Source organism: Porites lutea, chromosome 4 (assembly GCF_958299795.1).
Source record: "Porites lutea chromosome 4, jaPorLute2.1, whole genome shotgun sequence".
In the NCBI taxonomy this organism is placed as follows: Eukaryota; Metazoa; Cnidaria; class Anthozoa; order Scleractinia; family Poritidae; genus Porites; species Porites lutea.
Genome location: NC_133204.1, coordinates 44978446 through 45121604, shown reverse-complemented (window position 1 = coordinate 45121604; position 143159 = coordinate 44978446). Strand labels below are relative to the sequence as shown.

The window sequence follows — 143159 nt, the reverse complement described above, 5'->3', positions numbered from 1 at the left end:
CTCCTATTTTTGTAGGTCCTACTGAGTAAACATCTATTGTTATAATTTCTACTTTTGACCATGTACTGTATTTCTAAATAGGATGCTCGATTTTGCGAACACATCATCAGTTAATTTATGGAAACGTTTAACCAATCATTTTTTGAGAAGAAGTTTCACACCTCTTGTAAATCGACAACAAGCCAGGATTTTTAAGCTGTAATTTTAGTAATTTCTAATCTGTTGATATGAAAAGTTTGTATATGGGAAGCTACCTTGCAGTTTTTATATTGTTCTCCTAGTTTTGTATTGGCCAGTTGACTTACGCTTAATAGTGAAAACTTTGGTTGAGGAGTCATTTTGAAAAAGCAATTATCTCGAAGGTTTCATGCTAATGAGACTGTTTTAACCAATCGTCAGCATTCGGTTTGCACTAAGCAGCTGGTTTCCTGGCTGATATGAAAATGGGTGTAACACTGATTTAGAAGAGAATTGTAAAATAGGAGTTGAGCTACCTTCCTGACATTAGACTAAAGAATAAAAAGGAGTCAATTGAACAAAGTAATCCTCTGTTTGTTGTGAGAACCAGCTAGTTCCCCAGAAAGGTTCTTCAACAAGTATGAGTGTGACAGTCGTTGCTCAAGGCAAACAACATCTGTATTTCGTATAAATCGCTCTTTCTCGTGGCAACTTATTGATTTGTTGTTAGGGTTGTTTTCTGGTTTTGGTCGATCTCTGAATTGGGAAGTAGATGACCCTGTCGAGTTTGTGCATATTTGTAATTATTTAATGATTTATGAGCACTTCGTCATTGACATGTTTCGCACAACTTTTCCGCAAAATTACTTTCGTGCGTTTCCAGAAAATCAATTCTGTTAAGTGTTGTTTGCTTTGAAAACATCCAGTTACCTTTTTCTAACTAGTAAAAAACTTATGAATTTCGCGTCACACGAGTATAAAGAAATTTTTATTTTTTGCAGACCTATTGTTGGCTCCTAGTCCAGCTAATTTTCAGCAGTTTGTCAGCAATAGTTTAACTGAGTTAGAGCAGAATTGACCGTTATGTCGCACCATTATAGTTTTTGTTATTGTGATGTTTTTGTACTTATAGGAACTATGGATCTTGATTGGCAACATATCCACCACATGGCAAAGTGGATTTGTATTTTCTGTTTTGAAATGAAGGGTTCCCTAGTATTTGAATGGACTGTTTTGCGATTTGATCATCTTGTTTGTATGAAATGCTTCAAGAACAACACAGACTTTCTGAAGACCATGCGCACTTGCCAGTGCGGAGCAACATTTCCAGAAAGTGCGTGCGACTATATCGTGATGCACACTCACACCAGAAAAATGGCAGCAGGAGAGATATTATAAACTCTTTTCTCTCCCTTTTTTTTCTATAGTACTTAATTGGCGTAAATTCCTAAAATAGTGTATCTGCTTTTCTCTCGTCTGCATCAAGGACGATGCTCAGCTTAGGCGGGGAGGAATGTTATGAGGTAGCTGCCTTTAGTTTTGTTTTTCAGTTTTGCTATTGTTAAGGTTTTGCTAGCTTCGTGATAGACAATTTATAGTACGAGGAGATTCTGTGTATTTCCCCACATGGTTAGTTTCGGAGTTTTTGTCTAGTATTGTCCATTTGAAATGTTTGTTAAGCTTAGTTTTGGTTTTTTGAAGTAGGCTTGTTCAGGGAGTACAGCTAACCCTGAGTTTTGCCCACAATTGAGTTCCTGTTTTGTATGCTTGGTCCTTCCGGGCAGTTTCACTGTTAGCATTTAACTGGTTCTTTGGTACTTGTCGGTTGCAGCTGTGTAGGCTGATCTAACAATAGCAAACCTGTTGCAATATAAGCGATAAGATATTCAATAGAAGCTCTCCCGGTCAGCTAACCCAAAATAAGTCTACAATTCCCTCCTACAATTTGAATACTTCATTTGCTGCCTTAGCTAGTAGAATGAGTAGAGTTGTTGTCAGTAGCCGTAGAAGATTAACCTGCTATCTTACGGAGAAAGAACAGAGTCTTGATCCTCTCATTACAAAGCCTAGTGAGCTTTTCAAGCTCTCGACAGAAGTACCAAAAAATATGGGCATTCATCGCCAGTAACATCCAGACATCTCTTCCTTGGTTGTTCATGCTATGAAAATGTGGGAAACATCTGCCTATCAACCTATACTTCCTTTCACCAAATAAAGCTAATAGGTGCACCAGAAATACAAACGCATTCATTACCAGGACGAGAAATGCAGGTGGTATCATTTCATGATTCGTATCCAAAAGATTGTTAGCCTAGACCAAAAAAGACAGCAACAACGAACAGTTCCCAACTACAAATGTTGGAGCAGGCAGCGGAGTATCCATAGCTAACAAAGCTAGTCGCTGAATGAAAGTGGTTTCGTTTTGCACATAGATAAAGAATTGTGAGGAATTTTCAACATGTTAAAAGTTTCTGATATGCACCATGGCTTTCTTAATTAAGACTCACAGTGCCTGTAGACTAATATGCGCTAGACTGTTGTAACAAAACCCATAGCATAAGTTTTTCACAACCTTTTTTCCTGCAACATGCAGTTACCATTCGTGGAACTTCACTTCTCTCCATAGTTTTGAAAAAAATGCGATTGTGACAAGATTTGAAGTTAGCAAATGTAAATTTGTATTTTTTGTCCTGTTATTTGGCACCCTCGATTTTGGTTGTTTTTGTCACACCCTCAACTCAGTGCATCATGGTAACATCCCACCTCTCACTTGTTTTCGTCATTATTATTTGTTTCACACCCCATAAGTTCTCGCTCTTTTGGATGTTGTCGTCATTCAAGTCATGGGGAGCTTGATGTGGTAATGGATGATATTTCTGATGATAACATATTTTTAAGAGCAGCGCTCCACAGTACGCTTACAATGCCCTCGAACAGTTGTCAACCCCAACAAGAATCAAAGAACCAAGGTTCCCAAAAGAAGCACCTCAGAAAAAAAGTTGCTAAGTGAAGGTACACGGCCATGGAAGACACAATGATCCTCCAGGCAGTAGAGAGATGTGGCCGCGAGTGGCACAGCGTTGCACAATTCAAGACAAATCGCGCTGAAGTTCTTGGAGAAACAGGAGATGTGTACAAAGATATCACCATCAGTGACAAGAAGATGCACGAATGCCTGAGAAAGAGAGCAAACAAGCTGCTTCTAAATGAACAAATGGCGCAAAGCAAAAGGTAAGCTTGTTTACATGTTTGAAATGTAGTTCAGTCATTCTGATAGCAGTAAATAGTCCTTACCTCGCCCTTTCCTTTTCGTTTTTCTCTTTTGCTCGCTGTACGTTCAGCTGGTTTTCTTTTTTCTAGTACTGTTCCACAAGTGCTAGATCTTTTTGCTCTGCTGATTATAAAAGTAACCCTCTTTCTGGCCTTTTTCACCACTCATCATCTTTCACCTAGTTTCCGTTGTGACTTTCGCTGCTGCACAATATGTCTAACCCTTTGGTTGTTGTAGTTGAATTGGATGGCTTTCAACATGAGCTGCACGAGAGCCCAGAAGCCCTGCAACATTAGAAGAATTAGCCCTGTTAGCAGTACCCAACCAGGGAGAAACCGCCGGACACTTTCTACCGCCCTAGCACAGCGTGTGAATTGATTTGGAAAAGAGAGAATATGCCGAAATAAGAGAAAAGTACCGAAAGTAGCATGCAAAGAAATTCAGGTGTGTCATGAAGGAATTAAAGTATGTGGATAATTTGAATTGGACACGGAGATTGTTTCTCAGCCAAGTGCTGCTGCTGTTCGCTGTTTCAGATTTTGTATTTTGCTAAAATAGTCGGATTTGTGTTGTAAAAGGGTAATTAACTAAAAAGAAGTTAAATTCTGTTTTGTTTTGTAGAGAAACCTTGATGCTAGTAGAGCGGTTGCCATATTTGGACTCATCTCTTTCTATATTTCGATTTTATATGTTTGTTGAAAGAAACATACTTATTGATGTGGATATGCTACGAGATTTAGATTTGCCGCTTTCCGTCGAAGTGGACTTTTTGAATTTTTCCTTTGCATTAGGATTACTGGAAATCTAAGGAATGTAGTCTCGCATGATTCTTAAAATGGTGTTAATCAACAAGTGAAAGTTACACGCAATAGTCATTCGGTTTTGTGTTTTATATCTTGTAGATGAATTTTTTTGGAAATCAGGCTTTTGCTGCAATGCCCATTCAGTTTGTGGGCCTATAATGCAGAAAGATGCCGATGTGAATTTCGCCTTGGACTTTGCCGTTTACTAATCCAAGACTACTTGAAGTTTATGAACTATGAAGACTTTGACGTTCTTTCGACCTTTAGTGAATTTAATAGAACCTATCCAGATATTCCTGAAAACCATGTATTTATTGTAATGAACCACTGATTTTGAAATGCATTTATATATTACTAGAAAAGTATTTGAACAGTTTGTCTACCGAGAAGAATGCCAGTATACAGGGTGGCTAAACACAGCTGATATGGAATAGATGAATTACATAGTGTTGGATTCTGGAATTATGTAAATGCAACAATTGAAAGTCAGTGGTTCATGAGAAAAATGTATATCGTTGTATTTTAAGTTATTTCAAGATTTTGTTGAATTGGGCAGAGAGCTCTAGGCGTCTCCACACGTCCCACTTTGTAAATAGGTTTAAAATAAAAAAAGAAGTAGACGGCAATTGCTTGTGAGATATTGACTGGAAAAAAGAGGGAAACAAATAAATGTGGAGGGTTTAAACCCAAAAAATATAGAAACCATTAACGTGAAACAAGATGGTGGGTTAATGAGGGAAAACAAAGGTTCTTAATCCCTGGAAGGAAACCAAGATGGCGGCTTCAACTTTGAATAGAAATCAAGATGGCCGCTTAATCACTGAATAGAAAGCAAAAGGTCACGTAATGAAAAAAGAAAAAAAGACTCAGAAAAAGAAGTAGAAGGAAAAAACATGAAATAAATGATGAAAATGGTTAGAAAAATAAGTAGAAGGGAGAAACATGATGAAATAAATGCTTTAAAAACCAAAACGTGCACTCTATCATGGCAGTGACGTCAAACAAGATGGCGGGTTAATTACGTAAACAATACCAAGATGGCCGCTTAATTGCTTAAGCCAAAGACAGAGAAAATAAAAGTGAGTTGAAGGAACAGATATAGCGCAAAAACGTGGGAAAAAAGTAAACGCGCAACGTTACATGTTTCACAAAGTCTTTAGGGAAAACAAAATGCCTCATACAACCTGCCTAGCTCAGCGAAATCAACTTCGATTGACGTCGATAGCCTACGCTTGGATGTGTTTGTATCCAATGCAACTCAAAGGTCGAAACGCGTGTGCGCATTTATTTCACTAAGTGAGTGATTAGTGTTCATTCAGTGCAAACAATTGTCGAGCGAGTGACAAGAACAAGCCTTGTTAGTGAGAGAATGGAAAACGTTAATCAAGCCATTGACAGTCAAATCGAAGGTAAGTAATCACTCTTAACTAAGAAAAGAGAACTTGTTTTAAAAGAAACGTTTAAGCGGATGGTGGTTGATATTATGTTATTTAGCCATACTGAACGAAGGCAATCAGGAATTGTTAGACATGAACGCTGTGGACAGGGAGATTGAAGGTAAGCCTCTTTTCCCGCGTAGATTCCCACGTAAATGATGTCCATAAGCCAAAGTAACCAGATATAGTCGGATATAGATATAGCTCAAAAAATTTTCTTCAGTTTGTTAGCGGAACATGTGATACCATGCCTACCTTGCCACATCGTATGTCAGTATTGCCATAGTGGTGACAGCATTTTTGCATCAACATGTTTTCTTGAATGGAAGCCGCCACACCATTTTCAGAATTATACAGCTTTTGATTTAGCTATTGAGAATATAGTTATTGAAGGTTACTTATTCACAACTGCATAATTCTTGATTTATAAAATAACACTACCTAAAGAAGATACAAAAAGACAATAAAACCCAAGTGTAGCCCACAGAGAAATGAGTAAGAAGTACAGCTGCACTTTCAATTCCCAAAATGTAGTGACAGGTTTTCGCATTTTCCATCGCATGGCGATCACTTCACAATTATTACCGCTTATTCCTATGAAAGTACATGTAATTTTCTACGTTCTTTTAAAAAATCATTTTTTTCTTGTTTAATCCCATGTTTTTTCTTTTACAGAACAAAATCATCAAGAAGACTCTCCAAACAAAAGCGGTTCCTTAAAGAGCCACCAAAAATTAATAAAAGTTAGTCACACAATTCAGATTTAAACGTAAATGTTTTTAGTTACAATGCAAAAACTACCTGCACTAATGAAAACAATTGACTTCTCGAAAACAAAACAAAAGTCAGTTAGGTTGCCTCATAAAATCCGTAAGGAAAGGATTTGAATGTAATGGGATCCACTACACGTTTGTTGAGCACTAATACGTTTGTATAGTAAAGTTGTTGTGAGCATACTTGTTGATTGACTTTAGAAATTTCCAGCCTACTATTGAGAATGCATATAGGAGCGGTGTTAAAAGGAAAGATGTTTTTTCCAAGACCAATTCTTGCCAAGTTTCTTTACAGACCAGAGTGTATAGCAACCATTAAGAAGAAAACAGATTTGAAGAACAAGGCTCGAATTTTAGAGGACTTAATTTAAGAATATCGCAAGAGTTGAAAGATTTATTTTGGTTGTAAGACCTCCATTTACAGCCGTTGACCTCAATGTAAGAAGTCTTAGCCAACACTTTCAGTATATGTGTAACTTTCTAGACTCCTCTACCTTTTCTTTTCATGTGATGGACGTTCTGTTTCATGTTCTCCAGAGTATCTGAATTAGAAGTATTTTCGTCCATAGAAAGTCTAAATACTAAGAAATTCTTTGGAGCTTACAAGGTTCATCCTCTCTTAGCCTGTGGTTTTTCAGCTGTTCTGCCCCCAAAAGCAAATAATTAATTAATCCATTTCCCAAGGTATGTTTCTTGATAGGATGAGAATAGCAAAAATTGTTCCCAAGCCTAATGTCTCTCTTGGGATAATTTAATAAGTAACATTTTTAAAAAATTTATTTTCAATCAAATTATGTTCTATTCATCCACTGAAGATATTCTTACTCCAAAGCAATATGGCTTCTGCCCTGCTAGTACCACTACCGATTGTCTATTAGATTTAATAGAAGAAACTATCACCATTATTGACAAAGGAGACACGGATAAGAAGTTGATCGCCTTTGTTGCCTCTGTGATGCTGATTGCTTTATTGAAGCAGATCAAATCAGGAGTCCCTGCAGGCCTCTTGAGTAGTCAAAGTGGTTCAAAAAGGGTTGAAGAATTGAAAAAGCAACTCGCCTTTATATATGCATCTGTGTGAATGTATGAAACATTCAACTGCACCGCATTATTATATAGCGGAAAGGCAAAAACCTGTTTTCACAAGTGTTTAGGTTTTGCAAACCAGGCAGTCCATGATATCAGTGGCAACCATAGGTAATTTATGGAAAAGTTAGGTCAATTATTTCCATGAAGCAGATGTAAAACACCTTCTGTGGATTGACTTCTCGCACCATCACTCTCCACATGGTAGAAGGAGCATCAACAAGCGTGTCTCTCACCCGCTATCCATTCTTCATGTGCCTTGTAGTAGTTCTTTTGCAGATCAAAAAATTAGCCTTGGCCGATGCCCATCAACAATGGCGTTTTCTCTCCCTATTTTTCAACGAGATCAATTTTCCCATGTCCCTTGGCAACCTGCAACCAACGTTACTTCCTTCCAACTACATTACCAGTTCAACAATTAAACATTGTGTGATCTCAATACCCTTTATTCACAATTGGACGGTGAACTTAGTACAAAACTTCATAATGTTTGCAAGGATTTTTAAGTTACAGCATTTTACTACTTCTACTTTGAATGATGTTTTTACATATCTGGCTTTCCCTCACATTTCTCCAAACTTTGATCTTCGTTATTCTTTTGTTCTTGCCCACGTTGTTTTTCACCCTTAATACCACTGCCATTATTCCCGTGGAATCAATTGGCATCGCCTTACAAAAACAGGTGAGATGCTCTCACAACACGGATGGCAACACCTTGAAAAACCAATTTTGTTTTCCTTGCTTTATTGCTTTCGGCAACTCTCTCCCAACCATGCATATATAAACAACCTGGTTTTCCATTCGCTTCATTCTCTCGTTTTTCCAGTCTCACAGTGTGTAAAAGTTCCTGTCACTTTTACTTTTTCATTACCTCTCAGACATGGCAAATTTTGTATTCATCACTGAAATGGCCAGTTTCCAACAAGGGGACAGCCCATTCTACATCAAGCGCATTTCTCTCGCTCCTATCCATTCTGGACCACTGGTAAGTTTTACCTATGCAACAGATTTCTTCCTTGAACATAGTGATAGTGCATTTCACACATACACCACTCGGAATATTCACGGCATTACTCTGGATGAACCTGGCATCCCCTATGACCTTAGTGGTGACACAATTCACACAGCCCTTAAGCATTACATTTTTCCATCCCTTGAGACTGCTACAAACCTATTCCACAGATCATGTTGGTCACTAAAGGACCGCGTGAGATTTCCGTATTGGAAAAACTAATTCTGCCAATGGACATTTCTTCCAATTTAATTATCGCCATCGAATATTATTGACAACTTCCATTCTCCACGCCCCAAAGTCGCCGTCCTCAGAAGAGGATTAGGACAGTCACAAGTAACAAACTGCGGTTTTTAGTTGAGATGATTCCATAAATTCTCAGGCTCAGACACAATGGCAATATGCCCTTTTTGTTCAGATTTTTTGGATGCCTTACTCTAAGAGGGACATGTCGACAACCACCGATTAACAACTATTAACGGATAGCAATACCCATTAACTATCTCCTGTACATCTATATACGTTCACTTTACTTTAAGTGACTTCAAGTAACACTCTCTTCCAACAGAATTATCAGGGTACTTTAACCCTGCCCAGTCTCTAAAAGCTGGAGTCAAAGCCCTTTCTGTAACTCTTAGTGAACACAGTAGCTTAGCAAAGTGAAGATAAGTAAACCAGCAGGTGAAGGATCTCACATCAGCAATAAAACAGCACAGCAGCATTGCAGTATAGCCATTCATACCAGATGTTTTCTCATTCTTTGCCAATTTCTTTGTTTGTACTTATGCCTTGAAGGCATAGCCCAGGGCGTTTCCAAATGAATAACTTCAAAAGGGAGTAAAACATAGTAATTAAGCCTCTGAAGGAATGGACCAGTACATTCTAAGATCTTTTTTGAATCTTGCATGCTTTATTGGACTAAAAATATCTTAGATTTATTTCTCTAATGATTGATTGATTTCATTTTTACAATTTTACTTTTTTTGACGTTTGCTTGCAATTGAGAATTTATTTAGTAGTTTTTTTATTGTCAATGGATGCTATCCACCACCTCTACAGGAAATTGAGATAATTCCCTAAATTCTCAGGCTTAGAAACCAGGCAATTTGCCCTTTTTGTTCAGATTTTTTGGATCCCTTACTCTAAGAGGGACATGTCAACAACTACCGATTATTAACCCAAGAAAGAGGCTCCACTTCAATTCAACAAATGTATCATATACTGATTTAAATTTGCAGGAATTTACACATTGTGCTTTCAAATTATGAATAATTACTCTTTTCTTCCATTACAGAAACAAATTATACATGTAGGGAGTTTCATACCCACAAAGTGTTCAAGCACTATCACATGGCAGAAACTAATTTTTATTATTCTACCCAACATGATGTTATTTTTGCATTTTGGGTAACCTATAAGTGCATTTCATTGATGGAAGAGGTTAGTTACGTCTTGGGTGATTCCTACAAGCATTTTATTTTCAATCGCACATTTGGTTCTAAAACCGGCACAACAAATGGTGGAAAAGCTTGCAGACGCCTACAATGGATGTCAGCACACCAAACACGCCCATGCAGACGCCAATGGACCAGATCATGCAGCTGCCCACAATGCAGCAGTCTATGCAGCCATTCATGCAGCGGCCCACAATGCAGCTGTCCTTGTTCTCAAACTGCCCAAAACATTCTTTCATTCATGCAGCGGCCCACAATGCAACTGCTTATGCAGTTTACCCCAGCGATTTACCAGTCCTTTACAATTCTGTGACAACATGGTGGCAATATGCTGCAGTGACAAATGGCTCCATGTGTAACGGCGAATTTTTGTGAAAATCTTAGTCTCCGCAAAATAACTTTGTTGCTGCAACAAAAGTGAATTGGTGCGGCTTGCTGTGGTGACAAAATTCTGTTTCTAAGACAAACATTTGCCCATGAATTTACTAGTACACATACTGCGATGTGCAGTGCAAATTGTTGTAGCAACTCAGTTATTTTTTGATAGAGTTTAAGCCGTGTATATTAAGTCACTTTGCAAGTGATTTTCAAGGCAAATTTTAGAAAATGAGAATCTCATAATCTGTTTCTCACTAGCTTTCGAATGTAAAAAAAATGCCACATGGTTTAAAATATTCTAGTACAAGGTTTTTGTCCACTGGTGGACTCCGTCTAAATAAGTTGTTCATAGCATGCAAAATTTTGTCAGAACATAAAGTGTAAATAAAACTTTAAGAGCTGATTATATACCAATCTATACCAAGAAAAATATTAAACCTTTCAAGAGAATATGCAGTTTGAAGCATCAATTTAGAAAATAAGATTCTCATAATTTATGTTGTTTCTCTCGAGCTGGTCTTTTCAAGTTTGCTCTTGAAGCTTTGCAAGTCAAACAGAATGGATAAATGATCATTTGATTAGTAAATTGATTAGTAAGTTACTTATCTCTTCCATTGATTGATCACTTGATCACTGCTCTTAATTTGGTATTACGAAAGTATGAGGTTAGAAAATAAGATTGTCATAATAATGTTGTTCCTCTCGAGCTGGTCTATTGATTGATCACTTGAGAGGGTTAGCTTTTGTCTCCATTGTTGAAATAAGATGTCAGGTCACATGTGAAAAATGATGAAATCAAACCTTTGTGAATAAATTTGTGAAAGTCCGCCTTTTTGAGTTCTTGCTTCATAATAACTTCAATATTTCAGGATCGTTGTCAGAAAAAGATTTCCTTGGCTGAGTCCCAAGCAGTCAAGGACAGGGTGGTTAAGTACCAGAAAAAATGGTAACCCTATGCAAAGATGATGTGGGTTGAGGTAGAAAGGGCAAAAATAATGCCTATAAACTAGAGTCAAAGCCCTCACACTAGTTCCCAGTTGATGTTGTGGCTTCACTAGGTGAAGAAAACAAAACAAGCAGATAAAGGATCTGTCAGCAGCAGAGAAACTGAGAACGGCACATTGTCATTAATCTGTTGAATCAGAGGCTGCATAACAAGTAGTTAACTGTTGTCCTCAGTTAACACTGTGGCTTCATGAAGTGCAGATAAGAAAACAAGCAGGTGAAGGATCTCACATCAGCAATAAAACAGCGCAGCAACATTGCAGTACGGCCATTCATACCAGATGTTTTTTTCATTCTTTGCCAATTTGTTTGTTTGTACTTATGCCTTGAAGGCATAGCTCAGGGCGTTTCCAAATGAATAACTTCAAAAGGGAGTAAAACATAGTAATTAAGCCTCTGAAGGAATGTACCAGTACATTCCAAGATCTTTTTTGCATCTTGCATGCTTTATTGGACTAAAAATATCTTAGATTTATTTCTCTATTGATTGATTAATTTCATTTCTTCAATTTTACTTTTTTTGACGTTTGCTTGCACTTGTGAATTTATTTACTAATTATTTAGTGTCGATGGATGCTATCCACCACCTCTACAGGAAATTGACATAATTCCCTAAATTCTAAGGCTTAGAAACCATGGCAATTTGCTCTTTTTGTTTAGATTTTTTGATCCCTTACTCTAAGAGGGACATGTCAACAACTACTGATTATTAACCCAAGAAAGATTCTCAACTTCAATTTAATAAATGTGTCATATACTAAATTATGAATAATTACTCTTTTCTTCCATTACAGAAACAAATTATACGTGTAGGGAGTCTCATATCGACAAAGTGTTCACATACTATCACATGGCAGAAACTAATTTTTATTATTCTACCCAACATGATGTTATTTTTGCATTTTGGGTAACCTATAAGTGCATTTCATTGATAGAAGAGGTTTGTTACGTCTTGGGTGATTCGTGCAAGCATTTTATTTTCAATCCCACATTGGGTTCTAAAACCGGCACAACAAATGGTGTAAAAGCTTGCGGATGCCTACAATGGATGTCAGCCCACCAAACACGCCCATGCAGCCGCCAATGGACCAGATCATGCAGCTGCCCACAATGCAGCAGTCTATGCACCCATTCATGCAGCCTCCCACAATGCAGCTGTCCATGCAGCCACTTATGCAGCCATCCATGCAGCCATTCATGCAGCCACCCACAATGCAACTGCTTATGCAGTTTACCCCTAAGATTTACCAGTTCCTTTACAATTCTGTGACAGCATGGTGGCAATATGTTGCAGTGACAAATGGCTCCATGTGTAACGACGAATTTTTGTAAAAATCTTAGTCTCCGCAAAATAACTTTGTCGCTGCAACAAAAGTGAATTGGTGCGGCTTGCTGTGGTGACAAAATTCTGTTTCTAAAACAAACATTTGCCCATGAATTTACTAGTACACAATAAGCGATTTGTCGCTGCGATGTGTAGTGCAAAATGTTGAAGCAACTCAGTTATTTTTTGATAGAGTTTAAGCCGTGTATATTAAGTCACTTTGCAAGTGATTTTCAAGGCAAATTTTAGAAAATGAGAATCTCATAATCTGTTTCTCACTAGCTTTCGAATGTAAAAAAAATGCCACATTGTTTAAAATACTCTAGTACAAGGTTTTTGTCCACTGGTGGACTCCGTCTAAATAAGTTGTTCATAGCATGCAAAATTTTGTCAGAACATAAAGTGTAAATAAAACTTTAAGAGCTGATTATATACCAATCTATACCAAGGAAAATATTAAACCTTTCAAGAGAATGTGCAGTTTGAAGTATCAATTTAGAAAATAAGATTCTCATAATTTATGTTGTTTCTCTCGAGCTGGTCTTTTCAAGTTTGCTCTTGAAGCTTTGCAAGTCAAACAAAATGGATAAATGATCGTTTGATCAGTAAATTGATTAGTAAGTTACTTATCTCTACCATTGATTGATCACTTGATCACTGCTCTTAATTTGGTATTACGAAAGTATGAAGTTAGAAAATAAGATTGTCATAATAATGTTGTTCCTCTCGAGCTGGTCTATTGATTGATCACTTGAGAGGGTTAGCTTTTGTCTCCATTGTTGAGATAAGATGTCAGGTCACATGTGAAAAATGATGAAATCAAACCTTTGTCAATAAATTTGAGAAGGTCTTTTTCAGTTCTTGCTTTATAATAACTTCAATATTTCAGGATCGTTGTCAGAAAATGATTTCCTCTGGTGAGTACCTAGCAGTCAAAGACAGGGCGGTGAGGTGCCAGAAAAAATGGTACCCCTATGCAAAGACGACGTGGGCTGAGGTAGAGAGGGCAAAAATAATGACTATAAACTAGAGTCAAAGCCCTCACACTAGTTCCCAGTTGACGTTGTCGCTTCACAAAGTGAAGAAAACAATACAACCAGATAAAGGATCTGTCAGCAGCAGTAAAACTGAGAACGGCACATTGTCATTAATCTGTTGAATCATAGGCTGCATAACAACTAATTAACTGTTGTTCTCAGTTAACACTGTGGCTTCATGAAGTGCGGATAAGTGAACAAGCAGGTGAAGGATCTCACATCAGCAATAAAACAGCACAGCAGAATTGCAGTACGGCCATTCATGCCAGATGTTTTTTTATTCTTTGCCAATTCGTTTGTTTGTACTTATGCCTTGAAGGCATAGCCCGGGGCGTTTCCAAATGAATAACTTCAAAAGGGAGTAAAACATAGTAATTAAGCCTTTGAAGGAATGGACCAGTACATTCTAAGATCTTTTTTGAATCTTGCATGTTTTATTGGACTAAAAATATCCAGATTTATTTCTCTATTGATTGATTGATTTCATTTTTTCAATTTTACTTTTTTGACGTTTGCTTGCAATTGGGAATTTATTTAGTAATTATTTACTGTCGATGGATGCTATCCACCACCTCTACAGGAACTTGAGATAATTCCCTAAATTCTCAGGCTCAGAAACCATGGCAATTTGCCCTTTTTGTTCAGATTTTTTGATCCCTTACTCTAAGAGGGACATGTCAACAACTACCGATTATTAACCCAAGAAAGATTCTCAACTTCAATATTTAACAAATGTATCATATACTAATTTAACATTTGTAGGAATTTACACATTGTGCTTTGAAATTATGAGTAATAACTCTTTTCTTCCATTACAGAAGCAAATTATACATGTGGGGAGGTTCATACCCACAAAGTGTTCATGTACTATCAAATGGCAGAAACTAATTTTTATGATAATACCCAACATGATGCTATTTTTGCATAATTTTTGGGTAACCTATCAGTGCATTTCTTTGATAGAAGAGGTTAGTTAAGTCTTGAGCGATTCCCACAAGCATTTTATTTTCAATCGCACATTTGGTTCTCAAACCAGCACAACAAATGGTGGAAAAGCTTGCAGACGCCTACAATGGATGTCAGCGCACCAAACACACCCATGCAGCCGCCAATGGACCAGATCATGCAACTGCCCACAATGTGGCTGTCCATGCAGCCTTTCATGCAGCCGCCCACAATGCACCACTTATGCAGTTTACTCCTGAGATTTACCAGTCCTTCACAATTCTGTGACAACATGATGGCAGTATGTTGCAGTGACAAATGGCTCCATGTGAAACGGCGAATTTTTGTAAAAATCTTAGTCTCCGCAAAATAATTTTGTCGCTGCAACAAACGTGAATTTGTGCGGCTTGCTGTGGTGACAAAATTCTGTTTCTAAGACAAACATTTGTCCATAATTCACTAGTACACACTAGGCCATTTGTCGCTGCAATGTGTAGTGCAAATTGTTATAGCAACTCAGTTATTTTTTGATAGAGTTTAAACCGTGTATATCAAGTCAGTTTGCAAGTCATTTTCAAGGCAAATTTTAGAAAATGAGAATCTCATAAGCTGTTTCTCACTGGCTTTCGTATGTAAAAAAAATGCCACATTGTTTAAAATATTCTAGTACAAGATTTTTGTCCACTAATGGATTCTGCTAAATAAGTTGTTCATAGCATCCAAAATTTTGTCAGAACATAAAGTGTAAATAAAACTTTTAGAGCTGATTATATACCAATCCATACCAAGAAAATATTAAACCTTTCAAGAGAATATGCAGTTTGAAGTATCAATTTAGAAAATAAGATTCTCATACTTTATGTTGTTTCTCTTGAGCTGGTCTTTTCAAGGTTGTTCTTGAAGCTAGCTTTGCAAGTCAAACAGAATGGATGAATGATCGTTTGATTAGTAAATTGATTAGCACGTTACTTATCTCTTCCATTGATTGATCACTTGATCACTGCTCTTAATTTGGCATTATGAAAGTATGAAGTTAGAAAATAAGATTCTCATAATAATGTTGTTCCTCTCGAGCTGGTCTATTGATTAATCACTTGAGAGGGTTAGCTTTTGTCTCCATTGTTGAAATAAGATGTCAGGTCACATATGAAAAACGATGAAATCAAACCTTTGTGAATAAATTTGTGAAAGTCCACCTTTTTGAGTTCTTGCTTCACAATAACTTCAGTATTTCAGGATCGTTGTCAGAAAATGATTTCCTCTGAAATGATTTCCTCTGCTGAGTACCAAGCAGTCAAGAACAGGGCGGTGAGGTACCAGAAAAAATGGTACCCCTATGCAAAGATGATGTGGGTTGAGGTAGAAAGGGCAAAAATAATGCCTATAAACTAGAGTCAAAGCCCTCACACTAGTTCCCAGTTGACGTTGTGGCTTCACTAAGCGAAGAAAACAAAACAAGCAGATAAAGGATCCGTCAGCAGCAGTAAAACTGAGAACGGCACATTGTCATTAATCTGTTGAATCAGAGGCTGCATAACAACTAATTAACTGTTGTTTTCAGTTAACACTGTGGCTTCATGAAGTGGAGATAAGAAAACAAGCAGGTGAAGGATCTCACATCAGCAATAAAACAGCACAGCAACATTGCAGTACGGCCATTCATACCAGATGTTTTTCTATTCTTTGCCAATTTGTTTCTTTGTACTTATGCCTTGAAGGCATAGCCCGGGGCGTTTCCAAATAAATAACTTCAAAAGGGAGTAAAACATAGTAATTAAGCCTTTGAAGGAATGGACCAGTACATTCTAAGATCTTTTTTGAATCTTGCATGCATTATTGGACTAAAAATATCAAGATTTATTTCTCTATTGATTGATTGATTTCATTTTTTCAATTTTACTTTTTTTGACGTTTGCTTGCACTTGTGAATTTATTTAGTAATTATTTACTGTCGATGGATGCTATCCACCACCTCTACAGGAAATTGAGATAATTCCCTAAATTCTAAGGCTTAGAAACCATGGCAATTTCCCTTTTTTGTTTAGATTTTTTGATCCCTTACTCTTAGAGGGACATGTCAACAACTACCAATTATTAACCCAAGAAAGATTCTCAACTTCAATTTAACAAATGTATCATATACTAATTTAAATTTGCAGGAATTTACACATTGTGCTTTGAAATTATGAATAATTACTCTTTCCTTCCATTACAGAAACAAATTATACATGTAGGGAGTTTCATACCCACAAAGTGTTCATGTACAATCACATGGCAGAAACTACTTTTTATTATAATACCCAACATGATGTTATTTTTGCATTTTGCATAACCTATCAGTGCATTTCATTGATAGAAGAGGTTAGTTATGTCTTGAGTGATTCCCACAAGTATCTTATTTTCAATTGGACATTTGGTTCTCAAACCAGCACAACAAATGGTGGAAAAGCTTGCGGACGCCTACAATGGACGTCAGCGCACCAAACACGCCCATGCAGCCGCCAATGGACCAGATCATGCAACTGCCCACAATGCAGCCTTCCATGCGGCCTTTCATGCAGCCGCCCACAATGCACCACTTATGTAGTTTACCCCTGAGATTTACCAGTCCTTCACAATTCTGTGACAACATGGTGGCAGTATGTTGCAGTGACGAATGGCTCCATGTGTAACGGCGAATTTTTATAAAAATCTTAGCCTCCGCAAAATAATTTTGTCGCTGCAACAAAAGTGAATTTGTGAAGGTTGCTGTGGTGACAAAATTCTGTTTCTAAGACAAACATTTGTCAATAATTTACTAGTTACACACTAAGCTATTTGTCGCTCAATGTGTAGTGCAAATTGTTGAAGCAACTCAGTTATTTTTTGATAGAGTTTAAACCGTGTATATTAAGTCAGTTTGCAAGTCATTTTCAAGGCAAATTTTAGAAAAGGAGAATCTCATAAGCTGTTTCTCACTAGCTTTCGTATGTAAAAAAATGCCACATTGTTTAAAATATTCTAGTACAAGATTTTTGTCCACTGATGGATTCAGTCTAAATATGTTGTTCATAGCATGCAAAGTTTTGTCAGAACATAAAGTGTAAATAAAACTTTAAGAGCTGATTTTATACCAATCTATACCAAGGAAAATAATAAACCTTTTAAGAGAATATGCAGTTTGAAGTATCAATTTAGAAAATAAGATTCTCATACTTTATGTTGTTTCTCTTGAGCTGGTCTTTTCAAGTTTGTTCTTGAAGCTTTGCAAGTCAAACAGAATGGATGAATGATTGTTTGATTAGTAAATTGATTAGTAAGTTACTTATCCCTTTCATTGATTGATCACTTGATCACTGCTCTTAATTGGGCATTACGAAAGTATGAAGTTAGACAAAAAGACTGTCATAGTAATATTGTTTCTCTCGAGCTGGTCTATTGATTGATCACTTGAGAGGGTTAGCTTTTGTCTCCATTGTTGAAAAGATGTCAGGTCACATGTGAAAAACGATGAAATCAAACCTTTGTCAATAAATTTGAGAAGGTCTTTTTCAGTTCTTGCTTTATAATAACTTCAATATTTCAGGATCGTTGTCTGAAAATGATTTCCTCTGCTGAGTACCAAGCAGTCAAGGACAGGGCAGTGAGGTACCAGAAAAAATGGTACCCCTATGCAAAGATGATGTGGGTTGAGGTAAAGAGGGCAAAAATAATGCCTATAAACTAGAGTCATAGCCCTCACACTAGTTCCCAGTTGACGTTGTCGCTTCACAAAGTGAAGAAAACAAAACAACCAGATAAAGGATCCGTCAGCAGCAGTAAAACTGAGAACGGCACATTGTCATTAATCTGTTGAATCAGAGGCTGCATAATAACTAATTAACTGTTGTTCTCAGTTAACACTGTGGCTTCATGAAGTGGAGATAAGAAAACAAGCAGGTGAAGGATCTCACATCAGCAATAAAACAGCACAACAGCATTGCAGTACGGCTATTCATACCAGATGTTTTTTTACTCTTTGCCAATTTGTTTCTTTGTACTTATGCCTTGAAGGCATAGCCCAGGGCGTTTCCAAATAAATAACTTAAAAAGGGAGTAAAACATAGTTATTACACCTCTGAAGGAATGGACCAGTACATTCTAAGATCTTTTTTGAACCTTGCATGCATTATTGGACTAAAAATGTCCAGATTTATTTCTCTATTGATTGATTGATTTCATTTTTTAAATTTAATTTTTTTGACGTTTGCTTGAACTTGGGAATTTATTTAGTAATTTTTTAGTGTCGATGGATGCTATCCACCACCTCTACAGGAAATTGAGATAATTCCCTAAATTCTCAGGCTCAGAAACCATGGCAATTATTTTGCTCTTTTTGTTCAAATTTTTTGGATCCTTTACTCTAAGAGGGACATGTCAACAACTACCGATTAATTACCCAAGAAAGATTCTCAACTTCAATTTAACAAATGTATCATATACTAATTTAAATTCGCAGGAATTTACACATTGTGCTTTGAAATTATGAATAATTACTCTTTTTTTTCATTTAAGAAGCAAATTATACATGTAGAGAACTCTATTCCTACAAAGTGTTCATTTGTTTACTCACTGGATACATCTTGCAGATAACCATGTACTTTCCTGAATGCATTGAATGAAGATACCCATGTATTTTGTCAAGCTTTTGGATTCAGTGAACATGCGGAGCTGTGTGACGATGCATGTAGAAACGTACCTCTCATTATCATAGACATCAAACATTTCGCTGCTATCACTTTAGCCAGCAGTTTCAAGCAGGGCAATTAAAGACAAACTTGCTCTCTCCACAGAGGTAATTCCCATAGGGAAGTTAGTACCAATCAAGTCCAAATGGGCACATACTCATTTATATCTTCCTTGTAGTTATTTGTTTCTTTTCAAGTGACTTGGTGTAAATAAGTAAACAAAGATTCCTTTTTTTAGTTACCCGGTATTTTATTACTATAATTATCCTTTTTCTCTCTTTTCATTTTTGTTGTTGTAATTGTTATTCATATATTGAATATATTTATTTATTTTTAGTCATTTTTATTGGTTATAGTTTTTAGTGTAATGCACATTTGATTGTGTATTGTACTAACCTGTGCAATAACAAGTGATAAATATTGCTTTATAAAAGTAATATCAGTGGCTTCATATGAGTAAGCCTTTACTCTCTTGTGCACATAGATGAGATATATCTACGAACGTTCACTTTACTAAAAGTAACTTCCCACAGTCTCTTCCAATAGAATTATCAGGGTACATTTACCCTGTCCAGTCTCTAAAAGCTGGAGTCAAAGCCCTTGCTGTAGCTCTCAGTTGACACAGTAGCTTCACAAAGTGAGGATAAGAAAACAAGCTCGTGATGGATCTGACAGAAACAGTAAAGCAGAACAACAACATTGTACCGTGGTCATTTAACTACAAAATTTTTCCAATTTTGTGAAAAATTGTTTGTTTGTTCTTTTGGCTGGAAGGCATAGCATGGGATTCTTAAAAAGACACAACTTTAACAGGTATTTCAAGAAATCAAACAGTACATGGAAAACAGTAACAACTAATAATTCTTTGAATCAGTGGTTTCAGAATTATCAGGGTACATTTACCCTGTCAAGTCTCCAAAAGCTGGAGTCAAAGCCCTTGCTGTAGCTCTCAGTTGACACAGTAGCTTCGCAAGGTGAAGATACAATAACAAGCACGTCAAGGATCTGTCATCAGCAGTAAAGCAGAACGACAACATTGTAGTGTGGTAATTTAACAACATATGTTTCCCAACTCCATGAAGAATTGTTTGTTTGTTTTTTTGGCTGTAAGGCATTCAGCACTAGATATCAACCAAATGAACAACTTCAACAGGTCTTTCAAGAAATTAAACAGTACATGGAAAACAGTAAAAAACTAATAATTCTTTGAATCAGTGGTTTCAGAATTATCAGGGGTACATTTACATATGACTACCCTCTTTAGTCTGTAAAAGCTGGGGTCGAAGTCCTTGCTGACATAGCTCTTAGCAAACACAGTGGCTTTATAAAGCGAAGATTATCACGTATTTTCCATTAACCCATGAATGAACAGACCCATGCACCTTGTAGCTTTGAGATTTAGCCAACATGCCGAGCGGTGGGATCACTGTTCACTGTTACCAGTTCATCAAAGTACCACAAGCCTTGCAAAGGTATATTGACCCTGAACACTTTTTCCCAACCAAAAACGCATCAGAAAATACATTTAAGAGCTATTAGTTTTTAGCTCATTAATTTACATGGACAAGCCTCTTAACAACTTGACAGATTGTCAAACACCATTTGTAAAGGTGCATCCCAATCCAGTTTACACGTACTACATGATAATCTGAATTCAGTAGCACAAGTGTCAGATAAATCCAACAGGTGGTTGTCATATGTTGTCCATGGAAAAGAGATCTGCACCTTGACTAGATAAAATGGCTCGCCCAACAGCTAATACAGCAACCTGTGCAGCCACCAACGCCCCAGATCATCCTGCAGCACAATATGCAACAGCTAGAACAACAGCCTATGCAACAGCTAACGCCAACGGACGACGTCATGCAGCAGCTAATTTCATTGATCGCCCAAATACAATAGCGAAAGTAACAATTCCTTTTTTCTATAAGAACATTTTTTCTACATGTGGAATTCCCAATATTAAATAAAATTAATGATTACGTCTAAAACTTTGACAACTGTTTGCTTTTTAACAGTACCTGGGCCGGGTTGTTCAAAGCTAGGTTAAGATAACCCAGGCGAGGAGGGTTAGTGCGAAAATTTAACTCAGATGTGTAAGCTTCATTTTGCCAACAATTTGATGATTGGTCGTTCTTGATAACTGAGAAAATTATACAAACAAATGTTTCCTAACAAAAGAAAAAGAAACCCGAGTTAAGCGCTGATCAGCCCTCGAACAACTGTGCCCTGTAGAACATTATTGCGCCAGTAAAAAAAAAAGTTATTTTTACACGCCCGAAGCACTTTGGCCAGTGTCTCCTCAAATAACGACCATATGATATCACGCTGATCACTAGCCTTCAAAACCTTTTCATTATCATACACAGTTTAAATTGAGGTCTCTCTGTACGCAACCCTTACGTTCAAAATATGCCATAATCATAGTTATCTATCGCAAGAACCATCCACCCTTTCCCCTCAACTGCTACCTGTACGCCTAGCAAACATATCGAACGCACTCTTCTAACCTCCGATTACTCCTAGTTATAACAACACTACTCACTCATTTCACAAAATAATGTTTCTTCCGACGGCTTTTTTAAAGAAAAATTGAAAAAAAAAAACACAGATATAATGTAACACTGTGCTGTTCATTCTTCAAGCCATACAAATATCACACTAAACACTATTAAAATAAATAACAAGCTATAACTTTTTAAAACAAAAGATATGTTGACCAAATTTTGGTTTTTCATCCTTCAATAAGACATATTTTAGTTAAACTTACAAATTGTCTGATTTGTTAACCTCCGATTTTTCGAAAAACCCTGGCAAATTACATACTTACTTAACTTGGAAGGGGCATGGGCGTAGCCAGGATTTTTCAAACGGGGGGGGGGGGGGGGGGTCGCAGCAGGGACACCATACGGGGATCGCCGACTATATATAGTTTATACCGCTGCTCTCCCTCGTGTATCAGCGGGATCAGTCGTATTATCGCGGCATGAAGGCCCAAAAACATTATGTCTAATAGTTTTCGTAATTTCGAAAACAAAGACCCCTCTTAGGGAATGTTTATATGACACCGGGGTAGCCTCCCCGCAGACGTCCTTTAGGGTTTGTTTGTCACGCATTCATTTCTCTCCGCGGGGGAGAAATGAATGCGTTACAAACGAACCCCAAAGGACGTCTGTGGGGAGGCTAACACCGGGGCGCCCCGGAGCAAGTTGATTCCGGTTCCCTCTCATGGCTCTATATTTGTTTACATGATACCACCACAAAATGTCATGGCTGCGCGAGTCACCGCGGCGTGGGTTCACACCGGTTCTTGTAACGGGGCGAGAATTTCACTGCAACCCTGACGGCGTTTCCTGAACATATCATAATCGCTTCCGATCGCCAAGGCCTGGCCAGGCCATAGCCAGAAAAATGCTTTCTTAGAAAGAGCGAATAAAGAGTTAATACTACAGTGCGTTTTTTGACAGTGTATTTTTATCGTTCCCACCCCGGAGATCACCGGAAACAAGGTGAAAAGTTACAATGTAAGGGGCAGTTGAGGGGTAGGTTGGGGGCACGGAGAAATAGTCTGTGAGGGATACTGGCTAAAAGCACTTGGTATTTAATAAACAATGAATGAACGAATAAATTTCCTAAACTAGCAAGGCATCATCTAAAAAATGTTGCGTTTTAATTTTACAAAAAATATAACAAACAAACAATCCAAACAAAACACCCCCTTTTTTTTATTTTTAGCCAGTACTAAGCAATCACGGTCGCAGAGACACGAAGGCAAAAATCCATATCCAGCATGTGGAAAGCCAATTTTACGATTAAGGTTGGTTCTCGCAAAATCGGCTCGATACAAATATGTATATTTTTAAATATAAATCATTAACGATGGCTATTTTGATCACGCTTTCACGATTGCGTTACACTTCCGGTGACGGGTGGGAGAGAGGACCTGGGAACGAGGTTGATAAAAGTCTGTTTCGGTGCCCACAAAGAAATGGGTAGCGGTTATTTATTACTTTCAAAATGGCGGTTCATCGCAAGGTAAGACAAAAAAATTTGTTATTCGTGTGCTCAATCTGAACTTCTCTTGACCATGTGATTTTTATGTTGTGAACCGTGTTAAAAAGATGAGACCAGAGACTATTTTTTCCCTATTTTTGGCTTTTTTTTTGTCTGTTATGAAGCTCCAAAATGCATCCGCTTCTGACAGAAAACAAAAACAAAAAAGGAAAAGAAGAGAATTAAGGAAGGAGAAGGAGAAAAATGGGGTAGGGATGCACCGAACCACTGTTCTTGTGATCTCCATCGTCCACTTACCACACAAAAAGCCGATTGCGCCATGGCGGCACACGATACAAATAAGTTCACGATAACGTTTAATAAATCGCTTTGTATTCATATCAGGCTTAAGTGTCCCGCTCCGTTGATTTTGTGAAACAAAGGACTTAAACCGTTTCTTTTGTATTTCGCTTTGAACAATAGAAAGCAAAGAACGCCGACCAGGTTTTTGCATAGGTTATTTCTTGAAGAAAAAGCAGAAATTGGTAAAAAAAAAATACAGAATAATATGATTTTTATCAATCTTAGTCCACATGCAACATATTGGGAAAATCGGACCAAAATAAAAAAACGACCAAAAATTTCACTAAGGCCTTTCTTGCACGGATGCCTTCTTATTATTTGTCACGTAAGAGAATTATAAGCATATTAATTTACCAGATAATTTCCAAAGAGCTTAAACACACAACCTAAATGGCTGCTCATTCACAGACACAGTCATTCATGGAGTCAAGGATCAGCACTACACTTTTTAATGGACTTTGAAGTAAGCAAAATAATTAAAATTGATACAATGTATGATGAGCTGGTACTGCAAATACAGAAAAATCTGGTAGAATTTAACAACATCTTAACCGTGAATTTTTGTCTATAAAAGAACCAGAACTCAAGGAAAAACGCCTTTTTTCACCAGACTGTTTTTACAACATCTAAGAATTTGATCAAGAAATTTAATGGCATAAATTCACGGTTATAAAAACCCTTGTATAAGGGACTTATTGACACTAGGTGCAATAGAGAAATTTACCCCAATCAATGAGGAAGGGTTTGATAACCACTTTGTGATAAAAGAATAGACTGACTTTTGGAAAATGTTCTTTAAAGTGAGTGAATCATTAAGTGTTGATGTCATCCAAAAATAGTGTTTTTAGAAATCTTACAGAGCAACACACCAGAGAAAGAGAAAAGAAAACCATGGAAACAAAATCAAGTCCACACCATGAGATCACCTTCTTGTTTCTTAAGCAATTCATTTCAAATTCACAATGCACCTTATTTTCCATCCCTCTCTGAGCTTAAGATGGTAGTTCTGCCTCTTTTTTCTTGAGATAAAAAACAATAATTGAACACCACCATCTTAGATAGAGGGTAATTCTTCTCAGCTTTGGCTTCTAAAACCTTTTCAAGGAAGCTGGTTTTTTGTGTGACAAGAATGATTATTTTATCACCTGGATACTCTGACCCAAGAATTTTTAACTGAAGTTAGATGTTGTGCTTTTTACATATTGTTACAATATCTAATTATTACTAATATTCTTTTTGTCATTATTGTATTTTTTCTTTTCTTATTTACCCATGTTCACAAAAATACCGACATATTTCGCTTCAAGACCTGTTAATTAGATCTATATAAAATGTTTCAAATTGTGATACATGCAATGATTTCATGATATTTATTTTTACATAATAAAATTTGACTGGAAAAACAGGTTTATTGAGCCAATTGCAAATTATCATTTCATAATTTTGGTAGCCTTGAGTTTTCCTGGACTTCGTTTGCAGATGAACACAACAATTTACCTAAATCAACCTGGAGAAACATAGAATTTAACAAATTTGCATTAAGAACCCCATGACTACCAGAATTATTATGTAAACATTGATTTATTTCATCAGTATGGAATTATTTCTGTTTCTGAGTTGCACACATTCCTCCTTGTGAAATGTTCCCAGGGGTTAGGAGAGAAGAGAAAGGGCTGTTTTTGCAGGCTATAATTTTGGTAGATTGCAAACAAAAAAGTTTTTGTCATTTGCTCAGTTTCCTAGAAGAAATTATTTACTACATTATATGATATCACAGTTAATGAGCTTATCTTAGACTTGGTCCTTCATTGGTGTCATCATGGAAGTGGCTAGAAATCAACTTTGGTGTCTCTTCTTAAATCCTTCTTGGTTACTTGTTCACTGTAGATGACTGAGATAAACGATATAAAACAAGAACGCTCTTAGTAACATCAAGTCTCGCTAATACTAGGAGATAAATTTTATTGTCAGCTGATGTTGTGGAACCTCTATATAATGAGCCTCTATATAATGAAGTCCTCAGTACAAACAGTTTTTTTGAGCCTGGACCAAAATTGCAGTAAAATGTATGGAACAGAACCTTGATTCAACGAAATCCTCCTTATAATAAACATAATCCACAAGCATAAACGTAAAATATGTCTCATAAAATGTATGTCAGCATGTGATAAAAAATGAATGCCAAACAAACAAACACAGATAGAATTTATGTGTACAGTGGTTTAAAGCAGTTTTGTTTTCCTGTTCTTGAGTTTCTAGTGCCATTGCTATGTATAGCTCGGCACTGAAATGTTATTATGGTAATTTTTCAGATTTGGAAATGCTGGGTTTTGTAAATTAATTATTAACTATACCTTGATATAATGAACATTTTGGTAGTTTTCCAAAAAAAATTCCTTAAATGGGGGCATTCGATATAACAAACAAATTTCCCCAGTCCCTTGGCACCTCATTAAATCAAGGTTCCACTGTATTTGTCTACAACTTATGATAAGAGCATAAAATATATTATTGAACAAATGCAATTTATACTGAGAATGATTAACCTGGATTGGATCAGAAACAATATTCTTGCGGTACATGTAACCCTGATCTGTAAGTATCTGAGAAAAAAATCCTTCATTATCACCTTTATGGAGGTGCTTATTGATTCACTAGCAAAAAAGATTTTTTGAAGAAAAATTAGGGGAAAAAACTGCCAAACATTCTTACGTGTTACCTAAATGTTCTTAGCAAAAATATTGCTTCCGATGTTTGGTCATAAGAAACCTTTGAAGAATTGTCTTGTGGTTATACATGTAGCTGAAAACTTTTTTACTTGCATTTGTTTGCTTATGCTTTCTTTTTTGATTGAACACCTGGCAATGTTGACACACTCCTATATACGTATGATGCTGAATATTTCAGGCACATCACAAGTGTGGCATGTTATGGTACTAAAAGATACAGCGGTGATTTAATATATTATATTTGAAACTAAACAAATGTACCAAAATTTTTTTTGAGTGTTGACAACATTTTGTTCCAACATGAAAAGAAAACCAATTGCCTATTATGTCCTTCACAAAATGAGTTGCCATGGATAATTCTTGTCATACTACAACACTTTTAAAACAATAGCTGGCCAGAACAAAAGGCCCAGCTGCTCAGATGATTGAAACCGCCTCATTTATATTTACCATTGTTGATATGGCCACATGAAAATGCGCTTCTATTCAGTACTTGGACAAAAACCCACGAGCTTTAAATCTACAAAGTATCATTTTATAAAGCTTATTTCACCATGTAAAAAACGAAGTTTTTCCTGGTCACTCTTGAAGATGAAAGATTTTTACAAAATAGTTTAGTTGCCATAGAAAAGGAACTGTGGAGACAACACCGTGCATTTTATATGCGGAAATTTCAGTTTTAAGTTTTAGTTTAGAAAAAGGCGAAGTGCCACTCGCCATGAAATTTAAATCTATGAACAAACCTTGGATGTTCCATGGTTAACATGTTTCCTGTTGCCATTTTTGCTTAAAACGAAAAGGGCCTACAGAAAATAAAATTAGTAAGATATTCATTAAGATGTGCTTTGAAAATAGAGCATTGACTTTTTGTAATGATCACTTTAAGATGTAAGCTTATAAACAACCTTGCAAGCCTTTCAAGTCTTTTGTAGGTAGGACGCTCAAAATTTGGCCTCTTGCGCGAATCAGTTTATCGCCTTTAAGAAATTCTTCGTTGAACTTTAAGCTTAATTAAAAACAAAACGTAGCGAAGCCACGAAAAACGATTAAAGCGAGTCAATTCGAGTGATTGCCATTAGTCTTTAAATATTAAATAAGCTTATTGTTAACTCTAACCGATCGAGCGGAGCTTGTAAGTTATGGCGGCGGGTATCGCTGGTCGAGTTAAAAAGATAAAGAAACTACCCTTTACTCTTTTGTGTAAAAGCAGTTATCTTAGTTGTCGCAGGCAAGGTCGTCTCACTGAGACAAGTGTAGTTAAATAAGCTGTTTTTCTAAAAGACAACAAAGGTAGTAAGGCACACACCAAATACGTTGGAAGATGAAAATAATCAAAGCACATGATCTACCTTTTCATAGCAGTGAGTGACTATCCCTGATATCCTCAACAGGCCAGGCTTTTGAAGCTTCAAGAATAGGTTCCTGCCGGATCGAGACAAAGAAAAGAGAATGATTAGATTCTGGCCTTCGCCTGGTGATAAAAAAAAAACATAATTTACAGATTTTTTTACAGATAATTTAAAGATACGCAAGGAATATTTTACGCACTTTGAACGTTCATTTTGTCTTCCTGGACTAACTTTACTACTCCAGTTACTTCGAAGATGCTCTTCTAAGATGCGAATGTCCGACCGATGAATGACCAGCCGGTGGGCACCTGGTGTAATTTGAATAACTAAAAGCGTCTTTGTTTCAGCAGCAGAATATGATTGGTCCGTTTTGGCGTGTCAGCTGTAACATCATCAGTCATCAGAGAGATTCTTGGGATGACCAGTAAGGAGAAACTCGGTCACATGGTACAAAGTGAAACTAAATCAAAAAATCTAAGATCCCAACTTCCAACAGACTTTACATGTAACAGGATTAGCCTGCAAGCAGGCCCACCTTTGCGAGTTCGAGTTTATTTTTTGATAAAGCTGATAAAGCTTAATAACAAGCTGTTGCCTGGTAATAAAAATATGCTTCTATAGTGTTTTATTGTTCTATTGTTCTATTGTTATGCTGTTCTTTATGTCGAAGATAAAGTCAATAAAGTTGTTGTTATCTATTATATTTAAAAGATTTGCTGTATTTTTTGGTCTTATCAAGAAAGGATTAAAATGTTCAATGTTTATCCTGTTCACAGGCTAGTCGAATTTATGCTAATACAAAATCTATTGTCCTTTCACCGGATATTCTGTGCTTGTGAAGCCGTAGACTTGCCTACAAGTGGAGCTCAAATTTTTTCACAAGCGCGAAGGGTAGTTTTTTTTTTATGTTTTCCGCGGCAAACGCAAGCGAGATAGACTTTCTCAAAGTCCTTCGCTTCTCATTTCCGGTTCCGGTAGTTGGCCCCAGCGCGAAAGCTCTCGCTCTCTCGTTCGCTTTTACCGTAGAAAACATAAAAAGTCTACCGCTCGAGCTTCGCGCTCGTGATAAAATTGAGATCTACTTGTAGGCAAGTCTACGAGCGAGATAGTAGCCTGCGTAGCAAGCGTTTCCGTGCTGTTTCGGATTAAAGAAAGATCGAGGAACGAGATTCTCGGTTTTGGTAGCGCGAGAAATGAAACGAGAGCCAAAAAATGAAAGAGAGGGGAGGGGGAGCGTTTCCTTCCTTTCTTCCCCACCCCCTCCCCGCTTACTTGCGCCATTTTTCGCGCGGTCTTTGTTTCCCGGTCTTTGACTCTCGAAACAGCACGGAAACGCTTGCTGCGCAGGCTAGCGAGATAGCGAGAGCTCTGGCCAACTACGGAACTGAAAACGAGAAGCGACGGACTTCGAGGAAGTCTAGTGAAGACTTAGACTTGCTACAAGTCGACCTCTCGGCGAGCGGAGGGAGTGAAGACTCAAAGAGCTCACGTACGAACGGAACTTGACAGCATCCAATATGGTAGAAAGTGCAAAACACCATAAAACTAAAAAAAAAAATCTTCCGACACTTTCAACCACCGCTTTGCAAAAGCCTGCGTCGCGGACTCTGTAAACCCTCTATACAAATGATCTAGACTATGCGTGGGCCAGCTGCAAAACAGGTTACTATACCAGCCTCCTCCTCAGGCGCTTCGTTTTTCGCATGGCAGAAGCGAGAGGCGAGCGCGAAACGAGTGACTGGTGATGAACCGCAAGGGACCATGGGAAGGGTACAGACTCGCCCATTGTCTCCTTCCCGCCTTCCTTTGCGCGCACATTTTCATCAAAAGAGAGACGTCTGGGTACGAGGCAGTTACTATACTATACCAGGAACCGATAGTAATCGGCTCCTGACTATACAACGATTAGTTCAGTGTAGCCGTGTCAACGCTTTCTTTTGGAGTTGAAGCTATTGACTCTAAACAATTGTTCAATTGTTTTCACTTTCAACCATGTGTAAACAAGTTCGTCGGTTCGATAGGAGAAACAAGTGATTTACCCTGTGAATTACCATTACCTTTTCAGGCGAGCACGAGGCGGACGTGGAGAAGACAAACGCGACAGCGAAGGCGGGGAAAAAATAGCTTAGATTGTTGCAAAGGTTGATTGTTGCTCTGAATCTACAAGTGATGGCAGGAAATTATAGTATTTGAGGGGAACGGACGGTCTAAATAAGCTTTTAAGCTTGTTTTTTTAAAAAAAGAGGGAAAACTTAACGGACAACAGAGACACGACCAAAAAACAGAGATAAGGAGGAAACTGAAAATAAAGGAGAGGGCACAAGCAATCCGGAAATGAAGAAGGGAGAAATCAGTTATTTTAAGTTAACTTACTGTATTAATTTGTGACATATATATTTTTTGGTTTTTTCAATTAGATAGATACGTATTAATGTTAAATGGACCGAACACAACTCATAATGGCCTAATCATTATTTGTGGAGAGGCGTCGCGTGAAGAGACAAAAACGGCTGCAAGGGAGACTATAGTTTAGCTTGAACATTTGAAATCCAAGGGCATTTTTAAGATCAGTCGTTTTTCAGGGTGTATATTTTTGTAAACCAGGCTAACAATAGCAATCCTGCAAGCCTGCGAGCAATCTCTCGTGGGGCCCTCTGTCGGGGGACCACCCCCCGTACCCACGGAGACCCCAGAGCTTGCTCGCAGGCAAGCAGTTCAGGGCGGAAAAACGTACTGAGCATGCGTGAACTTTTTTGCCCAGATCCCCTGGCCGGGTTTGAAAAAATGGCGGGATTTCAAATATTTTATTGCCTAAAAATAAAATGTTTCCATTCATAACCTGGAAAGACCAGGCAATTTGTCTTCAAAAGTTGCAAGCTGTGGTTATAACCTTGTCGTTACTTAATTTTCTCGAAGAATACCTCATAGTAAAAACGGACTTTAACGACATTAACTTCTCTGCGTTGCACTGGAAATGTGCGTGCGTAGGTCCGATTTTTTTCAAGATGCATTCACAAAATGTGTTCATAGAAGGAAGTTCCTGGATATATAAGGTCCGGAGCTCCACCGTGGACACAAAAACAACATATCTTTGGACAGTGATTTGCCCAAAAAAATTAACACTTGACCACAGTGTGTTTGAAGTCACTGAACTTTGTCGCACTCGAGCTGATATTTTAAAACCCTAGCTCGATCGGACACTCGTAGTTTCACAGATCACTAAAACATAAACAAAATCCTCAGTGTAGAAGTTATTGGGCTGATATGTGGGCAGAAAAAAGGTCAACCTTTATCTAGTAAAATCTTCCCAAAAATCGGTTTAAAAGCAACTATAGTTTTTTAAACTTGCTCGTTTCGCGCAGATATATAAATTTTGCTTTGTGTCGTCAAGTTGAACACGCATAACATCTATCAAAAACCTACACGTAAATAGGATTTCCTTCAAACAAAGTTAAAGTTACATTATTTCAAAAACTTCTTGCTGACAATGAAGAAATGAATTTCCTGTACGAAAAGAACCTACCTAAAGATCTTGAAAGCAAAAGATCAGTTGCAACTTGGCAGCCAAGCCATGATACGCCATGTAGCTATTTTCAATAAGCTGACTGGTCCATGCGAGGGTCTTCGTTTAAGCAAATTAAACTCAGCCGATCATTAGAAAATAAAGAAAATTGCACATACGGGTTTGTTTTGCTCGCCTCAGTCAAATCAAGCTGCACCAATTGTTTACTGGAAAAGAGTCAATTGTTTTGAAGTTACTGCCGGCAGTTGTCGTTCTCTACTTCACAGCGAGTGAAAAGGACAATTTGCGTACAGAAAGTTATTCTTATAAAGAACAGACTGTGACTTTCACAGTGCACTGGAAGACAAAACTATGTAATGAAAAATGAAAAAAATTCTGAGTATTATTACTTAAGCAACAGAAAAATGATCTTGAGTAAGCTTACTGTCCTTCTATTTCCGAGAAAGTTTAATAAGCGCACAAGTTTGTTTACTCTGATGCGTTATAACAGTAATCTGATTCTTTGACTGAAGACAAAGATAAACCTTGTTCTGCAAAGGTAATAAATCTGGGGATGTAAAAAAAGTAACCGTAACTACTAATAACAGAATACAAACGGGTTTTAATTGAACCCGGCGAAATAGGCCATTTGCACTAAGAGGCATGTGACACCGTTTTTATGAAAATGAAAGTTATATGATTTTGCCTTCGAAAAACGATTAGTGGGTCATATTTTAAACAAAATAATGGTGATTTGGTTATTCAAACCCGAACCATTTCCTTAAAATGAATAAGTTCGTAAATGGTCACGTGACCAAAATGTGATTTTTAAATTATGAATTACCTCTCTCTGAACACAAATTTTGCACTTAAACTTCAAGGAAAATGTTGAAAAGATGATGTGATAACGTTTACAGCACATTTGAGCGTAACCATGAAACGTTGAACAAGATATAAGCAAGAAGTAGTTTTGGCCGCCATGTTGGAGGGCAAGAGCATGCCCTCCAACATGGCGGCCAATACAAATCATACTACTTTGTTCAAAAATCAAAGTGCCACAAAATATCTCCCTTAAATGCGTTTCCTCTCAAATTTCGGGCGTAAGATAATTTTTGTGTGCTCTAACAATTTTTGGCATCAGCAAGATTCCAACTCATTGTTTAAAGGAAGCATTGGTCACGTGACCTCTTAGTGCAAGTGGCCTATCAACTCATAAATTAATCAGATGCACAATCAGAAAAATACTCGCCTCTTAAGAAAAGTTCAAGGTTCAAAACCTTTTATTCCTCCTCAGACTGACGGAACGATCCGTTTTTCCTTTAACATTAGTTGTTCTGAATCCAAAGTAATTTTCATGCGACGAATAAAAAGCAAACATGTCAAATAAAAATACTTTACAGGGAGCAAACGTTCGCACCTCGTGCATTTCACTCAGAAATCCAGCAACAAACAACCACAGTCACACACAGAAAAGCCCGCCTTGAGCCTGCGATAAGGGATGCGCAGAAGCTTGCGCAGAACGTTTTTCCGCCTTTAAGGCTAGCAGTGGGTCAGACTCGTAACCAGTCGCTATTTATGAATTATATTTGTGTTTTGGGGGTGAGAGAAGATTGGGGGTTAGTTAGGTTGAGGCGCGCGCGGGGTCTCATGGGAACCCCCCGCGCGCTTCAACCTAACCCCCAATCTTCTCTCACTCCCAAAACACATAAATAGCAACTGGATACGACAGGAGTCTGGCAGTGGCTACAAGTTGGGAAAAGGTTAACGTTAGATAACATCGAGTGAAGCCAGATTGGACACTTTTTGAATTTTACACAACGCATTATTTCCATAATAGAACGAGACTGGAATGTAGAATGAGGCTAGAATAGCTGAAGAAACCAAAACTACATGTACAGAGTGCCAGTTATGGAGAGAACACAGTAGAGAGTTAAGCACTGATCTGCAGTGATTAGGGTTAAGCAATGATCTGAAAACGGTTAGCTTTCAAATATTGTAATGGGGTGCGGCATAAGAACATGTATATTTTAAAAATTATTGGATTTGGCAGCTAGTCCTCGATGGTGTAATGGATATGGATGTATGCTATAAAGCATGTGACCCGGGTTCAAAGCATTACAGTGGATTTTTTTCTATTTTATTTTATATTACGCAGTAAAGTTGGACTTAAGTTGTTCTTCATGTAATTTTACTGAAAGAAACAATCTGACTTCAGCCGATGTCAGCTAATGCTAACCTTGGGAAAATCGAGAGTGCCTCGAGAACAAACGGCTGGAGACTGGGACAGCCAGCATACTAGTAGCCTGCGAGAGCAATTGCCTGCGAGCAGACTCACTTGTGAGAGTTCGGGGAAAATATTGGCGGCAGAGCTTCCAGCGCACGAGAAGAATAGGGCGAGAAAAATTTCCCCTGAAATCGCAGAAGTGAGCCTGTTCGGAGGCTAACACAACAGCAATCTCGTACCCAGATCTCCCACGGCCAAGTGTAAACCAGAGTGAGATCTGGGTACGAGATTAACACAACAGGTGTTTTATGGGGGCGCGGGTAACAAGGATAAGTCACGCACTCTTTTCCTTCCTCTGGGGTACCTTGCGCCCCTAAAGCCAGCTGAGCGTCCCCAATGCAGGATAGGGTTTTCATTCTATAAATATCAATAGCTTCACAGACGTCTCTTTGCCTGATTTTTTTAGGTGAGGGGGCGTCTGTACACAGGCTATAATCAAGAAATGATTTCAGCAGATTTCTAATATTTTAATCGCAGTTTATTGTCAAACACCTTCACAAAAAAATAAGAAATATATTTATCAATCTTCACATTCATTTCGAAACAGACGTCCTTAGCCCACCAATCAGACTCTGAAAACTGGAACCCAGAGGAAATGAAAGGACTATTATGTCCAGCAAAACCACTTTGGTTTAATAAATATACGAGGGCCCCTAAGCGCCAATTTGAGGGTTTCTCCAAAAAGATTGACAGGCAGAATTATGAACGATTGTCATAACAAAGCTGTAAAAAAAGATCCCGTTAGGGGACATGCCCCGAGCCTTGGTGATTACTATCCTATAAAATTAAATATAAATGAAATTTCTCTTTTACATAGTCATTTTTTAGTCTCACCTATCTCCAGGATTTTCAAGCTACCAAGATACCCTAGAAGGAATGCATAACACCCTCCAAAGGCAGAAAGTGTCCTCAACTGTCAGCCTAATAAAGACTAACGACCAACGGGTTTTACAATTGAAAGTTAAGTAGACAAATTTCAGACAACCAAAGAACAGGCTATACACAAACTTTGCACACAAGTACGGTTCCACGATTAAAAAAAAATGAATTACAAGCTCAATTGCTTTGGTTATCAAACCTGTAATTTAGTAACTATTTTTTGCGACAAAGGGTAGCATTATCTTGTAACGAGTTAGCACATGACAAATGTTACTGTTGCTTATAAAGTTCCAATTTTCTAACAACTACTTTAAAAGAATACCTTTGTCTAATAAATCGACTCCTCTGCATTTTGTTCAGAATAGTGAAAAGCAAAGGAAAATGCAGAACGTCTGACATCTACGAAACAAATCAAGGAGACAGGAAATTCCTACGGAAGTGCACAGTGGGAGGGCAGTCTTTCGCCTGCATTATATACACATCTGTACATTTTACGTAACCGCGGAAAACACGTCTATGCAAAAAAATGGGGGACAATTTCCGCCCCAATGGATAAGACAACTTTCAATCTCCCAACATTTGCTCACTCTTCTCCACTACCTTACTTCTCGCAACAGGTGTGAATTTCTTACATGTAAGGTGTCTGTCTCGAAAGCCGTTTTACTCCTAGCCTGAATCTTTGTGAGACAAGAGAGGGTCATGAGTTCCTCTCTTATGAAACTGTGGCTATTACCATTGCCTTATCCCTGTATAGCGTCCTCCCAGGCCTTCTCGGTCAATGCATTTCGGTGACGTGTCCGAGAGAAACGGCTCAAAGACTCGCTCGGACCACGTGACCCAGAATGAATAGGCCTAGGGAACAGGCAAATGTTACTTCAATTGTAGTCAACTGAAAACTCTTTGCTAGATCTTTTGCATAGCGCCTTTCATGCATTTCTTAGGATTTTACACTGTTAGTACTGAATAAAACAGCAACGTACGCTGATTATTGACTTCCAAGGTCCGGGTGATTACTTCTGTTTTTCTAACACGCAAGCTACCTTTATGATTTCTATGCAAACATAGAGTTTGCACTCAGAGAAACTCTCAGTATAAGCTTTAGTTAGTTAAATTACCGTAGTTCTATGGGTGACCTCAGACAAATTTTGCGTTCAGCCCATGTCCCACAGTGTCTCACAGAGTAATCAAAACGCCAATTATTGTCGTGTAGATATTTGCGGAGGTGGCTAACACATAACGGCTTCAGGTCCTAAATTTTAAGGTTTGCCTGATAATAAATAGTCTAACTTGTTGGCACGCAAAAAGGTCCAGAAAACTCTGCTGCAAGCTTGCCGGTGTTCCATCGTCCAAATTTGAAAAGCCCCTGGGGGACTGGACGCTAGTTTAGGTGTAATGTATCTGTTCAGCATATCCCTTGAAAAGCAACTTCACTATAATACATTTTAACAACTCGTCGGGAGACGAAGACCATAGACCAGTCACTGGCAGTACCACGGACTATCGATGGCCACCCATTTTGTTGATAAGTTCGTCACATATCGCTGTAAGTTCGGCATTCTCGGATACCTGTAACAAAAACAAAAACGTGAAAGAGCTGATTGGAAACAACGTAACCATCGTCGTCACAAGAACCTGAAATTGCTCAGATGAGATAGAGTTGAGAAACCAAAACATAACAGCCTAATTCTGTCACCACACAGGGTAGGGCATGCATGCCTAGTCACCCTAACACTGGCAGGCGTTCGAAAGGGAAGGGAAAGGGGATTTCGGTCATGTGAAGAGCACGAGGGGCGCGCGAGGAAAGAGTAAAGGTTTTCCTTCTCAATTCTTGCTCGCGCGCGGTGTCGCGCGCCCTTTCATAGTCCATACACCATTTTGTAACTTACTTCACATTTAACAGAGGGAAAGTCCATAAAGAAGGTAACCTGAGTAACAGTATCAGAGTGGGGGGGTGGGGGGGGGGGGGGGGGGACAATGAAAGGAATTTTCATTGTTTTTTTTTTTTGCTGTCTCCCCTTTCTTGTTTTCTCTTCTCCTTTACCCCCTGATGCTCCACAAAAGCGATCAAAACCCACTCACCTTTTGCTGGAGACTCTTTTCTAAACTGGCGGTTTTGGTTTGTTCTTTCTTGAGCGCTGCTTTCATCACTGCTATTTCTGACTCGTTAGATTTCCGTACGCGAGTAATTTCTATATTTGCACTACAAAGAATTGAATGAAACAAACAATCAATTAGTAATAATAATAACCGTTAAACCTACGACGAAACGTTGGATTTTATCTAGAAGAAGTGCAGAAAAAGATAGAGAGTAAGGAGCAGGTGAATCCGTACGAGAGAAAAATGCTGAGAGTATTGTGTCACAAATGGAGTTCAAGGGAGTTCGCAGAGTAAGAAGCAAGTTTCCTCCCGTCTTCTTTGCTCAATTTTTCCTCCTGCGTTTTCTTTTCAATTACTACGAAAGTACCATCTTAAGCTTAGCAACACTTGTAGTTTAATAAAGTACTTCAGTCAATTCTAGCCTCAATGGCAGGCAATTTCTGCACAGGCTAACGATTTGCAATGAATCTTAGACTCTCCCATGTAGAGGACAGCCTAAAACAATTCTTGAAATCCTGGAAATTTTTTGCGCCTCCTTTCTTTCTTGAGCGATAGATAAAAGATGGCTTCCGGACAAGATGAAAAAGGTCATAACAGCCTAGCCTACAGTGCAGGCGTTTTCTTCGGGCGCGCAAATGTTTTGCTCACGAAAGCGCCATGTTGAAACTCCAAAAGAGAGGTGGAAATGAGGCGAGTCTTTCCTTCTTTCGGCCTAGCACCTACCCTAAGCTATCTCCTCCGCAGAAGCTTCCGCTTGGTATCACAATAAAACTAGCAATAATCCAAAACTGAAAGCGCGCGGGACTCTTCTCCCTTCCCATCGTGCCCCGCGCGCTTCCTTTTTCTTTCTCCCCAGCCTCCCTACAGCACAAAGTGGCCTCTGTGGAGGAGAGACTAACCTAAGGGTTAGAGTCTGAGGGTTACTATTTTTACTCTCCTTAATCTTCCTCCGTCAAAAAATTAAAGATGGCGCTTACAACAATACGAACACAAACAAGCAGCTTTCGCCCGCCCAAAATACACCTGGGCCCAGTTGTTCGAAGGCCGATTAGCGCTTAACCCGAGGTTAAATTTAACCCGGGTTTCATTTTATTGAGTTGAAAAGCATTTTCTCGGATAATTATCTCTGTTCTTTTTGAAGCTTCCAATAATCAACTTGTAGACAAAAAGAATTAAAACTGAAATTATTCTTAAGCTTTCATATCTGAACTTAAATCTCGCACTAACCCTGGGTTACCTTAACCCAGCTTTGAACAACTCGGCCCTGTAGTGCAGGCTAGTAACAGCCATGAAAACAAGACGCTACTCAATATTTGTTTACCGTATGTCAAGGTGCCTATAACGAAGACAAACCTTTCTATTTTTTCTTCAGCGTGTTTCTTTAAAAGACGATACTTTTCCTCTGATTTCCTCAATTTTTCTTGGTAGTCAGTCGTTGCTTTTTTCAATATTTCTTCGTTCTGGAAACGTGATGAAAAAAGCACATGGTAAAAGAGCCCCTTCAGGAGAATGGTAAATCGGAAGAAAAATATAAAAGAGAAGAGAAGACAAGTACGAAGAAAAACTGTGCAATTTATATTAATTACTCAAGCATTTCCTTTCAATCAACAATCGAGACACGTAGGTGTTTGGTGAAAAAAAAAACACACTTTCATGAAATTCTGTACATTATGTGAGCTCGACATTGAGTGAGCAGCAGTCCTTCGCTTTAATCGGCATTTGAGAGAAAAATCTTGAGTCCTCTACTAGCTTGTTTTCTTACATAAAGCGGTTTCTATAAATAAAATAATGTGTGGTAAAACCTTAACTAAAGCATTTACTCCCACCAATCAAAATGAGCACAAACAATCCTATAAACCAAATCAGAGACAGATGCATGAACCACTTGCCAAGCGCGGGAAAACGCGAGCGCACAAGTTCGAATCACAGTAGAATCTCACCACAACAGCCACCCGGGGTAGAGAGGTAAGTGGCCGTTGTAGAGTGGCTAAGACTTCAGTAACCTGTGAACAGCCCTTTTGGTTGGGGTAAGGCGAGAAAATCGAGCAGAAAAAGTAGGAGGAAGGGCGATAATGAATGTTGTGCTCCTCCCGCTCTGTTTTCTCCCTTCTCGCCTTTTCGCCCTTCTCCTCACAAGAGAACCTGTTCACAGGCTTAAACCAAGTGGCCGTTAGTGGACGTTCGACTGTAGTTTGAAGTCTTACTCCAAACAGGTTGAAAGAGAGGGGCGCGAGATTCCTTAGCCTATCAAAAAGCTAAATCATTTCATACAGTATTAACATATCAACAACTTTCTTACCTTTTTAAAATTCTCCACTACTCCTTTGAGTTTCTCGTATCTTCTATGAAGATCAGAAAACGCTGTTTCCACAGCCGTCAAGTCAGCTTGCAGCTACAAAGAATAGGAGTTTCAAACAAAAACATTCAAATGGAATGCTCCCTATTGTTCTGTGAACGACTACACTTTCTCCGGCCAAAAAGCAATCTGGGATGTGCGTCACGCAACCCTCTCAGGAGGAACACTGCGTGAAGTTAGTTTTTCATAACAGTGAGATGCACTATTGCACGCCAACCGGAAGTGAGTCCATTCTCCTTTTACTATGCCTTGACGCTACCAAATTTGTATTGCTAACTGTCTTTACTCTCATGGAAACGATTTGCCCGAAAATGTAATGACAACTAAGGTCCAAGAATATAACAAGTCCACTTCCGGTCGACGTGCGTCGCTCAAAAACGCCGTTGCTTAAACTCCTTAATTACTCGAAAAAGCCCCCGGGGAGGAGAGCGGGGGGAAGGGGGGGGGGGGGTGATTATTGTTACTTCGGTCAAATAAATGTGGAGAGCAGGGAGGGGGAGGCTTATTAAAGTTAGAAAAGGCAAGCCTTTCCTTGCGGTGATATTCCTACAATTTTACATTAATAAGAACGTGTGACCAACAAAAAGCTTTCTTTTACCTGATCTCTTTCTTTCGCTACTTCGGATGTTGACTGGTGGTAATGATCTTGGGACTTCTGATTTTTTTCTGTGAGAAGTGTGAAGCATAACACATTAGAAAACTTAGACAATATACACAAATACTACAGGGTCTGAAAGGTTACTCCAGGGATCCGGGATTTGACCAGAATACAGAACGAGATTCGGGAAACCTTCTGGCCTGGGGAAGCGGGAAAATTTAGACTGGGAAAGAAAACGAAATTCGGGATATCGTTTAAAGAAGTACGGGAATGCGGGATCAGAATCCCTCTTTCCAGTCCCTAATACTAGCCACATATTTAAGGAAGGGCAGCACAGTTACCTATCATGTCTGCAATGGTCTTCTCATACTCCTGCATAACAACCCTGAGGGTAATCAAAGAGTTTTTTAATGAGCAACTTAGTACATAAGAAACATCACGAATTCTTATGTAGCTGGGAATTTTTTCCCAACAGCGCAAGCTCTCACTGGTTTCTTCGAGATCACATGACATCTAACAATGAAACTGTTTCCCGCCAAAATCTCTGAGCGGGCAACATTGCAAAATCTATGACGTCAGAGGGTAACAGTGCACTGTGCACTATTAGGGACTTTAAGCACAGGTAGCCCAAGCTCGAAATATGAGCATCGGCGAGCATCGGCATTGTTGCGTAACAGTCAAAATATAAGGATTTGTATGGCAAAAAAAACCTATCGTTTCTGTAACCTACCTTTATATAGAGAGAAAACCGTTTACATAAAAACCAATAAAAGGGCCATAAATCGGCCCGTGGACCACACAGGATAGACGTAACATACATTTTAAGTAAGGTAAGCTGTTTTTTTTTTTTTGAAATCCTTTCATTTCGTAGGTTACAGAAACGGTAGGTTTTTTTCCCCATACAAAGCCTTATATTTTGAATGTTACGCAACAATGCCGATGTTCATATTTCGAGCTTGGGCTACGTGTCCTTTAAGATCCAACAACGCGTACGGCAACAAGAGCGTCGCTTAAAAAGTGAATTTGCGTTCTTTTAGTCTTTATAGCGATTATTCCTACCCACTTACTTTGTCAAATGTAGGCGAACCCTCCTGAAGCTGAATTTCAAGGAACCATAGCCAAGCTCAAACAGAGAAATAAAATTTAGTCGTTGCTTGTTTACGTCCTCCTTTAATCGCAAAATCAGGCATTTTCACGTCGTAGTCGTGGAAAAACAGGAAAGAAATGTACAAAAAAGCGTGATGCACGCGCGAAGTTGTTGTTTTGCTTATTAAACCAATTGGTTTTTTTGACGTTCTCGTTGCCGTCTGCGTCGTTGGATCACACCCACTTTCACATCAATCTTCATCCGCAGTCACAAACATAACTGATATCATGTATTCCAAGTCAGCAACAACTTTAACAACGCTTTGTCCGTAATATTTGGCTGATATGGCAAAGCGAGGGAAATAAACACGAACGCCTGCCTTGCGTCAAGTCTCCGCGTGAATTCAAAGGCGACTGTGCAGGCGCGCGTGTGCAGTGCTCTGCAATTTAATGACTGTACATAACAACTTGTTGCAGACTTGAGAGTTCGAAAAGCAAAGGCTTCTGCATTTTACCTCATTTCTCCGCTTTCTCTTTTAAGTTGATCATTCCTTTCTGTTAATTCTCTACTTTCCATATCACGAATGGCGGATTCTTCTTTCATCTGGGAACCAACAAAAAACGTTACGAAAAAAAGATAACGAACAGCACGCTGAACCTAGCTTAAGTATAAATCCCTTAAGTGACTATTTACAGCAAAGATACCATGATCAGCTATTGACGTAGAAAACGCCTCATTGAGACAACATAAGGAAATTCTGAAGGGAGCCAACATCTTAATACATTGCAAAACAGTCAGGGTTTTTTTCTCAAAATCGGTTTTGCAAGGCGCGAAGCGTGGGGGTGTGGCGAGAGAAGAAAAGCGACCTTTTTTTTCGCTCTCCGTTATTACACTCACTCTAGACCAAAAACCTTTGACCGCTCACGCGGGCTTTCTTAACCTAGGCAAAAAAACACGGGCTATTTTGCAGTCCAAAATCTTTAGTCCAGAGGTGCAAGAAACTTTTTAGAAGCTTTGCAGTTACAAGATTACGAATTTCACCTGCTGTCGCAGAGCACTTGTCTCTTTTTTGACCGCTTCATCGAATTCTTCTTTGCTGCAAAACAACGCCTGGTGAGGAAAAGCGGTACAGGAAACTAAGTAAATTTATTGCCTTTATTCAAAGCAAATGTTGACTCTTGTTGAGTACTTTTGTTTCCCGTATCCTCGTGACAGTCGAGCCATGCGTTAAATTGACTGCACCTTTTATTTTACCGTGCTAAAAAAACGCAAGCTGACACATTAGAACGCGAGCGTACCCTCACGTACTACACTCTATTTCTGATATTATTAAGACTCTTCTTGTGGTCAAAGGGTCCGTGGAGTAAAATACTTAATAGCAGAGTTAATATTCCCTTATCATATTAGTAAGTTACAACAATTTCTTGCCTGTTTACGTTGGGCCTCTGTTTCTCTTTTGACTGCTTCATCAAAGTCTTCTTTGGTATAAAACAGCGCCTAAAAGGGAAAACGAAAAACTGAGTTCATTCAAGCCTACAAAGAAGAGACAAGAAGTCCAGAAAGGCCTAACAATTGATGAAAATGATCGCGGCAGGATTAGCTCAGTCGATAGAGCGCTTGACCGCAGAGTGGTAGGTCGCGGGTTCGATTCCCGGTGCTGGAGCAATACTCAGGGTCTTAAAATAACTGAGAAATGAAGATACTCCCTTCTCCCCTCAAGCACTGAGCTAGATCTTCGCGTGGCCCGGATGACCACGTAAAATCAGCATTAAAAATGCTAGACACGTCTCCAGTTGGAGATGTAAAAATAGTGTCTTAATTAGTATTTTCGTGCTAAATATATTGACACTCAAATAAAGTGCATTTTTAAAGTGCGACGCGACTGTTTCGCTTTCAAAGGCACTCAAATTTTTCCAAATAACCAGGATTTGACTGGTGACACTATGAGGTGTATCTTTAACTGCCGGGATAAATCACTATCCAGTAGAAATGTGCTAGAGAAACCAACTATGTTTTCCACATGCTGGACAGCGATTTATCCGGCTATTAGCGTTATCCACCTTTTGTACTCCTGTGGCTACCCTCCTACGCAGACGGTCTTGGGAATTCGTCACGCGTTCCTTCCATGTGAAGAAAGGAACGGGGATGGAACGCAGGCCGTAGTAGGAACGTCTGCGTGGGAGGCTAGACTATTGCTGGACAAGTATAGCTTTCATTAGAATGGTCAAATTGTGGGTATAAACCGTCAGACTCGTATGTCAGGACCAGCAGCATAACAAACAGTTACTGTACTACAGGTAAATGTTTCTCAGTATCTTTCAATGGAATTGCAACGTTTTAACGAATTTTATCCATAGGGTCAAAAGTTAGAAACACCTTGCACAGCCGTTAATGCTATGGAGTTTTCATCTAAATGGTGACACTTACACCCAACGTGCACAATCATCATTCACCGTTATTATGAAAAGCGGCATAACTAATGAATGATTTTGCGGTCAAGTTCAGTAAACACGAATCGCACAATTATTCCGGATTTGATTCCAACACCACGGTGAATAGTCAAATAAAAACACAACGGAAATTTGAATTAACTTACAAGAAGCGTCGTGGAGTACTACAAAAACGTAACATTACTGCAGCCCCCTGTACACCGTCTGCTTACGATGATCCCGCATTAAACTTAAACAGTCTTTAAAACGTTATGTAAAACCCCTGCCATACTTTAACAAACTAAACGATGTCTTTTACAGATGAAAAACGTTCACAGTAACACAATAAAAATTTCAGCAAGGCTAACCTCTTTTTTCATGGTATGCTCATTTATCGATTGTCCCAGACAAATAACATTCTTGAAAAAAGACCACAAAACCATGATCTTTGTTCTTTGATCTCAATCACAGTGATCACATCACATCAAGGAAAAGACGAAATCGTTTCACAAACAGCAAAGACAGCGCCCTCATTTTACCGGAACTAAACTTAATATGGAAGTAAACTCGACGCCAGAAAAACAGACCAACTCATATACTTTTTAAAAAATTTGAGGCTGAGTCGCAATGTTGTTCACGACTTGAAAACACCGTCATCTTCATTGAATGTCTCACACTAAAGCCACTTAAAAGTCGCTTGCCACCCGCCATAACACTTTTGGCGGGAACGTTACTACGTTTGTCGAGTGGTGTTACAGGTTGTTTGACAAACAAACCAGTCGGAAGCCTACTTTTTGGTCTGCTTGACATCCTTATAAGGTCAACGATCTAATCTCAAGTTTGCTCGAAAAAAAACGCAAAACACCAGTCACAGACTTCAAAGATCATTAATATTATATGACAACAAAATTGATAATGGCAGAATCCGCAAGAAACCTGTTAAAAGTGACAGCTAAAGACGAGGAAAAAAAAAACAGTGGAATACATCCAATGAATGTAACACCTTCTCTCAAAAACATTTTGGTATTTTTTGCCAGTTTACGTCCTCCTCATCTTGTAATTTCATCTTAAAATTCACACCCCGAAAAGACAATCTTTTCACAACAGAGAATTACACGAAATATATTTCTGGAATATATATTTTTTTTCAAATAAGAAACAAAACGAAAGTCTTATATAAATAACATACCCGGAAAGACAAGTCACGCTGCGTAGACTTACATTTGGTCTTATTTGTACTTTCTTCCAATACAAAGATGGTCAGTAAAACGTTACGATTTCGACGCCACTTTTGGCGTAAATAGTGTTATACGGTTGCCTGAGTCAAAACGTCGCGTAAAAAAAGAAAGGAAAACAATTTGGTAGATAACGTAAAAAGTTGGGCTTTGGAATCAAGAAAATCCGGAAACTCTAGGTTATAAATGCATGATTTAAATTATCTCTTTACATATCTGACTATTAGATTCATACCTAAGGATTCTTGCCACAAGAATGAACAGAAAAAGCAAACACGAAACACAGAATAAGTCAAAATAAAATAATTAATTCTAATCAAGCCGTTGATATAACCCGGCATCAACACTGACATGAATTGACTGATGCACTGTCTAACAAATATATTCGCTCAGCAAAGAAATAAAATTTTCTTTCCTGAATATCGATACTTCGAGGCCTGCGGATCGTGCGTAATTTTGGTGTTTAAAAGCAAAATTATTGAGTCGAAGAATCTCAGCAGATTTCCACAAAAACAGTGAGGATGTTTGCACCGGCTCGTTGGTTTTCACTGCTTTCGGTTGTCACCGCAAACAAGTTTTGTATACGAACGGCGAAAGGTATTTGTCCTAGCTTATCCAAGCGAAAATATACATGCATACAGCACATGAGATTTATAAAAGAAACACATCCCCACTGACAAAACGTGAACTTATTCAAGTCGAAATCGCCTTCGTTCGTTTCTAAAAGGTTCCTATCGATTAAAGTGTTGCTAGACACAAAGTATCAATGAAAAGGAATTTCTTTACTGACTATACATGTAAAAAGCAAACAAATTTTAATTTCTTGTTTTACCTTTTCGCGCCGTGGTTCTTCTTCGTTGACCTCAATGTTGCTCGCCTCAGGTGTAGAACGGTTATCTACAATATACGCTTCTTCCACAATTTGTTCTTCCCTTCGTTCGGGTTCTGTTCTCATAACCTGAAAATAGATTTAGAAGAGAAATGTTTTCATCTTCGCTGAGCGGGGGTTGTTTTAAAAGGCTTTTGTTTCCGCCTTTTGGCAGGAATGAACCAAGAGAAAAAAAAATTTAAATACATTAACATTTTAAACCTGCGGGCATTGAGTGGGTAAAAATAAAAAGTCATGCCATTGAATATTTTATCATTATGGCTGCAAGTTCCTTCGTAACCAAGGAGAATGTTAACGAGGTAAAGAAAACGTAAGAAAACTTATTACCTTACAGTTAAACTTCCGTCATTGGCTAGAAAAAACCTTATGTTCTCAGAAATGAAGAAAATTAACTAAAAAGACCGCAAACTTGAAGTCACCCCATTTTTTTATTTATTTGACAGAACTTAATCTTTCACATCCATATAAATTCTTTTCTGGCATTTCTTAAGTAATAAACTATATCGCCAAGGTTTTGCGTGCAGAGGTTTCTTTTTAACATGGCTTTTAGCTTTTTCGAAGTCGTTCGCGTCGCTTGTTAGACCTGTTAGGTCGAAAGATGGTTAAGTTTAATCCGGGATGAAAACAGTTTTTTAACTCGAACTTACAAAATATCGTTGAGCCTTTACTTCGAGATAAAGAAATGATAACACAAACTTTTACTCTATAATAAAGCAGTAAAATACAAAAACGGAATAAAATTTTAATCCTGGATTAGCGCTAATCGGCCTTTCAGGAACCGGGGACTGGAAAACAGACCAACCACGCGACTGACAAGCGACGCGAACGACTTCGTAAACCTAAAAGCCATGCAAGAGAAAAACCTCTGCTCGCACAGGGTAATAGACTGAAACTTCCAAACCGTGTTAACTTTATAAATACGGGTTCCAAAACGAAAACGCCTTTTTCATGGAAAGTGAAAAAAGCGTTTGAGAGGCCTTGTCACGCAACAATATCGCAAATGAAATAAATAGTAGGAAAACCATATCAAGCCAAGACGCTATTGTATCTTTTTATAGAAAATGAAAGCCGCAAATGCTGACCCCATCGGCATTTTATAGGAATTTTTTCGATAACACGAAATTTCATGTGTCACAAGGAAAATTACAAGAAACATGAGGAAAGGAGTGCTTTCTTCCAGTATCACAGAAAGTTTTTAGAAATATGGAGTTTTATAAGATGGCAATGATTTTTCGGTTTGTCTTTCGTTAATTTATAGAGGTCAATCGAGAAAACGATGGTAGAGAGGGCGAGTGAAAGAAGGCAGAAGGCCACTTACAATGATCTTGCACATGCGCCACAATTTTTGGTTCACTTTTTTTTCTGCCGTCACTGCACGATAACGACCTTTTTTTTTCTCTTTCCGAAATCAGTTCCAGGAGAGTTTGGCCACATTTTAGACAAATTGATAGTTTGAATAATGGCCATGAAACGGAAGTTGAAAAGAACGCGAAAACACTTTTAAAGTTTTGAATGTTTTCGCTGCACCGTTCATTTCCGTCTTGGGAAACAGAACATTTTAATCACCCGTAAAGAATGAAAAAGGTAAAAACAAAACTTATAAATCAGTCCTACCTCTTAAGTTTCTTAATTTTCAAACGCGACAGGGAACTCGGAAGTGAACTTGGCGCTTAGAATGTGTTGGATACCTCAAAAAGCTTTCGTCACAACTTGAAAGACATTTTCTAATTGTGGATGTTCAGACAGTAAGCTGCTGGCCCGCTGGCTGCCCGGTGTCTATGACATTTCTGGTGGTCACTACAAAACGTTTGACCGCACAACAGGAACGTATCTTGCAAAGCATTTTTGATTATGTCCCGGGAAGAAATGGATCTTAGTGACGGTATTAAGGAGAACAGTAGGGGGAAGCCACGTAGTTTTAAGAGACATTAAGAATCAATTTTACGTCTAATACTGTCCATTATATGGCGTTTTAGTAAGTCACTGCTTAATTATCTCTGAAAAGTCAATATCTCGCTGTCATTTCAGGAGTCCTTGACCTAGCCTGCCTTACACGCACTTTATGGACCACGCAAGACGAACAGGGCATTTCGCGCGAAGCGCGAGAGGAGAGAAAAAATAAAGCTGTACTTTTCCGCGCAAAGCGCGAGGCCAGTACCCTGCAAGCAGAGCTTTCCTTCTGGTATGACTTTGCATGCCACGCGAACGATTTCGTAAAAGCTCAAAGCCATGCCAGAAAGAAACCCCTGCTCACAAGGTGCGAGGCCAGGGGAGTGGAAAAATAAAGCTCTATTTTTGTGACAAATTTTGTGACGTTACCTCACTCAGCTTTGAAGGAGAGAAATTTAACAACTTGTCAACTCCACAAGGACTTTCAGCATTTTGTGCTGTAGAAGGATCAGTGTAAGCTCGGCGACTAACTGCCCCAGAAGACTTTAGGTTGGGTGCTGGCGAATCCATCAACAGCAGATTGTCTCCCATGCTAAGTAAGGTAAGCAAATATGACAATAAAAAAGATGCAAAGAGTAGCAACCGCGCAATAACTATAACCTTTCTGATGGCGGTATACGAGGGCCTAACATAGGGTTGGCGGGATGCGGGATGCGGGATGGTCAGGAGTTTGCGGGAAATCTTTATTATTTTTAGCAAGGCGGCAACCGAGATGGACGACGATGGGCGCATCGCATCATCGAGGAACATGGTATTCGCTTCCTGAACGGTAACTCACTCTGCCTCTTCGACATCCCTCAGATGGAAAAACCTCCTGCAGATGTCAGTTAATAGGCTGATTTAGCAACAGAACGGGAACGTCAGTTGACAACGGCGCGCGCAAATCAAACAACTGGCTTGATCAATGGCAGAACGGCAAATTGGGCACCGGAAGTCGTGTTTAGTCCTTTCCACGCGCTTTCCCGTCGCCAACTGACCGACTATCTGTTCCAGAAGGAGGTGCCGGTGAGTGGAAACATCAGATTGACTTCAACGGCAGAGTCAGTCACAACCGTTGTCTCAAACGCTAACGCCGGAGAACTCCAGCACCCCTGACCCTGCTGAACCTGACGGTATAGAGTCAGATAAACGAAGCGTATATGAGTCAAGCAGTGAAGAGGAAACGCCTGAACAAAATCTTCCCGCAGACTAAACTGACAACCCAGGAATTGAGTCGAGACGTTGACTTTTTGGTGGGCGTGACATCGCGGTTTGGCCGCCCAGCGAGGTTTGACTGAATACGCGTTTAATATTTTAATCGGCCCAACTGTTTAAAAGCAATTTTTAATACATACTGCAGTCTAGTAGCCTGCTTACGCAGGCTATACTGCATTTGTTTTTTCGAATGTTAACAGCTAAGGTTGCCAAATATTTATTCCACCCTGGGGTTGGAAAGTCTTATGTAAGGAAATCTGAACAAGCCTGATTCCAATAATTGTGATTTCTACTTCAGTGCTGTGACTGAGGGCCTTCGTCATGGTCCATGCGCTTTTCTCCGCGAAAGAAAACTTTTGTTTTATTCGTCAAAACTTACCCCAAAAAGTAAAAATTTAACAAACTAAACTGACTGCCGCTGTTTTATTGTGAACAAAGACCGATTTGTAGTGCTAACCCTAACGCGCGAAAACTGCGTCCAACCGGAAAAAAAACGACTGTCCCGAAAGAAAACAATTTTGGTAGCGGGATCGGTATGACAGGTCTGAAGCAAGCGGGATGGCGGGATAAGAGAAAAAATAGTGGCGAGAAACAGGATTTGGAAACCCCTATTTTAGGCCCTCGTATACAGGAATGTTATGGAGCACAGCTGTACAAAAAAATAATTCAAATTAGTATGTGTAATCAAATGGTGACGAGTGAAATTAGGGAATAATTCCCCGCGCGTTTTGTTTAAATCCTAATAATTTCCCGAGCCGTTAGAATCCTTCTTGATGTGCAATCTTTTAAACTTCGCCGCCTACTTGGCACTGAGACGTACTGAAAGTTGCCATGGTAATTTTGTATTTTTACACGTGAAACTATAAATCAACGCTGATATTTCGCGCCAAAATTAAGGAGTAATTCGTCACCGAGGTTGTGCAAAAAGGCTTCTTCCCCTCGGCTTAAAATGGTATTTAAAATAACAATAAAAAAATTATATTCAAAACAAGCTAATCTCACCTTGGAGGCTTTGGTGGTAAAACATCTCTCACACCTACTTTGTTTTTCACTGTCACAGAAAAAAAAATATATATAAGAGTACTGTATTAGGATAAGATCTGTAAGTAGCTCACTTGGGTCTGGTGTTTCTCCCAAGAGGAAAGGGTGCGCTCATTTCCCAAGTCTGTTCTAGGTTCAGTTAGTAGTGAGTGGCGTGAAGTAAAGGAGGCACAAAAAAAATGAAGAGGTTTGGGAGAGGAGGTTTCCTCGCCCCTTTCCCCAGTCCCTCTGATTTGTCCCAAATTTCTTTTCTTCCCACTGCTCCCTACTATTTGAGTGCCCAGACGGGTTACTCTATCGACTGAATCACAACCATAATACACCAAAAAAGATTATTCCAGTGCATTGGAAAACGGCCTCTCATATAAACTGGAAACAGCCTAGACCATTTGTTTTCTATTTTAATCTGGCTTTTCTGTACCAGTTGTTATTTTATGATTTGAATTTGTTTCTCTGATGTTTAGACTAATTTATAACCAATAAATTTATTGCTCAAAATTCCCATTACCTTCTGTCCTTCAATCAATGAAAAAATATCCTGGGAGACAAAAGTTATGGACACTTTCGTCACCATGGTATGAGAAAAACATTTGTAAAAGCAACATAGGCTTTACATTTTGAGCTAAAAATAAGGGTGAGATATATGTATGAAAACTAATCTCTCAACATCAGTTATCCCAAAAGTTTATTTACTTATAAATTATTCAAACTTCTACAGATTTCTTACTTGGGCTTTGTGGACTTGCTCCTTTAATAAGAGGGTCAAATTTGACATACAAAGACTGACGGGCTAGGGCAGACTGCAATATTAGAAGCAAAACAATAACACGTCTTACACTTCAGATGTAATAAATATAGAACTATACAATTCTAAGGTTTTAAGGAAGAAGAAGTAAATGATAAGAAGTCAGTTTTTTTTAAAAATTAACTATAGATATCTGTTTTCACTAAAATTAATGAGAATATTAGCTAACACTGAGACAAGGCTCAGCAAAAAAACAAAACAAAACAAAAAACATGTTCTGCAACATGAGAAAAAATCTCAGCATAATCTTTTAAAACCCACAAAAAATGGGGACAGAGATGCATTTTTCATTTTTTATCAAAACTGCTAAGGAGGTTCAAAATACATCACAATTTAAGATAATTTTCACAAAATGGAGGCTTCATAGTGCTATTATCTCTGAAAGCTATATGTAGGTGGTTACCCACAATTTTGTTTTTGGATTTCATTAGCTTTTGCTAAGCTCTTTATTCTGAGTCACCCTTGAGATGGAAATAACCACTTTCCTTGATTAATATATTGTGATGTGCAGAATTTCTCACAGTGCGAAACAAAGACAATTTTTTCTGTATTCACCACCACATCAGTGCCAAACATTCTGACAAAGTATGCAGCCTAACATTCAACAATAATAATAATTACTCCCTACATTACTAAACTCAAAACCAGGAAACAGAAGGATCATTTTTTAACCCATTCAACATGAAGCAATTCTGCTTGAAAATTTCTGTTCCATCATACACAATAAGAACTTATATCCTCAACATTTACTATGTCAGAAAAGACAACTGGAAATTGCTTGCATGTAACTTAGTTTTTCACTCACCAACAAGCATGAGATAATTCTTCATTTGTGATAAGGGCATTTTTTGAAGGAAATATATCATCAAATTTTTGGTTCAGCCTCTGATGTTTTTATTATTTTTATTATTGTTTTTTTCAAGATCACTCTTAGCAGGTGTTGTGGGTGACATGTGTATAATTTACAGGCCAATAGAAAGAGAACCAGTAAAAGTATTTGGGTTGACAAGGGTAATAATCTGTCTGATAAACTCAGAGATCATAAATAATTCATAACAAATGTCTAGAGTGAAATGGAAGAGAGCTAGGTCCCTGGTTGCATGACATATGGCTTTGGCTACCAGATAATCAAGAAAATTATAAAAATTGGATCTATGGCTTTAGCTTATCTAAAAGTTCCTTTATAAAAGAAATTCATTGCAATGCACAAACAACATCTTAAATGGAAAGACTGAGTAAGAAGTAGAAAGACTAAATGAAAGGTAAACAAACTACAGTTCAAATTAATAATAACACAACTGAATTTACTTGTTAGAATAGGATCTGAAAAAATATTTTTCAATCATCATATACATCTCTTGATGTTGTTGGATACTCAAAGACATAAATTAAATAAATGCAATCAAACATTGCTTAAAATACAAGGTAACCTGTATAAAAAATTGCTAAACTGGAATAGACCCCTTCAGCTTGTATGTTTTTTCCCATGTAAGTCATGCAAGAATACTCTAGATAGAGAACTTTTTTTAATTTTGTCTTGTTTACCTGCATATGTTACTGATCAAAAATTAAATTCTGGGGTCAATTTAATAGAACTTCTACAAGTGTAGAGTGTAGAGTCTGAAAACAATAGATACACTTGTAAATTAAACTTGTAAGAGTTTTATTAAATTGACCCCTGAATACAATTTTGACCTGTAACACGTATATCCACATAATTTATACAAACTGGACAAAGGGCAAAAAAGGGTCAACTTTCATAATTATTTTAGATCATTCATTCACGTTATCAGACCTTAGAAAAACAAACCTACCAGTTAAAGAGGACACAAATTTATAGAGGGAATGGTTTTTGGAATAACAAAGAATGTCAAAACTCTATTACTTGAACTCAGTCAAGTAGTTGAAATAAAAGATAGAATGGACACCCCTAAAATAACCACAATCTTGTGCAGCAGCTGAAAAATATTAACTAAAAATGCCTCTACACACTTAATTATAAATTACAGATAAAGTTCTAATCTATTTACAATCAAATTTGAATGGCTTCATTAGTCAAAATATTAATCAAATAGTCATAGAGAGTTCATAAACAACGGAGAAAAAGGTTCTATGGGTTTGCTTTTAGAAAAGTTGTAAGTGTGCTTGAGTTATACTTGAATAATTTTCTACTAGGTCAAAAAATGCAAGTTACCTCTTTAAAGTTTGTGTTGTTAGTACCACACTGTTCAAGATAATCTAGTTCCCACATGGCTATAAACAAATAGAGAGACAATGTTATTTGTTGGAGTCACATTTCTTTATCACTAAAGTTACGTCTGAGCATGCTGTCAGTTTGAATTTGTGAGTTTACTCTTTTAATGATGGATTAAATATTCAAAATGATGGTGCTTGAGAGATTAAGAGGCCAAAACGGTACAATAAATATAATATTTAATTTATAGCAAAATAAGAAGGGGTGGCTGAGGAAAAGCTTCAATTGACTTCTGTATAATTGCTAGTCCGCTCTCCTTGCAAATTCCCTTGTATTTGCTTGTGCATTGAAAGGAGAATTTGACATTAGGTCAAACATCACTTGCAATTAAGAGGACTCTACCCATGTGACACTTTATGATTACTATTGATTATTAATGCAAATATCTAAAATATACATGTATCAGGATGATCTCTGTATCATGTCATCCATAGGTGGAATATGCTCATCTAAGTATGCAAAGTCTTGAACTAAGTATGCAAAGTCTTGAATTGGACTGTTGTTGACAGTGACTGACATTTTGACAACCTGTGTGGTAGTCACCTTCAGCGTCAAAGTGAGTTGTATCATGTCAAGTTTATGGCACTAAACTCTGGTTATTGACCGAATTGGTCAATTAAGTCGGGATGTTATTGACTGTCTCTCAATTAAGCCACGATGCTATTGGATATGAAGACTCTTAATGTCATTGATGTGTTTCAATCCATCTTTTATCACATTTTAACAGTTTTGCTATTTATGAAATGACTCCTTGGTTCAAACCTTTCAGAGTTCCTACAACATGTATTTTATTACCTTCACTAGCTGGTTTGAATGCATCATCTCCAAACTGATCATCCTCTTCTTTTTGATCTTCAGCATCCTGCTTAAACATATCTTCAACTTCTGCTGTCTTTTCACTACTGCTAAGATCCTCTAAAGTTCTGTGATCCTGAAACTCATTCTCAAGATCTGCAGGATTTACCTTGAACAGTTCAGCAGACTTGTAAGGGTGTTCTTCTCTAGTTATTTCTTTAAGTAAGTTATCTGTTCTTTCATTCCCTGTATGAAGCACATCATCCGTTAGCACTGCATTTTCAGTTGCTTCATCATGCACGAGGAGTTTGTCAATGTCTTCATTGCTGTCAGTTAGGTTATCTGAAAGAAGAACTGTTTCATGAAAAACAGGAGCAACCAGAAAACAGATAGAGAGCTCTATAATACTTTCTCATAAATAAATTTAATAATGATTCAAACTCAACCACAATGGAGCAAAGTTTCTTGTCTAAGAGAACAATGTGATGGCAAGGCATTACCCAGACTAACAAAACCTGAAGTCAGCATTAATTTTCACTGCTCAGTCACCATGCCTTTACTAACACCCAACGGTGCAACCACCCAAATGACCCTGTAACATTAGGCAGAGAAACCGCAAGTCTTGTTGTGAATGAATTGCTGCTGTATGTGACAGAAGCTTAAAAAATCAGTTTGAAGAGATGGAAGATTGCTTTAGTAGCCAATGGCTTAAAGTATAGCTTAAGCCAAATAATGCATAAAATAATCAGACAGAGACCAGTTTGCCCTTTTTCATGTTTTCAATTCTAAACATTCTAATTATTGAAAAGCCTTGTTAATCACATCATATCTTCTTAAATACCATGATGAGTTTGCTTTGGAATAGTATCAAAAGTACATTTAGACCATTAACTCGACAAACCTTGTTCGGGTGATGTGCGCTCACTGCCTATGGGTGAAAATGTACGTGGACAGTCACCGGGATCAATTTGCAACTTTGAAAAGTCTGCCATGAGTTCTGTGTCCAGATCATTGATATTGTCAGCACCCTCCGCATTCACATCCCCAATGCTAGGTATTTCTGGATGAACTATTTCAGGAAGGTCATCAAGAGCTGTTGCCATATCTGTAAATTTCTGCCTGTGATTATCAAATCATTTATCGTTATTAGCCAATACAATTTATTGTCAATAACAAGTTAAATATACAAGCTGTGTATATTATTTATATTAATATAGGTATATGGGGTGAGGTCAGAGTTGAAGATAAGACTGACATGATATGTTTTCTTACCTATAGCAGGGTAAATCAGCTATGAGCTCCTCAAGCCACTCCTTTCCAAAGAAAAAAACAAGAGTCATTCCTTTGACATTTATGTATATTTTATAAGTAGAGTGATTAAACCTTTATTGCTATTCAGGAGTTTTATGCCTCTTGCGAGGCAATCATCAGGCAACTGCCAAAATTAATGGTTACGACAGTGTTTAGTACAAATTTCTTTGAGTGTCTGCAACCTGAGATAAGTCGCCGTGCTTGTGGGAGAAATATTTTATAAGTTGTACACCAGAAATGTCTTTCCTGAACAACAGAAATGAACTTATCTCAGGTTGCAGACACCCAAAGAAATTTCGACCAAACACTGTCCGAACTTGATCAGTTTTTGTTGCAAATTTAACATGTTGTGAAAAACACTTAATTAGCAGTAACACGTGTCACGCACCATACACCACACCTAGTATTTATTGTACTGTTTTCCCTGTATCTTTGATTGTAACCATTACTCTTGTCAGTAGCCTGATGATTGCCTCGCAAGAGGCATGAAACTCTGAGTAGCAATAAATGTTCAAGATTTAATCCAGTTCCATCAGTCTACTTGTATTCTGCTCAAGTTCAACAATAATTTTTTTTATTGAGCACTCTTATAGTCAATGAGGACGTCACTCTGGTTCTTCATTATATATTTTATATTTTTTTATACAGTATTATCACTTTCAGGGCAAATAACACTTTTGGCCTCTCAGCCTATAGAAGCTGAACCTAAAAGTAGAGCTGTCCCAAATATACCTAAAAATACCAAAATGTTTACATAAGCATTATTTTAGCAGTGTGAGAACATAGGTTGTGGGTGAGTAGCAAGTACTGTTATTATATAATAACTTATTAAAGGATTGTACTTTTACAAAGTATGTTATTTATTGTAAATTATTTATTTAAAATAAAATAATTCATTTCACGAGGGACAATAAGCTAAGTTTGTCTCTCTGGGTGAGTCTCAAATTGAATCAAAACAAACACTTGTAACTGATACATTTCTCTCACCTTTGCCACCTCAAGATATAATTTATGATCTTCTTTTGTTAAAATTTGTGTTCTCTCTGTCCAGTTTTCCTCTTCGTCAAGTTTGCGAATTTCCTGCCACACATGTGGCAAGTCAGTACTGTAAGGAGCTATTGTGTGATGCACTGGAGAGTTCTTGAATGAGACCTGTTAAAAATGTAAGTTAAAGTAACCATGAATATAATTTATTACAGTCAAACCCATGGGTTTCAATAAGCACCAACGGCCAACGAAACACATCGGCTACTTTGCTTATAGAAGTCGGTTACTTTTTTCTAGAAAGAAGAAACAACTAGTTTGAATAACATTGTAAACAAAAAAATATATCATAAGATCTGAATCAAAATAAAATAAAATAATAACCCCTAAAAGGTACTTTCATTTACATAATTATACTTAAAGCACACAATGTAGAACTTTACATATTCACTAAAACTTCATAACTTTTTTCTGTTAAAATTTCTCATCAGAACATTTCATTTCCTTTTTGGTCTGATATTCATACAATATGAAAAAATTAAAATTTTTTCTGACATTTCCCTTCTATAAATACCTCCCATAAGGACAACGTCTCCTCAAATCAGTGCCAGTGACTTTCTTTGTCCCCTCTGTTGTGGAGTGAGAGCCCGGGGCTAAAGGGACGTTCTATTTTTATTCCAAATATACCCCCCTCAGGTTGAGTGTCCTTGGAAGATAACGTATTTGGAATCTGTTTCTAAAGGAACCAACAAAAATTTAGTGGGGTAGGAAAGGTTTTTCCAAAGGGTAACTGGGGTGGAAGAAATCTGCTCATCCACAAACAGCCACTACAGCATCCATAGGCCAAGAGGCGGGGAGTTCAGAATTAAAACAGAACGTTCTTGATTGTGAAATGTGTCAGCAAAATAATGAACTTTACAACTGCCAGTCATGACCAGCAAGGGAAATGATGACAGGAAGAGTAATGTGATAGGTTACTCAAGGATTCGTCTCTTTAGAAATATGCGCGCGATTGAAGCCTTGCAACACAAAAATAAGGGTTCCTGACATTTCTTGCAATTGCCAACAAGACCGAGAAACATATGAACTTCATTTTCCCTAATTAAGTTCAACAGGAATTCTCGTTCTTGCCTTGAATACGATAAGAAAAGTTATATCTTGGTATGAGAAGCGTAACGTGTGGATGAAACATTCTGGCCTCCCTAAGGCAAATAGTTGGTCGAAGTACATGCACAGTCGAGTGACTTAGTCGACCAAGGAAAAAATCGCTAATTTTCACTTAGTTGATTTGCTACTGAAGATAACGTAAATCAAGCAAATTACACTAGAGGTTTCAAAGCTACTTACTTTCGTCAATTTCTTTTCCGAGGGACAATTTATTTTCTGGGAAGATTTCAATATCGACACGACCCTTTGTGGCTCCTTATTTTCCACGTTTGCAGGGACTCCATGGTTCTCTTTATCAACAATTTGCTGACTAGTCCTCCTAAAATCCATTATAAAACAAAGTTAAAATTGCAGAATGTCAAAACATCCACCAAACAATAAAATACAATAAAATTCAAAGTTGTACCATTTTGCGAACCGTTGGCGGCCTCTTTTACCGAGCCTGCGATCACTGCGTAAGGACCCGCAAGAGAGCATGCGTATTAGGCACGTTGGACACGTGAAAATTAGAGTGGACTTAGGACTACCGTTTCCGAGGGACGGGTAGGAGAGAACCCTAGGAAAGTGAACCAAATGCAGAGACAAAATAAAAAATTCATTGTTAAGATGTACCGTAACGTAGCGAGTAGTATCGTGTAAGATTTTCTACAACTCGTGAGCATCAGTAAGTTGTATGCTTCTGGTTACCATATATTATATTTTCACCTCTTTTTAGTGCCCCTGGAATAGAAAAAGTACGGGAGTGTACTGGAAGTGGTGGTGGGGGACGGCCCGCCCGCCTGGCCTGGAATAACCTTAATTTTTATGTTCTATTTATTTTTTAAATATCTATTTATTTTTTATTGCATAGCCTGCTAGCGAGGAGCGAGGGGCGGACGAACTCGCGCCTCCCTTCGGGTGCTGCTCTCGCGTGACTTTTCGCGACTCCCCCAAATGAAGAGCTTGCTCGCAGGCTATGATTGCATAATGGTCTTAGTTCATGCTGTTTTTGACAACTAGCAAAAAAACTTGAATAGTTATAATAAAATAGAAACTATAAACAAACCCTGACCACACGAACGTATCAATAAAGAGACTAAAGAGCTTACACTTCTATATTGTACTATGTTTTTAAAGCGATATCCTCTTGAGTAAAGTGCTTGCTCACTTAAAACAAGTGTTGGCGAAAATTGGCCTTTTCGCTCCCTTTAATCTCAATGGCTTTCCTTGCCCAAAAACTGAACGAGCGTAGACAGACCAAGTTCATCACGCGTTACGTAACACCAGTGGGGATGAGTTCGAAAGGAAAAAAGGTTTCCCCGTCCTCCTGGTTGTGGTTCATAAAAGGAACCCCACCCTCGAGTAACTTGGCGCAGCACAAATTATAACGCATGCGCATGCGTCAAGGAGCTTATGAAGACGATATGCCAATAGGGATGAGACAGGACATGGACTTTAATCTAACGCACGCGGAATTTACCCTCCCGCGAGGACACGTGATCTTTTGCTAGTCACTGAGCTTAGTGGTGGGAGCTGTTGGGGGTTTGGAAGCGAGTGGTTAGCTGCTGCGTAATATGCAACGATTACGCTAGCTTGCATGCCGCAGTTTTGTCTACAACAGAAAATGTGTATTATTAACGTAAAATTTATTTTCTCTTTCTTTAAACCTCATTTTATATCAACAGTACATAGCTTGTAGTAGTTTATGGACCACGTTTTATCACGATTTAGGAAACAGGTACCTTCCTGACCAGCTCACATAAGCGAACATTTCATGGCGATGTAATTTTTAAGCCACGAATTTTAAACTCTCTGGGTCAGTTATTTAAACAGAGTTTAGCCAGTATTTAACAAACCGCGTTCTAACCCATTATCGGGTTGCCGAACGCTTATATGTATATGTTGTAATAATTTTTTATCTCAGGTAATTTTTATTTTTCCTTTGTTTCAACTTCATTAGCGTAAATTACGATACCTACAAGCCAAAGGAAAACAAAAATTACCCGAGTTAAAAAACTAACTACGACATATACACCATTTATCGTGAACAATTTCACTAAAGCATATGGTGTAGATTTTAAAAAACATTTCTCTTCTTAAAATAACCCATTAAGTTAGACTTCGTTTAAATAACCGAAGTCTTCTCCAGCACCCATGTTAAATCCATTTGGGAAGCAAAAATTGAGAACTCTTCGGATATTTCCCCGTTCGTTTGCCCCAAATGGCACTTGTCCCACTAAACCTTTTCGGGCCCGTTTACATACTTAGCGAAAAATTTTCCCGGATAGAACAGCCATTCGTCCACCGGATCTACCCTGGGCAAGCCAACTTGGCGAACCGTTTTCATGAGAAACCAAAAATTGGCTCGGCTAGAAGGGTGACCCTACTAGCCGTTTCACCTTCCTAGCCGGGCCAACTTAACTCCACATAAACACTTTGCCTGGTCCAACCCGGTCAACTCGGGTAAGGCAAGACAATCAAAGCATGCGCAAACGCTGACGTCGCTCCAGTTGTCAGCTCTAAACGCTTGCTAAAGTTGTCTTGGCTTGGAGGGTGGCTCTCCTTCCCGGGACAACTTTTCCCCATATAAACGAGGCTTTAATAAATATATTTTCTCCAAAGTTATTACCAGATATAACTTCACCACGAGACCTAAAGACTCGCTTGTGGCGATCGTCGCAGATATGAGAATCAAAGAACACATACCCAAGCATTTCCAAAAAAAAGAGAGACTCTTGCTATAGAGCTGCAGAGAACAGGTGAAAGTTGGGGAAAACACCAAAAAGTGGCAGTTGCTCTTTGTTCCGAACTCTTTAGTTCTTTCTTTTTCTCATTCTTATCATAAGTCAAGACGTTTCGTCTCCTTTATGATTAAACAATTAATCTACAATACGATTCCCAACACGAGGAATTACTTTATATATTAGTAATTATCGAATTAGAAAATGTGTTCAAAAAACCCTCATTGGTTACAGTATGCTGAAAACTGAAGTTGCCAGCGAGAAGCGCTAATCCCCCTCTTAACTTAACCTTTGTGCTACACACTCGCATCTCCCTCAATTCCCACGACTCTGGAAATATAGAGGTCGTGTAGATTCTGTTGTCTAGATACCGCCAGAAAAAATTCTGCCCTATCTTTGCACTTCACCTATGTCGCTTAACTTCAGCAGTTTGGGAACGACTAAACCTTTACACATTGCACACCCTTTGTACAAAGATCACCCAAACAGAAATAGAGAACAGTGTTTAAAAAACTATCTCGGGGCCACCAGTGTTTTTTTTAAACGCCTTCGAATACTGAAGCCAATCTCCAGGAAACCGACGACAATATGTGTATGGACAAAGGTTTCTAACACGATAGCTTTAATGTTTACGCCTTTCAACGCCGCACTACGCAACTTGAAAAGGGCTCCCGTTATTATTTTATGCAGTGTTTGTTCCGAGCTCTGCGACCACTCAAGTTGACTCAATGGATCGAGGCGAACTCTTGAAGCAAGCTAAACTGTTCCAGGTTATTGACATGTATAGTTCGTCGAACATCAATCACGATAGAACGAACCTAAAGGGCAAAAAAGGGACGTTAACATCACCAGTTCAGTTTTAACATAATGCGTTTTGGAAGGGATTGAACTTGGGGTCATGATTAGTAGTCTGTACAAGCCAAAGGACTCCCACGCGAATATTTACACCTTTCTCGTAGCAAAGGTACTCAAAAGTCACTGGTTGGGATCTGTTTCTTAAAAACTCGTAGGCCATTTTCATACTATACAGAAAATTTTCTTACTCGCAGTAAAGACAGTTTTAACTGAATTACGGCGTCATCCCAACTTCTGTTGGATTCAACTATCGCAGAAACAATAATCGTCAGTAAACCACGAGATACATAGATGGTAGGCTAGGCCCCTAATTAAACTGTGTTTGCTGTGAGTACGATAATTTTCTTTATAGTTATGTCTCAAGAGCCGGAAAAGATTTTCATAGCTTTTTATACCCTCGGAAATCAAAATGACCAGATTTAAATGTACATGCAAGATTACGACCGGCAATAACATCTCCTACCAAGAGCTCACTCTGTGAGGCTCTTGTACGTCCGCACCTTCATCCATGAACTTACCAGCTGGGTAAAGAAGGCCGCCTCTTTCGGTTTCTCGGAGTACTTTTCATAATGATCCAAATTCTCTTGAAGTTTTAAGGTTAGCGTGTCATAGTTACTACGAATAACGCTCAAAACCTGGAAAGATATCCGCAGTGACACAATGAGTAATAGAATAATCAACTGGACATTTCCATTACAATTCCGACATTTTGCTTCGCTCGTGGAATAGTCTTTCTGTTGTTGTCGTTTTTTATCCTTAAAGGGCAGTAAGACCCAAGTAGGGCTCTTTAATAACGAAAAGAAAACATAAATTGAGAGTGAAAGAAGATAATATTTTTAGTCTCTTTTAACGTGTATTCAAGAGATATATTTCAACTAACCTTAATTATGGATTGCTTTTCAAAGGTTAAAATTCCCCAAGGAAGCTACTTACACTAGCAGAGATACAAAATGAAACATAAGGGACAAATCCCAGCGAAGAAACATTTTTTTAGGGATAATCGACGTGCATGAATTTGTTTTCATTTAATTTTCCCTTGCACGAATATTTTTTTGTTCTTCGCACCGGTAAGGTCCGTCCCCCAAAAAATCGTACCTGCTCAGAAGATAGTGACGTAAGATGATTGACAGCTGCCCATGAATCAATCTTTGGTGTGAAATGGTTAATGATTGCTCTAAAGTTCAATTGTGCACAAACAAGGTTAATTTTTCACAACAGTTGTTGACTTACGACAATAAGCGAATGGAGAATTAAAATTACTAAAAAGTCCAAAAAATATAGTTCTCATCTCATCTCACCTGACATTTACTAAGGAGCTGGCGAGACGGGCTGCTGCGTCTTTCCAGTCGCCACCGTTTGTTGAATGTCTTAATGCTGTGGATTTCCAAACAACCTGATTAACAGTGGCACTAAGAAAAGTTGTGAGGGTTTTCCACCAAGGGGATGTTAACATGGAGGGAGGAACATCCTACCACCACGTGATCAACTATTGTTAAAGGCCTCTTAGTTTTTGCCCAATCGGATGAGACGTAGTAAGTGCGATGAACCAATCAGATTGCAAATATATGGCGGCTGCTGCAAACCGCGGGAAAATACACGAGACTGTAGGAAGCTTGAGCAAAGGTCCAGTACGACGACGGCAACGAAAACGGGACAAAACGATAACTCCGGCAAGGCAATACAAAAGTGATGCCAGAGTATGAAAAAACGTAAATTCATTTTTCAGAGACGTTTTTACTGCCGTCGTCGCCGTGGTTTCTTAAGCTCCTCTTGAAGCTAACTGTAGGTGTAGAGCGGATGTAGCAACAAATACTTGAACGGGGAGATTTGGGGGCTACCCGAACAATATCTATCCGTTAGAATTTCACATTACGCGAGGGATTCGCTACGTATGAGCTGTTATAGTGAAGAAAATGCAGGACTAAAATTGACCAAAAGAGGCGTCAATGCCTTAAATCACTGACTTACCCATTGAGTAGAGGTTATCAAAGATCTGATGAACTCGGATGATTTCATAATACAGTTCATCATAGGATGTTGGAGAAGGGAGAAATGTGTCTCCATAGGTGATAAAAAGGTTGAAAATGTTAACAACCTACGACAAGAAAGTAAACAAATGGACGCATTAAAGAATTAACGAGTAAGTCAAGTCCCACACTCGTCTATGCGAATAGTAACATTATCTCTGTCGCAACAACCACTCAGTGCCCAAGTCGTGTAAAGTTATGAAAGGCAAAATTTGGCCTAGGATGAGAGAACGTCGCCTAAGAGGACAGGATTGGCGTTCGTAAAACTATCGCATGTTAACAACATGCAATGCCTCGGTGGCATTGGACCAGTTAAATCTTTTATAGCTCCTACCTACTGACTGAAAAGTGAAATTGATATGAAACTGGCCGTTTTACTCTCTGTTATCATATTTCAGTTGTATAGACCTCTTGTGTGAGAAAAGAGCTATTCGACTGTGTCTACAAATTTTGAAATTTTTTATCTTTTTCACGCCACAAAAAAATCGTGTAGTCGCCGGACAAACCTGTGAGGCCAGGGAAAAGATATTGCAGGTCTTTGTGAGCACAGATTCATTGGAAAGAAGGAACTTGAGGAAATTCATGAGAGCAGTCCAGAAGCTCTTCCATGAGTAAGCTAGCCTAACACGACATCGCTTTTGATAACACAACATGCGATGAAGGATTCCAAACGTTTTCCTGCAAAAGGGAAAGAGACATTCAGTTACATTTTATTTTAGTGGCTTAAAGCCATTTTAAGTCGACAGTGAATTATTTTACAAGAATTTTAAAATTGAATATTTACAAAATAAAAGGAAAATTGTCAGGACTGTTTTGCCAACATGCATACATTACAGGCAATTAGGCGGATGTAAGGCGAAAGGAGATGGTTTGGGAGGGAGACCAGCCCAATACAATTTGTGCAAATTGTAGTGCGTTAAAATTTTCTTCCACCCCATCGGTTCGACCACCTCTTCAGGGTGGGTGCAGGCTGTTTACTTGATTCCTACAATACGCCGTGAAAACGTGTCCTCTCGCCCGGTGAAAAGGGACTGATATTTAAGTCCACTTCATATGCAAAAACACAACCTTGCTGGCTTTTTTAAGTTCACATGGGGCTACGAATTTCTTACGGCAAAAATTAGAACATGAATACTGTATCAATCACATACCCGTACAAGTCAGTTGGCAATGTTCTCATCATGTGTGTTACGATAAACTCAACCATAAGATCTAAAAAGAATTAAAAACGTCACATGAGAATCTCAGTTTCTACAGTAACAGGGGTGAAAAAATGAGCGCCTTACATTTTCTGGTCTCACTCAAACTCTTAAAAAATGTTAATAACAAACCAGACGTTACTCTGGTTATCTAAGTGGATTAACGCGTTGTCGTTTTTCTTGTTTACTTGCATGAATCAACCTGGTTACGGGTCTATTTTTTACAAATATAGTATAATGTTTTGTTCTCCAGTAAAGTCGTGGTGTACATTCCGCTATCCCGCCTTTCATCTTTATCATCTCGAAGAGAGTACTGCAATAAGAGGAACAGTATTACATCGATACTTGTTATAAAACAACCCTGCCAGAAGAGCCTCCTTTTGTCTTCTCCTTCAAAAAAGAGAAAATAAGCAAGCGAAAGAAAGGCTCAACTAGCAGGGTGTTTAAATCCGTTATTTTGTTTGGACATACCTAGCAGTGCACAGGCCAGTGGTCTTGATGGCGCATTCTTCTCAATAACAGCTCCTCTGTGATACAGTTGCTGAAAATAACCAAATGGGAGCTATTTAGGGGTAGGGAGAATTCGGACGCGAGCGAAGAAAGAAAAAGGTAGCCGGCGTAGCTGGCGGAATTTCTGGTGTGATTTGCTTTTCTGGTTCGTATTTACACGGCCGCGCGAGGTCTAACGAGAAAACGATGGGAGAGGAGGCGAGGAGGAGAGAGAGAAACACCTTAAAAAATTTCACTGCCTTCCCCCACGACCCCTCTTCCACTGTTTTCTGGTTCGACCTCGTTTTCGGCTTTCGCGCCACTGTTTCTCCTACTTTACCAACCACTAAAGAAAAGGAATAAAAAAACCGCCAGCTACGCAGGCTAGGGAAAGAGGGGTTTGGTCGGTTTGGTGTAAACAATAGCGTCGTTGCAGTCGTTCCCTTTCCTCCACTCCTCGCGCGCCGAATTGTCCCTTCTCCCAGCCTCGTTCCCAGGGTCCTCTCCTACCGCAGGGACGGATATGAGAGGACCCTAATAACGAGCGAAACCCCCCCCCCCCCCCGCCCCACGCAGGCTAGCAACTATTGGTTTAATTATGCTTGCGATGACGTCTCTCGAAAAAAGTTTCAAAAGATCAAAGATCTTGGCATCTAGTGGTAGCATATTTTAATCAAAAGTATAAAGTCAAAACTGTGTTTTTCTTTCACTTACCGCCCTGTGAAGAGGCACAGAAAAGGTCATGTTTGGATCGTGGAGAAAAGCATTGGCATATTGATCCTATAGAAATGAATAAACCATACAAATCAGTTCGTAAACTACGGGAGATGGTTAACTAAAGCCATAACTATAATGACGCTAGCTGACACGTTCTTAAATTTGGACTAAGAGCAGAAGCACGTTAATCAGCAGACTAACCCACGCGGAGTATTTTTAGGTAGAAAGAGCAATTACAGTATCATCTTTCTGATCACTTCCCTCACCTCAACAATACACGTTAAAATAACCTGGCAGAGTTTGGCATTGCTTATTCCTTTGTCATCTGCAACAGCAACAATTTTTTAAACGTTATTACGATGAATACAACAGTTGCGATTGCACTTACAGTTTTTCCAGCTTTTCATCGCGCAAAAACTAAAACTAGTTCTGCGAACGCTTCTTGTTGAGATGAATTTTTCGTCAAACATAACCATAGAAAAGTAAAATCAGTTCAAAAGAAGGGAGTACAACAGCTAAAGCTTGTAAAGAAGTACCGCAAACGGCAAGTACCGTGGGAAAAAAAACTTGTGTGACAATTTTTCACTCAGGAGGAAGGAGGAGGGAAAATCGTACCTGTGTTCACAGGTTCTTTGTAACCCTCTATGGACTTAGGCTCAATGTGGTTCTTAAGTTCAATTCTTGGCTTATTAAGAAAGTTATTGTATCACTGATTTGCACATTTAGTAACAAAAGCCTGCAAAACAGGTGTTATTTTTTCGCGTTTTTCGAGGGAAGGCAAGTGCAAAGCGAGCGAGGACGTGAGACACGTGCGACGACGGAAGGCGCTCCATGCCCGCTTTGTGCTTTCGCTCGCCCGAAAAACGCGAACAAATAGCGCCTATTCTGCAGGCTGTACGTAATAGGTAATTATTACATACCTTTGGTATTCTGCAGGGCAATTGAGGAGTATGTCAGTAAAGTAACCAGTAGATTGGTGGGTTGACTCAAATCTGCAGGAACATCCTCAATTACTGCAGCTACATTGAAAACGGCAAAAGAAACACTTTACAAAACACGTAGCAACAGCAGACACTGGCTTAATCGTTTTCCTCCTAAACAGGGTTATGATGAGGCTATTGTGCACTCTAACAATTGAGTTTGTGGATAAAATCCTATGGTGTTACTATTCAAATGAAACCTCTTCAGCAGTACTTTCACATGGTACTATTTGTTTAGTATGAAAATCGAACTTTTGAGTCTGTGAATGAAATCCTATGGTGTGACCATTCAAATGAAACCTCTTCAGCAGTACTTTCACATGGTACAATTAATTTAGTATGAAGTTCTAACTTTTGAGTCTGTGAATCAAATCCTGTGATGTTACCATTCAAATGAAACCTCTTCCGTAGAACTTTGGCATAGCATTAATTATTTCTTAAGATTTTACCAAAAAATTGATCATTTTTTCCATAGTTAAGCTTTCTTCTTACCAGTTGCTGTTCTTTCAACAACAGGCGGTGCTGCTGTAGGTGATGGAGGAGGACTGGACCCTGGTGCAGTCTAAAGACAAATGAGATAAACGCGAAAATTTCAAGAAAAACTGCTATTTCATTTTTGAAATGACTATTCTGAAATGCCAGTTCTGAATTTTAACAGTTTCATCAACCCTATTTCACCCGGTTTTCAGACTATGTTTGAAATTTGTTAAGGCTGTCAAGGATTGGAGGTTGCTCCCAGTATCAACTTAGAGCCACAAAAAAATAATTCTGAAATCAAATTCTTTTGATCCTACACTAAACTGACCGTAACGTGACTAAGCACAGTAAAGAAGTTTCTGTTGAGATGCACTGCTTCATATAATGCCAGAAGTACAGCTTCATTGGTGCTAAACAGAAAGAGATAAAATTAAAAGAGGCCATTACTGTTGATATCTGTTTGACAATATAACGCAGTAATAAAGTGAGTGAGAACAACATGAATCACAGGATAAAAAATTAATGCTGAATGCAATGAAGGTGCAAGTGAAAAATGCAAATTTCGTTAGACAAGAAAGAAGGAAAGTGACATTTTTTTTGCAGTTCAGAGATTAAGCTATCACAACTCTAAATTCATACCTAAAACACTCTGCACTCTCTGTCTCAGCGACAAACATGCTTCCAACCTATGAGATATAGTACACTCATGATTAAATAGGAAGCAAGAGAATGGAGGTGTCAGGAGAAATTAAGAAATTATGTGACGTCTCTTCGACCATTCTTTCAGAGGAGTCACATTACTGTATTTCAATGGTATACGATGCTTATTGACAGAAGGCACTTATTCAGGCTTGTAGGCTGGGGGGGTTCGGAGGGTTCGGATGAACCCCCCACTGCCTGGAAAGGTCCGCCCGGTGGCCTAATCACAAATAATTTGACCGGCTTAAAACATGTCTCGCATGTATAAAAAAATTACTGAAACCATATAATTAGCTCGTTATTCTTAAATTTTCCACATTTTGGGATCTGTGGCAGCTTCCAAATCTCGATGCTTTAGTTTTCTTTAGTATTCACTCCGTTTAGTGAAGAAATATTTCAGTACACCGTTGGCTTTTGGTTGTTTCTGAGCCTGGAACCCAACGTCCATCTTTGAACAGTAATTGCCTGAAACGAGTGGTCGCCATGTTGTGCTTACATAGCATCGAGTGCATTGGCCTAGGAAATCGCCGTTGATTTGCTTTGTTACTATGGGGCGTCCAAGCAAAAAGAAAGAGAAAGAAAACGGGCAGCGGCTTCCTGCCAAATGTTAGAAAGATTTCTGTCAAAAAAGTTGAAAGGTCCGTTTTAAGCGAAAAAGAACCCACCCAGGCAAAAACCAGCCTACGGGCCTGTTATTACTGATACTTTAAAACATCTCTGGCTTCAGATTGAATAGAGAAGGGACAGTGGTCATAGATGGTTAGAAAAATGTCATGGGTCCAACTGCAAAGTCAGTGCTTGAAAAAATTAAATTGTAGCTTGTCGTAAAGATAAGCAGAGCTAAAATTTTGCTTGGCCTTGGCTGTTGCATTCCTGTTATAATTTAGTTACATAGGCATTGTGGGGATTTAAAAAAACACCCACAAATTAAACTGTATCCCAAGACTTTTGTTTATGAATGTAGCTTAAAAGGAAAATCTGTTCATCAAGGATGACTGGACAGGACTTATTTTTAACCAATGTTAAGTGGAGGGTTTATGTAACATGGTGGGGTCTCATGAGTGCTCATAGAGGATACCACAGGGTTCATATCAAGCAACAAGATTATAGAACTGTCTTGGGTCTCAAGATAACGGTAGGAAGCAAAAGAAAGAAGTGCTCACCGTTGAACACGCTTTGTGCAGTTATAGTTGTACCAGTAATGATTTGGCTGTTTAACATCACAGTGGCAATTATTCTGGAGCAGTGTACCTATTTGAGTAAAATAAAATACAAAACAAATAATACACAACTTACAAAGCTTGTTATGGTACTGATCAATCCTCCAGATGCCTGCTCTAGCATAGCTGCATGTTTCCTGAACAAACAAATACAAACTGTTCTTAACCTTGCACTTATTACCACTCTTTTCTTCATAAAAGCACAAGTTAGTGATCTTTACCTGTTGTAGTCAGTGAGCGCAGCTGATATTACACAGCCAAAACCCTAAAAAAGAACGGATTTGGTTATGGCACAGTTCACAATAGCTTCACAATAACCCATGCTCCAAACTGATACATACAAAGGCTGTTTTAGGATATACATGGATTAGATTCGTTAAACTTACATTTAAGGCCAACTCATCATCTAAGATCGAGAGCTTTACAATGTACGGATTTGATGCCTGATTAAAAAACATGCAAGAAAAAACATATTTAAATATTTAATCTTTTAATTTTGTTGGTTCATATATTGGGCTCAACCTATGAAAAAAACTGTGATAATGTTGATGACAGTGACAAAGATGAATTAAAAATGAATGAATGGATGGATGACTTGATTATTGACACTTTTTGGAGCTTAGAGCTCAATTGTAGGTACAGGTCAGTTACATCAATAATTATTACTAACTGGTAGCATACACGTATTTTATGGTTACAAATTAGCAAAACAATCAGTATTAGATGGTAGGGTGGTAAATGATCAATTTGAACATGTACAGTAAGCTGAAGATGAGTGAAGAATTCTGCTTTGAATTAAACAGAAGCTTGGGTTGTCAGGACTAACTCTTTTTTACAAAATTGACACAAACATCTTCATGTAACCCTTCTTTAAGCTTGCGATCCCTGCCTTCGCCAGTACATAAAAAACAATAAAATGAAAGAAACAATATATAACATTCCTCACCTCATACTTTCTGTAATTAACAAGAATTGTCAAAAGAAGCATTGCCTCATAACCATGCTGCTGTCTGGCTACTGGATCAGCAAGGACCTAAAAACATATTTCCCACATTTACTTCAACACTCAAATTAAAAGAATAGGAAGTAAAAGAGTGGGGGGAAACATAATACAGTAGGACCCCTGTAACTTGAACTCTGAAGGGAAACAAAAAACAGTTTAAGTTAGCGGGGAATTTGAGTTATCGGGGTAAATTTCAGTGAAATTTTGATCAAGGGAAAGGAAATTTAGTTCAAGTTAGTGTGGAATTCAAGTTGTCTGAGTTTGAGTTATCGAGGTTGTACTGTACGCACACCTCTGTTATATAAAAAACATGTCGGTGATATAGACAGCTCTAAAATGTAGACATCTCCATGATGCCAACACCTGGCTTCATTCCTTTGGTGTCTGTATCAAAGAGGTTTGCACGTAGCTAAATTCTCTCAAATTATTTTAAAAATAGCCAACTTATACTATTATATTCACTCTACTATACTCTTATTGAGTAGTTAAAAAGAAGATACATGTAGTGGCCCATCCAATTCTGGCTGGATATTCACCCAAAATTCTCCTCAGTTTGAGCTATATTACCATACTAACTCAACACTAATACATAATTCTGGTAAAGCAATCTTTCTCAGTTCTCTTAAGAATTAGTTTTTTTTTCATTAAAACCATTAACCCTCTGAAGAGTCAGTCTTGAATCTTTCATTGCCTCATAAAAATCTGCCCTTAAAAATCTCTATACCCTTTACATCTTTAAGTGATCTTATTGAGAAAAGATGGAGTGATGGACATGATTTTAGAAACAACTGAACTTCTTAGCTTACCTGAATAACAGCTTCAAATATACTGTTTATCATAATGTACTCCACAATTGTATTTTGACTGACATTGTCTGTTGCCTAAAATTACAACATACCAGTACACACTGTTACCACCAAAAAAGTACTGTAAAACAATATGGAGGTACAAAGAGAATGGATCTTTCAGCTCTCCCTTCAAGAAAGCCATAACTAGATTAACTAGTCAGACACTGTTGCTAAACTAACATAAAATGCAAGTAAACAAACTAACAAACTACTTACAGTGACAAGAATTAGGGCCAATTTTAATGACAGGTTCTTCAAGCTCACTACAGAGAGAGATTTAAATTAAAGTTGTTTAGAACAATTTCACCACATCACAAACTTTAACACCTTTTTTTATTACAAAGTTATCATATAATTTTCATATCTACTGATAACTCAAAGATCTGTGAGTAGGTGAAATATGATCATCAATGTTAGTGTACTCCTGCATGAATCTTTAAAGGACTGTTGTTGACAGCAACTGACGTTTAGACAACCTGTGCGGTGGTCATCTTCAGAGTTAAAGTTTGTTGTATCCTGTCACTTGATGAAGAATGCATTTAACTCTGGTTATTGACATGATAAATCAATTAAGTCATGATATCATTAGTCGTCTGTCAGTTAAGCCATTATTACAATGTTACTGGTTCTAAAGAAACTAAACAGGAGAGTATGTTCAGATACATCTTCTTAGACTTAAATTATTACAACAGTTGCTGTCAATTTTTGTTCAGCCGCTATTTTGTTGTCAGCTTTGAATGAGATGGTCAACAAGACAAGTGATATTTCAGGTGGCGGTAACTGCTGACTTGATGATTAGACTCTGTCTTATTTACCTGGATAATCACCCACAAGAAATGTATGTAAACTTTCCAACAACCCCTAAGAAAATATAGACAACACAAAGAGTTATATTTATAAACATATTTTACATGGGATGACTTCTATATCAAACAACAATATCAAATGGTTGTGCGTACATTGTAATCCACAAACCTGCATCTGTGCCTCAGCAGCATCAAAACCAATCAAGATGTTAATAACATCAAACCCATGGTCTCCTAGTCTCTTTCTGTACACTGCTCGAACTACTGCACAAAGTGTCTGAAAAATGTCATGGAATCATCTCATTATCTCATTAGCAAGCCTAAAAAGAAGGCTCGTTACAAAAATGTACATGTATCTACAGAAATAATACAAATCTAAAAATGAATAACATTGACTATGCTATTTAACAACAAGACAAACTAACTAGAGCAGAGAAAGTGTATGATCATTATATGAAGCTGTTGCTGTGGTCTCCTTCATCCATCCTTTACATGTAGTTATCATTAGTAAAGAAGGAAGTTAAAGAACCAACATCAATGTTCAAAACAAGCATGGAATGTAGACCCTGGTGGTGATCTCTGTCTTCTCATGGGGCATTTAGAAAAGGGACTGTTTCAGGCCAGTGTATAATGTGGTATCATGAAAACAACCTTTGCTATTGTATACCTGCAAAGCATTGACCAGCTTAATCTGATGATCTCCTCGTAATGCAATGCAGCACTGAGCAAACAATATGTTGATATTTTCCTGAAATTGAATTGAATTAAAAAAATAACTAACACTCACTTGACTTATAAACTTCACATTATAGTACTGATCACTGTTTGCCAAGGTTAGATTTCTAAGAAATTCAATGCATTTTTATAACAAACTCTTGAAAGTTTGTACTAAAATAATGTTAGTTCTAACAGAAAACTTGTTAGTACCTTTACCTTTACATCCATAAGCTCCTCTTCACTGAGCTTGTCTATACACTTTTCCAGGTAAATGGCATTGACCTAAAAAAAAATAAAATAATACCTACTCACTAGAATTGTTGCCCAGCTATTGAAGCATAAATCATTAATACTGTACAGTTTTATTTTGTTTTGTAACATTGTTACACACGCTTCGCATTTTTAGCCAAAAGACATGTCTTTACCATGGTAACCACCTCTCCTTACCAAACAAGTTTTCAAGCTTTCAAAAAGTAAAAACACTTGTTCTTACCCTCATAAGAAAAAATTCATGCCAAAAGTTGGGACTGCCTCGAGTTGGATCATCTCCCTAAAAAAAAGGCAGACTAACTTGTTCACAGTTGTAAGAGAACTAATTTTTCTGTAGGTAAAAAAGACTAATACAAGGCTATGCTCTCAGAAACATTCCTGAGAGCCCAATGCTCTGAACTAGTGAAATCCACTATACCCAGCATACGATTTTTATGCCAAAACTGAGATTTTCCCAGTCACCCAGGAACAAAAGTTGGGCGCCAGGATCCACCAGGTACTGCTAGAGCATAGCCCTGTGGTTAGTGACCAATAAATCGTCTACTCTCTCTTAATGGACACCTCTATAAGACGGACACCTCTGTAAAACGGACACTCAGAGTTGGTCCCTTCCTTTCTTTACTCCCTTTATTTGACTCTCTATAAGACGGACACATACTGCAGGTCCCGAAGGTGTCCATCTTAGAAAGAGTTGACCCAGAGCCTTCTTCATGTTAAAGGGACGCGATCACGGTTATGCGCATGCATGCCGTTTTTCTCTTCAGAATAAATTTGTCGGGTCAACACTAAATTCGAAATCGCCATTACCAGTACAATCACTGAAAATCCTTCGTTTTATTTTGACATCCATCGCTTTGGCTGGCCTAGTTATACTTTGGTAGTGGTGATTAACGTGTGTTTGTGTTGTTTGACTGGTTACGTTTTAAGAAGACATGAAAAATAATATTTTGATCATGGAGATTCAGAAGAGCATCGTGGCTGTCCGGCAACAGGACGTTCTCAAGAGTCTTTGGAGATAGAGAAGCTTAGCCGATCGATCTGGTATGGTTCTAGGAGTAGTTTGTGGCTTACGAAAAGAATACATGACACTTAGAAAGTGGTTAAAGGCATGAGTTCGTTCAGCTTTGATTTGATTTTTGACTCCTACCTGTAGTTATACCGCAACAAGCCGCGCGATCTTCACCAATCTGGTACACTTGAAATTTTCCTTGTATCTTTGCTTTACGATCGTATATGTTTAAGAATTGATGTTTTTAAATTAAATTATTGCCTGAATATTCTGTTTATAATCTAGTTTCTTTATGTGTTCTACTTGATAACATTTGTTTTGGGGAACACTGAACCGATGCAATGCGTGTTCATTTGCTGATAAGCATATATCTGAGGAGTAGCTAAGAATAAACTTGAATTATGGGGATATATAAAATCAAACCAAATGCCCGGAAATACTCTCGCGTCGCGAACAATGAATATTTACTTGCGTGCACCTAACTCGCTTCCGATTGGTTTAAAAACAATTGGCTACTGTCACGACTCACACATGCGCATTATCGCGAACCAGTCCCTTTAATGAAAAGAACATTTTCAAATAATGATTAGATTACCTTATATGATCTTACTGATGTCCTCTTTGCTAATAAAAGCCCCCCTATATACTTTTAAGTTTGTATTAGACACCCCTGTCTAATAGATGCCAATGTCTAATAGACACCCTGCATGACAATTGCTCCAAAATTCTTACTAGGAAATAGCACTGGACAGTCTGCTATTAATTTTTCAGCAGCCTCATCTCCAGGCTGATACCATTGATCAACCTTGTTTCCAAGCAAATATACCAACGAATGATGGTATATTACTTGCATCTTTCAAATAATTTTTTATGGTAAGCGCTAGTTGGTTATGAAGAATTTGCTGGGGGACTGGAGCCAGTCAGAACTGCAAAATATTTTGAATTATAATAATTAAAATTACCCAACTTCTAAATAAGGTATCACTTTGGATGAGAAATCCTCCTAGGAAGAATTTGGAACAAATAACTATCCCTGGAATGCAAATGTATTGGTCTGAGTGTTCGGAAGGTTGGAAGTTTTATGTGATAGATGGGTTGGACAAGGATAATTTCCACCAGATTGATATTTATTCAGTGAGCTTTGAGCAAGTGTGATCAGAGTATATTGTTTCTGAAACAATTATCCAGTTATGAAAAGGACAAACTAAAGAAAGAAATTTACTGGACCAGATCAATAATAAAAGTTTTAACTTTCCATATTATCCGGGATTGTGAAATGGTCAAAACATTTCGAGGTGATCAGTTACATCAAGTTTCTTCATTTTTAATTTTAGACACCTTAGTTTATCCAGTTCCATCATATCATAGTTACTTACCTTGAAGAAGTCATCATAGATTCCTACAATTTTCTCTTTGACTGGCGTCTTCGGTGAAATAGGTCCTGATTTTGTATCAGCCATGGCATAAACCATCCCATCCAAACTTTCGCCACGAAACCAGCAGTTTTATATATTCAAGAAATGAAGGATCGAGGAGTTGGCGATTTCAACTACACGTTTCCAAACTTTTACGGATCATATCGAGCAATATCGATTGTAAACTTATCACTAGGTTATTAAAAAACGGAAAATTCTATTTCAAGCACAAGGAAGCCACATTTTACCGCAAAATCCCACTTCTATATTTGATCGTCGTCTGAAGGCCAATAATAAAGACACATTTCAACAATTTCAACAAGGTTGTTCGTGTAAATGGATCGCAGAGCACTGGTACTAGTGAAGTGAGCCGCTGGCGAAAGATCACGTGGCTTTACTAAAGTCACGAGACTTTAAATTTCCCAGCATTCTCCATTCGCGCCAAAATATTACACGTGAAAAACTATACATCATGGCGGACTCGACTGCAGAACTTTGAGAGAGGACATTTAGAACGATAAAAATATGGGCCTTACAAAGGGCGAGGCGTTCGAAATATTGGAGCTTCCTTTTGGTTTGTACTTTATTCTGTAATTCGTTTGTTCAAATGTTATGAAATCGCGTGCAGCGTGTGACAAACACAGATCGCAGCGAGTGACATAAACTTCTAGTGCCCTTTGCACAGTCGAAGAAAACTGTTTTCATAGGGCAGAAATCATGACAGACTTGGAAAATGGCTCAGTTTATAATAATAGCTATTAATTTCCGCTATCTTTGCCGTATGTGTTTGCTCGAAACGTACGCCTATCTTATACTCGACCGTCATAATCTAGAATAATCCAGTTGCGTGACGAAATTCGAACATTTATTACCATTGTTCTGTCAGATTGTTGTCTACTTTGTTGACGAAAAATATTCATTGTTTTTAACTGATAAGAAATTAGCGCCATGTGTCATGTAAATAGATATGTATTTAAAGTGTCTACTAGGTTTCAAGTTGTTTAATTTCCGTTTTGTTTGGCTTTGATTCCAATTAAAACAAGGAATGTTTTTTTTAACAGGAAGCAAAAGAATTTGTGCAATACTGATTCGTATACAAAACCATAGTTTTCACCGTTACCATAGCATCTTCCTATTACTTTAATTTCCTTACTCTTCACTTACAATCAGCTTCAATGAACTACTACTTTAGTCAGCTGACAAAGTGATTGATTGTAATTCCTTATCTGTTCTATTTATGTTAAATGTTATCTAATGATAGAATTTGGGTGCCAAAAGAAGGTGACTCTTGCTTTGGCAGGGTGTAAAGAGAGTCAGTTTTACAGCTTGCCATTTGGGCAAGCTGTAGGTAGCATGTACTAGTTGCGTGTACTAGCCCAAGGGTCATTTTGACTAGCCCACAGTTCTTCTGTAAATTGAATTTCCCCAAAAAACTTTACTTGCCCATTGGGTAAGTTAAGAACAGAATTCACTAGCCCACTTGCAAAATCCATTAGCTCCAGGCTATGGGAAGTGACTTTCTTTGCGTGCTGCTCTGGATTCATTGTGGCTATAAGCGTTGGGCCTTTGCAACTATGTAAGAGTTTAGAGTGGGCCTATTAAGGGGAGAACTTTTATCTGCAGGAATTTAAAAGTGGTAGAGAAAATGGTGAGATATGCTGGAAGCTTGTAAAAACATATTGGAAACACACATTTAGCCGCATCAAATGACCTTTTCTGCTTGCAAAGAAAGTAGTGTCCAATAGCCAGGGGCTAGTGGATTTTGCTATCAGGCTAGTGAATTCTGTTATTAACTTGCCCAACGGGCAAGTGAAGTCTTTTGTGGAATTCAAATTACAGAAGAACTGTGAATTCAATCTGCTCATTAAAATGTTTTTGGGGCTAGTTGAAATGATGTTTGGGCTAGTAAATGTTAGCTTCAGCTTGCCAAAATGGCAAGCTGTAAAAATCACTTTCTTTGCACCCTGCTTTTAAATGTTTTTTATTGAATTCAACAAGCTATTGTAAACAGCACAGATGTGTCCATAACATAAAGTATTATAGTCTATAAACAACACTCAGAACTAAAATTCTGATGCAGTTAACCAAACCAAAATTATTCCAAGATGTCAGTAATAATGATGATGATAATGATAATGATGATAGCAGTTATGGAATACGGCATATCCATAGGAGGAAGTAAAGAAGGAAAGGTCATGTTATCTGTGATGTGGGGGAAATAGGGCCCCTATGAGGGATTTCTCTTTCATTTACTTGTAAATTGGTCTTTAAGCTGCAGGACTGGTATCCAGGTGGGCTTTTAACCATGAGCTCTTTTGCATTAGAGGGTTAATTGTTTGAAATTAGCTTTTTGTGGGTTTTATTTTTTGTTCATTGAATTGACTTTTGTGCCTTCACATTTGAAGAATCCACCCAAATCACAGGCAGGGTGAGTTCATATGCCACAATGTTGTTTGCATAAATTATTAGGGTTTATCTGGCATCCCTGCAGAATTTACAGGAGCAAATGAACTAGGCACTCCATTGTCTCTGATTCAAACTCATTATTATTATTGGAACTTATTATTATTTTCTGATAGCTGTTTTGTATCGTATCATTTTTAGGCGCAGACTACGATGAAATAAGGGCAAGTTATAAACGTCTTGCCTTAAGATGGCACCCTGACAAACATAACAATAGTGAAGAAGCTACCAAAGTATGCATCAAGCTCTCTTTTTATAACCTATGTCCTTTTTGAAAATGATAATTTGTAAAAAAATGGACAGAATATTGTGTTGTGGATATACACTGTTTTTGCCCCTATAATCAGACCCGACGAGAAATCATTGCTTTTCCTAATAAATCTATACTTAGAAACATTGATGTGTCAGAATCAGAATATTATGCTTTTGCTTTAGTGATTAAAGAACATTTTCTTGCTTTGGTGAAGCAAAATTTATGTCTGCAATGGTTTCTTGTACAGCTAAACTGGTAAACATTTGGATACAACAATTTTTTGGTTTGGCCAAGTTCTGAAAGGACGTCAAATTGATTGTGATCACGCTATATTGTGATGGTTCTTTAAGCTTCCTGTTATGCACTGGCTCTCTTACTATTTTGATAAAAGGTTTTTTTGCCCTTAGTAGTTGATTTATCTTGTTAGCTTGTGAAAGCTCCAATAACCCTATATAATATTGTTATTCTTTTAGAAATTCCAAGAAGTTTCTTCAGCATACAAGAGACTAACCAGTGAAGACAGTGATGATGAAGTTAATTTAACTGCCGTAAGTAAATGTACTAATAGCCCAAAATTTGGCCAAAATTTAAAAGATTTTTTAGTTTTAAAGTTCCTATTACAGCTTCTTGCAGCATATTAAGTGGTTTTCTTATCACTAAGAAAGATTATAATTTTCATCATTACAGTAGTGGCTTTTGGCTTTAACACCTGTAGAACTCGCAGAAAGGGTTGAGTTACAGCGTGCAAAGAAAGTCATGCCTGATAGTGGATTTTGCCATTGAGCTACTGAATTCTGTTCTTAACTTGCCTGATGGGCAAGTGAAGTTTTTTTTGGGGGGAATTCAAATTACAGAAGAACCGTAATGTACTCATTGCATCAAAAATTCTTTTGGGTGAGTCAAAATGACTCTGAGCTAGCACATGCTTGTTACATGTACAGCTTGCCCCAAGGACAAGCTGCAAAACTGCAAAACCCTGAGTTGTTTGTCTGTTGGAGGTATAGTGAGTTAACAATGTGGAAATGGGACTACCGAAAGAAAGTCTTCAGATTTTAGTTCACCAGAGGTTGTTTTTATTGCTTTGCTTTTCTAGCTACACTGAAACCTCCATTAAGTGGACACCTTCGGACCTTCCCAAGTGTCTGCTTAATAGAGGGTGACCGCTTAACAGAGGTTTGTAAAATTGCGCGATGTTTGTTAACAATAATTAACTTTCAATGGTTACTCTGTACTGTGATAAAGTTACATGTTGTTAAAAATTAGCCAGAGAGGGATCTGAGCTGTGATGAACTTGTGCAATACTTTTAGATGAACTTTGATGGCGGATGACAATCATGTGGTTCGATATCGGTCTATATCTTTATTAATCGATTACAGTACGTATTTTAAGGACATAATCCAATACTACTATTCTCAACTCAGTCTGGTGTCTGCTTAATAGAGGTTTTTAACAATAGAAATTAGCCAAATAACAATTTATTTTAGTGTCCGCATCCGCTTAATAGAGGTGTCTGCTGAATAGGGGTTCATTATAAAAGGAAATATAAGACGTTAATTTCAGGACCCAGCTTTGTGTCCACTTAATTGGGGGTCCGCTTAATGGAGGTTTCACTGTATTTACAGATGACTTATGTCCTTTTAAGAAGTGACTGCAATCAACAAATTACAGTGTAATTATTAAGGATCACTTGGATATTCTTATTAGCTACTTTTGTATACTAAAACCAAACCTGTTTGTGTGCTATTGATTTTGTCAAGTAAAAATTAATATGTACATTTCTTTCAACTTACACTTGCAGGCAGATATGTTTGACCTCTTTGCCCACATTTTCTTTCACCGAAATGGTAAGTCTCTATTGCCATCACTCTACTGCCAATGGATATATTTTAAAGCTTCAGCTTGTTTTTTTAATTTTTTCCCTAAGGTACATACTGTATGATATCCTGTTGTAACTGTCCAGTAGTTCTTGTGCCATCTGTGGTGTTATCTAACTGTTGAATCACTAATCAGTGCTTGATGTTAATAGTTGCTAACTTGCTAGGGTAACTTAAAGTTTCATCAGGGCAAGGAAGTTTGGAAACTCAGTTGCATGGTTCAGCAACCAGGGCTCAAAAAATGCCTCAAAGATTTTGTTTATTTTTTTTAATTGGACCATAAACAAAAAAAATTAATTTTTAGTTACTTGTTAAGTCATTGCAGAAATGACAGGTATTTCAATTCATTGGTTCTCTTTTAATTCTCCAAGGAGCCACATTCACTCTGCAAATATTCATCACAGAATTAGCTTTCATTTTGTTCGTCTCTGCCGAATGTTTTGGGCAATTACAATATTCTTCCATGGGCAACTAAAATAGAGGTTTTGGGCAACTAAAGTTCACCAAATGATGGGAGACAATATTATTAAATCATGTGTTAGTTTTGTAGGCCAGGTTAGTTATCAAGTTCTTACTGTAGTTGTAAACATGATCATATCATATTATCTGTAAGGTTAAAAAGTTGTGTTTTTATTTTTCTATGTAGGAATGTTTGGCTGCTACCCTTCAATGTATGACTCAGATGACAGTTACTATAGTGATGAAGATGATGATGACGATGATGAAGTAGACGATGAAGTTCTTCAAAGTATAGCGCGTAGGCTAAGAAAAAAATATGAAAGAAAAGTCACAGAAAAAGATACAGGTATGCAAGTTAGGTAGTTTTCAAGTGACTGATTGAAGAGAGAGACTTTGTTTAATAGCCCAGGTTTGATATATTAAACTTCTCACACGACTCCGAGGCTTAAGAGACAAAATTGCAAATTTTTCACAAATCCAATGTTTCGTAATTCCGAGAAGAGACTTGAGTACAAAGAAAAACAACCAAATATAGAAAAATGACCAGAAAGTCTCTGAGACATGTTAGAATTTTGAACGTGGGCTATTGTTACCACATTTCTTGTAATTTTTCTCTGCAAAAGTTTTATACACGATATACTGTATTTATTCGGCTATAAGCAGAGACCCTAAACTTTGAACAGGTAGAATCAGCATGACCAAGAACGAAAACGAATCGAAAACACCTGGCTATAAACCAAGACCCATTCGTTACAAGACTTTTAACTACAGTAACACCTAACATTTTTCAAAAAAAATGTACGTAGTTACTAAAACCCGGAACGACCCACAATGACCCACAACGACCCACAACGATCCACAACAATCCACAACGACCCACAACGACCCACAACGATCCACAACGATCCCACAACGATCCACAACGATCATCAAAGCATACTGATTAACTTAACTGATTAACAATATTCAAACTACGCCTTCGAGCGAGAGGCTACCCAAACAACTTTATAGATAAAACACTCTCGGAAGTCAAATTCTCTGACAGAAAGAAAGCTCTCCAAGAAAACACAAGAGTACGCAAAGAAATATTGCCCTTTGTAACGCAATACAACCCATCTGTGCCTAACCTAAAACACATTCTAATGGAGAAATGGCATCTTATAGAATTAAAACCTAAACTTAAAGAAATGTTCAAAGAACCTCCGATCATCTCTTATAAAAGAGGCAGTTCATTAAGAGATATACTGGTTAAAGCCAAACTGTAGTTAATCTCTTTAACGTTACATGTAGAAGAGCAATAACATTTATGCGACACGTTTGCGGGATCTGTGAATGGCCTGTCACTATTTAATTACCGTAGTTACTACAAAGTGCGCGTCGCGGCACGAATGTAGACGAAAATTACCCTAAGTAGTCTCAAGATGGATGTTTACGGAGAACAAAGCTGATGAAACTTTTCATGTGACTTATACAAATCTTTATTCGATGGCCGGCCGAAGAGACATCGATCGTACTTACAAATGTGTCTCTGAATGGAGATTCTTTCTCGTGAAAAGCTACATTTGCTCATTTATTTTGTCCTATGAGTCGTTATGTTTGCTATTCAGTATGCTTTTCAATTTTTGAAAAAAATTCAAAAGTTAATCAGTATGCTTTGATGATCGTTGTGGATCGTTGTGGGATCGTTGTGGATCGTTGTGGGTCGTTGTGGGTCGTTGTGGATCGTTGTGGGTCATTGTGGGTCGTTCCGGGTTTTAGTAACTACGAAAAAATGTAACCTTCCTCAGGAAAATGTACACTAATGCTTTTCCGTTAAACAGGCAAAAACTAACGGCTGATAAATGACTTGTTATCGGCTTTTCATAGCATTTTAATGGTTTGAGTAATGCTTTTAACAGGTGGGCAAAAATTTCTAACGGCTTTGGAAAGCGTTCAAACAGATTGCCGATTTCCTTAACAGGTTGACTTAAAACGACATAAACCTGCTCACATGATCAAAGTTTAAATGATGGTTTTTTCGCTGCTAACAGTCTTTCCTCATGTCTTCAAAGATTATGCTTGAAATGGTCACTGAAATTGCCTTTCAATCAAAACAAACTGCAGTTCGCATTGTGTTTATCTGTGCTTAGTAACCAGGCAGATGTTTCGAAGCACATGTGTGACAAAACATGGCCAATTATTTACACAATTTGTGACATCTTTCATTTGTTCTAGACCTTCCCTTATTGTAAAAAGCTTACTAATGTGTTATTTTAATACTGTGAGACATGTTTTTGTTAGATATCTTGACAATGTGGGACTCAATTTCTGAGCTTAGCTAACTTATCATTCAGGTTCATAGTTACGTGACTGAGTTGATCTTTTGCTGCTATTTGGTTTTTTTTGTAAGCTAAATAGCTGGGCTTATAAGTGAAAACATCCCCATTATCCTCATTTAGAAGAGTTTTACTGCACTCAAAGGGATTTTTTTTTTCAAAAATGCTTGGCTACAAGCCAAGACCCCCTCTAGGGCTCAAATTTCACTTAACTTTAGCTTTAATTTGTGTAAAGATCACTCGGCTTATAGCTGAAAAAATATGGTTTATAATGGTGAGTTGCCTGTACCACTGATTGAATAAACATAATTCTCTTGTATTCATCAGCTTTAAAATTCCCCATCTTATATAAATAATTGCCCATATGCAGCTGTCGAGTTTCTAGTCCTAGCAGTATGCAGGACGTTTGTCACCTGAACTTAGTTAAAGGAATCATTTAATATTTCTGGGAAATTGCCCACCTACCCCTCTCCTAAGCCAACATTTTGTGCTGAGTGAGAAGTGTTAATGTTGGCTTAGGGGAGGGGTAGGTGGGCCCTACCTTCAAGAAGTCCACTGTAGTCCAGTAGCAAAGCTTCTGGACTAACCAGAAGGTCATGGGCTCATCTCCTGTTGGGATCAAGACCTAGGATTTTTTATGTCCAAGTCGCCCGTGTTGCTGACTAAAAAAACACCATTCGCAGCTTTATACATATTTGCTATTTCATTTATCAAATTCTCCCTGTCTTATTGATAATTTTTGTATGTATAGGTATCCTAATGTTTATTTGAGTGATAGCTACTTTACATTGACATATCACTGTTATCTTTTGTCTAGCTGAAAAACCAGCACATAACTTATCAGAGGCGGTGAGTTCAAGTGCTTTATTTCCCTTTCTCCTCTTTTATCAAATCTCTTTTGCAACACAATTGCATCAGGCTGCGGAGTTCAAATAAAAAATGTTTGGTTTGCTTGAAGGAAGCAACCCTTTGCTGCAAGAATCAATGATGACATTGTATTAGAATGTACTGATGCTGTTGTCTTTTAATAACATACTTTTCCTCAAAGTAGAGTGAGCTTTTTTGTAACAGAAATCATTTTCAATTCAACAGGAAGCCATGAAAAATGCTAATGAGCTTATAGAAGAAGAAGAGAGAGACCGTAAAAAGGCAGAAAAAAGAAGAGCTAAAAAGAAGGTCTTGTTTTTATTCTTTAACATATAAGAAGTCAAAGATGCAAGTTTATAACTTTATTGGACATTTTGCTGAAACTTGCCTCCCTCTAGTTAATCCTAATTCCAACAGAATTCTAGTACAAAGACAGCTCAAAGTCAAACCTCTGTCTTCTCATTTCTGATAAGGCCTTTATTTGCATAAAGGTATTATTTTATGATCTGGAGATTTTTAACATTTATTGTTAATCATATCTTTTGACTATATATTCAGGATTCAGAATTCTCATCAAGTTACAATAATATGATTTTCAAGTATCTAGACAGGTTTTTCATGAAGTTGTTTAACACTATAATTTTTTTACAGAGAAACAAAGAAAGAAAACGAGAAAAGGAAAGGGAGAAAAAAGCAAAGGATGAAAAAGAAAATATACAGGTATGTGTTGGATGTTTTTGGAATTGATTTGATATCTTCTCCTCTTTGACCTGGGAATTCATTAGGTTTGTGTTTATTTTTGGTTCTGCCATTTATATGTGAGCTATGTTTTTTGGAAAAAGTTGATGTACCAGCTGTTACAAGACTTCAAATAAATATTGTCTTGTCTTTTGTTGGTTATTGTTTTCAGTCCATTCTAGTGAAGCAACCGTAATGCAGAACACTCACCTCTCACTAATGTAGCGTGTAGCTGGGGTTCAAAACCTGGCATCACTGCCTTATGTGGGTTGAGTTTGTTGTTGGCTCTTTCCTTTCCTCAGAGAGGTTTTTTTCTCCAGGAATTCTGGTTTTCCCTTCCTCAAAACCCAACATTTCCAAATTCAAATTTGATCTTGATTGCACGGACACATTTAAACAAGTTCTTAAGATCTCCTAAGTTCTTTGTGGGTAAACAAATTACAGTTTTTTTTTCTGAATGGTTTGTTACACCCTGTTACAGCCACCCCCTCCCCTGATGTGCTGCTCATGTTATGATCTGCTCTCTTTCAGGAAAAGAATAATAAAAAAGAAAATACCCAAGTTAATAATAAAGCATCAGCTAAAGATGTGGATAAGAAAAAGAATATGTCAACAGCTACAAACAAAACTGTAAATAACAATACAAAATTATCAAGTGGTCTCAAAGAACACTGTGTAAATAGTTCAAATTTACAGCAATCTGGAAAAACAGAACAAAATTCATCCAAAAGGTAAGCCTTTCCATTCTGAAATGTTGCAATTTCTAAGACTGTTAATATTTAACTATCAATAGGTATTGAGGAGAGAGTGTTTCACCACTCTTTCTCTCTCACTTTGAATTTGGTTGGTGGGTGAGAGCTAGTGTCTGTATGTCAGATTGAATTCTTTCATGTCAAGTTTAAGGGAAGTCTTGAAACCTTAAAAAACAGCTCGTGTGGAATTTCAGTTGTACCATTCCTTCTAGTAGGCTTTTTTGGGAGGTTAGGGTAAGTGGTCAATGGGAGGTCAATATGGAAACCCTACGTCCATCAACGGACATTCAGTGGCTGAAATTGATGGGAAGGGAGGTGGATCTTGGCAAAAATCAGTGACATAACCATAATCAAGACGGTTGGTTCAAAGAATGTTTAATGAAGTTGGTTAAGGACTATTGTCAAATTCACCAGAAGAAGAGGGTAAGGCGAGCTAACAATTTGCTAACTTTGGTGCTGCATCACTGAGGCAAAGAAGTATGGAGACTGATCTGGTTTATCATAGATTGATTCAATCCGGTTAAATATGGGAGTCAGTTAAATAAAACTAACTTAGGGTGTATTCCTTTGAATCAGTGATGGGAGATCCCACAGACCATGGTGCATCAAATGAACCGATAAATCCTTTCCCAGGGTGGATTGGTCGGTTTCTTTTATGTTCTAATTGATCCAAGTGATTTCAGGTCACTGTTCGTGATCCACGTCATCTCAATTGAATGCATCCTTAGACACTTGCTAGAGTTACTGTTCTGAGTGTTGCTTTTAAAATGTTCTTTTCAGACACGAAGATGAGGATTTATCAGGTGGAGAGGTTAGGCTGTGTAATGTTAAAAGTTGTAAACCTAGATTATCCAGAATTTCTAAGATATACACTTTTTGTCGAAAACAATAATTGCAAACCACTGTAACTGGTTATCTAAGACCATAACTTTTTTTAAGAATTCCCACTACTGATTGGCATCCCAACCAGAAAGGAGCAAAAATAGTCAAGACTTTTCACAAGTATAGGAACCAAGTATCTATACTAGCAGGGATGTACAGTAGCTAAGAGGGGACTACTGGCAAATTTAACTAGCTGAAAATGAGCTTATCATTGGTTCAAATTGCACTAAAAATGAAAACTGGGGATACTTTTGAAGATGTAGCTAATGGTAAATATCTGACTAGACTAGTAAATACTCCTGTGTAAGATTTTTTCCTTAGCCACATACAGACACCCAGCAATGTCACTTACAGATACTTCAGGTTAACTAACTCCTTATCATATTGTGCTCTCTGTTAGGAGCCAACATGGGATACGTCTAGTGCTTTCTTCGCGAGAGCTGCTGGTCGCAATCCACCCACAGTCCCTGTCTCCAACCCAGCAACAGTAAAAAATAATACACCTGTTACTAATGGCCCAACGTCACAAACTGCTAAAAACAGCTCCAATCAGATACCACCAGCAGAACAAATAGACCCTGTGGTACTACGCAGCAGACAAGTAGCAGGTTGGTAGGACTGTGGCTCTGATAGTGGTTATAGTGAACTGACTTTCTCCCACCTTGAGACTCAAGTGCTAGTGAATACCTGTGATGTGATAAGGGGACCTAGCAATATGTTTTGGATAAAGGGTTAATATGACCAAAATAGTTAATTGCCACATGACAGAGCTAGATTATTTGTTAATATACAGCATTTTATTATTAATTATGGTGTTGTAAATGATGATGTCATGATGATGATTCAGTGGAAGGACATATTTTAGGTAGCTCTTTGCCCACCATTCCCTCTGATCAAATTGGTATTTAAAATGTTGGTTTTGTGAGGAAAGATGAGCCAGAAAACCCAGGGAAAAACTGTTGGAGCAGGGTCCACAATCAACAACTCTCAACACACATGAATCACTGGGCGGAGGGTTACAGTCAAAGTTAAGAGGAATCACCAGCTTTTTGGCTCAACCAACGACAAATTCCAGAAGCAGAGGGTCAAAGGCCCACCTCATGTTTGGACTGAAATGAGGTTCAAAAGGCTAAGAATAGATCGTTCTAGACTGCCGCAGCCACTTATTACAAGGAGGTTATGGTACCACCCTTGCTCAGTTCTCCTTCATTTCTGTTTAGTTAAAGGAAACGAGATGGCAAACCTTGGTAATTACCAAGCTGCTGTTGATCTGTTTACTGAAGCTATCAATCTGGATGCTAAGGACTTCAGGTTTGTTTGTACAATTGTGTAAACAGCTGCTTCATGACACAGTCTGTAAGTAAGTTTTGCTTTTTAGTTTTAGAACGAGAGAAAAGAGGTTTTGAAATTAATCAGAGCTTATGCAGTATCTGGTTTATTTCTGGCTTATCAGTGGGTGTTCTTTTCTGTGGAGGCTTTGTCATCTGTCAATTCAAAAAGTTTAAATCCCATAGGCACTGGAATTGAGAATTAACTCTACTTAACTGAAATTTGTTTCATATTTTAAAAAATCCTGGTCTTGATAAGTAATATTAACCTGAAGTATGAACTACAATGAAATGCTTCAGTTTTCTTTAGGATGAATAAAAAACAGAACCTTGGTTGCTTAATGCAATGTTTGATTTGTTTTCTAATGTAATGTTTGACTTGTTTTGTAACTTAAGCATGTCATGATTCTGTTACAGATTTTTTGGAAACCGCTCTTACTGTTATGATCGAATGGGTCAGTATGAAAAAGCACTACAGGATGCTGATGTCTCCATTTCACTTGCTCCTGATTGGCCAAAAGGGTATTTCAGAAGAGGCAGAGCATTAGCAGGTTTAAAGGTGCATCATAACATTGTTATGCTTGTCTGTAGTGTTGTTCTGTTGATTTTGTACAGCAGATCCCTATTACAAAACCTAGTGCACTAGACTTGGTACAAGTTGACCTCTCATGAAGTTCTTAAAAGCGAGCGAAGTGAACTTCAATGAGGTCGCGCAGGCTGGTGACCAAACAGGCTTCTCATCACAAGGTCGACTTGTTTTGCCTGAATGGATATGAAGCATATAATAAATTCACAGGGGGAAAATGATTGAAATATGCTGTGTCGGGAGTGGCATCAAATATCACTCACTCTCCTATTCGTCAAATGTGTCCAGAAAGACTTTTCATTTAGCATGGTACGTCTCAAGAAACGATTTTTTGGGCACAGACGGAAAAGCTAGAACTGCCTCAGTACAAGAGTCCATCCTTCACTCTGACAACAGAAGGCTGATTTTGTATGTGATTTAAATCCTGAGGTTGTGTCCATTTTAACAGTTCCTTCTCTTTTCAGTTATATTCTGACGCAGAGACCAGCTTTGCTCAGGTGTTAAAACTTGATAAGCACTGTGAAGATGCTATGTTTGAACTGGCAAGAGTGCGAGTCCAGCAATTGGAGGTATGCACTTTGCGTGTTTTTCATGATAGGGCGTAAGAGTTTCAGGTCATACTTCTCTCGGCTATTCGTCATGCAGTTTTTAAATTGCTCATTCATTTTACATCCAGTGCATAGATTTCAGATGGTAGCGTGCTCAATCCAGTGCTAGTGTTTCCACATACATGTACCGCTCCTAAAATCTGTAGCCATTCCTTGGTCTTAAGTGTAAGTGGTCAAGTCGCCCAAAAGTCCTCTCACCCGAAGCTGTATGATGCCCAAAACTAGAGTTTTGTCGCCCAACATTTAAAGATATGTCGTTCGAAATTTTATCAGGTATAATACACAGAGAGGTTAGGTGAAATAAAGCAACTTGTGTGTAATGTATCTCGTTCTTTAAGCCATGATGAGACAAAAGAAGTGCCTTTAATGACGTTAGAATGTTGGTGAGCATAATAAATTAACATAACTCAATATTTTGGGCGACTTTACTATGTATTTCGGGCAAATTGTTTGTAAACCGTCGGGAGCTATTCTCACTGCTTCATTGAGCTCTCTTCATTCAGGTAATTCTTTCATTCGCGAGGGTTTTTTTTGCCAGTTTATCACTTACACCTTTCTTAAAGCCCTGGATATTCCTGCTATTTTAAAGTAACTTAGTCTGCATTGTTTAAATTTCTCTGTGACTACGTAGGAGATGGGATTCCCTCAGAGTCAAAGTGAGGCGGCAATTCAGGCGTTTGGTACAGTTCAGGCAGCTCTCGAAGCGCTTTTAGCAGGAAAAGTCAGCTCACCTGCAACAGCGGAAATATATGTATCTGATGGAGAGGATGAGCAGCAAAAACAACATCCCAGGTAACTTGCCAATCAAGACTGTGGTCAGTTTGCACTTAAATCCTCCTAAATCCTAAGTCCTTGAATTTTCTTCAAGTTTGGATTTAGTGGCCTGGAAAGTGTTTTTTGATGCTTTTTGCTTGTCCAAGACAGAAAATGAATCATAGCTCAGAGAATTTAAAGGTTATTTACACAAAGTGCTCAATGTTTTATTCAATAATTAACTATCAATTTAAGGCAGGTGAACTGAAAAATGTAGAGAAGTTGGTGAAGCAAACAGTTCAAGCCTTAAAGCCTCATTAGAATAGACTGATAACGTGCATTTTTGTACAATCTGTGAAATGATATTCTTAGTAGGTGGTCCTTGAAAATCTAATGTGGTCCTTGAAAAATGGTTTCAATTTTTTGCATGAACCCTTGCAATTTACATAAAATTGATATAATACAACTGAATATCTTACAATCACAATTGTAAAAGTATAAAACTAGAGGAAGTGGAACAAAAAAGAAGAAAAATTAATAATTTCAAACTTCGATACCATGACATTAGTCATAAGCGATCTTAAAAGATGGGTTTTGAGATGGCACTTGAAAGTATTAACATCTGCCTTGGCGCGGAACTCCGCGCTGTGACTTGAAAAGATCTGTCGCCTAGAGTTACCCTAGTCTTACTAGAGGGCGTGACCAACAGTATTCCACTAGTAGTTCTAAGATTGTAAGCACCTTGCGCTTTGAGTGAGACCAGGTCCCTGATGTACTCAGGGGCGATAGTAACGCATGGGATATCGATATTCAGTGTCAGATACTTACGTAGGCATTGTGCGCAGGACACTCTGCAGCTTGGTATAGTGTCCAGAAAAGCTGTGTTAGTCAAACCCCGTCAATACGGACACTGAGGGGGAAATTTGAGGGTTTACTTCCCCCAGGGAAAAGGAAAACTGCCCGTAATAACGAGGTGTCCGTAAAGCGGGGTTCGATTTTATAAAGAAAAGATTCATATGAAAAGATTTACATGTGCATACATTTACTTGATTCAGCTGATGCAGAACTACTGTGTATATATGTATGTATATTCCAAGGGGATTTTATTCGTCCCAGATTGTAACTAAGTTTTGGTTTTCATTTCTTCAGATTAAGTGAAAGTAGTAGCAGTGATGGCTCGTGTCGTTCGCTGTGGGTCGGCAACGTTAACCCTGAACTCGTCAGTGAGAGGCATTTACTACAGCTTTTTAGCAGATGCGGCCATGTCGATAATGTACGGATCCTTCCTAAGAGGTTTTGTGCATTTGTCAACTTCGAAAAAGCTGATTCGGCTGCTATAGCACTTGAAAAATTACAGGTACATGTTACATTGAAATTCCACCTTTGCGACAATTTAAGCTTAGAAGATTTGTCTGCGTTGTGTATTTTTTTTTTTTTTTTTTCATTTTGGTCTAAAGGTATTTTTCCAGTGCAATGTAAGAAGGATAAGCTTAGCTTAGGAAAAAAAAAAAACACTTTTTCTGCAACCGCGCCCTTCCCTTTTTTTTGGATGGGAAAGGAATCTAAATTCAGATTTCTGAAACCAAAAAAGGGATGTGTGTTTTGGGAGGGTTAAGTCAAACCCATACGATCATTGAGATTCACCACCAGAGCGGTTTTGGGAAAGGACTTGAAGGAAAAATGTTTTTGACAATCGGTTTTCCGTTCAAAAATTTTATACCATATTTGACCTTTTTACTGAACCGTATCAGTGGAGGCGCCATTATGCAGATTTAGCAAAGAAAACGCGAGGTGTTAACCGTTTCTTATCCCTTCGTAGGGCCACGAGCTTGGAGGTGAAGCTTTACTTCTGAGGTATCCTAACAACACAGGCTCACCAGGCAGTCAATTCGTCTTTAATAATACCATCCCTGTGCCTCCTCTGAAAAAGAAACAACAGGATGTGTAAGTTGTGTTAAGTTTAGAAAGTTTAAGATATCACCACGGCGACAGCAACGAGAACGTCAAGAAAGGGATAGGCTTTTAAGAAAAACAACACTCTGGACGAGCATCATGCTTTCCAGCACATTTCTTTAGCGTCACTGTACAACAACAACGATGTGAAACGTCCTAATTTGTGGAGGACTTTAGCGGAGGACGACCAAGTTTTCGTCCTCTTTCTGAACTTGAATTCAGGCCACTAAGAATTCAGCTGTTATTCGAGGAGAATTTCTAGAGATTGAATAATCGGGATAAATATTGAAGGAACGCGAATCCACTTAATCGGTGCAGTTTTCGATGCCTTCGTCGCCCTTTACCTTTAACTGATATTTGTTTAACCTCAGTTATGCCATGACCAACATAAACGCCATCCTGAATTGACGAAAACTGCGCATGCGCTAATCGTTCTAGTCCACCGGTAGACCGAAACCGGGTGGTAGTTTCGCGTTTACATGATACCGTTACGAAATTTCGTACCGGAGTGAAATTCTCCCTGCAGTACAACAACCGAGGTGAACTCACGCCGGTGTGACTCGCGCCGGCATGACATTTTGTGGCAGTATAATGTAAACAAATATAGAGCCACGAGAGGGAACCGGAGTGAACTCGCGCCGGTGTCATGTAAACTTCCCCTAAATTGCATACAAGGTGAATTTACCAGTTTTCTTTTTGTCCTCTTTTTTGTCTAGGGATGCTAGATTAACAGCAAGCAAACTCTCGGGTCCTGTAAATGGAGACGAGTGTTATTTCTGGCGTACAACAGGTTGTTACTTTGAGGACAAATGTCGATTCAGGCATCTTCCGGCGAGTAAAGGCATCGATTTGAAAAAAGTAGAGGCAAAATACGGAGGAAAGCTGCGAGTTACACCACCCGGAACCGACTCCACATAATTCATATGAACTGTTTAATAAGCGACTATAAAAAGTGGGTTAGCCTTATAAGGAAAATTATTAAACCACAATATTGTCAGATGGAACTATGATTGTTAAATTAAACGTTCAAACGTTTTGGTGTATGCTTGTTTTGTATTTGTAATTCGAAAATCGGGGAGGGGGGGAGGAGGTTCACTGTCTTCATGTCGTTTTTTTCTCCTCCCCTTTTCTGGGATAGTAGAGCGAGCGAAACGCGAGCGCGTGAAAATCACCCCACGCGAGAAAAGGCGAGACGCGGCCTTTTCTCGCGTGGTGTGATTTTCAAGGCCGCGTCTCGCCTTTTCTCGCGTGGGGTGATTTTTACGCGCGCTCGCGTTTCGCTCGCTCTACTATTCCTGAGGAAAAATGGGGGACTACTCGTAGTCTACTCCTTTTCTGTTTCCAATTTGTCCCCTCCTGACGGTAACCAGAAGGTGTGCATCACTCTATTTGGTACATTTCTTTGTCGTCTTCTGCATAACTACGATGAAAACTGACCAAATTTTACTTTTCTTTCATTTATTTACGTCGCTGCCGTAATTGCATAGATTGCCAACTGGGGGTAGATGAACTTTTATGGAGTTGACTTTTTAAGGGACCGCACGCAAGTATAGAAAGGGAACAAAAAAGTTAGTCATCATTAATTTTTTAACATTTTCCGTTGCCGTTGCTTCTTCTCGGTTCAGGCGCCTGGTTCTCAGTTTTTAAGATAGGGATAGATAGATTTCTTCAAAGCTCTTTGCCCCACTTATTTATTGAAGGATAGTCCGACTGCGTTATTCACACATGCCGTGTAGACTACGAGCAGTCTCTTTTTTCGCGCGTCTCTCTCGCGCACGTGCACTCCCCTTACTAAACCGGAAGAAAAAGAGAGACTGCTTGCAGCCTACATGCCGTGGAGTGCGTTAGATTTTGATTTGAATATTTGATTTCATGGGCAAACAGTTTTACCGGGACTTTCGAGAGACAGGCCTCTCGAGGGTGCGTCATCTCGGCGTGATGTGTTCTCTGTAAATAGTTTACCACACCCTTACTCGGTTTTTATGTTCTGCTAAGTGTTTTTTGGTTGAGTAGCTGGCCATGCGCGTAAGAAATACTAGCGTACACATCAACACTCTAAACAAAATCAGCCTCCTCCTCAGGCGCTTCGTTTGCTAGAGGCGAGCGCGAAACGCGAGTGACTGACGATAAAGCGCAAGTGACCATGGGAAAGTTACAGACGGCAGGCGAAGCCAGTATCACCCTTGTCTCCTTCCCGCCTTCCTTTGCGCGCACATTTTCATCGAGAGAGAGAGAGACGTCTGGGTACGAGGTAGGCACGACTTCGTCAGGGTGGGTTGGTGGGTCGTTCTTCAAATCTACCCGCTGGAGAGGAAAACCGTGCGAGAAAATGGATAATTTTGCCATGTTTTTCCTTCTCCTTTTACACATTCCTCAACGAAAAATATGTATCGCATATTATTCAAAGTTTGGACTCAAAGTTTGAAAACTAAGCAGGATTATGAGCGCTGCTGTGAACACTCCTAAGTTTTCTTTACATCAGTGTTCAAAAATTCTTTTCCTCAGTAGTCAGTGGTATCTTCAGCTCATAAGTTTAAAACCTCAAGTATTTGTGAGATGGGTACGAAGAAGTTGGAAAGAATCACACTGAAAGTTACTTTAATGTTTTTCGAATCTCTTTCATAAATTTTGTTGTCTACAACTAAATAAATTATATACAATTTAATTGCTATCCGTTTAAAAAATAGATAGGTTTGCACTTGAGCTTGACAAAGACTTGACTTGTTGTCAAGTCATCAGAGATCTAATTCTGTGTTAAAATACGTGGCTCTATAGCTGCCTAAAATTTATTTTTAAATACTTTATATCAATTTAAGTGTCCTATAACAAAATCAAGGTAATCAGTACCTTTTCAAAGTCACACACCTTGTACCAAGTTGAACCACCCAAGTCATTTTCCCCGCCCCCCTACATTCTTTTAAAATCTTTCGAAACTGCCGAGATAAATTTGGTTCTGATCGACTGCAAAATAATCTGTGATCCATCTATTAAGCTCTCTGCCGGAAAATGCTGTGAAGAACGCAGATGATCAGAAGGAAATGATGCTTTCGAGTTGCCCTAATAGTCAGGTGGCTAAAGGCTCAGATCTATACAGAGCGAACAAAAGCACCAAACTTTGCATGGTTGTAGCTTAGGGCATGTTAGTCAATATTAGGATCGGTGCCCACAGCTACCTCTTCAGGATTTGCAGCAACTGCTCGCTGAAGTTCTTCAACAACCTTCCATGATGGGTGCCCTGTGCTGAAAATTACAATCCCTTGCTTTTTGCCAATTTTTGATGAAAATCACATAAAAAGGCAAGTAGATGGAAAAAGAAACTGTATTAATACTATTATTATTGAAACCGATGACTAAAACAAGCCAACTTAATGATATAGCAATAATGATATACACTGGTGGGTGCCCTGTGCTAAGACTATCAGTTCCTTTTTTTGTTACTATTTTAATGAAACATGAAAATGAAAAAAACGAAATCGTATTATTATTAAAACCAATGACAAAAACAAGTCAACTAAATGGAAAATCCAAGGAAAATGTTTTCAGACGCGTATTCAGTCCCAAATGGCGTTTCAAGATGGCGGCTTGAAGGTTGTTGAAGAACTTCAGCGAGCAGTTGCTGCAAATCCTGAAGTGGTAGCTGTGGGCACCGATCCCAAAATTGACTAACATGCCCTAAGCTACAACCATGTAAAGTTTGGCGCTTTTGTCCGCTCTGTATAGATCTCGCTAAAATTTTGCACTAAGCCACCGGACTATAAGCTTCTCTTGAAAAGCGAGGCTATGCACAAAGCCATTGATATGAAAATCTTTTTTTTGGAATTTTTATGCAAATAAAACTCATTTTCACAAGAAAGGTTTCGCACTTAGCCTCGTTTTGAAAGTGAGAATTTTTGGAACTCGGAACTCCCTTTAATTTTTCTCTTCTGACAAGAGAGCTCGTTCGCACTCTGTCCACATTTTCTAACGTAATAAAATGTTACATTATTTGTAAGATGGCAGATTCCCAAGAGGTTGGGAAAAAAGTACAATTACTTTAAGGTTAACTTTGCTTTCTTTTTACCCCATTAATAAAATTATCATTAGTTGCACATCAAAAAATACACTTCTAAGCCCAAACAAAATACTAAAATATTGCATATCTAACATAAGGAGCTTTATAAATTACATATTTCAGAATAGACAAGAGAAAATGAAGGATTCCCAGAAAGCAGCAAAGTAACCGTACAACCATAATTATCAATCAAGCGATATGGTTAATTCATAAGAACGGGGAATGAACAATCAAAATAAAGACTGCTTGCAGTCTTTCTCTATTAAAATGCTGATGATTTGTGACATGCATTTTGGAGCACAATACTTACAATTTTTCCAAGAGGGAATGGGACCACAGGTAGCCCAAGTTTGAAATGTGAGCATCTGTAAGTTAGTTATGCAACAAATGGAATATAAGAATTTGTATGAAACGAGTACCAAATAAAACAACACTGAGTGAAAAATAGCTTTATACCCCACTTTGGTTTGCTTCCCTTTAAATGTCAAAATTTTGGACTCTGCCCATTGATTCAAAACCACTGACCCAGTACGAAATAACATAAAGCAATGGAAAGAACAGTCTGTTTGTAAGTCAGTAGCCTAACTCATTTACAAATCAAGTCAGAACCACCATAAAGCATGGTGAAAAGCAACAAAAGAGATTACTGCTGAGTGGCTTTCGGGTCAGATCTTAGGGAACCCTTCTTTACCAGTCTTGCTATTCTAACAAAACATTCAAATTGGGTTCCCCTGATTTTTTCTTTCTACTTCAGCTGTTTCTAGGTACTGTCTGTGAGTCAAAGGGCTGCGTATACAATTATATTGTTTCACCTCAAAAGTGACCTCTTGCCTTTACTGAGAACAAGCTAAAATAATTTACATTTTTTTTATTACTTTATTTAAATAACCAATTTGTAATTTGGTAAATTCATTGTTTAATGTATTACAAAGGCCGTGTCAAGTCTGCCGATTTATTAGTCCTTTGGTTAATATATTTACTACTAATGAATTAAAGAAACCAGTCCCATGCAGGCAATCCCAGCTATCATCATCACCATTTGCTTCACAGACTCCCTGAAAAGAACAAAATATTACTCAAGAAAACAACAACTTTAGAAAACCTAGGCACAGTCAGAGTTCATACTGAAAAATTGCAACTATTTTTCATGGACTTTTCAAGGACCACATTAAATTTTCAAGGACCACCTACCAGGAATATAATTTCACAGAGGGTACACAAATGCACATTCCTAGTCTATTCTAATAAGGCTTTAAGGTTTGAACTGTTTGCGTCACCAACTTCTCTACATTTTTCAGTTCACTTGTCTTAAATTGATAGTTAATTATTGCATAAAACATTTTTTTTTTATTTATAACAACTTTATTTGTAATAATCAATACAAAAAGGCTGGCAACAGGGAGGAACTGAATCCTCATGTAAGAAGCACTTTGTGTAATAATCAATACAAAAAGGCTGCCATCAGGGAGGAACTGAATCCTCATGTAAGAAGCACTTTGTGTAAATAAGCACTTTGTGTAAATAACCTTTAATTTCTCTGAGCTATGATTTATAATTATTCTGTCTTGGACAACCAAAGAGCATCAAAAAACACTTTCCAGGTGTCCACATTTAAAGTTGAAGAAAATTCAAGGAATTTTCAAGGACTTGCACAGAAATTTCAGGACTTTTCAAGGAAAAATAGAGTTCAGGGACTCTTCAAGGACTTCTCCTAAAATTCAAGGACTTTTCAAGACTGTGCGAGCCCTGACAGTGTTAGCACGAATCCAGACATTTTGAAAACCTCATATTGTGCCACCCAAATTTGTGTGGACAGGGGCTTTGAAAGCTCTAAAGAGCAGTTTCAAAAAGATGTAGTTTCCGTGAGTGGATTCACTGGTTGGTGGATGGAAGAACAATTTTTGTAAAAAAAATGCAGTTTCAAAAATATCTGGATTTGTATTGACGTGGCCTTAGAGAAGGACGGGCCCCAATTTCAAGCATGCAGTTGTCTTAATACATTTAAGTTCTACAACTGTCCACTTTGGTGTTGACAGTCTGATCAGCTTTTAGAGGGACAAATTGTTAAGAAAAGTGTGGCTGGGCCTGTGACTGCTGTTAATGCATGGGACTCAAACTTTGTCTCATTGTCTTGTTCTGCTAAGCAAGTTTAAGTGCATGGCTTGACAAGTACCTTGGTCTTGTCTCCTGTAGAAGTTCTGGAACAATAGTCACCATTGCAATGTAGATAAATCCTCCTGATGTAAACGGAAGCACCCAAGCTGTTGAATCTCCTGAGTTGACAAAGAAAACACATTGATTAAAACTGACTTAAATTCTAAAATTTTCAAAACCATACAATATTTACTCCACTAAGCAACACCCTGAAATAGACTCCACAAATGTCATTACAAATGGGACCTTTGCTACAGTCAGTAATGCTAACACGGTAAAAACTTTGACAAATTTCATAGAAAGAAAATTGAACAGGATATCACAGTCTCAAAGATTAGAAAAGACATGGAGTCACAGTATACACAGAAATCATGATAAATTCAAGAGTGCATTCCTACAACAAGGAATAAATAATATTAGAGGAACAAAAATTACCGGCATGCTCCGCTACAAGACCAAAGACAGCTCCACAAAGACCAGCTGAGGCAGTTATCATCTAATGTAACAAGACAATGTAAAGTTCAGATTATGAAGAAATGTAACATCTTCAGCTGAGATTATAACTTGGATTTTTTTAAATTAACCTTTTAAGCTTCAATATCCACATACAAATTCTCCAAACTGATCTCTATACATTTCCTATAAGAATGAGTTGAGAGAATGTGATACCAGATCAAAGTATTTTCTCTTAGGTGATCATTTTCTTAATTCTCATAACCTCATCTCATGACAATCTATGGATATCATTAGGAGAAAATTGATGTTGGTCACTATTGGGACTTAAAGGGTTAAAACATACTTGTCCCAATGCAGCGTCCCATCTTCTAAATCCAGATTTCAAAAGGATAGCAAAGTCACCAATCTGCAATTTACAAAGTAAACAAAAAAGCAGATAACATTAAAGTAACTCACAAGAAATTTTTTCACTGTAAAGACATTCATAAAAAACCGACAATTCAGGCGCTAACCCTTTGACAGAGGGGTACGAAGAGTAGCAGTCATCATTGTCATCATTAGGTTGGTTGCCAAGCAGTGGGCCAGTTTAGTTTGAACAATGACCAACTCATTCACAGCCATCAGGGCCGTCACTAAAAGCCGGGAGCTGGGTATTTCCCCCGGTTATTATGAGCAAGTCACCCCTGGATCCTTTCATAGGAAACAAATGGAACATAGAACCAATACTATAGAACTTTTTAGCTGTTAAATTCCTACATACTAATAATTGCATATACCAAAAAAAATCAAAATCTTAGTGACAACCCTGACCATTTTTAAACTGTGCTGCACAGCTGTATTACCTCATGTGGAATTTCATGAAGAAGGATTGCACATGTTGTACACATGCCCACCTGAAACAAAGCAAACAGTTGTCAGACACTGCACATCATAATGCGCTCAATACATGTACACTTCTGTCAGTAGTAATTGATCTCTAACTTGACTTGTGTGGGCACCAGGTACCTTGCAGCGCTGTAACAAGGTCTCCCAAGAATGAATGAAAAAACAGTCAATGGACAAAGTTAACAATGAAAACTGGGTCTGATGAAATTAGAGATTTTATTCAACAGGTGCAAGGCTACTGGAGGGCAACCACTATTTTGGATGGCATGCCTCAGTTAATAAAACTAATACTACAAAACAGAGTTTGATAAAAGCCAAATTACATGTATAACATAATTTTCTTAAAACTCTTTAAGATATACTCTATCAAAAGACAATAATTATTACCGGTGAACCTTTATGTGCGACGACCTCCTATAAGCGACCACTTATCCAAAACACCAAAATATTCCCAGTCTAGCCTTAGAATTGGAACCTCTTTTATAGGAACACCTCCTGTAAGTGACAACAACTGCGTTTCATGGCTAACAGACCTCTTCTCAAAAGTGACCCCCTCTGGTATGATTCTTGTAAAATGACCACATCTCGTAAGTGTCCACCCAGTCTTTGCATTTTGGGTGGTTGCTTACAAAAGGTTCGATGATAAACACAGAAGGAAATTTCCAAGTAGCATTTATTTTGTGACAAATACTGGTAATATTATTTTGCAAATACTGCTGTAACAGTAAGTAGAATTGTACAGAAACCAATGAGATATATAGGTGGATTGGAGGGAAAAGAAAAGGCTGAGTGTGGAAAAAAAGCAAACGGTTGTCTTGAGAAAATCTGATAACCTGCAAGATTTGTCAATCTAACTGCCTAGATTTTATGTACTAAAAGCAAACCCTGGTGTAAGATCAAGAGTCAGAAAGGACATGATTCCACACAACTCATTAACTGGAAAGACTCCAGCCTACATAGTAATTTACGTAATAATACGTATAGAGCAATATTTTTGCAGGGAGCCTACTTCAACAATAGGAGCTCTTCAGAGGGACCATGCTATGGTGAGGACATAATACAAGACTCTTCAGTGGGGCCTGCTGTAGGGCTCTTCAGTGGAGGGTTAGATATAAAAAATGCTTCAACTGTAACTCACCTTTGTACTAACAACAAAACTGCCGGCTACTGCAAGGCCATGAGTAAAATTATCTATAGAGTTGGCAAAAAGATTAAGATATCCCATAACCTAAAATCAAAAGAAATCAAAATAATGTTTAAGAGTAGTCATTCCATGAAAAAAGCAAAAAATTACAAAAATAAAAATTTTATCTATTTTTATTGGTGGTACATTACAAGCACACATGTATTGCTTTTAAGGCTTCTAGAACAGAGAATATTACAGTTATGAATTTTACAGGTATATTACATTTGAAGCGCACTTGTTTGCTTTATGGTTTACATAACAAGAAATGCACAACCACATCCATCAAGCATAAAGAACAATACAATCCGTATGGATTGTAACATGCTGTACACTGATGTAATAATGAGATGCACATTTCATATGTGCTCAGAACTATGGACTGTTAGCAACTGTTGACAGTTTGTATGGAGCACATGATCCACTAACTGCTCTTAACAGTCTGTAACACTGCGGCAGTATTGGACATGACTGCTTGTTTTACTAAGGGTTTTCCCATATAGGGTTCATAATTGGCTCAGATACAGGTTGTAGAAAGTAACACAATGTAATTACACGCTTACAATGTAAGAGTTTGTGACGATTTTGTGACGATTTGTGAAACAAATAAAATTATTAACTTACTTTGACATTTTCGTCTTCTGTATCAGGAGGTTCACTAGAATCTGCTTTTACAAAAAGATGAATAAAGAAATATTTATTAAACATAATATATCATCCGATTTATTATTTGCTTACCTTCAAACTTATAATAATTATTATTATTATACCATTAAAGAAGTCAAAAAATTTGAAATGCAATAAATAATTCTTGGAATAAATGATAAAATTACTGTAAAATTCCGAAAATAAGCCCCGGGGCTTATATTTTTCAAAGGCCCTTTTTGAAGGGGTTATTTTTGGAGGGGCTTATATTCGGAGGGGCTTATCTAAGGAGGGAAATTTGTGTTTCAAAATCGATTGGGCTAGCCTTATAGTTGGAAGGGAATTTACCGTTTTTGCTTTGTTTTACTTTGTATTTGAGGGCAATTTCCAAGTACAAGCCCCCGGAGGGCTTATATTTGGAGGGGCGATTTAACACAGGGTTTTTTGCATTAAGAGTTTGCGGGGCTTATATTTCGAGGGGCTTATTTTTGGAATTTTACGGTATTATAAAGTATTCAATAAAGTGTGGACACTGGTCCTCCTAATATATTAAACTCTCTGGACTCTAGTTTTTGAAATCTTAGTACTGATCCTATAAAATGCCCAAAACAAGAAGCATCATAAATAAGATGAGTACTGTACCATTCCTAAGAGCAAATCAACATTTACATGTATCTTAGCTAAGTGGTGTTTAGGCAGACACCAATGAGCCATTTAAACAGGAAGTTTGTGTCTTCTTTGGAATGTTTCTAATTTTAAATCATGTCTCCTCCTTCTTTTTATAAATTGCACGAAATGTATTGTATGCTTGTTTCATAATAAGGTAGCCTGTTAAATGTACCCTAGAGTGGTGTTTCCATGTTGTATTAGAGCGGTTTTCATTTGAGTGTCGAAAAGTAATTGGTTTTGCACTTTCTACACGATGCGATTGGCTTAAAAGATTCGCGCCACCTTTTCATCCAATCAGAAGTAAAACCAAAGCCAATTGTGACGCGCTCGCATGCATTTTCCCGCGCTTTGCGTCAGCCACATGTAATTACTTCGAGTTTTGATTGGTTCAATGTATTGTCTGTGTCCTATGTGATTGGCCAGAGTAATTACTTTGGTTTTGGTTTTACGACACTCAAACGAAAACCACTCTAAACTAATGAAACCGGATTGTCTAGGCAACCAAACACAATAGTGAATCAAATCCACACCATACATTAAATAAATCAGTCCAGCTCATCCTTGATGGCCTAGAACTGTTATAAGACTATACTTTATGTTAGTGGTGTGTTGATCATCAATCATAATCAGTAACCGACCAAAATCTTTAGCAAATGCCGTAATCTATTATGGAATACGTTCAGTTGAACTCACAAACCTAAGAGTTCTAGATTGGAGGCTCTAACCATTGAGCAACTAGAACTCTCTGACAAGCAGGGATAAAACCACTGATGTCCTTTTTCTGATGGATTTTGTGTTTTTATGGTGTTATAAAACATGGTAGAGCAGCTCCTGTCCTACATGAAATTCTTATAAAGAGATTTTTCCAATTATAATCATTGATCGATCAGGTGGCCAGGTCAGTCCAATTATTTCCAGTGATCGATTATGAAATCTGAGATTCTCATCCCATTTATGAACACTAACTTTGTTTCAGCCACATCATTAGGAACCTTGAAAAACTAAATCAAGAACATGCTTTTCAAAGTATTACCTGCATCTGAAACAGTATCAGCTGATATGTTTTGATGACTTTCTTTGCTTGTTTGTCTCGGTCTGACTTGAGAGTTTGTCAGGTGTTGTATTCCATTCATAACCACATTCCCATTGCAAATGTCTCCATTTGCCTTTGATTTTGTCACATCCTTGTTATGATTAACATGTCCGTTGGAAAGAGAACCATTTTGCATAGCCATCGAACATGTCTATAAATAAAAAAAAAGACAAATATACCCTCTTTATTCAGTAGCAAGAAGTCAGATTCTCTGTCCAGCAAGGGCAACTTTGAAATAATGCGTATGACTTTAGACGAAATTGTACTCCACTCAGTTAAATAACCACTCTTTATCAGAATCATGCTCATTTGGGCATGATTTGAAGGATATTGTCCCAAGAAGAAGGTGTTAGTAAAAGTTGTCTATGTCCAATTAAATTGATGACGTCACAGTAGAATACAAGGGATGTGGATCCACGTGGTTACGGGTACAAGTAATTGAGGTGTGCATAGGTTAAGCATACCTTTTCTGTACTCTTGGTATCTTTCTTTGTGCACTCATCATCCTCCTTTTCTCCAAATACTTTCTCCAAAGTGAGAAAACCAAAAATTCCAGTAATCACCCAGAAGCCAATGTAGAAATGATTGCTATGTGGATCCCCGCCTTAAAATAAGAAAAGTACTCTGTTTCTATACAACTATTGTCATCATTGCAGACTTGTTATATAACAATAGCGCTTCACAGATACATGTAGTTAGTAGTAGTTAGAGCTGTCAGTCTCAAGATGAAAAAATCACAAAAATTTTACTTATTAGAGAACCCTTGTACTGAAAAATATACACACTGTAAATTGTAGTGCTAGCATTCTCTCTTTAGGTATTTAAGGCCAAGAAACCCACCCATTTCAGAAATGACCAGAGAAAAAAGTTGCCACAACACTTAAAAATTATGAAAATGAAAATGACATTGTCCGAGAATGAATATGGGCTCTTTAAGTACACTGCAAAACGTGCGACTGAAAAAAATATATTGGTTAATTCAAATCAATTCTTGTTTCTTATCAAAAGAGGCAGAAGGATGATGACAATATGGGGGTCGAACTGCCCAAAGCAGCATGTAAAAATCACAACGTGTGTAAAAACACTGTGATTCAGGTGTTGATTTACATGTAGCACTGATCAAAGATCTTGCTCGGTGAGACCTGGCTGACAAAAAAAAACAGATGTGGGGTTATTAGAGTTTTGTCATGTAACTAAAACTGAAAGAAGAAAACATTACCATCATTAACATGTCCCCATGCCTCTGGTAAAAGATGAAGAAAAACATCTCCAAGTAAACCACCGACGGCAAAACTTAACAGCAACTTCAGATGATCAGCAGTTACTGCAAAACACATAACACCACATGTCCAAAACAGTATCATTATTTTGAGCACTGACAATAGAGAGAAGTATGATATCATGTTACCATGGTACCAAAACTTCTGGATCAGAACAATAGGGAGCTTAAGCGACAACAAAGACGACGGCAACAAAAATGGCAAAAAAGCAATAGGTTTATATCAGCAAAACAACTTTGCATGTGTATCATGCATTTTTGTACATTTCTTAGCAGCTGTTATATGACTGCAACAGGAAACTTCCTAATTTCATGTTCCCGCATTATGGAGTAGGTGACCACAGCACAAAAGCTATCTTTTTTTTTCTAACCTTAGATACAATTTTTTTGGATAATTCACTCCCACAAAATGTCGCCAAAATTTGACTAATTTAATGAAATTAAATAAGATCGCAGACATTTGAAACTGTGCAAATTCAAATTCTCTTTTAAAGTGGCATTATCAGTTTTTGACATCCAAAACTTTTGCCACCATGGCAACATGATGTAACAACTTCTCCTTTCTATTTGCAGAATGTACTGTGTATTTCTGTGTATTGTTTATTTGTATGTGTATGAATTAAAACGGTGATGAGTGAAATAAGCGAACAATTTCATGTGTGTTTTTTTCCAAAATCTAATAATTTCCCAAGCCATTAGGGGGTTGGGATTTTCTGTGGCTACTGTGAGCATGACCACTTTATCTTTGCAGTTAGGGTGTCAACTACGTAGGGGATTGACCACATTAGCTCTCACCATGGCTGTTTAATGTGACCTCAATAACTGCCATTGGCACTAGAATGTTTAGAAACACCAAGATTATGTGTGTATGCTCCAAATTGTAATTAATATTCCTGTTCCTGTTCCTTAAATTGATGTTTTGTGTTCAAATTATTCCTGTCCCAAAGCAATAGTTTTATCAATAATTTTATTACAACAACTATTAAAATCTTTTGAATTCTGAGAAGCAATGTCCCCATTATAAACCAATGAAAGTGTGACTGGAATTCTCTTTCTTAAAATTCAATCACATAATTATTTGCCTGCATGGCAATTTTTAAAAGAAGAAAGGGGAAGGAGGAATTTGGGCGTGCCTGTCGCGTTCACACGCACCCAAATTACTCCTCCCCCTTCCACTTTCTCTTTTAATTTAATGCCTGTTGTGCAGGCTAATCATACATCTGTATTGACTCCTTCCTGAAAAAAACATATGTAAATAAAGTAAACAGCAATCCAAATATTATGTTTTCTCGGTTTTGAGTGCATGATATTATTCCAGGATAGAGAAAGAGGTGGACCTCCCAATATTAATATAACCACACAAAACTACAACTTATGTCATCTAATGCCCTAGCTGTACACTTCAAGGAGTGGTCTTTCCTTGCAAAATGCCTTTTTAACTACTTACTACCCCCCAAAATGATTTTTTAAATTACAAATATCTTACCTAAGTAATGTGGGAGCAACTTCAGAATACCCAGCCACATTATTTACATATTTGTCGGGACGCTTTAAAGAAGGAGGTATAACACAATAGGCACTTCTGTTATAGAAGTGGCCGGGTATTCTGAAGTTTAGCTTGTTCTTTTTATAAACCGTTTCCTTTAACGTATTGTCATGCAAATTTGTTTCTTGTCTGAAAAACAAGAAATGATGGGCCAAACAGAAATATTTAATTTGGAACAAATGGCTGTATTTAAAAGCAAGCATGTGGTAATCATAAAAAAACCAGCAATACTTTGATAAAACTTACTCCAATTCAAAGGAGCAATCGATATTGAGGCTGGACGTACAGCGATAACATGGAAGTCAACAACATTCCATATAAATCGCTGCAACGCGACGCCGACAGAAATTTGCATTTAATAACAAAAGACTTTTCTCTTTTAACCAGACAGACCCTTTATAAATAAGCTTTCTGCATGCGTCCTGCGACATTTTTTTCTAAGAAACGTGCAAAATGCATGCGTCATGTTTTTAGCTTCCAGGGGAAATATGAAACGACTAGTTAATATCATGTATCAAAAAATAGTTATATAACTTATCTGATATTAAAATATCACACGCACGAGCTGACCTTTTCTTTACACCCATGTATATTTCCACTTGCGACAGTTTTTAAAAAAATAGTCTCTCAACGTAAATTGAGGATAACATGAAAATTAAGCCTTACAATTTAAATTTGTTCGATCATTATTTGCATTAATTCTATGAAGAGTTCTCTGGATTGCTTAATAATGAAAGCTTACATTTGTGTTAAAACTTCGCAGTCAGCTTCAATAGCAAATATTAAAGCAAAATAGCCTTTCTGAAAAGTAACTCAAACGAGACAAATTTACACATCAGCCATAATTTCAAGAGAGCCGTAAGTCATGTACACAATGTCCTATTCATTAACGAGAACAGCTGATGAAACCGCGTTCGATATCCCTTGTACTTTTGCTAGGATCAAGTTTCTTCTTAAAAATTTCTTAACACACGTTAGTTGTAACCCAATTCAAATTGGTAAAGAACATTCTAGTTTTATCATTAACTTATCGAAACCTTCTTCCAAGCTGAAATTTTATTACACCGTCACGTAATTGTGGAAAATACCCTGACAACAAAAACGATATCGCGCGATTCGTTGCATAGCAGTTTCTTCTACGATACAGAACATTTTTTTCCATTTCATGAACGCTTACCTCCTTCTCGCAAAGCATGGCCCGCTTCAACGGGAATAACAAGGAGAGGAAAGATGCCACACAGTCCCACAAGGATTGTTGCTGGAATAGAATACAACCACGCTTCCTTGTTGATGAAAATTGTCGAGAGATCGGGTAGAAACTTACACGGTTCAAATCCGAGCCAACTCGGCTCTGGCTCTGCTCGCGTTAGCTTGGCATTTCTCGGAATCGCACGGTGAATTTTAACCATAGCAGTGTCAGAGACAAAAACCGACAGCCATAGAAAAATGAGGATGAGAATCCAAGAAATCTTCGCCATATTCCAGCAAAACTGAGGAGGCATCTAACCCCGCACCAATGATTTCCGGACTTTTAGGGCGATTCTGGTGGTTTGGTGAAAAACTTGAGCCTGCGTTATAGTGTCCTTATTGTAGGTCCGCAATCAGTCGATCAGTCCACAGTCAGCCGAGCGGTCGAAGAAAAAAACGATGTTATGAAGTCTTCCTTTCTCGCTTTCCCAAATGAAAACTACTAATAAAGAAACGTCTCGGAATACTTCATTTCCATACAACTGTGTTTACTAACTGATTGAATGTGGTGGTAAATTGAATTTGTTTGCCTACGATCGGTAGCCTAGTTGCCAGCCATTATCTGCCCAGTTTATCTGTGACAATTAGAAACAACATCTGCTTTTGATGAAAAAATTTTAAAACGTCAAACCCCTTCTTATTTGTCAAGTTGTAACTAAGAACACCTCATCGTTTTCGTTTATCTTTCGCTCAAACATTTGCAAAGGACCGTCACTTTACATTATTTGGTGTTGTTCAGTTGTGGTGACATGTTTTTTCATATTGCTTTTGATCTCAAGCTGAAATTTCTCCTTTTTAACATTAGAGCCTATAGCTGAAGAGAGTGAGTTTCATTCTAGTTTTCAATAAGTTTTTAACGAGAACAAGTCTGACTGCTATGTGCCCAATAGGCCGCCAAAAAGGGTACCTATTACTAATATTCGGTAAGACAAAACTAACATTCATTAGAGGCTGCAAAGAGCTAAGTAAAAACCAACCTTAAACGGTTGATTAGTCTGTTTCAGATTGTTAAGCGGTTTTAGCAATTAACTTTACATGGACAACCGAGAAAAGCCACAATTGTTTGAACGAAAAAACTGAAAAAGGCTTCCGTCTCACTCGTACCAGTAAGATTTCACTAATAAACTTCATCATAAGGCAATTTATTTTCATAACAATAAATGGCTCAAACGTCCTACTGCCTTGCGGTTTTTTTGGTGTGTTTCTTCTTTCGTGGCTCGTAGTCTTCGTAAAGTGTTAAGAGACACAGCCGTGCGAAAGCTGAACGGAGGTCGAACAATCGTTTTCTCGTTCGACCCCACGTGCGGCCGTATAAATACGAACCAAAAACGAAAATCACACCTAAAAAACCACCAGCTGCGCAGCTAGCTATTGCCGCGCCGAACTCCAAAGACCGAATTTAATTCGACTTTAACAAGGCGGTGGCACCACGTTTGAAACAAAGTCGAGCTACTGACGTGCCGGCACAATTTATATAAAATGCATTAAAATTATAAATGCCGTGTGTCCCCTCTGTATTAAAATAAAAAGAAGACAAGATGATTAAACCGGTTTTTAATTTTATGATCTGTTTTTGGCAACAATTGACTGAATTAAATTCGCATCTGAAACCAAGTCGCGCTAGCCACAGTCGTGCTTCTGATCACTTCAAAGCCAGCTTGACCACGCATTTAGCACCACATTTGAATCAGCCCTAATTTAGCCATGACAGTCGTTTAATAGAGGTGTACACCATCTGCTTTGCTTGATGCTTGAGTCTTTCAAACAATGTCTAGTAGTTCTTAGCTTTTTACATAACCTGATAAAAAATTATTCAGGCAGACACTGAGCAGATCCTCTAAGATTGCTCCCTTATAGCTTATTAGTGTATTAAGGTTGTGGGAACCCAAGAGTGTGTTTAACCAAGATTATGGCTCTTAGTTTCACTTAACCATTTCAGTCACCCGCGGGCGTTTAGGTTATCTGATCGTTAAGCAGCGAATAGGCGAACGCGAAAGTTCTGAGCGGGTTACTCCTGATTTCAAGTAACGAGGGGTGAGTCGAATGGGGGCAAAAATCACAACCCAAAAAAATCCCTAGGGCTTCCAATAATACCCCAAAATTCCTAGGACCAAAACTAAACCCCAAAATATCCTATGCCGAATTTCTGAGCCTTAACAAACAAATTTTGTTGTTCTTTATTCGCAGAACTACGCGATCGGGATACGCAGAGACTACCACGAATCTTCATATTGTTTTGAATACCTAAAAAACCCTGTCCTTTAACAGGAGTCCATAACTTAAATCAAGCCACCTAAAAAAAATAGCAAAATTTTCCTACCCGCCAAAAAAATCCCTCCTGGGGCTGTAAGCCTGAGGGAAAAAGGACAACGTTTGATTATTTGAAATGAGTTCCTTTATCACCTCTGTCATTTGTAAAAGAAAGGGGAGGTAAATATTTTTCAGAAGGGGAACCTAAAAACTGGGAATGAATACCGATCAAATTATGGACGGTGTCCTCATTTGAAAGGCACTTATTAAAGTACTCATTTGAAAGTCATCTAAATGGCACACTCATTTTAAAGGCACACTTTCGGTTGTACCCACCCCCGGGTATCCACCATCAGTTTTAAAATATAGCTTGGTGTAGCCGGAAAGCTTGTTGAATTTAAAAGGGCTACATTCAACACTAGTTCTAAAAATCACTTAAAATATCATGTTGAATACAAACAGAAAAGTAGGAAATAGAAACAAAAACCGCACTTCCGGACAGATGTTGATTGTACTTCTCACGGAGGGTAAATATTGGATAAGACTAGCTTTTTGGGGGGGCTCGTGAAGTGAGAATAAATAGAATTATTTCTGGCATATGTGGGAGTTCATTTCTCTGACCAATATTTGCAACCCCTTCTTACACTCAATACTGATCGGCATCCAGAAGTTCAACAGTCAAGTGTGTTACAATATCCCGATGAAACGGATTTGAAAAAAGCATATTCTGCTGTAAATTTAACTCGAGAAAACAGCAGACATTTCTCGACGACACTGGTTTCCCCGCGAAATGACCTCATCCATATTTCATCTCGAGGGTAAACCAGTGGTGGCTACAGTAAATTTTTACTCTGGAAACGATCAATTTACAGCAATTAAGACGAAATCCATTAGGAAATTGAGTAATTTTAATTTTCAGTGGACAAAACCCTTGTACCAGAATAATTCGATCATATTGCATTCGGCTTTTTTCACTTTTGAGAGCTATGAATGTAATATGTTATGTACGAAATCATCTTACGCATGACGATTTTACCTGTGTTTTCGCAATTCCTGTCAAATTTGAAATTTATTTTCTCTTTGGTGTTATTTCATATAACTTAGTACATTTATAGCCGCTCAAAACTGTAAAGAAGAATGCGATATGGCTTAAAATATTCTTGTACAGGGTCGTTTTGTCCATCGAAAAGTAAAATTAGTCAATTTCCTAATGAATTCAGGTCGGTCTTAATCTATCACCGCAACAGCTAATGTAGATTTCAAGTGGTGTTCTCTCCACGTCAGATTGTTATTAAAAAAAGAAAAATGACGACGACGACGACGGCAGTGGAAACGTCGCTAAAAAATGAATTTGCGTTCTTTCAAACTTAATCGGGTCCATTTGGACCCGCTCAATATGTTAATGCAGGAGACTTTTCCTGAAGATGAATTCTTAAGGATTTTATTCAAGTTCAAAAAGAGGAAGGAAAATTTCGTCGTCGTATGTCCACGTCCTCCAGAAAACGTAACTTTAGGAGGCTTCACGGAAATGTACTAAAAAGCGTGACGCATGTGCAGAGCTGTTGTTTTGATCATTAAGCCTATTGTTTTTTGAAGTTGTCGTCGTCGTGGTCGTCGTCGTTGCTTAAGCTCCCTAGTAAATGCGAGTGTAGCAAATAAGAGGTTCGACAGAAAATTTTAATTTTGTCTTCGTTTGTCTGGAGTGAAAAATCATACTCTTGAATGGGAATCATGGTAAACTCTAAAACAATGTAACTGTTAAGGTACAAAGGCAACAAAAAAGTGCAACTTGTCTTACAACATTGCTGCAAAACCAGTTGAATAGCGATGTGGTTGCGCGTTTTATCACTCACATTAATAATCCTTCCTTACAACAATGTTAACAGGCTTAAAGGGTGGTAAAACGCGCAACGTCGTTTTTAATTTCAACTAGTTTTGCAACAGTGTTGCAACACAATTGCACCTTTTTGTTGCCTGTTTTTACCGAAGCTTGTGAGAACACCAAGGCAAACCGAAAATAAGAGTTTTACACGAATTTATTTTTTTAAAATGTTTTTAAGGTACGGTCAAACAGGCAACAAGAACGTGCAACTTGTCGTGACTTTTTTTGAAACTTTGCTTCAAAATGAGTTGAATAGCGATTTTGTGCGTTTCCCACTATGAATCCGCCAAAATTGTTCTGCAACAAATAAGGTTGTTGCAGGTTGCGAAAAGTTGCCTCAGAGAGATTAGAAAGATGTTCTTCTTTTTGCAACAAAATTTGTACAAAATCTGTTGCGCCTTTTACCGACCCAATTCAAACTTGTTTTGCAACAGGTGACCGTGTATTTGCACAACTTGCAACAACTTGATTGGTTGTAAGGCAGGTCGGAACGCGAAGGGGTAGGGGTAGGGGGTGAGAACGAAGTTCCCTCCTTATTTTGTTCCCGCTCCCTACTTTACTATCTAGACCTCAGTGTGGTGCGAGATAATCAGGACTGTTATTTAGGCAATCGCAATCACCCGCAAGATATCTACCTCGCTGTCGGGAAACGGGTAGGAGAGAAACCTGGGAACGAGGTTGGCGGTTTATACGACTGAGTTCTGTATAGAGGGTGATACCAAAGCTGCGTGGAAACGGACACAACAACTTCCAACATTGTTGGCCGTAGCTAAACGGCTAAACCGGTTTCCAACTTTGCGCAACAACTCCCAACAACATGCAACGGGGTGTGCAAACGGACGCGACATGTAACATTCAACAATGTTGGGAGTTGTTGGGCAACAATTTTGCGTCCGTTTGAAGGGCACTGCGCAATCACTCGACGTCATCGCCTAAAGTAGACTTCCAGAAAGCAACGACTGCAATCAACTACAAAGTGAGACAAACGACAACTTTATTACTCTACATCGCTATTGTACAAATTGAAATTTGATTTTTTATTTTCAAAAAATTTTATTTTGGTTAGCACTTTACGCGTTGTCAGTACTCATAAGTAACAGCGTACATAGTCAAAAGTTACAGCAAAGTTTACATACACTTATATAAACACCTCTGCAAGCCCTACATTCTCTTGTTTTTGTTGATACATGCCGTTTTAGAGGCAGTGTTCATGAAAAAAGTTGCAAGCGTTTCCCTGCGAGCTACGCCGGCAAACGTTAGGAAAACGAGCAAAAATGTGAGCTTGCTCCTCCTTATTCTCACCACAAAATTTGTGCCAGAATCGGCGTGGAACACTTTCAACGCAAAGTTTGTAGTAGGCTCGCCGAGGAACAATTCCAGCTCAACGCAGGTTAGAAGAGACGTTGTATAAAAATCCTCATTCTTGCAGAATGTTTTTGGTGACGTTGGCAGTTCTTCTAGACAAAGGTTTTTTCCTTTAGTGCTGCTTTCGGTTGTGCTCTGATTAAAAGAGCATTTACCTGGCCATCACGAAACAAGGGCGTGGTCCTCAAGCAGTCCAAATTAAGATGCAAGCAGGTCTCATTTAGGTACGAGAGGTCTGCGGAGTTCATTAGTAAGCCACACTGCAACCGTCAAAAGCGAAAGAGCCCCGGCTTGATGGCAGGCAGCCAGGTGAGTTGGTACATAGTACAGCAACGTGAGAATACCAAGGCTAACCTGGAAAAGACAAAGAAAGCGAAAGATTGAATTGAAACAATTTTGAGCTATTTTGCAACAAAAGGGGACGCAGACCTAGATGACACTTGCTTTAAGGAGTCTGGTCAATAAATATTAAAAATTAACACCAATATCCTCCAAAAAGTGATCGGTAACGACTGTGAACAAGGCAGAGCCTTAGCTGTAGCTGTAGCTATACATGTCTCTTTGCGTAAACTCCCATGTGGGTTAGCCTACGCCACAGACGAAACTAAACTTCTCGGTTCAGTCCGTCTGCAAAACAGCACCGAAATCCTTGTTCTGGGTCCTCACCTGTGTACCAGTATTTGTGTATGCGCCATGATTGACATGATTGGCCTGTTAAAAAAGCCATTGTTGATTTGACTATCAGTATGAAAGTAAATCCGAAATGCCTTTTCGGTAATTCGTTGAGTCCGTTGGGGGACCACAATAGAGATCTCGGCGCTTCTTCGCAGACGTCACTAACCGGCGTAAAATTATGTCTGCGACGCAGGCTAAATGTGGGTCACCTCTCCCCGGGTTTTAAGTGTCTACATGTGGTGTATCATTTCTGTAGCTTCCTCACCTGACCAGCAGCCACCCCCAGCAAGCAATTTAGTGCTAGATGGGCTCTTCCTGGCAGTGTTAGAGGCCTTGCAAGAAGAAACAAGATTGCGACAGATGACACTGTGGTTGTACCCTGTAAAAAAATTACCACTATTAGAGCTGTCACAGCAAGAGCAACTTTAAGGACGTTCAAGGATGTTGCACCCCAAAAAATGAGAATTATTTGTTACTCAACTGATATTTTTAAGGAGGGGTAATCAGATGACTCTCCCACCCAAAATATGTATTTTTAATAGAAATAATTGAAAAAATGTAGCCTGAATTTAATCTGATTACATGTACTTCGAGTTGTTATTATTGAGGAGAAAATGACTCGAAGCAATTGGATGAAATTCAGGTTACGAAAAAATGTGCCTTCTGTAAATGTGTGGTATGACAAAAATAAATTTGCTAAAAAAAATGAATTAAACAGAAAACTACTCACAAGAATTCTGTGAACAAACTGTGTTGCAGTTGGGTTTTCAAAGAAATTTTTCCACTTTGGCTCAAGAGCGAACAAATCGCTCGGAATCCATCGATCAGCCATCTTGGGAAAAGAGTTATAGACCAGACCTGCATCTAAGCCTGCAACAAAGGCACCTAAGGAGGGAGGGGTAAGGAGCTTTAATCAATAAGTTACTTGAGTGTCATCAGTGCTATTAAAGTTCCCTTTCAAAGAACAACAGCAGCACTTGCATGCATTGTACGTAATGAGGCCCTGACTCAACTTCATATAAAATGAGCTCTCTGCAGTAGCAGTCTCTCTTTTTCATTGGTCTGTCAAGCAAAACGTACAGCAAATGACCACCTGTGTGACGGAAGGCTGAGATGGGATAGGCACCAAAAAGACACTTTTTTTTCTTTTTTCTTCTTGGGCTGCCACCTTCATTTCTCACCTTGACACTCAAGCGCGCTTGCACTCCCCCCACTAAATCTGAAGAGAAAGAGAGACTGCTCACAGTCTATCTCTACAGATAACAGATGAACAAATTTTAGTCTAGACAGACAGACTTGTGGTGGAAATGATAACATAATAGGGCATGAAAGAAGTCATTAATATTCATATTTTTGATTTTCCACACTATTTACTCCAGTCCCACTGAGCATGGAGGTTCTACTGTGTAGGTTTCTATATTATTTTTGACTCACCAGACACTGCGGTAAAACCCACAAAACCTTTGCAAACATGAGCAAACCACCTGACCCGTCTCAACTGGGGTGTCATGACATACTGGAAAAAAATAAGATAATATTTATGGTAAATTTGTTATTAAAGAAGGTGGTTTGCAAAGCTAACACAATGGCCACAAGATTTTTCTGCTCTGATAAAGACAGCTCTATAAACCATGCCACCAAAAAAATACAAGGAGTACACCTGAGAAACTTGTGTACTAATTTACCTTTGGCCTTGGTATAAACTGACAGAGTGCACACCACACCAAACCAGCATACAGAAGGAAGGCCATTGAAAGGTGAGCTGCAAGTCGATATTGGCTCACACGAGGAATTTCTGTCTTGCTAATCTTTTCTTCATCAAGTCCACTTTTTACCATATACCAGCCGAGCAAACCCTTAAAATGACAAAATACAAACAATAATATTTAGCAGTCATAGGGATATGAAGAGATCATTGATGGATGTCAAAAGTAAGTGTGTAAGTAACAGCTTTATCAATGTGTTAATGTATTTAGTTTTCACAACTAATTGGGGACACAACAAAAAAATTAAAATCATTTACAAATAAGAGATGACAAGAAAAAGTCATGTACTTGTTTAGTTTAACTGCTGGCCATTTTGTTGCTCGATGATACCACTTTAATCACAACTAAAATAGAATTCTCCAATCTTGTTGGCTATTATACACTGTGGTAGATGTTATTTCCGCATTTGCAGCATAATTTATTGGACAGAGTGTGCAATGATGAGAAAATGTACTTGATATTAAAGACCAAATTTGACTCCACTCAGTCCTATAACCATCAGGGCTGTCATTAAGAGGTGGGGGCCGGGAATTTCCCCAGGCAATTATGAACACAGCCCCTGGCTACCTTCAAAGGAAAATAGAAGAAATATAGAACCAAAAGAAATACCAGGTGTTTGATTCCCGCCTATTTCTTGTATTTACCCAGCAACTTAAAATTTTAGTGACAAACCTGACCAGTATTTACAGTGTACAGCAATGGCAACTCTAGTGATGAATATAACATTCAATGCAGGGAAGTTATAAGTGGACAGGCGTAGATGAGAATTACAGAAATTATTGAGACGTTAAACACTAGAAATGGCTGAAAATTGTAAGTAATCTTACTTGACACATTATCAGTGCCCCAAACACCCCAACTCTGATCTTCAGTCCTTTGTTAAAATAACCTTTATACCAAAAGTAAGCAGCAGGAAGATAGAATACAGCACCAACCAAGCGACCCCACATCCTGTGAGCATATTCCATGTACCAAATCCATTTAAACTCAGTCAAAGATATGCCTTGATTGGCACTAGTTAAAAGAAGAGATAAAACATGACAAGAAACATCAATGTCAATTTATTCAGAGATGACACTTCTGGATCTAAGGATGAAATCCCTTTAGCGGTTACTAATTTTACGTTTTGGGTGGTGATGTGTTGCCCAGGGCCCAGTTGTTCGAAGGCCAAGCAGCGCTAACTGACAGGGTTAAATTTTAACCTGGGTTTCTTTATCTTTTGTTCAAAAGCATTTTCTTGGATAATTTTCTCTATTCTTTTTAGAGCATCTTCACGTCAAATTGGAGACAAAACAAATTAAACTGAATTTGCTTTTTAAGCTTAAACGACCTGGCCCAGGTCTTCAAATTTAGAGTCATTTCAGAAAAAAAGTTGCATTCAAAGTATTACCTGTTCTAGAAATACACCAATTTTCAATACCTTATTGTAGGTGATTAAAACATGACTAGTATAAAATTGATGGTGAATTGTGGTGGTTGGGAAGAAATATCCATGGCGTGAATGTCCATCCACTCTGGTGGTCACAGGATGATGATGATAATGAATAAATTAAAAGTTTCCATCCACTTGACATTATTATTGAACTTCACACTATAAAACGTTTTTGGCAGTGTTTAACGGTATCTAACTGTAGGTATTTTGGACAAGTACACGCACCCTCTATCCACATTATGATGGTTAAAAAATATACAAAGCTGCATTTTTTTTTTATGGTTTCCACAACGAGACAGTTGAGCACTTTTTTTCTTGAATGACCACTTTTTCTGCCCCTAGAACTAATCTGCTCTCCTCTGCTGCCTGCATATTTGATGACAGGTGGTCTTTTATGTCTGAAGCACAAATTGTATTCGTTTTTCTGTCTGGATCACTGTTACTGTCTCCATAACAAAATAATGATTGATTTTTTCATGTCTAGTATTTTATATCTGAATCGATGATATTTTATGTGAGTAAGTAAATATGTATATTGCTTTAATATCCTCTTTGTTTTGCTGCTGCTTTGACTAATAACTATTTAATGTAATTTTTTAAATTAAATGTTATTGCAAAGCGAGCCCTTTTGATGAGTTCTTTTAACTGTTAGGGCAATCTTCATCAATAAAATGATTATGTTTAAATAAAGAAAATATAGAGCAACAAGAGAAACTTACTATTTATATTCAGGATATGTCTGATATTTTGCAAACTCTCTCTCCCACTCTTCTTGTGTTCTTGGTGGCTTCATGCCTTTTATGAGATGCCAGTCGACCATGGAAAGACCAGACTCAGTGAGTCGTGTGACTCCGCCCAGCACTACAGAGCCTATCACCATGCCAGCACAACCAATCATCCAGTAACCTAGCAACAAAGGGTCACAGAGGTGGAAAATTAAAACAATTTGACCTTTCTAAAACAAGAAACCTGTTAACTCTGACAGACATTTTAAGGCAAACAATCATTCTCGTCTGTCCCAGGACTGCAAACAAAAATTATTCATCTTTTCAGCAAGGAAATATGGGCAACCAAGTTGCTACTAAAGCTGGATAAACCAGAAAAGTTGTTGGACGTACTTTACATTCACTTTGAGTATTTTTAGTACTATGTTATTCTTTAACAGAGCCTATCACCATGCCAGGCTGGCAGCCAGTACTCTAATTTTTAGGTTTAATATTTTCATTGCTGTAATTTATTTTTGAGCAAGAGTGAGTACAAAAAAAGATTGTTGTTGTTGTTGTTGTTAACTATGAAATGATATTTTTGTTAGTTTTTGATCTATCTGGTAATCATGTCTGACTGAAGATAGGAATTTGTGCCCCCTTTCAGTCAGAAATTCTCTGATAACTATTTGTAGCTCCATTGTCCAGTTGAAATCTGTTTACATACAGTAGTGCACAATAGTGGATCTAGACCTGGGGGGAGAGGGGGTAGTGGGGGTTGTGTCCTTGGTGAATAAGGCAAGTGCACTTTAGCCATGCGTACTATGGATGACAGCGTGGCTCTTGTCAGTGCACTTTACACTAAGCTTATTCCTACAGTCACTTATTAATAATACTTGTAGGTTAGCTTCTATTCATGGGTTATATTGTAGTATAATTGTGCTAAATTAAATAACTTACTCAAAGCTTAAGTCACGGATCCTACACAAAATGATTAAAGATAAATATAGAAATCCAAGAAAATGCAAGCAGAGAATAAAACTAATTTTTAAAAAAATAACAAAATGTGATTTTAATTTTTAAATGTAAGTTAGTGCATTTACCAGTAGTTACTAATCAGTTTTTCTTTTTGTAAAATGTTTGACAAAATGAAAGGTTTTTTTTTACCATTTTAGTTTATTTTACTACCCCATGGTACCTGTTATCCTAGTTCCTTGTGGTAGTAAATCTGCTGTTTTTGGTGGTGCAGCAGAAGCCTCCATTGTCACAAACTTTCTGCATTCCCTTGTCACGCTTGACAACTTTGTCTGATGGCAAAAACACAGTCAAATTTAAAACATCAAATTGAAGTCAAATTTAGACTGCGAGCAGTCTCTTATTTTCCTTTTGAGACATGGTAGAATGTGAGTACGAGAACTGAGGATACACGCGAGTGGCAAGCGGCAAAGCAGCGAGAAACGAGGCCGGAGCCCGAGCAGAGAAAAAGAAGAGACTGCGATGGGATCTTTGATCTGGCGATTTGCCACTTTTCAAGCCTCCTTAATTGCTGTTAATGACAGCCCTTTTTATTTCCCGTGCTTTTCCCTGTAAACAAACAGATTGTCTTTGATTGCCTGTTAACTGCTATTTGGTTTGGGATATAGTTCTCCAATTATCTGTGACTTGTTGCAATTATGGTGGCGTAATAAATCCTGAAAATCCCAAAAAACATGGGGTTACTGAAAGTAAGCGAGAAAGAAAGCAAAAACGGGAAGAAGCCTTTCATTTTTACAGACCAGGCAAACTATTTGAAATTGTTCTTTCATTGTCACGTACTGAAATTTCTTTGGTGCGAAAAGAGGAAATATTTTGACCGAGAATATAGTCCAGGTTCCTTGAAGACCTCAGTTTCCATTTGGAAACTGGAGTGCAGTTTACAGAACGTGTGTGTTCGCCATGTGCCGCAAAAAGCCGCTGTGAAAATTGGACTGCTTTGGGACTGAGATGTTTTTGTTGTTGACAGATTGACAAGTTGGTGAACAATCAAAATTTCTGTTTCGCTGAAATCGTAATTAAAAATACAATAAAACCTCCGCAGTCATCCTTTTTTCTCTCTCCCTGCACCAATCTCTCCTCCTTTTTTGCAAGTAATTCGCATAATGTTAACTTTCCGCTCACCTCGCATGGCTCTGAGGGAAAAAGGAAACTTTTCGCTCACCTCACATGCCTCTGAGGAACAAAGGACGACCGCTTGCTGTCTAAGAAGGAAGAAGCTTAATAATATTTAACACCAAAAATTACACTTACTTTAAGTATGCTGTTTTTTGCCCAAGCAAATGACTTCAATTTGCTGTGGCTGCATGTGGAAGAAACATTAACCTTAAAATAGAGCATGCAGATAAGTAACCAAACATGAGGGAAACACATTCCCAGTGAGGATTAAGTTAACAAAAACACTACTTCCTCAAAACAGCATGAGTAAGAAAGGACCTGTGTATATGGCGAAAAAATAAAAATTGTAAAACAAGTCCGAATTTTTGTTCTTTTCTATGATGATATACCTTTGTTTCCTAGAACAATGGCATGATTTCCAATCCCTTAAAATGTCTTTTTTTTTTTTAATATTGTCCAGAATTTAAGCTTTTTCAGCATTCGAGGACGGACGTTGGGAGCTTGGCTTATGTAATCCCTTTGTATGAGCCATAAGGCAGTGACTACAATAAAAATAATATTTTCTCACCAATTGCCTTGAAAGAACATTGAAAGTGTTCAGGCTTCTAAAAGGACATCCAATTCGAAGCATGATGATAGTTCCAAAGCTACGTGACAAGGAAAACGTATCCTTGAAAGACAACAAGGAAACAACAAGGTTCTTGGAAGCTGAAACCAAGTGGGAAACTGGGATGAGGGAGCTCTTACATGAAGTAGGGTTCTTGCAATAGATAGCCGCTGAACTCGGTTTGTTTAACAAATTCTGCAAAATGCATAGTGCTAGTGCTGCATAGTGCCATTCCTCTAAGATTCTTACCGATTTCTGGCTCATGAAAAGTCTTCTTGACGCCACAACACGGGCGAATTATCCATTATTCTGGTTAAAAAATATAAACAAACCAGTAAGGACGCTAAACTCATCTTCACGGATTGTAATCGTAGAGAACATGGCGGAGTTGGAGAACACGTGTACGGTGCAGGTTAAGGAGGAGAAACTATCTGATAACTCTCCTGAGAAAGAGATCATCGGAACCTTGAAGAGACCACTGCAGGATGACACTAAGATAGAAGATGAAGCTTTGATCAAAAGAGTGAAAACTGAACGACAAGAAGATGAGGTATGTTCAACATGCAACAATTATTCACCGAGAAGTACATGTAGGAAAAAATGTAGTAAAGGTGTTATTTTCAAAGAGTTGTTTTGAAAATATTATCGTAGAGTAATGTGTGGTGCAAGGACACTGTGACTGGAACCCTTTACCTTCAGTGTAAACATACCATGTTCAACTGCAATTTAGTCCTCTTTGTCCCGGGACTTAAAATCCCTACCCTAATTCCCAGTCTAACCTTCAACTGTGAAAGGAAACGCTAGTTCTTCATACCACTGATCAATTTCCCCATAACTAATATACCCTGCTCCTGATTTAAATGGTCCGTTTTACATATGCTGTCCCAGACTGAACTGCTCTAAAATCCTATCCTTCAAGTCTGATCTCTCTGACCACTACAGCTGTAGCTGGATTTGTTTACACAACACAAGCGGTACAAGGGAAATGGATCTGCACAGAGTGGTTGCAGGTTGCCCAGGGGCATATGGCTTAAAAAGCCTGCCTTTTAGGATAGCCTCACACTCTGAATGTTCAAATAATGGCCTTCCATGGTTGAAAAGGGGTAATGATCTTTGATCAAAGAGGGAAATATTTATTAAATCTTAACTTTAAAGAAAACGGGCTTAAAATATTAGTTTCGTGGAAATTTGAGGGCTTCAATCATGATAGCAAATATTGTGCTTTTGATCATATCTACATGGAAAGTGTGCATTACAGTCATCTCTATCATAGCGACCACTTCTTGTAAGCAACCAACTTCAGTAAGCAACCACTTTGAAAATAATCATTTTGTTTCTTAGTCAAACACTTTTTCAAAAACTCTCGTAAGCGACCACTACTTAATTTCTAATGACCACTTTTTAAGCAAGAAATTTGACATTTTTTTGTTTTCTGTTGCCCTTTAAGCGACCACCCAGCATGATAATAAGAGAATCATTGCTCTAATGTCTCAAAAGTTCAGTTTTTGAAAGCATGCTGACAGATTATAGCAGCTTACTTTGAAAAAAGACCGTTGTAATACGATCTGTAGGTAAAAAAGTAGATTGCTTACATTTTAGCTTGTAAGATAATCAGTTCAGTTTGAGCTTATTTTCTTGATATTTCCAATAGACGACCATCTCCCATAAGCAACCACTTTGTCTTGCACCAAGGGTGGTAACTTATAAGATAGTTGGCTAATAAGATATAAAATAGTACAGTTAGGGAATAGTTAATATTATCAGCAATACAGTTATAGTGTATGTGTTACTCAGTTTTTTGTTGTCACACCTCCAGAAAGCAGAGGATGATAAGAAAGGAAAATCAAATGTTGTTCCAAGGAAAAAGAAGTGTGCCTTGTTGTTGTCATATTGTGGTGTAGGATATAACGGAATGCAAATGTAAGTAGGGCATCTTGTTTTTCTTATGAATGGGTTGAACAGGTATTGATCTTGGCAAAACTGCTCCTTTTTTTAATGATGTGAGTACTAAAGGCATGTTTTCGCAGGGTTCTGTATTCTTATGTTGACTCATTTTCGTCATTATCAATACGATTACTTTTCCCTGCCCCAAAAAGCATTTTTTGCTAATTTGTAGGGGAATTGTATTTAGGTTTAATGTGTTGTTGTTTTTTGAAGATCCTTCTTGACCCCTTAGATAATTCCATATCCTTTTATTTTTTCAAAATCTTACCATTTTCCATAAAACAGTGAAAGTAGTCTGGATAAGTGCCTGGGGAAAGATGAAATATATGTAGGATGAAGTCGATTTAAAGTTCAAGAATTAAAGCTAAGATATTTTTTAACCTTATGAAACTAGTTACTTTGCAGTACCCAGTAGCTCCAGTCTTTGGGATATCAGTTACATTATCATGTACTTACTCTTTGTTGGGTGGATGTTGACATTGAACACTTTGTTTACTTCAAGAGTCTAAAGTGTCCATTGTAGTTGTATGGCCCAGCTTTGTTTGTAGCTGTGTTTGTTTCTTACCGTGGACAAGAGAAAAGTCAGCCCTAATCTTTGCCAGGTAGTGGTTTACTCAGTAGCTGTCTGGTGACAAGACGGGCAACAATCCTTAGCTGATGGTCTGTTCTTTGACAGCCTTCTTAAATTTGAGAAAATAACTGTTACTTTACACATAATTTTATGATGACTGTTTCTTATAAATGTTTTTACAACTAGTAATCCAGGAGTCAAGACTATTGAAGAGGAACTGGTGAATGCGCTGTTCAAAGCAGAGGCAATAACTGAAGATGGCAAGGCCTGTTTAGGCAAAGTCAGTGTTTTATTTGTAACTTTTGTTTCACCATTTTTTCCTTATTAAAGTGGTATACGATGCCAAGATTAGGGATGAATTTTTTTTTCTTAGTATGCCTGAACAACGTGCTAAGCTTTTGAGCTTGTATTTGATTATGACTGTGACATGAACGCATTATTACATGTAGGCTGACAAAGTTATATTGTTTGCTGACAAGAGCATTTGTTAATACTGGTAACTATTTATGGTTTACTGCTGAATTCTCCCAAGATATTATCTTTTATTTTCTTCTAATGCAAAGAGAGAATTTGACATTAGACCAAGAGTCATTTTACATAGAGCCTTATTTGAACATTTTGAAATGGCAGTACATGCATGCCAGTAATCAATAGAGAAAGGATCTCTGTTTGTTAATTAACCCAGTTTTAATTCTGTAATTAAAGCACTGGTAACAAGTACAGTGTGTATTGTGAACAAGAAAAAGGACCTTCGACAATTGCTTTTGATACTGTTTATTATTGATTTCACTATTTTTGCAATGAATCACTGTATTTGTTTATTACAGTTGCCTGTAGAAGTGACACGTGTAATTTTCAGGGCTGTCACTAAGGCACAGGGGCCACAGATTTCCCCTGGTTACGATGAATATGACCACTGGCTACTTTCATAGGATACAAAAGGAAAACAAGACCAAAATAACTTCCTAGCTGTTCATTTTCCCACCAACTAATTTCATATACCTGGCAACTTGAAATCTTAGTGACCACCCTGAATTTGTTTGTTAACTGGACTGATTATTTTACTGTCTTTCTCTGCTTGGCCCCATAGATGTCATTTCAGCGATGTGCTAGAACAGACAAAGGAGTGTCTGCTGCAAGACAAGTTGTTTCATTGAAGATAAGTAGTAACATAATTTCTTAGTTGAATTTTCTCATGCTCAACGCGGTATGAATTTAACTATTTTCTTGTTACCTGAGAAGAACTGAACAAAATGTTTGGGGTCGTGACAAGGTGCCTTTGACAAAAAACTGGCAGGTACTTGAAAAGTCAGTCTTTGCAAATAGCTTTTACTTTTCCCTATTTATTTGTCCCAGTGTGGTAAGTTATAGTATTATAATATATTCATATATTTGTATCAGAAACCAAGAGTAATGTGTAACTTGCAAGCAAGTCTTAAAAAAATTGTACAGTGTATGGAATATAATAATTTTGATAATGACATTTTTTAAATCCTTCTCTTTCATAAATTGTGCCAGAGCAAAGTATTGTACCAAAGATAAATGAACATCTTCCTCCTGAGATAAGAGTTATTGGTGAGTTTAATATGAAGTTAAATTTCTAGCACTACTGTAATATGGCAATTCAAATGAAACCTCCTCAGCAGCACATTTACTTTCACATGGTGCTATTTTTTTATTAACCCATTTGCTTCTGGGAATTTTTCAGAAAAATGCATTTTGAAGCTAGTCAAGCTATTTTCTGGTCACCGTCTGACTATAAAGAGCTAAAACTTCCACAAAGCCCTTTACAGGTTGTACACTTCATGACCTACTGATCCAGATACAAAATAGTAGCTTGCGAAGTTCACATATGTGCAGAAAACAAAATTTCAAGGTAGTTTTTGGGTTTAAAAGTGACACAACAGTCTCGACTTTTCCTTTTCATTTTCTCCTCCTCTCTTTTTTTTCTGGGCTTTTAGGAGGCTTCATTTTGGAGGACAAAGTTGTTGATTGTGACAGTTCAAATAAAAAACCCTTCAGAAGGATGTGCTTTTATCTTATTAACAGTTTTTTATGGATGCACTCCTCAGTGACTACAGTGTGAACCCGATTTTTTCAAATTGCTTACATGGTTACCTAATAATTATGAGAGCACTTCTTTCACTGAATTTGCAGAACATCTCTGCCTATTTTTTTTCAGCTATGAAAAGGACAACTAGAGGTTTTGATGCCAAAGGAAACTGTTCAGCCAGGACATATGAATATCTTACTCCAACCTATGCCTTTGCTAAAGATTATGTAAGTCATCCTCAAAGTTCTAATTTTTACTAGCAAGTAAAGATAAAAAAAATAACTGAATATTACATATTTTACATAAAAAAGTTATACTTTTATGCCGTGGTTAACAATGTTAATTCTGAATTGAGCGAGGTTAAAACACAACTAAAAAAAAATCAATCCATCTAAATGGTTCTTTTCTTCACTAACTTTCCTAACACTCAATTTAAACTGAAATGCCTGCCTTGCCTTCTTCTTTGCCAACTTCGAAGATACACTGAGCGAAACAGTTGAAGACATTGCAACTGAGAAAGTCGCTACTGTGCTAATTTTTCTCCTCTTCATGTCAGTGTCCACTGCCACCCCGTCAGAGACATGATTTTACATTATGAGAAGGGTGAAAACCTGTGTGTGATCTACGGTACCGGGAAATGGATACTATGGCATACGTGTCTCCTGGGTGTCCATATTTACCAGGTTGCACTGTGGTGTTGTTGCTACACTGTAATAGTTTGAAGTGTGTTTTTCTTTTCTCTGTGTGACTAGAGTAAGGAGAGTTTTATTCCACTACTTTTTATTTTCTGTTCTCGGCAGCAAACAACCTCGAACTACAGAGTTTCAGGTAAGAATGAAAACTCACTTTATCATTTTTCTGCTGAATTCCAGCTTCAACACATGTGTAATCAATCATATTTTTAATTATTTAGTTCCTTGTGACTTGTATACAAATGTTATTTTTTTGCCATTAATTTATAGAAGACAAGATTGAGGAAGTCAATCAAGTCCTTTCAAAATTTCTTGGCACACACAATTATCATAACTTTACGTCAGGCAAGTGAGTGGATTACGTTTTTAAAGTGTACTAGTTACTATAACTCATTTATACTGTATAATTGACGCCATAATCAAGGAGGAAAATGGATTCTGTTTGTGACATTTAGAGCCTTACTGTCCTTTTTGGCCTGGGGGTATTAGTTTGTGAGCAGGCTCATATGTAGTGAATGAACAGCCTAGCCATGAGACATAAGCATGAGCAGCAAAGCCACAGGAGAGATAAGCCAGTGTGGCAGCCATAAAGGAAATTGGCGCAAAACTCCAACGCAAATTCCTGGCAGGCCAGAAATGGGCTAACACTACTCTCTGTACTCTACTCCCTGAGTTACAACAGTTATTTCTGCTGTTAAGAGTAGTCAAGTTACAAATTTATGTCCAGAGCATGGTTTAGACATCAAGGGTTTTCATTTAGAATAGCATCAACTTTCACTAGCTAACTGGTCTGTGTGGTGAAGAAGAGATTAAATCATGGACCAGATTTGCAGTGAAAGAGCCTTATAGAATGCAATCTTACATTCTCTGCAAAGGAAGCTACCAAGTGGAACTTAAATAGAATCAGCTTTTCTTCTCTTTTGATTTTTTGACTTTTTTCTCAGGCGGTTTGATGATGCAAGTGCAAAACGATATATAATGAAGTTCAAGGTACCAGGGAAATCCTTGCATATTTTTTTATCTCTTGTTATCATCATCATTATCATCATCATCATTATCATCATCATCATCATCATCTTCTGGCTGCTGAGTGGGTGACCACAGTTTTACTCCATTCTTCCTGGTCTGAAGTTTCCCTTGTTATTTTTATTTTTATTTTTTTTGTTATCTCCTCGTAGACATTGCGTGTACTGTTGATAGAAACTTTGAGGCTTGCCTTTTTTCATGTTAATTAAGGCATAAACAAAGTGAAATTTAGTTATTTGTCCTTTAGTAGATGCAGTATATATATTGTTAACGGAATCAAAAGATGCATGCGATGGTTGTTACATTTGTTATCAGGTTGTTGTTGTTATGTTTTTTTTGCGCATGTTTCCAATATTAATCAAAACTCTTTTTTTTCAATAGTGTGGAAAGCCATTTGAGAAAGATGGCAGGGAGTACATTACCTTATCAGTTAAAGGCCAGAGTTTTATGCTTCACCAGATCAGAAAAATGATAGGTAAGAACTGTTATGAGGCACTGGTCTTGAAGAATTCTTAACCCGCGCCTATGCGTTCTTCTCGTGTGGCAAATGGTGGGTAAAGGAGGATACAGGTCATAACTTTAGTGTTAAGAACACTTCTTGAAAAAGCGGAGGAATCTGTTTAAAAGTCATCACGTGGTAGTGATATATGGGTGAAAATGGGAAAACAAGAGTATGGGCAAATTTAGAAATGAATCGTACGTCTTGAAAATTAAAATAAGACGCCAAGGAATGAATTAATTTGTACAGAGTTAATACCGGGTAACCGCTTCATTTATCAACACTGTTATACAACTCAGATATCACTATGTTGATATTACTGTTGCTTTTCTTACTTTCACTAGGTCTTGCATTAGCAATTGTCCGTGGAGTTGCGCCTCTGAGTACAATAGAGCTGGCTAGGAAAGAGAAGAAAGTATGTTTAACGCTTTGTTGACTCTTCACGGTTATACAAATTTCATGTCGTTTTACTCAGGATCTTAAACGAGTTGCCCAAAACCCGAAGACACTTGTTTGAGCCCAAAGCATTTCTCGTACGTTTGAAGCAATGCAATAAAGCCTTTGTTTTGGAGTTTGAAGTTTTAAAGTGCTTTATTCTGAAACCACTGTGCCATACTCCTAGTCTTGTTAATTGTTTTCAGTGCATGCAGAAACATGTATTTTTTTGCATCTGCTGAGCCAAGTTTTTCTGTTGTCTCGTAGGTGGATATCCCGAAAGCTCCAGCAGTTGGCCTCGTTCTTGACAAGGTATAGGGAAGTAATTCTGAAGTGCGTTTGTTTGAATGGTCATACCTGAAACCAAGACTCACTTTGAACAACATAAAAAACAGCACCAAAGCGAAGTACTGCTCGGTTTCTCTGCTTTAGTTCAATACACAGGCCACATTTTTAAATTCATCTGTGTGGTAATCCCAGCTCAATTTACTGTTCCCACGAACGACTTGATAAAAAACGTTAACGTAACATGTTGATGTAATTGACGTTGATGTAATAATGATCGTCTTTTTCTAGTTTAGTATTAGAAATATGATCTTTCACTGTATATTTCTCGGAAAAAGGCGATCGTTATTACATCCAAACATGGCACAAGGATCGTTTTTCACATTGCAATCTTATTCTAACAAAACTTTACGAAAAAATGTCCCGAAAAGCGCCCGAAAATACAAACGAAATGTGCTCATGCCCCCTGGGCATTCTGTAATACTCCTTAAATCGAATTCATTCAATATGGCCGCCGTATCGGTAAAAAGGTCTATTAAGGTCAGGGTTCGATTCCCGTTCACGCTTCAATTTTTTTCAGGTTTTTTTTCAACCGCTTAGGTTGCTCATTCTACTGCGAAGATCATGTTCGCTTTCATGTTTTGTGTTTTGTTAATATTTTTCCCAGGTTCACTTTGACGCCTACAATCGGCGCTATGGCGATGATGGGATACATGAGAGCTTAGAGTGGGATGAGAACGAGGTAGCTGTCGCCACGTCAAATTTTTGTGATTTTGTGTCGGGCCATTTTAAGATCAAGCTTGCTTCTAATGTACGTTAGAATTTCGATCGCTGTACTGCCTATACATGTGAGAAATTCTAACATGACAATTAAAGAAATTAAGCAAAATTGGTCTAGAATACAGCCATCAACATCGGCCTCGCAGACCCAGGGGCAGTCAGTCGGGTCGGGAGAAAAGGCGCGACGAAAGCTTTCAAGTCGGTGCTTGAAAACGTTCGCCGCGCCTTTTCTCCCGACCTGACTGACTGCCCCTGGGTCTCCGAGGATGAGCGAGCCATCATACAACTCGCTGGACGGTAGGAGTATTTTTCAGAACGCCAAATTGTTGCTGAACAACGAATGACTCTGAAGTTTAGTGACTGGGGTTAGCAAACTGAGTGAATCAAGTTTCAGGTCAGTTTGCCCAGTATAGTATAGTATACTAGGGAGAAGTCGCGCCCAGCTTATTCTAGGGATATGAAAGAACTTGCGACGGAATTCAATGAATTCTTTACGGAGGTGGGAGTACGAGCCGCAGAGGAAGCCAAAAGACTCGCATCAGTCATTGGTCTAACTACTTTACATCGAGAACTCCCTGTCAGTTTTGTACCTGAAGAAGATGAGTTTCGATTTCGGGCTGCTACCTCTTTCGAGATCAATAGGATTGTACAGTCATTTCCTTCAAATAAAGCACCAGGGAAAGATAAATTACACATGGCAGTGGTGAAAGATGCTCTACCGGCCATCCTCCCGATTTTGACAGAGATCATAAACAGTTCACTTTTGACATCTGTATTTCCCTCACCATGGAAAGAATCTGAAATTGTTCCAATTCTAAAGGATGGTGGAGATCCGGAAGTAGCCAACGGGAATAGACCTGTGTCGTTGTTACCTGCCCTATCTAAGATATGTGAACGAGTAGCCTTAAATCAATTCACCGAATATGCAATAAGGAGAAACTGTCTCAGTGGACACCAGAGTGGGAATAAGAAACGACATTCGACAGAGACACTCAATATTTTGATGTCAGATCTAGCCTTGGAGGCAATGGACCGCAAGCAAGTCACTGCCTTGGTGTTATTAGATCTTTCCAAGGCATTTGACAGCATTGATCACATGTCCTTGTTAAAGAAGCTACGTGCAATGGGTACCTCTAAAGAAGCAATAGAATGGTTTAGAAGCTACTTGACCGGAAGAAAACAGTCGGTGAGAATCGGTTTCGAAACATCTGAACCCCGCCTAGTCTCGTATGGTGTACCACAAGGATCAATTTTGGGCCCCGCATTGTTTAATATCTACATCAACGATCTACCATCTGTACCTAAGGTAGGGTCGTTAGAGTGCTATGTTGATGACTCACAGTTATATCTCTCATTTCCTGTACGTGATGCCACCTTAGCCGCAGCTCAGCTGACAGAAGATCTTAGGAACATAGCCACATGGTGTTGTAAAAACAGTCTACTCATTAACCCGGAAAAACACAAAACTTCTGGTTCTGGGGACTCCGCAGTTGCTGATGAAGATACCAGATGATCTAAGCATTACACTACTCAGCAAGGAGATTACATCATCTAAGTCTGCGAAAAACCTGGGGGTTACAATGGACTGTAATTTAACGTACGACGAACATATAACTCAATTAACTTCGAAATGTATAGGTAGCCTTTGTCAAATAAATCGCGTAAAATACCTGTTTGATAGGCGTACGTTGATTACTATAATTAATTCTCTCGTATTCAGTAAATTATTGTATTGTTCATCAGTATGGGCTAATACCACCAAGAAAAACATCGAGCTATTACAGACAGTGCAAAATTTTGCAGCCCGGATAGTTTCTGGAACGAGGAAATTTGATCATGTTACACCTATTCTTAAGCAGTTACAGTGGCTGCCAATTGTTAAACAACTTGAGGTTAGGGATGCTACCATGGTATTTAAATGCTTAAATGGACTTGCACCTCCATATCTTTGTCAGAAGTTTAAAACCAGATCGGAAGTGCACAACTGCAACACTAGGAATAGGGACCGCCTACATATACCACTCTGTAGGACGGCTGCAGGTCAGCGCGCGTTTACCTTCAGAGGCCAAAGGCTGTGGAATAGTCTCCCAGACGAGTTTCAGTCTATCACTAATTTAGATGTATTTAAGGTTAAAATAAAACAGCATTTTTTAAGGGTATTTTTGGAAAACTAAGTTTTAGATATTTGACATTGTAAATTAAGCTGAAAAGCCTTTTTAAGGAGATTAATAAAGTTATTATTATTATTATTATTATTATTATTATTGTTATTATTATTATTATAGTGACCCCAGATGAAACCTGATGCACTCGGTTTCCCTAACCCCAATCACTAAACTTCAAAGTCATTTGGCGTTCTACAAAATAACCCTGTCGGTCGCAGGAAGCTTACAAAATAAAAGCATTAGTTTGAATCAGTTATGACACTTTTCCAAATGTAACTTACATTCTGCAGCAATTTAAGATTGTAAACATTTCACCCTAAGTCATGTCGAAAATGGTATTAAAAGCCGCACAGTCTATAAATAATTGCATATTTGTAATTTTTTTTCAGGAGAAAATACAGAAGTTTAAAGACGACTTTATCTACAAGCACATAATTGATACTGAGATGCGACAGGCTGTGTATCCTTAATAACTTGCCCCAAACTAGGCTGTTACAGTTCTGTATGTTGTTGTGTTGTGCAGTTTTCGGAATAGTAGTCCTTTCGTTTAAGCGACTACCGTAAAGGATCTTCTAACAGACCTCCGAGGCGTTTATTTAATTTTGAGGGTCCAAAAGGAGGCGTTACTTAAGACTGTATTTGGGCATTCAATGTGTTTCCTGTCGTCTGTTGCAAAGGATGGCAAGGATGGACAAGGATTGAAACTTGAAAACAATGGGCCAACTTTTTTAAGTTTTAATGCTATGCCTGCAAAAGCCACCGAAAAGTTATTATTAATAATCCTCTCTTATGTCTTCATAACTCTACAAGAGCATTTTGCATATGGGTGTTATGGCACTAAGTAATAGAGAGCTATAGATTCTGAGACGAACAGGAACAAGTTATCAAATCTAAGAAGCTTTATCATTTTGCTATCGGGAGAGGGCTTAATCTCCTTCAGTATAAATAACCGTACTAACTTTTTTGGTGAAAAAAAGTAAAATGAAGCTTTCCGGGGTGTCTTTTTTTTTAACACGGGCAAAACCTTTAAGTTAAATCTCGTACTCGTACTCGTTCTCGTCCTCAAATCTAAAGCTCTCTAATGATGCTTCAACACAGAATTGACCTAAAACAGCAATACCTTCGTGACATAACCCCTTTGAAAGGGATGTGTCTCATAGCTGTTACAAGTTCAACAAAACTAATGTACAACAACAACAAGAAGTTTGTTTATGAATAAAGGGATTAATGGGGAGCTTAAGCAACAACGACGGTGACGACTACGAAAACGTCATCTTAAAAGTGAATTCGTGCTACTTCAAACTTTATCACGCTTATACCTTCTCGTTCAGTTTGTCGAATGTTGGCAAATGTTTCTGGAATTGAATTCAAATAGAGTGTATCGAAGATCAGTAAAAGAAAAAGAAAGTCGTCTTGTGATCATGTCCTTTACAAAAAGTGAAATTAGGCATTTTCTTGCCTGCGTCGTAGACGCTCTAAACCTTCTGGATAGAGCTATATTAATGGTTTAGATGAGTGCGTGGGCCGGCTGCAACGCAGGCTAGCATTTTCACGTCGCAGTCGTACAAAAAAGCGTGATGCGTGTCGCTGTTTTGCCAATCTAAGCCTTTTTTTTTTTTGCCGTTCTTGTTGACTTCACCATAGTCGTTGCTTAAGTTCCCTATTGTATGTCACATTTGGCCTTAACTTAGTTAAGAATGTTGAAATGGCTGAGGACACTACCGGATCATTCTTACACCGACGAGAGAATGGAAGAAATTCAATCTAAACCTGATGACAACAGCAGTAAACTACATACAAAAACGGACGCAAACACTACAGCAGACCCTGCCGACAAATCCTGCTCTCCAATAGGGAGTAGTGATACAAAACTAGTTACCAAGGGAGGAGAGGCTGACAAGAACGAGGAAGTTGGAATATCAGAAGATCTCAGAGAAGTTGTCAAACAGGAAAAATAAGAAAATAAGTAAAAATAATAAAAATGAAAATACAGTACATCGCTGCATTCCCGTGGACTTCCTACGAAAGGCGTCGAGCGCTTAACATTTGTTCGAAAACAAACGGCCTTTTTGGGCAGCAGTTCAAGTGGACAGTCGTTTCTAACAGAAATTACTTTAAAAAAGAAAGAAATATGTTTAGAATTACAGTAAAAACCCTCATATAAGAACCAGTCGAGGTCAGGTTGAACAGGTCCTTGTGTTGTAGGGTAGTTTTTCACATTTCATAAGTTCTCAATGGGTTCTTATTTTTCAGAGGTTGTCGTAGTGCACTCATTGGCAGAAATATTGTACTACTAATACATAATGGTTTATGGAAAACATATTCCTAGTTAAAATACAAACAAAAACATATACACAATAACCTTCTGTCAGAAGTTCGTCACACAACTAAAGACCACAACTTTGACCATTAAAATTGAATTGATGTTTTGTATAAGAACCTATTTCTCTTTGCCAGGCTTAACAGGTTCTTATATTTTTGGGTATTTAAATGCAAAATTTTAGTTTGTACGTTCTATAATGACTAGGTTCGTATATGCAGGTTTTTACTGTATTCCACTTTTCTTGTTCCTACTGGAATGATATTAAACTGAAATTCTCTGTGTTACTAGGGACTTTTTTAAAAATAACTACTTCGCCGAAGCCAAGAACAACCCGCGCTCTTCATTCAAATTGTTTCATTTTGTGTAGTTTATGTGTCTGAAACGTCCATTGAATTCATAGGAAATTTTTAATTCCAGTGTCTTCACGTTCGCAATAAAAATCCTGAATTTTTAAATCATTTCAAATTGATGTTTGGGGGAGAGCAGAAGTAAAATATAGAAAAATAAACGCACGTGAAAAAGCAACGATAAGGACGACGGTGTCGAAAACGTTTCTTAAAAAGTGAATTCACGCTATTTCAAAATTCATTGCTCTTATTCCATGTCGTTCAATTAGTCAAATGTTGGTCAATTTTTCAGGAGTTGAAGGCTAGTTGAATTCTAAAGCCCCGTGCAAACGGACGCAACATTGTTGGCCAACAACTCCCACCATTGTTGGATGTTACATATCGCGTTCGTTTGCACACCTTGTTGCATGTTGTTGGATGTTGTTGCGTGTTGTTGCGCAAAGTTTGAAACCGGTCAAACTTTTCACCCAATAACTCCCAACATTTCTTTTGTTCCGTGATCGCCGAAGCGTAGCGCAACAATGCTGGATCCGTTTGCACAACTCTTCCAACATTGTTGGGGCCTCGCACGCGCATTACGCATGGTTTACAAAGACTTATGGGTTGTATCCTTCCCACGATGCACTGCAGGTCCCAATATTGTTGGGAGTTGTTGCATCCGTTTGCAGACCACTGCCAACACGCACGCAACAACTCCCAACATTGTTGGCGCAATAATGTTGGGAGTTGTTGCGTCCGTTTGCACGCAGCCTTAAGAACTGAATAATTGATAATAACAATAAAAAATAATAAAAAATTCGTTGACGTGTGTTCACGTCCTCCAGAAAACGTGAAATTAGGCAGTTACACGTCGTGTTCGTGCAACGACGACAAAGAAATGTGCAAAAAAGCGTGATGCGCGCGCAAAGTTGTTGTTTTGCCAATCTAAACTTTTTGCAATTGTTTTGCCGTTGGCGTTGCCGTCGCCGTCGTCGTTGCTGAAGTTCCCTTATGTCCTGGTCAGTGTTTCAAGCACATGGTGTCTGTCTGTCCGCATACGTCAATCCATCCGTCCTGATTCAATGGTATCGGTTGTAGACAATGATTGGTTGGGTTTTTTCTTATTTCATAAGGAAGATACTGAACTCGGACGACTCCTTTTCTGGATAGAAAAAAAAAGTTAGATTAGTTTAGTGAGTAGATAGCACTGGTCCCAGTTGCATAGGCCGGCCTAAAATTACTTTCCCAAAGCCCAAGGAAAATAGACGAAGGGGTGAGCTTCATCACAGGCGTCCCAAACTCACTCTGTAAGCGCGCTCTCTCTCTTTTGTCATGGTAAGGTTGGGAAGAAGGGAGAAAGAAATCGCGCGAGGAAGGAGGGGAAGGAAAAAACTGAGGTTAGAGATTGGATTCCATCGTCCAGAACCACATTGGACACGTTATGATGTTTGCTCAAAATAATTCCCTGTATAGGAGTAAGCGCACTGACTACAGTGATTAGCATATGCACTGACTCGAAATGGTTAATGTTCAATTTCGTTTTAGTTTTGTCACTGTTTATATATGTAAATAAAAAGGGTTATTGGCAGGTGAATATTCCATGGTAAAGTGGTATAGGCGATGGGTTTCGGATCTAGCACCCCGAATTTGATTCTCGCTCATGTCACGCTCAGTTTCCTTTTTTTTCCCCTAACTTGAAGAGACTTTGACTTACAAACAAAGAGATTCGCAAAGCAGAAATTTGAATAGAGACTACGGAATTTTATGTAAGTGTAAGTAAGAAGGGAAATGGTTCTGGCTCCAGTTGTTCAAACGTGGATAGCGCTATCCACTGAATAAATCACTATCGAGTGGATAAGTATTAGGAAAAACGATTGCGCTATCCTCTGGATAGAGACTTATCCAGTGGATAGCGTTATTCATCTTTTGAACAACCGGGGCCAGGACGATAGAATCGAATGCCAAACGGAAGAGAGAGTTTGCCGCCTTTTCCCTCTTCCCATCGTCCCCCTCTCGGGGGAAGCCTCTGCGAAGAAAAAGAAAAATTTAGCTATTTCTTTGCGCCTTCCCCCGTGGCGGGTGTCTAGCGCTTCCCGCTCACTTCGGGCTTGCTTTCGCTCACCTAGAAAACACCCCAAAATAACGCCTATGTTGTAGGCTAGTTTTAATTCGCCTTATCGTAGTTATTGTAGACTACGAGTAGTCCCCCACTTTTCCTCAGGGATAGTAGGGCGAGGGAAACGCGAGCGCGCGTGAAAATCACCCCGTCGCCTTTTCTCGCGTGGGGTGATTTTCACGCGCGCTCGCGTTTTGCTCGCCCTACTATCCCTGAGGAAAAATGGGGGACTACTCGTAGTCTATAGTTATTGTGAAGAACTATGCCGGATAGCTCTTGCCCGGGTACGAAAACCGTAACCGATAGGGCTTCTGTTCACACATAAGTGCGATGATTTCAGCGAGGTTTCCGTAACACCCGTGCGTCACGCTAGACCTTGAAAGTGGATCGTCATATATCGGATAGGTTTCTGTTTCTCTTTGGCGCCGTGTGAACAGATTTCCATACTTGACCGGTATAGTGTACGCAAAGACTTACTTGTGGTGAATTGTGTGTTCCATTTGCAGCATATTCGTATAGCCGTCGCATTTGCCCGGTGTTTGTTTTTGTTGTTGTTTTTAGGGTTAAAGGAATGAAAAAATAAATACAAATAAAGGACTCTGAAGGCTACACATATATGTTGCAAATTAATCCACCCAAGAGCATTATGGCTTTTGATCCACCCTAAATAACACTGCGCTTACGTATGGAGCTTGTACCTTACATATACATTGCGCATGTGTGATGTGACGCCGGCTAAATCAGTGTATCCTAATTACACTAACCTTGAAACCTCCGTACGGATAAGACGTCCGTTTCTTGTGGCTTTCATCGAAAAGAACGGCAGCTGCTCGAATTAAACGTACGATTCACCAATAACGGCTTAAATTTCAGGCATTTAATGAGAAGTAGAAACATAACCTACGTGAAGGATAATGCAGCCGTGGAAACAATCCCACGTAACTTGTAAGGCATTAAGTCGTACCTATTAACTTCAAATGTTTTGTAACTACACTGCTACCAGGAACTGCGGAGAGGGTAAGACTTCGGGGTGTAGAGGGGGGGGGGGGGGGTGTTGGGGTGGCTCAAGACACCCCTTCCCTCTTTGAGACGATCGGGAAAATAAATTTACCTGGTTCATTTTACAGGTGATTTTAGTTCACCACTATTCTCAGTACTTACAAAATTAACGTCGAATTTCATATCTTTAAAGTGCACGCTGTCCTGCTCATTAATTCCGCAAAACTTGATACTTTTCTATTTTTATCTCTTTTATACGATACTTTTGAGGGTTTTCTCGACGGCAAAATCTACAACTTGAGTCAGTTTGTTTCAAGGATTGTTGCTGAAAGGACTGTAAGTTTTCAACTGTAACATGATTGCGTTCAATCCCCTGTTTCTATCGAGAATTCATGGTTTTCGACCACCCTTTCTCATTCGGACCACGCTCATTTGGATTACTCACCCCCCCCCCCCCCCCACCACTCCCCAGAAAAAAGGCCACTTCCGAGTAGCCGAAGCCTCTGTTTTAAAGCGAGGCTAAGTGTAAAGCCAATGATTTTTCGTTCTCATGCATATAAAACTAATTATCATAAGAACGGTTTTCCACTTTTGTGACTTAGCCGTTTTGAAAGTGAGGGTTTTTGGAACTCGGTAATGACCTACTCTTGATCTTCCTCCGCTGTCCTCGGCTATTGTTGTATGTTGTAAGTTCAAGCGAATATTACAGTGCAGAAAGACAAGGAAAAAGAGGAAGAGGCAATAACCTACCCTAAATTTTTCTGGAGTCCATTCATGGGAGAAGAGTAAATTTCCTAAGCTGTAAGCAACAAATCGTTTGTCGCGGTAGCTGTACGGCTGCATCACGTGTGGATGAGAGCCAATGATGACATGCACGCCAAGTGACGTCAGATACGTAGCTATTCGCCTTTGTAAGCCATTCATTCGAGGACGGTATTCTCGGCCCCAGTGCATCAAAATAACAATTACGTCAACTTTTCTTGCCTAAATCAGACCAGTCAACGTAGAGATATTTAAGGGCATATAGATACCTCTTGGAGGAAATACAGTGCACGCGTCTTCCTTTTTCACCCTATTTTTATATATTCTAGGTTAGTTTTATTCAAAAATATTTATATTAAAATAGACGATTTTAATCATAGAAAAAAATAGAAGAGTGGAAAAATGACAGAGTACTAGTGTAAAAATGAAGTGTTTAGGCCGAAGTGCGTCGTGGTCAAGGAAGTCATTTATGTCGTGACTTTTAAAGGGAAAAAATTATGCTCTTTCTTCACAATGTTATGAGGCAGACACCATGAAGCGTCAATTGATAATGTTTTCCTAATTTTTGATGCCTTTACTCTCTATATATCGGTAATAGTGTTTTTCATTTACAACATTGCCAAATCCAAAGAGCAATCTAGCCATTCCTTGAACAAATTAGGCCCTTGTCTAAAAACTGCGTTATACGCCGACATACATAAATTATGTTCTTACTGCGATAAAAACTGGAATCCTGGCCTACCTTTAATCTTTCAACATCAACTCTTGCAACATCTCTACGATAAATAGCTGGTCCTTCCTTGAAAAGACTCCTAACTTCAGTGCAGTTTTGAACTTTATCAGTTTTTCCTCCATGCGTCAAACAGTATGCTAAGACCCCGATCTTTAACGATTTTCTCTCTAGGATGACAGGAACCTACAAAACTCAAAAGAAAAAAACACGCGCAAACCGGTTTGTTAAACCTTCCCTGGTTCTCCTATTACGGTGGATGTTCACATGGCCGTAAAAATAGCTAGGGGGAGGTGTGGGGAGGGGGGGGCAGCAGTGCCCCCTTCAGGAGTGGGCCTCTAATCCATTAAATTTAAGTGTGCCACCAACACTACTTACCTTGCTGCCCTCTCATTTTCAAATTCGTTCCCTCAAGTCTGGTTCAATCAACAAATCGAAAATATCTTAGAACGGGATGAAATTTTCCCTGAATAAGTACATTCTTGTGTCAATTAACGTACAATTTTCCTCGAGTTCCAAATCACTGTGTGTAATTAAAAATCCAAATTTCTTATATCTAAACATCTACGTTGGAAATGATTATGCTCGAATATTACAATTAGTAAAGGTTTGAATATTAAAGGCTCACTTTACAGCATGCTACAATAGTTATTAATTACCTGATGAGAGTTGAAGGGTCCGTAAGTTGCACCAACAGCTTTTATTCCAGCATTTTTCAAAGTGTTTACTGTGTAATTCACGGGAAACTCGCCAAAGTCATTAAGGTGATTATTTGCTATCGTCATGACATCAAATCCCGCAAGCCTGCGAAAGACGAGTGAGAACTAGTGTACTCTTCAAGCCAGCTCTCTGATTGTAATATCCGGCACGAAAGGAGAGCGATCTCACGCAGGGGCAAGGGTTTGGTAAAGAGTATCCTCTGCGCGGGGAAATTCCCTCGGGTCTCGCCTCAAGTCCCTCGCTTAGCCGGCGTTAGCGGAAGCTCTCGATTCGAGTACTCAAATGGGGAGCTTCCACGCAGGCTAAAACAGTCAAATATATGGAAAATCTAAAGCAAGCCCCCGGAGAAATTTAAGCACAGGCACGCCCCCAAATTTTTTACTACAATCCTTTGCTTTGTAGCTTTAGTTTACAATTGATATTTTTTTTCAGAACAGCCGTTTTACGGAAATTATTCAACATTAGATTCTCATACAAACACTGTAATTTTTCACACGTTTGCCTACTCGTCAAGATGGCGTCGAAAACCGTGACAAGGTCTATTATCTGTTTCACGGGTCAAGTAAAATCGCTCTATTATATTATCAGGTAAGGTACTGATAAGTCTTTTTCTCTAAGGCAGGAATGTTGTTGATCCCCCCCGATGGTAGTAAAAGGAAAAAAATGAAAATAAACAATGTCCACTGTTTCTCCTAACCTACCTTAAAGCTGAAACACTTTGTTTTTCAGCGTAGAGAAAAATTACTTTTGGTCCCACATTTTTATTTTCCAGCGATTTCTTAGGAACTATGGGAGACTCCAGGTTTGCAAAGGAAATGTCCGCATCTCTGACGTACTGGGCCACATGACTCAAAGTGTCTTTGTAGCAGTAAAAGTTGCGATGGACATCAGTGCGTACTGGATCCGAGAAACTGATATCTCCCGCGAAAACGAGGCTTACTGTTTCTACAATCAGATAAATCAGTTCATTATTTCTTCAAATATCTCTGTTTCTGATAAGTTTAAATATCCTGGCTAATTTTTTTTATTATTGGATAATGCCATTCTATGAGTTCCGGCTTAGCATGAGCCATTATACCATGCTCTCCAAATATGGTAACTTTTCGCGTCTGCTCAAAATTAAAAACAAGCTGAAAATCGGTTAATTTTACATCTAAAGTCGGGAAGAATTCTCGATATTTTTTGGGCGTTTTTAATAAAACAATTATTCCACTCGCCCTTGTTGGATACAAGATGATTATAGCCAAGAGGCGCTACGAGCGCCTCGTTGGCTATCTACTCAGCTGATGTCTAACGCGCACTCGTGGAATAATTGTTAAATAACCAGGTAGCGCTGACCAAAATTTGGAAGATGTTTGGGTTTCGATCCGTCTATTATCACAGTTTAACAGTCGTGTATTGTTAGTCAAATTGTCAGTTGTCCAGTCATTTTCTCGTAGTTAGTTTTAATTGAGTCCGTCAATAGATGACCAATAATAACAAGAACCGCTCAATCAGGTCAATAAAATGAGTTTAATGCCGTCAACTGATGTAATACAACTCACTTTGACTCTGAAGATGACTGTCAACAACAAAAAAACATGATCATCAGAAGGAGGAACAAACTCTGCAAAGATTACATTCGGAAAGCTCTTTTTCTAATAACGGATCGTGCAGGTTTCGTACCTGAATCTTAAATATTTGATTCAAAACAAATTTGTCTCATCTTCGTTTTATTTCAGGACCAATCAATAAACAAAGCACCATTTCCTCTGTTAAAATTATTTGGAAGTAGACATACAAGAAAAAAAATGTTTCACCAGGCTCCGTACAGTGTATGCATATCGAAGGAAGGCTTACCTTTATGAACCTGATGTTGATTAACGATTAAGGAAAACAATGATGTGATAAAAGATTTTCTTACCTTCTTTGGCTAATACCGTTTTGAGACCGAATAGTGTCCCCCAAACACAGCAAATAGCAAATAAGCTTATTTTCTCTCTTATAATAGCAGACATCGTGTGTAGGTTTGGCCTCAAGTTGCACTTCGCATGAATTCTTTCCTCAAAGTGATAAAATTCGCGGGATGAAAAGGCCTATGGGCTCATCAGGTACCCTTAAATTATTGCGGGTGGGCGGTAGCCATTTGAGCTAATTTTTATACGTTAATTCAAAACGTATAAATTGTGTAAATTGGCTAGATGATGTTTTCCCCAAATCGGCAACAGTATGCCTACCAAATTTCCTTCTCTTCTTTTCTTTTTCAAACGCGTGTGATTTTCGTATCAATATTACCCCAACTTTTTAAAAAATCCGAAGACTTCTGACCAGTAGAGCCGGAGAATTACGACTAACTTCGAAGACTACCGAAGGTTTCCGAAATGTTGCGATTATTTCCTAAGGTTTCTTAAAGGTTGCGAGGAATTGAGAGATCTTGCCTAGATCAAGCCATTTACTACTTGTTACTAGACAAGCAGAGCGGAATTGGGAGTTGCACTGTACGTTTTCGAAGCCGCAGGCGTGTGACACAAGTGGTAGGTTTACAACACTCGACATTGACACCACGGTTTTAATGGTTGGTATCTTCTGTCGTAGGTGTCGCATTTCTACTGGTGTTGTAGATGTCAGGTGCCAGGTGCCAGCAATGCCAGCAAGACATAATCGATCGCTAAGCCTGTGAATCGCTAGAGACGTTTCGCAGAAAGATTCCGGACATATTTTACGTCATCAGTATGGAATTTCTGTCGCATCCCCAATGGCGAGGAGCGAATAGACTGCAAGATAGTCCGTATTTTTGCGTGAAGTATATTGAGAAAAAACTGACTGTGTTGCAGTCTAAGGAGCGAAGAAAGGCGGTTGTATTCGCAGGTGCCATGTCTGAAGGATTGTTTTAACGTTGCGGGAGGCAGACGCAAACAACGGATCATCATTGGCCAATTCTGGGTACCAGAGAAATTATATTCAGGCGTAGTTTTTCAATCTTGTCTGAATCGTTTTACGACCGTTGATTTGGTTCGATCCAAGTTTTGTTAGTGGCCTGTTGATAAAACTCAATACAGCAAACCGGACGACAGTTTCCTCCTAAATACATTGAAAACACTTTTTGGGCTATCCAGCGTACTTTTTTTTAGATCTCTAGAAGTGTATTCTAAGCGGCGCTATAAAATTTGAATCTGTTCGGTCATCCTAGGGCAACTTGAATCTTTTAGAAATTACAAGGGCTTCAATATCATTTTTCCCAAAAATTTTAGATGAAGGTGAGAATTTTTTTGTTTCTTTCTCCATCAAATTTTTGAATCCGAAAATTTTAGGTCTCCTTAAAAAAAAAGCTCAACCTGGGAGGTGAAATTTGAAAAATTAAACTTCAGAAAATAGTAGGGAATTTATTAGGTAAGCTTCTAAATTCTAGGCAATATTTGCTTCTTCGGACAGATATTTTATAGAAAACAGTCGTTGTGTGCCCCTTTCAATATACCAACGTAGAACGATTGAAAAACTAAGATCTCCTACTGCGGTGTTAAATTGACTCAGTCAAGTCGGTTAAATCTTTGTGCTTCTCTTCATCAACTCAGTTGATGAAACTACTCAATACTTGTGTTTCCCGCAACTTAGACAGAACAGTCTTTCCTAATGCAATCCTATTTGGCCAATTGTAGCTAGTCAGTCACGTGGTACAAAACCGCCACGCTAGAGAACAGGGGACGCGCTGGAACTAGACAAACAAAGAGATTATATCATTTAAAATGGTAATTACCTTTGTTTGTCTTCTCCCGATGCGTCCCTTGCTCTCCAGTTAAAAGGGACTTCAAGATCATGTTACACGGAACGATTCGCAACGACGACTTTTAGCGCAACACAGGGTTGCGATGTTGCAACAATGTTGTAACTATTCCAAACACGGTCGCAACAATGTTGCAGCGATATGTTGCGCTAAAAATTGTCGTCACGAATCGTCTCGCGTAACATCACCTTTACGATCCGACGACGCGATTGTTGCGAAAACGTTGTTTAAAAAGTGAATTTACGTTCTTCCAGTGCTGCAGTGACAAATGGTACCTCTTCTACTGGTTTCACATACCTAGTTTAGAAACACTACATCCCTTTTAACTGCTGTAAATGCACCGTCTATTTAATATGAACAGAATATTAAACCAGGAGGGTTTCTTGTCTCCTTCAAATCCATAAAATGCGTCTATTAGCCATTTCTGGTCCTTTTACAGACCGAAATATACTGAATGACAGATTTCCCAACCTTTTCATATACTTCAACTGATGAAATCCCTTCCCTTTCTTGTCTTTCTTACACCTGAAGCCCGAAAACGGTACCGAAGCCTTTCCGTTTAGTCCATTATCAGGATCACCCCCACTCACCCCACCGAGCAGTACCTTTTGTCGTGTGCATGTCGTTGGTTCTTTCGTGCTACAGATACAGTAAATACCCGCATGTTAACCTGTTCCAGGCTGTGAGATAGCCGGGTCCGCAGAATTGAGAAAGGGCGAACGCAAAAAAAAAAAACAACAAAAGGGAGGAAACTGAGGAGAGAAGGGGCCCGCCCCCCTTTTTGGCGCGCTTTTCACTTTCGCGCCTTTAGGTCCTTTAGCCTCGGACAGGCTACTAGCCGCGTGTAAGAACCTGGTTTTAAGAACCTTGTGGGCTAAAATTTGTGAGTTAAGCCCCCTCCATATAAGAGCCTGTTTAGTCTAAAATTAGTCTATAAAAAATTTAGGCTCGATTTCCGCCGTCTCAACAGCGGCTGGTAATAAAGCCTATAAAAAATTTTGCACTCTTGAGCACATAAGATAAGTCAACATTTAGGACCCTCTTTGGAGACATGCAGAGTTTACGTAACTATTAGAACTGAATGTAATAAATCGGACAAGGCATTACGTTATGTTCTGGAGAAAGACTTCAAAATTCATGTGGTCGGTGTTTTAGGCCTAGGCCAAACGTCGAACTTTAGATAACTGTTAATCTGATGAGACGAACCAAACTTAGTGAGTTAGGTTCATGAAACGTTCGACGTCTGACTCACTTGAGTTCGTTTGAATGAGTTTGGATCGTCCAACAGATGGACGCCATTTCTCGACGTGCTCTGTTGTGTCTCTTCCCACGGGGAGAAACATAATGTTATTAAAAGTATAGCTGAAAAGTCTCGAAAATGTGAACTATAACTAAGGTGCAGTAAGATAGCAGGGGCAACCAACGTCAATTTTTGGAAAATATCTGTTCGGAAGACGATTTGAGATCTAGAATTTTTGGAACATTTGTTGTAAAATTTCTTGTTTGCCTGCCTCTCCTAGGATTTGCGAACAACAAAAAATGGTATAATTGCCAATTCTTAATGGATTTTACCCTAAAAAGGTCTCCTAGAATTTTCGGGAGCCTTTTTTCTGGCTGAAATTTTAGAAAAGGTAAGTTTTGATCCCTATAATTTTCGGATCACTAGACTTTCAGCTAGGAAATCCGAACAGACGAAAAATTTTTAGGGGATAAAAATATGCTTACATCTGTCAACAATGTTCAACGATGGGCTCCTGGCCATGTTTAATGTTCAAGGTTCGACAATGCTATGTTTAAGAGGTTTTGAACTATATTCTCGTTGGGTTCCAATGAGATAACACTTCCGGGCTCAGTGATATTCTATCGTCCTTATATCTTTGCGTTCGTTTGAGCAGTCTAGCTCGTTTGTCCCCTTTACACATGACGACCCCCAAAAAAGGATGGCGTGATGTCGTGACGTAAGACATCCATGAACGTGACAAATTAAATAAATTCTTTCACCTCGAAAGAACGTCACGCTATATCTTTTCTGGAGAGAACGTGGCGCACTATCGCTGCTTCCCGGTGCATAGCGGTAAAAATCTACCGTAATTTCATGAATTTTTTAGGAAATTCGTTTCAACCTTCTCACCCTTAATTAACCACTTTTTCTCTAGGCTGTTTCGTTTTGGAGGAAAGACGTTTGAGCAAGAAATGTGAGTAGAATATTTTATCTACCTTTTATGATTATTACAGTGCAATATAAATTCATGCGGAAAGCCACGTAGTTTCGATTTCAGCGGCTACACCGTTATCTTCCTCTTTGCCTGTTCTAAAATCAGTAATATGCTTAACTATATGACATTGCAACTGTCTCAACATTCGGAATCTTGGGCGCCATTTGGTTGTATCATACAAAAGTGTAAACTCAGCTGCTTTGTAAACTTGACTCAGATCGACAATATCCGAGATCACAATTAATAGGACGGATGTTAGTTTGTGGTAAGAGTTTAAGTCTAAAAAAATAAAACAATTTGCATAAAAAAAATCGAAGGTAATGTTGTTTCTTGTCTGCTACATTGGAATTCTGACCACAGGATCTGCTAAATCGCATCCGTCTATTGACGAGCGCTTGTCACGGTCAAATTTCAGTGTAAATTGCGTCACGCGTGTTCAATTTGCTTTGTAGGCTTTGAAGATATGGCTCAATAACCTTTAAATAAGAACGCTCCTTGTCATAAAAATATAGAAACTCTCTGTTATGACATAGGGTCAGGTCAATATGTATAAAAGAATCATAAACCTACTGCTGCAAACTGACAACAATGTGGGAATATGTAGATTTTTACAATAACTCTTCAGTCTCTGTTAGCTTTATTTCTGGGTTTTTCTCACCTAAATAATGTGCTTCGCATGGTCTCATATAAGGTGTTCCGTGTGTCTGAGACCTTTATATTTTAATTCAGCTGCAATTATGGTTTTACATTTTACGCCAGGATAATTTTTGCCTCAGCAGACTTGCCAAGTCTCACGACTTTGTCGTCATGTGTTGTGAGTCTCTCGATCGATTCCACTTCCTATCTCATGCTCTCACGAGTTGACAACTGATTTCTCACGCTTCCTCGAAAAGTTAAACTCCAAAACACTTGTTGGACCATCTCTAGGATTCATTTCAAGTTAGACAGCAAACT

At 38.3% G+C, this 143159-nt stretch overlaps 8 protein-coding genes and 1 long non-coding RNA gene across 12 annotated transcripts in view; 3 read left to right on the top strand and 6 right to left on the bottom strand.

The window, feature by feature from the left end:
* Nucleotides 1–24968: 24968 nt before the first annotated feature.
* On the bottom strand, nucleotides 24969–27695 carry LOC140935870 (uncharacterized). The gene is made up of 3 exons (XR_012165269.1): nucleotides 27623–27695; nucleotides 27017–27076; nucleotides 24969–25435 (listed from the first exon to the last, which is right to left on the bottom strand). It is a non-coding gene; the product is annotated as an uncharacterized lncRNA (long non-coding RNA).
* A 6159-nt stretch (nucleotides 27696–33854) lies between these two features.
* LOC140933767 (transforming acidic coiled-coil-containing protein 3-like) lies at nucleotides 33855–56922 on the bottom strand. The gene is made up of 20 exons (XM_073383406.1): nucleotides 56886–56922; nucleotides 56660–56798; nucleotides 55316–55480; nucleotides 54290–54330; nucleotides 53919–54136; nucleotides 53018–53359; nucleotides 52163–52221; nucleotides 49891–49963; nucleotides 49125–49173; nucleotides 47298–47460; nucleotides 44922–45047; nucleotides 41854–41922; nucleotides 41467–41535; nucleotides 40940–41028; nucleotides 39680–39723; nucleotides 39339–39406; nucleotides 38684–38776; nucleotides 37738–37844; nucleotides 36367–36487; nucleotides 33855–35853 (listed from the first exon to the last, which is right to left on the bottom strand). The coding sequence occupies exons 5-20, from the start codon at nucleotides 54118–54120 to the stop codon at nucleotides 35785–35787; spliced, it is 1743 nt and encodes a 580-aa protein (XP_073239507.1). The 5' UTR covers nucleotides 54121–54136; nucleotides 54290–54330; nucleotides 55316–55480; nucleotides 56660–56798; nucleotides 56886–56922; the 3' UTR covers nucleotides 33855–35784.
* A 1163-nt stretch (nucleotides 56923–58085) lies between these two features.
* On the bottom strand, nucleotides 58086–74220 carry LOC140933765 (armadillo-like helical domain-containing protein 3). Of its 2 annotated transcripts, XM_073383404.1 has the most exons (26): nucleotides 73892–74219; nucleotides 71730–71786; nucleotides 71453–71518; nucleotides 71187–71267; nucleotides 70689–70796; nucleotides 70529–70574; nucleotides 69930–69976; nucleotides 69672–69746; nucleotides 68809–68895; nucleotides 68249–68305; nucleotides 68084–68127; nucleotides 67939–67999; nucleotides 66583–66629; nucleotides 66272–66353; nucleotides 65959–66028; nucleotides 65407–65505; nucleotides 64753–64811; nucleotides 64484–64549; nucleotides 63752–63821; nucleotides 63233–63293; nucleotides 62588–62759; nucleotides 62023–62149; nucleotides 61353–61428; nucleotides 61150–61228; nucleotides 60573–60689; nucleotides 58086–60017 (listed from the first exon to the last, which is right to left on the bottom strand). In XM_073383404.1, exons 1-26 carry the CDS (start codon nucleotides 73985–73987, stop codon nucleotides 59925–59927), a joined length of 2043 nt encoding a protein of 680 aa, XP_073239505.1. In that variant the 5' UTR covers nucleotides 73988–74219; the 3' UTR covers nucleotides 58086–59924. The 2 variants fall into 2 exon arrangements, with proteins under 2 accessions (XP_073239505.1, XP_073239506.1); XM_073383405.1 differs by lacking the exon at nucleotides 60573–60689 and having other exon boundaries at nucleotides 73892–74220.
* Nucleotides 74221–74370: 150 nt separating this feature from the next.
* On the top strand, nucleotides 74371–90805 carry LOC140933764 (uncharacterized). Its single transcript, XM_073383403.1, has 18 exons — nucleotides 74371–74504; nucleotides 76535–76626; nucleotides 77120–77194; nucleotides 78446–78491; nucleotides 79168–79326; nucleotides 82113–82144; nucleotides 82388–82471; nucleotides 82814–82882; nucleotides 83432–83631; nucleotides 84433–84463; nucleotides 84935–85142; nucleotides 85755–85845; nucleotides 86280–86421; nucleotides 86913–87017; nucleotides 87688–87848; nucleotides 88959–89166; nucleotides 89629–89753; nucleotides 90479–90805. The coding sequence occupies exons 1-18, from the start codon at nucleotides 74456–74458 to the stop codon at nucleotides 90678–90680; spliced, it is 2079 nt and encodes a 692-aa protein (XP_073239504.1). The 5' UTR covers nucleotides 74371–74455; the 3' UTR covers nucleotides 90681–90805.
* Nucleotides 90806–92343: 1538 nt separating this feature from the next.
* Nucleotides 92344–105286, bottom strand: LOC140933763 (zinc transporter ZIP13-like). Of its 3 annotated transcripts, none has more exons than XM_073383400.1 (11): nucleotides 104901–105285; nucleotides 102118–102222; nucleotides 101363–101502; nucleotides 100839–101049; nucleotides 99116–99159; nucleotides 98447–98536; nucleotides 97266–97316; nucleotides 96767–96829; nucleotides 96403–96463; nucleotides 95987–96086; nucleotides 92344–94868 (listed from the first exon to the last, which is right to left on the bottom strand). In XM_073383400.1, exons 1-11 carry the CDS (start codon nucleotides 105223–105225, stop codon nucleotides 94796–94798), a joined length of 1263 nt encoding a protein of 420 aa, XP_073239501.1. In that variant the 5' UTR covers nucleotides 105226–105285; the 3' UTR covers nucleotides 92344–94795. The 3 variants fall into 3 exon arrangements, with proteins under 3 accessions (XP_073239501.1, XP_073239502.1, XP_073239503.1); XM_073383401.1 differs by having other exon boundaries at nucleotides 99116–99156; nucleotides 104901–105284; XM_073383402.1 differs by lacking the exon at nucleotides 97266–97316 and having other exon boundaries at nucleotides 104901–105286.
* Nucleotides 105287–110080: 4794 nt separating this feature from the next.
* On the bottom strand, nucleotides 110081–117878 carry LOC140933762 (heme A synthase COX15-like). The gene is made up of 10 exons (XM_073383399.1): nucleotides 117765–117878; nucleotides 117332–117403; nucleotides 116244–116352; nucleotides 115061–115247; nucleotides 113737–113923; nucleotides 112829–112999; nucleotides 112578–112659; nucleotides 111874–112028; nucleotides 111409–111522; nucleotides 110081–110822 (listed from the first exon to the last, which is right to left on the bottom strand). Exons 1-10 carry the CDS (start codon nucleotides 117825–117827, stop codon nucleotides 110685–110687), a joined length of 1278 nt encoding a protein of 425 aa, XP_073239500.1. The 5' UTR covers nucleotides 117828–117878; the 3' UTR covers nucleotides 110081–110684.
* Nucleotides 117879–118022: 144 nt separating this feature from the next.
* On the top strand, nucleotides 118023–130953 carry LOC140933761 (pseudouridylate synthase 1 homolog). The gene is made up of 15 exons (XM_073383398.1): nucleotides 118023–118353; nucleotides 119620–119723; nucleotides 120505–120598; nucleotides 121409–121475; nucleotides 121825–121893; nucleotides 122501–122598; nucleotides 123172–123199; nucleotides 123334–123412; nucleotides 124008–124053; nucleotides 124471–124564; nucleotides 124933–125003; nucleotides 125291–125335; nucleotides 125976–126050; nucleotides 128643–128713; nucleotides 129950–130953. The coding sequence occupies exons 1-15, from the start codon at nucleotides 118066–118068 to the stop codon at nucleotides 130209–130211; spliced, it is 1491 nt and encodes a 496-aa protein (XP_073239499.1). The 5' UTR covers nucleotides 118023–118065; the 3' UTR covers nucleotides 130212–130953.
* A 969-nt stretch (nucleotides 130954–131922) lies between these two features.
* LOC140934750 (capsule biosynthesis protein CapA-like) lies at nucleotides 131923–138226 on the bottom strand. The gene is made up of 7 exons (XM_073384322.1): nucleotides 138133–138226; nucleotides 136931–137174; nucleotides 136169–136313; nucleotides 135522–135695; nucleotides 134768–135001; nucleotides 133783–133844; nucleotides 131923–132064 (listed from the first exon to the last, which is right to left on the bottom strand). The coding sequence occupies exons 1-7, from the start codon at nucleotides 138224–138226 to the stop codon at nucleotides 131923–131925; spliced, it is 1095 nt and encodes a 364-aa protein (XP_073240423.1).
* Nucleotides 138227–142074: 3848 nt separating this feature from the next.
* LOC140933760 (uncharacterized) overlaps nucleotides 142075–143159 on the top strand; it is a 15276-nt gene continuing 14191 nt past the window's right edge. The window contains exon 1 of the mRNA XM_073383396.1: nucleotides 142075–142184. The gene's annotated coding sequence lies outside the window, so the exon portion shown is untranslated. The remainder of the gene's footprint in view (nucleotides 142185–143159) is intronic.

Bases quoted from the DNA above. Each gene is read 5' to 3' on its own strand.
- LOC140933764 (XM_073383403.1), top strand. From the start codon at position 74,456: ATGGGCCTTACAAAGGGCGAGGCGTTCGAAATATTGGAGCTTCCTTTT. The intron at 83,632-84,432 runs GTAAGCCTTTCC...TGTTCTTTTCAG, and splicing joins GAACAAAATTCATCCAAAAG to ACACGAAGATGAGGATTTAT. The intron at 89,754-90,478 runs GTAAGTTGTGTT...TTTTTTGTCTAG, and splicing joins AAAAAGAAACAACAGGATGT to GGATGCTAGATTAACAGCAA.
- LOC140933767 (XM_073383406.1), bottom strand. From the start codon at position 54,120: ATGGCAACAGCTCTTGATGACCTTCCTGAAATAGTTCATCCAGAAATA. The intron at 53,360-53,918 runs GTTTGTCGAGTT...TTCTTCTTTCAG, and splicing joins GCGCACATCACCCGAACAAG to ATAACCTAACTGACAGCAAT. The intron at 41,923-44,921 runs GTAAAACAAGAA...TTTCCCTTTTAG, and splicing joins AAGAACCACGGCGCGAAAAG to GCGCTGTTTTATACCAAAGA.
- LOC140933761 (XM_073383398.1), top strand. From the start codon at position 118,066: ATGAAAAGTCTTCTTGACGCCACAACACGGGCGAATTATCCATTATTC. The intron at 118,354-119,619 runs GTATGTTCAACA...TCACACCTCCAG, and splicing joins CTGAACGACAAGAAGATGAG to AAAGCAGAGGATGATAAGAA. The intron at 128,714-129,949 runs GTATCCTTAATA...AACTTAGTTAAG, and splicing joins ACTGAGATGCGACAGGCTGT to AATGTTGAAATGGCTGAGGA.
- LOC140933762 (XM_073383399.1), bottom strand. From the start codon at position 117,827: ATGCTTCGAATTGGATGTCCTTTTAGAAGCCTGAACACTTTCAATGTT. The intron at 113,924-115,060 runs GTAAGTTTCTCT...TCTTTTAACTAG, and splicing joins ACATATCCTGAATATAAATA to TGCCAATCAAGGCATATCTT. The intron at 112,660-112,828 runs GTAAATTAGTAC...ATTTTTTTCCAG, and splicing joins AGTTTATACCAAGGCCAAAG to TATGTCATGACACCCCAGTT.
- LOC140934750 (XM_073384322.1), bottom strand. From the start codon at position 138,226: ATGTCTGCTATTATAAGAGAGAAAATAAGCTTATTTGCTATTTGCTGT. The intron at 135,002-135,521 runs GTAGGCCAGGAT...GGTCTGATTTAG, and splicing joins TTGATGTTGAAAGATTAAAG to GCAAGAAAAGTTGACGTAAT. The intron at 132,065-133,782 runs GTTAGTGTAATT...TTTTCTATCCAG, and splicing joins ATCCGTACGGAGGTTTCAAG to AAAAGGAGTCGTCCGAGTTC.
- LOC140933765 (XM_073383404.1), bottom strand. From the start codon at position 73,987: ATGGTTTATGCCATGGCTGATACAAAATCAGGACCTATTTCACCGAAG. The intron at 70,797-71,186 runs GTATACAATAGC...GACATTTTTCAG, and splicing joins AGCTGGTCAATGCTTTGCAG to ACACTTTGTGCAGTAGTTCG. The intron at 68,000-68,083 runs GTAAAGATCACT...TTGTTTGTTCAG, and splicing joins GCGCTCACTGACTACAACAG to GAAACATGCAGCTATGCTAG.
- LOC140933763 (XM_073383400.1), bottom strand. From the start codon at position 105,225: ATGCCTCCTCAGTTTTGCTGGAATATGGCGAAGATTTCTTGGATTCTC. The intron at 97,317-98,446 runs GTGAGTTACAGT...GCTTTGTTTCAG, and splicing joins GTTTTGTTGTTAGTACAAAG to GTGGGCATGTGTACAACATG. The intron at 94,869-95,986 runs GTACTTGTCAAG...TGTTCTTTTCAG, and splicing joins CTACAGGAGACAAGACCAAG to GGAGTCTGTGAAGCAAATGG.